This window comes from Saimiri boliviensis, chromosome 17, assembly GCF_048565385.1.
Source record: "Saimiri boliviensis isolate mSaiBol1 chromosome 17, mSaiBol1.pri, whole genome shotgun sequence".
In the NCBI taxonomy this organism is placed as follows: Eukaryota; Metazoa; Chordata; class Mammalia; order Primates; family Cebidae; genus Saimiri; species Saimiri boliviensis.
This window is the reverse complement of record NC_133465.1, coordinates 18,707,543-18,809,861: the sequence shown is the minus strand read 5'-3', so window position 1 is coordinate 18,809,861 and position 102,319 is coordinate 18,707,543. Positions and strand designations below refer to the sequence as shown.

At 51.6% G+C, this 102,319-nt stretch overlaps 4 protein-coding genes, 1 long non-coding RNA gene and 1 pseudogene across 17 annotated transcripts; all 6 read right to left on the bottom strand.

Annotated features, from left to right (window-relative positions):
* Positions 1-14,345: 14,345 nt before the first annotated feature.
* On the bottom strand, positions 14,346-27,102 carry LOC104651599 (uncharacterized). Of its 12 annotated transcripts, none has more exons than XR_012514561.1 (3): positions 26,266-27,069; positions 24,551-24,633; positions 14,346-21,387 (listed from the first exon to the last, which is right to left on the bottom strand). It is a non-coding gene; the product is annotated as an uncharacterized LOC104651599 (long non-coding RNA). The 12 variants fall into 12 exon arrangements; XR_012514560.1 differs by lacking the exon at positions 26,266-27,069 and adding an exon at positions 25,692-26,259 and having other exon boundaries at positions 24,551-24,636; XR_012514559.1 differs by lacking the exon at positions 26,266-27,069 and adding an exon at positions 25,692-26,259.
* A 7,425-nt stretch (positions 27,103-34,527) lies between these two features.
* On the bottom strand, positions 34,528-36,257 carry LOC141581740 (uncharacterized). Its single transcript, XM_074387996.1, has 2 exons — positions 36,215-36,257; positions 34,528-36,116 (listed from the first exon to the last, which is right to left on the bottom strand). The coding sequence occupies exons 1-2, from the start codon at positions 36,255-36,257 to the stop codon at positions 35,440-35,442; spliced, it is 720 nt and encodes a 239-aa protein (XP_074244097.1). The 3' UTR covers positions 34,528-35,439.
* Positions 34,528-46,954, bottom strand: LOC101049384 (TBC1 domain family member 3K-like). The gene is given in 15 exon segments (XM_074388306.1): positions 34,528-36,416; positions 36,418-36,479; positions 37,430-37,699; positions 38,613-38,765; positions 39,118-39,217; positions 39,667-39,732; positions 40,120-40,214; positions 40,935-41,055; positions 41,604-41,652; positions 42,875-42,984; positions 43,317-43,424; positions 43,876-43,956; positions 44,440-44,479; positions 45,774-45,856; positions 46,018-46,954. Coding segments are annotated over 15 exon segments (1,476 nt in total). The 5' UTR covers positions 46,084-46,954; the 3' UTR covers positions 34,528-36,344.
* Positions 46,955-53,418: 6,464 nt separating this feature from the next.
* LOC141581810 (unconventional myosin-VIIa-like) lies at positions 53,419-61,666 on the bottom strand. 2 transcript variants are annotated; one of them, XM_074388305.1, is made up of 5 exons: positions 61,582-61,666; positions 58,594-59,499; positions 57,752-57,861; positions 57,343-57,417; positions 53,419-57,136 (listed from the first exon to the last, which is right to left on the bottom strand). In XM_074388305.1, the coding sequence occupies exons 3-5, from the start codon at positions 57,817-57,819 to the stop codon at positions 57,016-57,018; spliced, it is 264 nt and encodes an 87-aa protein (XP_074244406.1). In that variant the 5' UTR covers positions 57,820-57,861; positions 58,594-59,499; positions 61,582-61,666; the 3' UTR covers positions 53,419-57,015. The 2 variants fall into 2 exon arrangements, with proteins under 2 accessions (XP_074244406.1, XP_074244405.1); XM_074388304.1 differs by having other exon boundaries at positions 57,752-59,499.
* On the bottom strand, positions 61,048-65,380 carry LOC141581809 (unconventional myosin-XV pseudogene; annotated as a pseudogene).
* A 4,375-nt stretch (positions 65,381-69,755) lies between these two features.
* On the bottom strand, positions 69,756-88,937 carry DRG2 (developmentally regulated GTP binding protein 2). Its single transcript, XM_003929309.4, has 13 exons — positions 88,758-88,937; positions 82,945-83,105; positions 78,567-78,656; positions 77,884-77,944; positions 77,235-77,325; positions 76,540-76,612; positions 76,316-76,406; positions 75,372-75,469; positions 74,966-75,042; positions 73,496-73,584; positions 72,696-72,754; positions 71,249-71,302; positions 69,756-70,570 (listed from the first exon to the last, which is right to left on the bottom strand). Exons 1-13 carry the CDS (start codon positions 88,819-88,821, stop codon positions 70,484-70,486), a joined length of 1,095 nt encoding a protein of 364 aa, XP_003929358.1. The 5' UTR covers positions 88,822-88,937; the 3' UTR covers positions 69,756-70,483.
* Between the last annotated feature and the right edge of the window lie 13,382 nt (positions 88,938-102,319).

Below are 102,319 nucleotides of genomic sequence, written 5' to 3'. Positions count from 1 at the left end.
ATCACGAGGTCGAGAGATCGAGACCATCCCGGTCAACATGGTGAAACCCCGTCTCTACTAAAAATACTAAAAATTAGCTGGGCGTGGTGGCGCGTGCCTGTAATCCCAGCTACTCAGGAGGCTGAGGCAGGAGAATTGCCTGAACCCAGGAGGCGGAGGTTGCGGTGAGCCGAGATCACGCCATTGCACTCCAGCCTGGGTAACAAGAGCGAAACTCCGTCTCAAAAAAAAAAAAAAAAAAAAAAAAAAAAAAGACTAGTAGACTCAAGACTGATAAGAAATATTTACAATCTATTCTGTCTGAATCCTGCTACCTGGAAGCCTCACCTGCAGGGACATGGATGAAGCTGGAAATCATCATTCTCAGCAAACTGACACAAGAACAGAAAAGCAAACCGCATGTTCTCACTCATTAGTGGGAGAACAGTGAGACCACATGGACACAGGGAGGGGAACATTACACACGGGGGACTGTCAGGGGTGGGGAGCTAGGGGAGGGATAGCATCTACACCTAATGTAGATGACAGGATGATGGATGCAGCCAACCACCATGGCATATGTGTAGCTGTGTAACAAACCTGCACGTTCTGCACATGTACCCCAGAACTTAAAGTACAATAAAAACAAAAACAGTCTCAGTCCTTCTCTCCTGCAGATAACACCCTAGAAAAAAAAGGGGGAGTTAGTGTTCTGAAGGAATGGAATATGGTTCTATAAAAGCATGTCGCAGGGGAGATTGACCTGGCCTGGGAGAAACAGGGAAGGCTTTCTTGAGGAAATGGCATAAACTGAGCTCTGAAGAAAGAGGAAGAGTTAATAAGATAAGGGTGAAGAACTATTTCTGAGTGAGAGGACAGCACGGTGCTAAGATCCTGCATGTGAAAGGAGCATGCTAGTTGGGAATCAAGAACTAAAATAACATCCTTGTGGTAGGAAGGGAGTGGTTTGTAAGGTGGGTGGGGGCCAGGTCAAGTAGGACTGTTAAAGGTAGTGGAGTTTTTCCTGAGAAGATTCTTCCACCTGAGCCTCCGAGAGTTTTATGCAAGTGGGTGGCAGGATCAAATTTGCATTTTAAGGCCAGGCTCGGTGGCTCATGCCTGTAATCCCAGCACTTTGAGAGGCTGAGGTGGGCGGATCACAAGGTCAGAAGTTCTAGACCAGCCTGGCCAATAAGGTGAAACCCCCCTCTCCTCCACCTCTACTAAAAATACAAAAAATAGCTGGGCATGGTGGCGCATGCCTATAATCCCAGCTACTTGGGAGGCTGAAGCAGGAAAATCACTTGAACCTAGGAGGTGGAGGTTTCAGTGAGCCAAGATCGGGCCGTTGCACTCCAGCCTGGGTAACAGAAGGAGACTCACTCTCAAAGAATGAATGAATGAATGACTGCCAAGTTCGGTGACTCACGCCTGTAATGCCAGTACTTTTGGATGCTGAGGCGGGCAGATCACCTGAGGTCGGGAATTTGAGACCAGCCTGACCAACATGGAGAAAACCCATCTCTACTAAAAAATTAGCTGGGCTTGGTGGCGCATGCCTGCAATCCCAGCTACTTGGGAGGCTGAGGCAGGAGAATCACTTGAACCCAGGAGGTGGAGTTTTCGGTGAGCCAAGATCATGCTATTGCATTCCAGCCTGGGCAATAAGAGTGAACCTCTGCCTCAAACAAAATGCATTTTAAAAAGATTCATCTGGCTTCATGTGGCTAACTTGAGAGCCAGTTAGGAAGCTATTGCAATAGTCAACATAAAATATAATAGTAATAGTTATACCTCAGATAATTATACCTTGAATGCTAATAATTGTACTCTTGCCAGGAGTTTGAGACCAGCCTAGACAACAGAGCATGACTTTGTCTCTACAAAAAAAAAAAATATTTAAAAACTAGCTGGGTGTGGTGGTACATGCCTGTTGTCTCAGCTACTCTGGAGGCTGAAGTGGGAGGAATGCTTGAGCCCAGGAATTTGGGCTACATTGAGCTATGGTCTCACCACTGCACCCCAGCCTGGGTGACAGAGTGAAACCCTGTTTCTTTAAAATAAATAATGATACTCTCGAAAGCACAGATAAATTCACCAGGGTAAATTGGTGAACTTGAGACATGTTTAGATGACTGCAGCACTTGTACTCTAAGATGGAAACGCTCCTGAATGTTCTATGGAAGCAATTGGTTCTTAATCTTTGATCACTTGCAACACACAAGACAGACATTTGACTTATAGGACACATTTCCGTGGAGATACATGGATTTTAGTGAAAGCAAAAAATGTTGAAGATAAGTAAAGCACTATAATAATTCAAAGTCGCCACAGCTACTAATAATACTTTGATTCTTATTTATTTATTTTATTTATTTATTTATTTATTTTTGAGACGGAGTTTCGCTCTTGTTACCCAGGCTGGAGTGCAATGGCGCTATCTCGGCTCACCGCAACCTCCGCCTCCTGGGCTCAGGCAATTCTCCTGCCTCAGCCTCCTGAGTAGCTGGGATTACAGGCACGTGCCACCATGCCCAGCTAATTTTTTTGTATTTTTAGTAGAGACGGGGTTTCACCATGTTGACCAGGATGGTCTCGATCTCTCGACCTTGTGATCCACCCGCCTCGGCCTCCCAAAGTGCTGGGATTACAGGCTTGAGCCACCGTGCCCGGCTATTTATTTATTTATTATTGCTTATTTAGATTTTGGCAACTGCTCTCCAAGTGTTGCTCCACCAATCAGCAGCATCAGCGTCATTTAGGAACTTCTTGGAAATGCACATTCTTGGACCCCACTGTAGAACTTCCTATATCAAGAGCTCTGAAGCTGGGCGCTGCGGCTCACGCCTGTAATCCCAGCACTTTGGGAGGGCGAAGCAGGTGGATCATTTGAGGTCAGGAGTTCGAGACCAGCCTAGCCAATATGGTGAAACCTGGTCTCTACTAAAAATACAATTAGCTGGGCATGGTGATGCATGTCTGTAATCCCAGCTACTCAGGAGGCTAAGGCGGGAGAATCGCTTGAGCCTGGGAGGCGGATGTTGCAGTGAGCTGAGATTGCACCACTGCACTCCAGTCTGAGTGAGAGAGTGAGACCCTGTCTCAAAATAAAAATAAAAATACAAAAGAGGCACTGGGCACAGTGGCTCACACCTGTAATCCCAGCACTTTGGGAGGCTGAGATGGGTAGATCACAAGGTCAAGAAATCGAGACCATCCTGGCCAACATGTGAAACTTCATCTCTACTAAAATACAAAAATTAGCTGGGCATGGTGGCACGTGCCTGTAGTCCTAACTACTAGGGAGGCTGAAGCAGGAGAATTGCTTGAACCCAGGTGGCAAGATGCAATGAGCTGAGATCACATCACGCCACTGCACTTCAGCCTGGCGCCTGGCAACAGAGCAAGACCCTGTCTCGAAAAAAAAAAAAAAAAAGAACTTTGAGAGTGATTCCCAGCAATCTGAGTTTAACAAGCCTGCAGGTAGTTCTGAGGATGCTAAATTCTGAGAGCATTGGGTCTGTGGCCTCCAGATGAGCCAGCATGCAAATAACACTCATTTCAAAACAGCTAAAAGTAATTCCACCCTTCTCTTTCCTCTCAAAAACAAGTGACTGAAAGAGATGTGATTATAGAAATAAACCCGAATGTATTTTCCTTTCACTCTCCTTGAATTTTGATACCACTATGTGAATTTATTTGGCCACTGAAACACAAGTAGAAGTGGCATGTTTCACTTTTGGGTGACAGCTTTAAGTGTCAGGGCACCAGGACTGGATGGGCAAGCCACCAACCAACCTTCTGAACCCACACTGGAAATGTGTATGTGTGTGTGTGTGTGTGTGTGTGTGTGTGTAAAAAAAAATTGTTATGTTGAATTCTACTGTGGCTTAGCTGGGTGCCTCTGCCTCAAGGTCTCACACAAGGCAGCAATTGGGTATTATCTAGGGCTATGGTCTCATCAGAAAGCTCAACTGGGAATAGTCTGTTTCCAAGTTCATTTACATGGTTGCTGGAAGGATTCAGCTACTCATGGGCTATTTGACTGAGGACCTCAGTTGCTTGCTGGCTGTTGGCCAGGGACCTTGCTTAGTTGCTTGCCAGGTAGGCCTCCCCATAAGGCAGCTGGATTCTCCACATGTGGATTCTCCATGCGGCAGTTGGACTCTCAGAGAGAGAGAAAAGAGGAGGGGAGAGGAGGGGAGAGACAGGAGGGGGAGGAGGATAAAGAAGGGGTTGGGCAAGGGAAGAGAATTAATGCTAAAGCCATAGTCTTTTTGTAACCTAATCTTGGAATTGATGTCCCATCCCTTTTGCCATAGTGTATCCATTGGAGGTGCGTTGGTGTAGCTGATAATTAAAAGCAGGGGTGTTTCAAAAGCATGTCATGAGGCAGGGCTTATTGGGAGCCATTTTATTTTATTTTTAATTTAATTAATTAATTTATTTATTTCGAGACTCAGTCTCACTGTCACCCAGGCTGGAGTGCAGTGGTGCAATCTTGGCTTACTGCAACCTCTGCCTCCCAGGTTCAAGTGATTCTGGGAGCCATTTTAGAGGATGCCTACCTCAATGAATGAGAAATAAACTATTGTTAAGCCACTGAGATTTTGGCGTTGATATTGCAACATAACCTAGCCTGTCATCTGATGTAATGTTTATCTCCCATCATTCAGAAACTGATGCTCAGAAAGATTAAGGAATTTGGCCAAAGATACATAGCTAGGTATTGGCAGCACTAGGATTCAAGCCTATGTCTGTCTGACGCCAGGCCCGGAGCTTTTTTTTTTTTTTTTTTTTTTTGAGATGTAGTCTCACTCTGTTGCCCAGACTAGAGCACTGTGGCTCACAACCAAGGGTGGTCTTGAACCACATGGTCAAGTGATGTGCTCACCTCAGCCTCCCAGAGTACTGGGATTACAGGTGTGAGCCACCGTGTCTGGCCTCCAGGCCCTGAGCTTTTATTCAGTATATGTATTGCGCAATTGGGAAATGTGGGGATAGGAAAAGTATTCAATTTCAGTTCATGGGACAGTAGCGACCCTCCATAGCAGCTAGGGCCTATTGACTGTAAGGGCTGAGAGGATGAGAAAAAGAACACAAAGATACGCCCCACAATCTTGTAATCATTCCCCACAAACGGCCATATGCCCAGATATATTCACAATCGTTCTTCCATTAGCTTAGCAGGTCCATGTTTCCGTACACAGCCACATGCAGAATCTGCTTCTTAGGAGGATGGATGCACGTGTCCAAAGCCATTTATCAACCCCTTCCTATGACTGTTGAGTCATTCAAGGCTGCAGAAACTGCAACTTACCCAAGGTCTCACAGCAACTAGTGGTAGAGGGAGGACAATGTTGCCAGCATCCCTCCCCAAACCTCTTTTCGTGACACCATGTGGCACCAAGGAGGTATCCATGTTGTTGGAAACAGATGCTCAGTGCTGCAAGAAAAAAATATTAGCACTGAGACAAAGGATCTCTCAGCAAAGCAATTTTTACTTTTTTTTTTTTAACTTCCTGTACTGCAGGAAAGGTACCCTCACTAGCCATCTTGCCACAAGAGTACGTTGAATAAAGGAAAAGCAAACATATTTATCTCTTATGCATTTGGGGTTGTACTTACTGCTGTGTCTGAGTACTTACTGCTGTGTCTGTTTCAGTTGGTTGGAGCCAGACCTCCCAATCTAAACTAAAACCTGATTGGCTAACAACTTAAACCTTTTCTTTTTCTTTTTCTTTTTCTTTTTTTTTTTTTTTTTTTTTTTTTGAGACGAAGTCTCACTCTGTCGCCTAGGCTGGAGTTCAGTGGTGTGATCTTGGTTCACTGCAACCTCTGCCTCCCGGGACCAAGCAATTCTCCTGCCTCAGCCTCCCAAGTAGCTGGCACTACAGGTGTCCACCACACCCGGCTAATTTTTTTGTATTTTTAGTAGAGACAGGGTTTTGCCATATCAGCCAGGATGGTCTTGATCTCCTGATTTTGTGATCCACCAGCCTCGGCCTCTCAAAGTGCTGGGATTACAGGCATGAGCCACCGCGCCCGCTAACTTAAATCTTTTCTAAACAGGTAAAAGCAATGGCGAGCTGGGACATGCCTGTGAGTACATCCAGCACAGATATTTTGGTTAAAGTACAAGGACATAGAATATACTATGTGCCTATAAGCACTGTATGTCTAACAGCTACGTAGGATAGGGCTTAATAAAGAGTTATTAGCACACTTATGATTTACTCTTTAATGAGAAAGGAAACTTTAAAGAAGAACTTTTCTATTTCCCACACACATCCTTCACAGGCCAACAACACTGGTGCATCCTGGGAGGCCAAGGAAGCACCCTTTTCCATATTGTCTGGAGCAGGCGTCCCCAAACTTTTTACACAGGGGGCCAGCTCACTGTCCCTCAGACCGTTGGAGGGCTGCCACATACTGTGCTCCTCTCACTGACCACCAATGAAAGAGGTGCCCCTTCCTGAAGTGCGGCGGGGGGCCGGATAAATTGCCTCAGGGGGCCGCATGTGGCCCATGGGCTGTAGTTTGGGGACGCCTGGTCTGGAGGATCTGCTATCCTTTCCTGCCACTTCTACCTTTAAGATATGTGAAGCCTCTGATTCCCTGCACCCACACACGACTTCCATTCTAGCCTCCATCTCAACCTCTCAGAGGTTTGGACTGTACTAAACAGGACTCTCAGTTGCAAGTGGCAGAAAGCGCAATTTAGACTGGTTTAATCAGAAGGGGAATTTACCAGCCCATGCCACTGGCAAGCTGGATGCAGGGACTGCAGGTTCAGGAAAAGATGGATTTGGCAATGTAGCAATCTGAACATTGTCTCAATTTCACTTGTCGTTTTTTCTTTCTGTTTCTCAGATAAAACTTTTGAGGTTTTTTTTGGGCAGGTGCGGTGGCTCACGCCTGTAATCTCAGCACTTTGGGAGGGTCAGGTGGGTGGATCATGAGGTCAGGAGTTTGAGACCAGCTGGCCAGTACAGTGAAACCCTGTCTCTACTAAAAATACAAAAAAATTAGCTGGGTGTGGTGGCATGCGCTTGTAATCCTAGCTGCTCAGGAGGCTGAGGCAGAAGAATCACTTGAACCTGGGAAGGCAGAGGTTGCAGTGAGCTGAGATTGTGCCACTACACTCCAGCCTGAGCAACAGAGCGAGACTCTGTCTCAATAAAACACAAACAAAAAAACTTTTGAGGTTTTTTTGTTTGTTTCCTTGGTTTTTAGAAACAGGGTCTCACTCTGCTGCCTTGGCTGGAGTGCAGCGGTGCCATCATGCCTCACTACAGCCTTGACCTCCTCAGACTTCCAAGTATCTAGTGCTACAGGCACACACCACTACACCTGGCTAATTGTAAAAAATTTCTTTTGTAAGAGTGGGTTCTCCTGTGTTGCCCAGGCTGGTCTCAAACTCCTGGACTCAAGCAATGCTCCCACCTCAGCCTCCCAAAGTGCTAAAATTACAGGAATGAGCTACCACACCTGGCTGAATTCTGTTTTTATTTTTATTTTTATTAATTAATTTATTTATTTATTTTGAGACAGAGTCTTAGTTTGTCTCCCAGGCTGGACTGCAGTGGTGCGATCTTGGATCACTGCAACTTCCACCTCTTGGGTTCAAGCAATTCTCCTGCCTCAGCCTCCTGAGTAGCTGGGATTACAGGCACCCACCACCATGCCCAGCTAACTTTTTGCATTTTAGTAGAGACAGGGTTTCACCATGTTGCCCAGGCTGGTCTCGAACTCCTGAGCTCAGGCAGTGTGCCCGCCTCAGCCTCCCAAAGTGCTAGGATTACAGGCATGAGCCACCATACTTGGCTTATTTTTATTTTTTATTTATTTAATTTTTTTCTGACAGAGTCTTGTTCTGTTGCCCAGCTGGAGTGCAACCTCCCAGGTAGCTGGGATTACAGGTGTGCACCATCCTGCTCAGCTAATTTTTGTATTTTTAGTAGAGATGGGATTTCACCATGTTGGCCAGGCTGGTTTCTAACTCCTGACCTCAGGTGATTCGCCTGCTTTAGCCTCCCAAAGTAAGCCACTGCGCCTGGCCTGAATTCTGTATTTAAATTGAGGTATAATTGACCTACAGAAAAATGCATACATTTAAAGTTTGATAGAAATTTGAAATTGTCGATAAAATGTGATCCCTTTTGACTTATGTGCACACTGTTAAACCATCTCCTCAATCAAGGTAGTGAATATATTCATTGCTCCCCAAAGTTTCTCTGAGCCCATTTGCAAATCCCTCTCCTCCCCCATCTGCTTTCAGTCACTATAGATTAGTTAACATTTTCTAGAAATGTATAGAAATTGAATTATGTTGTAGTTACTCTTTTTTATCTGGTTTATTTCATTTACCATAATTAACTTAAGACTCATAGATGTTCTTCATTTGTCCTTAGTTTGTTTCTTTTTTCTTTTCTTTCTTTCTTTTTTTATTTTTTGAGATGGAGTCTCACTCTGTCGCCCAGGCTGGAGTGCAGCGGTGAGATCTTGGCTCACTGCAACCTCCGCCTCCTGGGCTCCTCTGCCTCCTGCCTCAGCCTCCTGAGTAGCTGGGACTACAGGCATGTGTCACCACATCCAGATTATTTTTTGTATTTTTAGTAGAGATGGGGTTTCACAGTGTTAGCCAGGATGGTCTTGATCTCCTGACCTTATGATCCACCCACCCCAGCCTCCCAAAGGGCTGGAATTATAGGTGTGAGCCACTGCACCTGGCTGTTTCTTTTTTATTTTCTTTAGAGACAGGGTCTTGCTCTGTCACCCAGGCCGGAGTGCAGTGGTATGATCAGAGCTCACTGCAAACTTGAGCTCCCAGGCTCAAGCAATCCTCCTGCCTCAACCTCCCAAAATGCTGGGATCACAGGTTTGAGCCACTGTGCCTAGCCTGTTCTCTCTCTTTTTTTTTTTTTTTTTTTTTTTTGAGACAGAGTCTTGCTCTGTCACTCAGTCTGGAGTGCAGTTGTGCAATCTCAGCTCACTCAACCTCCACCTCCTGGGTCCAAGGGATTCTCCTGCCTCAGCCTCCTGAGTAGCTGAGATTACAGGTACTTGCCACCCTCCCTGGCTAATTTTTGTATTTTTAGTGGAGGTGGGGCTTCACCATGTTGGCCAGGCTGGTCTCAAACTCCTGACCTCAAATAATCCACTCACCTCAGCCTCCCAAAGTGTTAGGATTACAAGCGTGAGCAACCACCATGCCTGGCTGCCTTTTCATTTTTTTTTTTTTTTTTTTTTTTTTTTTTGAGATGGAGTCTTATTCCCTCTGTCCCCAGCCTGCAGTATAGTGGCACAATCTTGGTTCACTGCAACCTCTGCCTCCTGGGTTCAAGCAATTCCTCTGCCTCAGCCTCCCAAGTAGCTGGGACTACAGGCATGCACCACCAGGCCTAATTTTTCTTTTTTCTTTTTTCTTAATATTAGTAGAGACGAAGTTTCACCAAGTTGGCCAAGATGGTCTCGATCTCTTGACCTCGTGATCCATCCACCTTGGCTTCCCAAAGTGCTGGGATTACAGGCATGAGCCACCGTGCCCAGCTGCCTGTCCCTTTTTTATTTTTCAATAGCCTTAAGGCTGGGCTCAGTGGCTCACGCCTGTAATTCCAGCACTTTGGGAGGCCGAGGTGGGTAGATCACGAGGTCAGGAGATCAAGACCATCCTGGCCAACATGGTGAAACCCTGTCTCTACTAAAAATACAAAAATTAGCTGGGCGTGGTAGCATGTGTCTGTATTCCCAGCTACTAGGGAGGCTGAGTCAGGAGAATCACTTGAACCTGGGAAGTGGAGGTTGCAGTGAGCAGAGATGGTGCCGCTGCATTCCAGCCTGGGCTACAGAGAGAGACTTCATCTCAAAAACCAAAAAAATAGTATTGTATTATATGGATGTATCACAATTTGTTGATGGAGCTTGGGTTGATCTACCTTTTGGCTCTTACAAATGAAGCTTCTAAGAACACCCATGTACAAGTCTCTATATAAACATACCTTTTTTCCTTTTGGGTACATATCCAGGAGTAGAATAGCCAGCTCATACAGTAGGTATATGTTTCAACTTTGTAAGAAACCACACAAATGTTTTCTAAAGTGTGTTTGCACAATTAATTTCTCATCCCCACCAGCTATGTGTGAGAGTTCCAGTTCCTCCACACATGGTCGGTCTCTTTTTTAATTTATTTTTATTTTTTGAGATGGAGTCTCACTCTGTCACCCAGGCTGGAGTGCAGTGGCACAATCTGCAACCTCCGTCTCCCTGGTTCAAGCGATTCTCCTGCCTCAGCCTCCCAAGTAGCTGGAATTACAGGCATCTGCCACCGTGCCCCAGCTAATTTTTGTATTTTCAGTAGAGACAGGGTTTCACCACGCTGGCCAGGCTGGTCACAAACTCCTGACCTCAGGTGATCTGCCTGCCTTGGCCTCCCAAAGTGCTGGGATTATAGGCGTGAGCCACCACGCTGGCCCAGTCTCTTTAATTTTAATCCTCCTAGTAAGTGTGAAGTGCCATTACACTGTGGTTTAAATTTGCATTTCCTTGGACTAATTATATTGAGCATCTTTTCATGTGCTTATTGGTCATGTGTACATCTTCCTTGGTGAAATAACTGCTTAATAACTGCCACTACTTTAATGATACCTCACAAATTTTAATGCATTGTATTTCTATTTTATTTATTAATTTAGTGAGATGGAGTCTTGCTCTTTTGCCCAGCCTGAAGTGCAGTGGTGCAATCTCAGCTCACTGCAACCTCCACCTCCTGAGTTCAAGTGATTCTCCTGCCTCAGCCTCCTGAGTAGCTGGGATTACAGGCTCCTACCACCCATGCCTGGCTAATTTTTGTATTTTTAGTAGAGACGGGGTTTCACCATGTTGACCAGGATGGTCTCGATCTCTCGACCTCGTGATCCACCCGCCTCGGCCTCCCAAAGTGCTGGGATTACAGGCTTGAGCCACAGCGCCCGGCCGGTAATTTTTTCTTACATATGTGTCTTGTTTTGTTTCTTCAAAAAGTTCCGCAGTGAAGATTCATTACTATTATGATATGGAAAAACAACAAATGTGATTTAGAAACCTAATCTATAATGGCTGTAATACTAAAATAATTTGGTTGGGGCACAGTGCCTCACACCTACAATCCCAGCAATTTGAGAGACTGAAGCAGGAGGATGGCTTGAGAGCAGGAGTTTGAGACAAACTTGGGCAACACAGCAAGACTCCCATCTCTACAAAAAAATAATCAGATTAAAAAAGAAATAAAAAATAATTTAACACTTTGGTAAAAGAGAGTGAAAACACATTTCAGGAGTAGACTACATGAAGGCTGGGAATCCACTGCGCTGAGTGGCCGACTTTTATCCTAACGTCCCAAAATGGAACAGCCAAACATGGCTTTAGAAACACTTGGGGCACCTGCCAGCCAATGTGGAGGAAACCTGCTTGCCCAGTTTGGAAAAGAATCTCATATGAGACCACATCTGATTTGTTTATTGAGACGGGGTCTCACTCTGTCACCCAGGCTGGGGTGCAGTGGCACAATCTCAGCTCACTGCAGACTCGACCTCTTGGAGTCAAGCGATCCTCCCATCTCAGCCTTCCGAGTAGCTGGGACTACAGGTGTGTGCCACCATGCCCAGCTAATTTTTTAATTTTTCTTTTGTAGAGATGGGGTTTTGCTATGTTGACCAGGCTGGTATTGAATGAACTCCTGGCTTCAAGTGGTCCTCCCACCTTGGCCTCCCAAAGTGCTGGGATTACAGGGGTGAGTCACCACAACTGGCCTTGTATCAGATTTAGTACTGATTATATTTTGAATTATTGTAAGTTTAGTATGTCATCATTTCAGAATACTCTAGTTCTCGAAAGAATGGAGACTACAACAGCCTGAGTCTCTGTTTTTCACAGGTTCCCCAGATGATTCTGAAACATGCCAGCCTGAGGCTGTCCACTGGTGCGTGTTGGAAAGAAGTGGTTCTCACACTTGGCTGCAACTGGAATCACCTGTGCAGCTTTTAAGTCTTAGTGGCAAGACCATACTCCAGACCACAAAACTCAGGGCTGGGGTGAAGGGGGCTGTTCGTCAGTAGTTTAAATGTCCCAGGTGATTTTAATGAGCAGCCAGCTTTGAGAACCAGTGTCCTAATGGAAGCAGCCGCATATCCAGGTGCGCCCCCTGAGCCTGGGAAACAACTTCTCAAAACCTTGTGTCTGAATAACTTTGTGTTCTCTGTCTCCATCTGGTGGTTACTCCACTCCATTGTTATTTACCTGTGCAACCTGGGATCTTTGAGTTTGCCAAAAGAATCAAAAAGACTTGAAATTTCAAGAAATAAAAATAGCTACAAAATATACCACTATAAAGAACACAATGATCTAAGAGTCATAAATGCATTCGAATAATGCATCTGAATCTTTTGCAGTACTTGCAATTAAAGAGCAATCAGTAAATACTTATTCCCATTATAATTAAACTTAAGTTAGACCCCATTTTTCGGGTACTGTGGTTCATTTCGAATGAAATGAATGGTTTTAATTCAATCAAAAAACATACTTAGTTTTATTATACTTGGCATATTGTTGGCAATGGTGAACAGTCTACCTGGTGAGAGAGAGAGGAGAGAGAGAGAGAGAGAGAGAGAGAGAGAGGACTGTGTGTGTGTGTGTGTGTGTGAGAGAGAGAGAGAGAGAGAGAGAGAGAGAGAGAGAGGAGGGAGAGAGAGATTATTATTTTAATGAAAAGAGCATTTGGTGTGTACTGTTCTTTGAGTTTTGTAACCCCACCCCAATCAGGATTCCAAACACTTCCATGATTCCCGGAAAACTCTATCACACTTCCCTGTCGTGGCTTCCTTGTTCCATCCCAATCCCTGGTCACCAACTGAATTGCTTTTTGTCCCTGTACTTTGCCTTTTCCATAATGTCATGTAAATGGAATCATACAATATGTAACCTTTTGAGGGTGGCTTCTTTAACTTACCAAAATTTCCTTCCTTCTGCTTGTTTTAGGTTTGTTTTGCCTTTTTTTTAGTTGATTAAAGCTGAGGTTTAGATTGTTGGAGACTTCCTTCTTTTCTAAAATAAGCATCAAATGCTATATATTTCCATCTAAGCTCTTCTTTTTTTTTGAGACGGAATTTTGCTCGTTACCCAGGCTGGAGTGCAATGGCGCGATCTCGGCTCACCGCAACCTCCACCTTCTGGGTTCAGGCAATTCTCCTGCCTCAGCCTCCTGAGTAGCTGGGATCACAGGCACGCGCCACCATGCCCAGCTAATTTTTTGTATTTTTAGTAGAGACGGGGTTTCACCATGTTGACCAGGATGGTCTCGATCTCTTGACCTCGTGATCCACCTGCCTCGGCCTCCCAAAGTGCTGGGATTACAGGCTTGAGCCACCGCGCCCAGCATCTAAGCTCTTCTTTAGCTGCATCTACACATTTGATTTATTTTTGTTTTTCTTCAGTTAAAAGCATTTTCTAATTTTCTCATTTCCCTTGAGACTACCTTCTTTGACCCCTGGCTTACTTAGAAGGAACATTCAATATGGGTGTCTTTGCTGTGCTTACAGCCTTAATCCTGTGGAAACTGGTATTCCATCAATGGAAAATTGAGCCTTTAGTGAACTTTAATACTGTTTCCCCTTCACTGCCCAGAGAGGTTTCTCAGCAGCCAACAACATATCAGAGGCAAGAAAAGAGCAGCTAAAAGGCAAAGGAGAAAAATGGAAGACACATGCCTTTAAGCATCTATTTTAAGCTAAATATAATGATTAAATATCACCAAAACCCATTTTTTGTACCTTCTTAATTGTCTCACATCGAAGACATGTATGGAAAACTAATTGGTTTTTTATATCCCTAAATTCCTAATTGAAATCAATTCCAACAAATTGTAGGTGCTCAAGAGAGAAATGTAAACTTTAAATATACGTATTCAGTACAAGTTACTTTCATAACATTTGGGGCATTATCAAAATATAATTTGAAACCCCTTTTTGTAACCAACTGAATTAACCAAATGACCTTTTCTTAAAGGCACAAATTAAAAGGTGGCAAAACCACCATAAATGTAGTGTGTGGGATCACCTTTTCTGAAAGGGCATCAGGAAATCTGGGTAGAGGTCGATGTTGTGGTTACTTGCTGGAAATTAACTCTAGTTACTGGATCATGGGGAGCTGTGGCAAGGAAGATGGTGGGGCGGGGGAGCACGGCCACTCCCGAAGCTCAGAGCAGCAGCTCCTTATCGACCGTGAGGAACTGTCAGCGTCCCAGCACCCTGTGCAGCTGTGCCACTGCAAACCAGCTGCACCATGGCTCTCCTTGCAGCTTTCTAGAAATACAGCTTGGTAACAACAGGAGATTGTGGACACACTGTTTTTCATTAGTTTATTACAAAAGTACACACACAATATGCAACATTCTAGCTCCTAAATCCTTCTGCCTTTTTTTTTTTTCCTGAAACTAAACGCCCTCAAAGCCCCCGTCTGCTTGGCCCATAATACAACCCAACTCCTCGGCTCCTGGATGCACAGGTCAGAGGTTCCAACAAGCCTGACCATGGTCAGTGCTGTGGAGCCACTCCCAAGGTGGCTGAGCCTTCTGTGAAAATTTAAATCGCTGGTAAGTCATTCTAAATAAATAGTGAATGGATTGTTTCTGCCCCTAAGATGAAATCCCACATATCTTATGCTCAAGCTCAGGTCTTCCTATTGCCACCTTCGACACCTAGAAAGCATGGTGGGATCTTCACCGACTTGTTAACCCTGGGAGTGCCCCTTGTGATCCAGATGAGTCAAAACAAATGGCCAGGATCTCTTCTACAAAGCCCATGATGGCCCTTCTGGCTGTGTCTCCCGTCGGTGCCTGGACACTGCCCATGCGCTTCAGGGCCATTCTGACCATTTGGTCTCTTTCCTGGGGGCTGTGGGGTGCTCTGGTGTCATCTCCCTCTGCTCCTTACTTTAGAAACTATAGGATATAGGACTGCAGCATATTCCCATTCAGTTCAAGGGTTTCTCTGATACAAAGCAAGTCTGAGGCACTGTCCAAGCTCAGGAAGTAAATGAGTACCTGGCAGATTTGGGTCCACAGGCTGGCACAGTACTTGAATTCCAAAAAGGCTGTGGTGTCTTCGCTTTCTGGAAGGCGGTGACCAACGCGCTCCAGATCCAATCCTAGCATACTGGTCAACAGACCCATACTGCTGTCTCTTGCCCGGGACGGAAAGGGCAGTGGTAGATCTGATGCACACTTTGAAGTCCTTGCATGATGTCACAACTGATGTCAGGGCGCTGTAGGCCGGGAGGTCCATGGGGCTGTCCCTAGACAGAATCCACAGTCATTAAAACACATGCAAACTTAGAAATAGGTGGGGTGAGAGGGAGAGGGATGGAAGGAAGCATAAACACTAGTGCTCACAACAGTCATTTTGTGTGTTCACTTCACTCTCACCATCATCCTGTAAGATCAGGGTGGAAACTGACTAGCATCCTAGTAAGCAGCCAGCTGCCAATCCCCAAACCTCCCTCTTTCCCCACATCAGCCTGCCACATGCTTAGAGCCTCTGCTACCCAATATAGAGCCTTTGGTGACTCAGAAAAAGGCTTCTTTTCTGGGAGGAATCTGTCCCATGGGGGTAAGGCTTTGTGGCAGAGCAGAGACTGCAACCCCACCAGTCAGCTGCACACTTCTGAGCAGCGTGCAAACCACACACTACACGCGGTAGCCCTGTTCATGCAGCAGAAAGGATCATTTCCTCACTCGCGGCAGCATCCAGACACTGCTTGGGTCACACAGCAAGTCGTGCATTTTATTGCAAAGAGAAAGAAAACTTACCATTTCAAGGATAAGATGCCCATATTTCTATCTTTTCTCCACTCCTGTAGGCCCTAGGAAACAGCCTGCTTTCCTCCTTACCAGAGCTACTGCTACCCACTGCATTTTGGGGTGTCCTTACTCAAGATGGGTGACAGAGTAGAATGCAGCTTCTCTTAACTCTCGCAGCCCTTCCCTGCTTCTCTGCAGCCTCTGAAGACAGGTGAGCAGGCCCATCCCATTTGTTGGATGCCACTGCCATTGACAACGGGCCACTGCTAGGGCTACAAGGCTCTCACATTCCGACCTGTCAGTCACAGTCTTTTGTCAGTTTCTGGCTCCCTTTTCGTATGTGGCTCCTGATAGCTCTGTTATTGGATGCTTTCTCGTTCTCAAACTTCCTGCCTCTTTGGAGCTTCCCTTTCCCTCCAGGTCATGGAGTCCCCTCTCTCCAGGTCAACTTCTCTTTCTCTAGAAGGCTGAGGGCAAGAGCCAGACAGGAAGGCAGGTAGGAGCCAAACACCGAGGTGCCCTGGTTTCAAGGCGCTCTTGGCTCTCCAGAAGGTGGACATCCACCTCAAAGAGCTCCAGCCCCAAAGGTCACCCTCAGTGGAAGCAGCCAGGAGGCTACTTCTCCACAGGCTCCAGCTGACTGCTCTGCCTAGACGCTCTGGGCATTAAAGGGGTGCAGAGCCAGACTCCCCTCGCTTGATGCATGCTCTCCTCTCCAGGAACACATCCTTAGGTTTCAGATCTTCTGAGAGAGAGAGAGAGGCAATAAAGCAAATGCTGGCATTCAAAGTGAGCGAGATTCGAAGGCTCCCATCCATACACCCAAACAGCTGCTGGTCCTGAATGACATCTCAGGGTACATGGCATGCCACGAATTAGAGACAGATGCCCTCTTACATTTATTAATGGCATCCACTCTGTACACAGTTCATAGGGGATTTCCAGTTTATATCCCCTCTCATTCCAGTTTTTTCCTTTCTTTTTTCTTGACTATTAAAACAATACATGCTTATTGCAGACAATAGAGAAAATGAAAACGGAAAAAATCCTACTCATCCAGAGGCAATCGCTGTTAATAATTAGGCCAATTTCCTTTCAGTCTTTTTTCTATCCATCTATTGTGAACATTCTGTGGAAATTATTTAGAACCTGCTTTCGTTTGTTTAACATCAGAAGTATTTTTCCAGATTATCAAATTCCTGTAAGTAATTTTAAATGGCAACAAAATATCCCATTATATATCCCACTGTATAAATAATGATGTTATTTCAATGTTCCCCTAGACTTGTTTTCAGTATGTCTCCATTTCTTCCTAATACTATGGTAAATAACATGTGACAAATGTCTCTAACAACAATGTAGATTGCTGTGTGCTGTCCCAACAGGCTTTCCACCAGGGAGAAAAGGGAAACTTTCTTACCTAACGGAAGGCCGGGATTTTTAAATACATTTCCCATTGCATAACAAGCGTTCCATCGGACTGACATGGCAGCTTCTGTTAGGACAGTGGAAATCAGGGCCTGAATAGACTCCTCAGTGATTTCTGCAAGTGTGGGTTTTTCCATATGAGAGGGTTGCAGACAACGAAGCTAATGTTGAAGGCTCGGACCGCACTGCTTTTTACCCAGAAAAAAATGTGAACGCTTTAGATACCTGTTTTGCCAAAGAGATGTTTTCAAAACTCTAATTTCAGCTTTAAAAAAAACCCAGGTCCTAGACTTTTTTTTTTTTTTTGAGACGCAGTTTTGCTCTTGTTACCCAGGCTGGAGTGCAACGGCGCGATCTCGGCTCACTGCAACCTCCGCCTCCTAGGTTCAGGCAATTCTCCTGCCTCAGCCTCCTGAGTAGCTGGGATTACAGGCATGCGCCACCATGCCCAGCTAATTTTTTGTATTTTTAGTAGAGACGGGGTTTCACCGTGTTGACCAGGATGGTCTCGATTTCTTGACCTCGTGATCCACCCACCTCGGCCTCCCAAAGTGCTGGGATTACAGGCTTGAGCCACCGTGCCCGGCCGGTCCTAGACTTCTTAAAGCAAGTCCTTGGAACTCTATAAGGTCTTGTCTGGTTAACATTCTGAGCCATCAGAAAGGTGAGGTTCTACAAAATTCCTCTCTGATTATTTAATTATTTTATTTAGTGTTAGGACCTCAGAGAGGTCCATCTTCCTTGTTTTACTGAGATGGAGTATAAGGATTAGGGACAGCAAGACCAGGCTAGTTTATAGCAAGGTGAGGAGCAGAAACTACATTCCGTAATTCCAGTCAGTACTTTTCTACTGGACTAGAGTCTCAAGCTCTGCAGCCCACCAGAACCATTTGCGGAGGATTTTCCTTTTGTTTTAAAAGCAATTTGCAGGCCCTAACCTCAGAATTTCCGATTGAATTACTCTTAGATACGGCTTCCCCAGTGATTAGCAGATTTTCAGAAGCAGCATTCAAGTGAGCACATGGTATGTGTCAGGTACTGTGCTAGGTGCCTTAACATATGGAATTCTTATATCCAGTGAGGTCTATGCCACAACTTCCACGTTCTAAGTGAGGAGCTGACCTTCAGAGAAGTTACATAATATACCAGTCACCCAGCTACTAAAGGGCAAGCCAGGGCTCGAATCCATGTATGTCTGACCTAAAGCCCAGACCTATGCTTTTTTTTTTTTTTTTTTTGAGACGGAGTTTTGCTCTTGTTACCCAGGCTGGAGTGCAATGGCGCGATCTCAGCTCACCGCAACCTCCGCCTCCTGGGTTCAGGCAATTCTCCTGCCTCAGCCTCCTGAGTAGCTGGGATTACAGGTACGCGCCACCGTGCCCAGCTAATTTTTTTGTATTTTTAGTAAAGACGGGGTTTCATCATGTTGACCAGGATGGTCTCAATCTCTTCACCTCGTGATCCACCCGCCTCGGCCTCCCAAAGTGCTGCGATTACAGGCTTGAGCCACCGCGCCCGGCCGCTTTTTAAACTTATTTGTTTAGCAGGTAATATTCAAAGCCAGGAGCTACTCATCTTTCTGACTTGTCAATTCTACCTAAAATATGTATATATATATTTGGAAACCTAAATACGTCATGTAGTATTATAATTCAAATGTCAGCCCGTCACTGCTGGTTTACCTTCAAGAGGCTAACTCACCTCTCTGGGCTTCAGTTCCCTACTCCCTGTACAATGGGAGGTGAGAGCCAAACTCCGGTGTTTCTAGGGCAGCTGGAGGTGTCAGAGGTGTGTGAACCAAAGCAACTCCGTCTTGAATAGGAGCTGGGTAAAATAATGCTGAGACCTACTGGGCTGCATTCCCAGATGGTTAGGCATTTTAGGTCACAGCATGAGATAGGAGTTCAGCACAAAACACAGATCGTAAAGACCTTGCTGATAAAACAGGTTGCAGCAAAGCAGCTGGCTAAAAACCCACCAAGAGCAAGATGGCTACAAGAGTGACCTCCGGTCGTCCTCACTGCTACACTCCCACCAGCGCCATGACACTTCACAGATGCCACGGCTACGTCAGGAAGTTACCCTATATGGTCTAAAAAGGGAGGCATGAATAATCTACCCCTTGTTTAGCATATCATCAAGAAATAACCATACAAACGGGCACCCAGCAGTCCTCAGGGCTGCTCTACGGAGTGGCCAGTCTTTCATTCCTTTACTTTCCTAATAAAGTTGCTTTCACTTTACTCTATGGACTTGCCCCGAATTCTTTCTCATGTGAGACCCAAGAACCCTCTCTTGGGGTCTGGATTGGGACCTGTCTCCTGTAATGGAGGGACTAGTGGGGTACGGTATTCCCAGTGCTATCTGAGAGCCCAGAACACAGACGGCAGGCCTCCCATGTGTGCTACAGTTACAAATGTCCTCGTCTTCACCACCATCATCCAAACATCCAGAGGGCTTTTCTCAGAGTAGGGACAGCAGGAACCATCTGCGGCTGTCCAACATTTCAGTCCTTCTGAGCCAACCACAGGCTTCCCAGGGCACATCACAGGCAATGTGGACTCTGTGAGTGCTGGGTACCTAGGAGATGAGCCCACAGCTGCAGTCTCCTTCCCAGGACGGCCCTTCATACCAAGGGCACCACAGTAAAAAGGGCAGGGGCGCTCTCTGGGAAGGTGGGATCACCAGCAGCGCCCCAGCATTGCTCAAGTCCCAGCAGCCAAGACTCGGGGAGCCCTCTCGGTGCCAGGCCAGCTCTACCCCTGAGCTCTCTACCCTCAGGAGGAGGTGGCAACTCTGGAAACTTCCCCACTTCTCAGCAGAATCTGGGACTGCCTCAACAAGCGCCCTGCAGAGAACCTAGAAGACCAACCCCCTATTTTATTCCAGAAAGTCTGAATTTGCCTTCAGCCCTTGAGCGCTGAGAAGGGATGGGGGCTCAAGAATTGCTCACTGAGCATGGCTCCCAGGGGCAGGGACCGTGGTCCAGTCCACTGCTATACCCAAGCACCTTCTCAGAGCCTGATAGCTAGGAGGTGCTCACATATGTATTACTTTAATCAACACAGGAATGCAATTATAGCAATAATAAAGGATTTTCCTAAAGAAAAACAGTCCCACCACCCATAACTCATTTCAACTCTAGTGTTCCCCATCTACATGCATATCATCACATGTTTATAGCACTATAAATGCCACATACATGCAATTTTACATACTGTGTATCTCCCTTGGTGTGATACTGTGAATATGCTCATGTTCTCACCCAGCCTCTGTGATTGACATCTGTGTGTGTGATGACCCACCATCATGTGCTGTGCCACAGTCTGCCAAACCTCCCCTCACCACTGGACAGCTACCTCATTTTCATTCTTTTCTGTATTACGGATAATGTGCAGAGTCTTCTGCATTCTGCTTTGCTTTTCTATTGCATTCTTGCCTCAGGAGGAATACCTCTGGAAGGATGGAGTGGACGGAAGGGCATCACTGTCCTCGTGTCACAGGTGAAGAGAGTAATACTGGGCAGGTGCCGGCACAATCTCCTGCTGTGAGAGCTCTTCGAAAGCTGCTGGATGAATAAACATGGCTCACTCACGTGACAACCTCAGTGAGGCCCTGGGCCAGGGCTCTGTCACCTGCCCACACAGTCAGAAAGTGACTTTCTATAAGTCAGTAGGTTAGTGTGCCAGCACCTAAACTCCAATTTTTTACTAAGACATGAGTTTCAAAATCCCCTGTGAATTCTACAGGAGGCAGGGACCAAATAAAACCAAGCACTTCTTCCCACCTTCTCTTCTTATCATTCTTTCCTCCTTCATACCTGGGTTCAGTGTCCCGAGAGTGCAGTGGGTACTGGAGAGCAAGCACCTCCCTAAATGTCACACCCAGGGCCCCTCATGGCCTCACCCCTGGCGCCAGTTTTTCCAACAACCTGGGCTCACTCCCCTTCGGCTTCCACTGGAGCTGTTCCTTGGCTTTCAAAGCTCTTTTCCGGCCATATCCCTGTGGAGTCCCTCTCCACCCTTTTGATGGTAGTCAAAGTCCTAGAACAATGGACAGTCTTGGAGGAGGGCACAGGAGGAAAGCTGTCAGCAAAGGCTTCTCTAACGAAGTGACCCTGGAACAGCATCCAGTCAAAAGAGCTGAATCTGCTTATGGAGAGACAATGTAGTCACAACACCTGGGGTCAAATTTTGGTTCTACCACTTATAAGCCATGTGATCGTGGACAAGTTACTTTACTTCTCTGGCTCTTAATTTCCTTGATTCATAAAATTAGGTCAACAATAAAAACTACCTTGGAGGGTTGTTGATTAAAAAAAAAAAAATTACCTGTAAGGGACTTAGAAGAGTAACTAGCACAGTAAATTTAGGACAAATGTTAACCAACATTATCCTCCATAGTACTGGCTACCAGCAGCATAGTGAAGAAAGTTCTTTGGTTGTGTATCACATCTTATTCCTCCCATACCATCAAGTACAAACATTCTAAACCTCTAACACTCAAAGTGTAACAATTTGTCTGTAAAATAATCATATAATTGCTCCTTTATTACACAAAACAGGAAAAACTCTGCTGTAGATAAGCTAATATGACATCCAAGAAAGGAAGGTGCCCAGCAGCTTAAGCCAAGTATGAATTCTATTACAGGCTCTGACAGAAGACTATTTTTTTTTTTTTGAGACGGAGGTTCGCTCTTGTTACCCAGGCTGGAGTGCAGTGGCACGATCTCGGCTCACTGCAACCTCTGCCTCCTGGGTTCAGGCAATTCTCCTGCCTCAGCCTCCTGAGTAGCTGGGATTATAGGCACGCGCCACTGTGCCCAGCTAATTTTTTGTATTTTTGGTAGAGACGGGGTTTCACCATGTTGACCAGGATGGTCTTGATCTCTTGACCTCATGATCCACCCGCCTCGGCCTCCCAAAGTGCTGGGATTACAGGCTTCAGCCACCGCGCCCAGCCCAGAAGACTATTTTTAACCCTCTTTGCTTGTGATTTTTTTCAGCATTAAACTTTAAAAAGTCTTACCATGAAAAGGTTATCAAAATAAGAAAAGCCAAAATGTGCCCATCTCTCTGTGCTCTTAAACATTAAAAAGCGAAAGGCTAGTAGCAGGAAATAACTTGCCCTCAGGGTATCTGGCTGAAATCAATCCAACAGTCGAGTACTTGGTATGTGCCAGCCAGGCTCCCAGCTCAGAAAAGGCAGTGCTTTTGCCTTCAGAAAAGCAATTTACATTCAAGTGTGTGGACAATGTGAAAATAAATAAGATCACTGCAGGTACTCATCACACCTGTCAGGAAGACAACATTTAAAAGTGTTGTAGGTTACTGGTGTTTGCAGTCTGCTCAGCAGCATCTGCCCACGGACTAAATCTCTCACTTGAAACATTAACTCGTCTTGGCTTCCTCGACCCCTCTCTTCTGCATGTACACATGTATTTCCTGGCTGATCTACCCATAGATTAAGGCTTACAATACCATAGATATGCTGTTACTCCTAAGTTTCTATCTCCATCCTAAATCTTTTATCTCAAATTCATATAGCTAACCACCTACCTGCCACCTTCCATAATTCCACTTGTCTAAAATGGAACATGTCATCTTTTCCCAAACCTGTTCCTACTCAGTCTTCATCTTCTCTCATGAATGACACTGTCATCCACCCGCTACTCAGACCAAAATTCTGGAAGTCATCCTTCATATGGTCTGTTTATTACCTTCCACATGCAAACTATGACCAACTGATTCTACTGTCGGAATACTCCATCACAGTTCCACTTTTACCACCCTAAAAACATTCTCCTACTATCAGTCAGATCTCCTATGTTATACTACCATGAAAGTACACACAACCCAACAACCAAATAGCAACATTTTGCTGTTTTTCCTTTTGTCCCCTAAGGATTATACATAGAGCTCAAAGTTCCTATGACTCACCACTTGACCCCTCCCTTCCCAGATAGAAATATTATACCAAATTAGGTATTTTCTGGCTGGGTGCAGTGCCTCATGCCTATAATCGCAGGATTTTGGGAGGCAAAGGTGGGAGGATCGCTTGAGGTCAGGAGTTGGAGACCAGCCTGGCCAACGTAGTGAAACCCTGTCTCTACTAAAAATACAAAAAATTAGCTGGGTGGCATGGTACACGCCTGTAACCCCAGCTACTTAGGAGGCTGAGGCAAGAGCATTGCTCGAACACAGGAGGCAGAGGTTGCAGTGAGTGAAGATCACGCCAATGCACCCCAGCCTGGGCGACAGAGTAAGACTATCTCAAAAAAATAATAAATAAATTAGATGCTTTCCTTCCATGTAGTTTTCTGACTATTATCACATACAAACATAATTTTTTTAATTTTTATTTTTTTGAGACAGGGTCTTGCTCTGTTGTCCAGGCTAGAATGCAGTGGCCTGATAATACTCACTTGAACTCCCGGGCTCAATTGATTCTCTCATGCCACCATGCCTAATTACGCTTTCTGTTGTTGAGATGGGGTCTTGCTATCTTGCCCAGGCTAGTCTTGTACTCCTGGGCTCAAGTGATCCTCCTACCTCAGCCTTCCAAAGTGCTGGGATTACAGGTGTGAGCCACCATACCAGCCAAATATATACATATATTTTTAAATGGTATTAGTCTGCACATCTTTAAAAATTACACAAATGGCCAAGCATGGTGGCTTATACCTGTAATCCTACCACTTTGGGAGGCCAAGTTGGGTGGATCACTTGAGGTCAGCAGTTCAAGGCCAGCCTGGCCAACATGGTGAAACCCCGTGTCCACTAAAAATACAAAAATGAGCCACACATGGTGACACATTCCTGTAATCCCAGCTACTTGGGAGGCTGAAGCAGGAGAATTACTTTAACCCAGGACCTAGAGATTGCGGTGAGCCAAGATTGTGCCACTGCACTACAGCTTGGGTGACAGAGTGAGACTCCAACTCAAAAAAACAACAAAAAAAAAACAACCATTTTTTTTTTTAGACAAATGGCACTCTATACATATCTGACCTGTATTCATTCAATAATCTATTAATGCAGTTCTAGTTCATTCATGCAACTCCAGTTTATTCATTTTAGCTACTTAATACCTTTATAAATTTACATTTATCCATTTCCCTGTTAATGACCATTTACTGCATTTCCTAACTTTCAGTTACACATTCAACCGATGAACACTCTAGCACATGTCTTCCTATGCATATAAGCAATAATTTCTTTAGGATAAATCTCTAAAAATCGAATTGCTAGGTAACAAATTTTGTGCCTTTTTTTTTTTTTTTTTTTTTGGGCAGGGCGCCTTGGCTCATACCTGTAATCCCAGCACTTTGGGAGGCAGATCATCTGAGGTCCAGTGTTCGAAACCAGCCTGACCAACATGGTGAAACACTGTCTCTACTAAAAATACAAAAAATTAGCTAGGTGTGGTAGCACATGCCTGTAATCCCAGCTACTTGGAAGGCAGAGGCAGAAGAATCGCTTGGCCTGGGAGGCACAGGTTGCAGTGAGCTGAGATCACGCCACTGCATTCCAGCCTGGGCAGTAAGAGCTAAACTTTCCAAGAAAAAAAAAAAAAGCCTCAGAAAAAATCCAAAAATGCTACTTATTGAAAAGAGAAAAACTGGTGAACATGTTTAAAAGTACTAAATCTGGCATAAAATTTTAGATATCGTTAAGTTGAAGGTATCCATTGGATCAAGTTGTCCTGCACGCGGCCCATGATGGCTTTAAATGTTCCCAACACAAATTTGTAAACTTTCTTGAAACGTTATGAGTTTTTGCGACTTTTTTTTTTTTTTTTTGAGACCGAGTCTTGCTCTGCTGCCAGGTGCCAGGCTGGAGAACACTGGCGCAATCTTGGCTCACTGCAATCTCCTCCTCCCGGGTTCAAGCAATTCTCCTGCCTCAGCCTTCCTAGCAGCTGGGACTACAGGTGCATGCCACCACACCCAGCTAATTTTTGTATTTTTTGGTAGAGACGGGGTTTCACCATGTTGGCCAGGATAGTCTCAATCTCTTGACCTCGTGATCCGCCCACCTTGGCCTCCCAAAGTGCTGGGATTACTGGTGTGAGCAATCGTGCCAAGCCTTTTTTTTAAACCTCATCACCTATTGTTAGCGTTAGTGTATTTTATGTGTGGCCCAAGACAATTCTTCCAAGTTGGCCCAGGGAAACCAAAAGATTGGACACCCCTGTATTAGATAGTCAGGTAGAGATATAAAGTGAACCTAAAGTTGGATCCACCAGTCTGGATTCCAGGGCAAGGATCCAAGTTGTAAAGATTAAATTTGGGAATCATCAACGCATTGGTTGTATTTAAAGCCTGCATTGAATCCCTAATAGGACCATCTCCAGCCTCTACTCTTGCCACATCCAACCTCCAAAAAGCATCTACAACGATTTTTTTTTCTTTGAGACAGGGTCTCACTGTGTTGCCGTGGTGGGATCATACCTTACTGCAGCCTCAAACTCCTGGGCTCAAGTGATCTTTCTGCTTCAGCCTCCTGAATAGCTCACAACACTCAGCTATTTTTTTTCCTTCTTTTTGTAGAGATGGAGTCTCTTTATGCTGTGCAGGTTGATCTCAAACTGGCCTCAGGTGATCCTCCTGTCTCAGCCTCCCACAGTGCTTGATTACAGGAATGAGCCACTATGACCTAGAATGAGCTTTTTAAGATGTAAGCTCAGATCGCTCCTCTTTCAAAACTTTAAATTAATATTCTCTCTGTATTTTATTTTGAGACAGGGTCCCACTTTGTTGACAGGGTCTCATACGCATGAACTTGCGTGGGTTTCAGCAATCGCTTCCGAACCGGCGCGACAATTCTCTGACCTCGCGCAAGAAGGCCACCTTCTCCCTCCCAGAAGAGTCCCGGAGCAGAGCAAGACACTCAGGAGCGTCTGCGCGGAGGCCGAGGCTCGCCGAAGGCCTTGCTGCGGCCCTGGAGGAAGCCCTCGCAGGCCCACCTGCCCCACCGCCGCCCCTGATGCCCGGCCTGACTCCCCGCCGGCGTCCCCTCAGCTACCTTTCCGCCGGAAGAAGGACATGGCGGGGCCCGGGCCGGGGCGGAGGGTGCGGGGGGGACTGGCGCGGGGAGGGCCCCGGCTCCCCTCATTCAGCAACCAGCCCGGACTTCCGGGTCCAGGGGGGCCGCCGCACTAGCGCAAAAACAGACCCTTCTTCCGGGAGTTGGCCCCACCGCCTCCTCGGGGTGCCCAGGCAGCTCCAGCCGCCATATTATCAACAAGCCGCCCGCCGGAGTTCCGGTCCTTCCCCGCGCTAGGCTTCACGGGAGGTCAAGCGCCGGCTCCGCCCCTTTTCCCCACCCCCTCCCGCGGGTGCAGGGGCGCGCGCCCGCATCGCCCACGTGACCCTACGCGCGTGCGACCCGCGCCTCTAGCCAGGGTCCCGGGGTGCCTGGAGGGAGCCACGGCTCCTGCAGCTGATTCGTGGTGTCTGTCGCCGGCCCTCGGTGGAGCGGTGCAGACCCAGTCTCTGCAAAACCAACCCGCCTGGAGCGAGAGCCCTCCCTGCAGCTGGGACGGCGCGGGCCTTAGGTCCCGGGCTTCCGGCCCCTGGACACCCTTCAGAGTGTGCCCTCCTAAAAGGCAGGGCCAACCCTGCCACGCTCGAGCTCGACCCCTCCTGCTCCTCCGTTCGAGTTTTGCTCACAGGCGCTGGCCGGCACGAGCAGCTTTCACCCTGCACACCAGCCCCCGCAGCAGCCCACTGCGGCCCGCGGCTTCCATGCAGAACCTTGATTGGGAAAAGGCACAACCTGCTGCGTGCGGAACCGGCAGCTCCCTCGGTCACCGTGACCTCGCGAATGAAAAGGGGAAGCGGGCTTATTGCGGAGTGCAATCCCTGCGAATGCTCAACTTTGTAAGGAGCTGCAACCTAAAAACTCACCAGTATTTAAAAGCAAGCTCCAGTGAACCATCCTTGCTCAAATGCCGTTTTCCTTGGAATCTTCTGACCCTCCCTCTACTCCCAAAGCAAAATGAATCAAGCCTTCCTGTCTTTGGTGCTCCTGAAACCCCGCGAGTGCCCGCAGCAGCTGAGTGACAGTTGTAACTGCCCCCTGGGGTTGGGGTTGGGGAGGGCAGAAAGGTAATAGTAAGTCAATAAAGGTTCGCTGGAGTTTTTAAACCAGTGAAGTGTATCACGTGACAGATGGGGAAACAGGCCCATTAGAGGCAACTCGCCCAAGATTGTTCAGTAAGTCCAAGAACCCGAAATAGGCAAATACCTTAGCCTCCTTTAATAATGATACGGTCTTTTCGCTGTATTATTAGAGCAGGTTAAAAGATTTGCCTGTTCCCTTTCTGGCCGGGCGCGGTGGTTCACGCCTGTAATCCCAGCACTTTGGGAGGCAGAGGCGTGCAGATCACCTGAGGTCAGGAGTTAGACCAGCCTGGCCAAGATGGCAAAACCCTGTCTCTACTAAAATTACAAAAATTAGCTGGGTGTCATGGCGCGCACCCGTAATCCCACCTACTCAGGAGGCTGAGGCAGGAGAATCTCTTGAACACCGGAGGCCGAGGTTGCAGTGAGCCGAGATCGCGCCACTGCACTCCAGCCTGGGCAACAGAGGAAGATTTATCAAAAATAAATAAATAAATAAATCATAAGATTTGCCTATTTCGTTTCAAAGCATTGCGCTATACCCTCCAGATGAGTAATAGTCCTTGAAGTCAGTCCTGGTATCTGGAAAACTAGGCACTGAAAAATAAAGTCAGCTGACCAAGGTCACACGCTAACTAGGGGTGAAGCCTGGATTTCAAGGTCAAGCCTTTCTCGGGTAAGGAGAGGGAGTCAGGAGCGCTGGGCGGAAGCAGCGCTGGCGGCGGCTCCGGACGCTCAGAGTGAGCTGGTGCCGCTTGGAGGCGGTCTGGCCGCTTCCCCCCGCCTTGGCTGGGCCTGCAGGGGGAGACTGCGCGGCGCCCACCCGGGGATCCGAGATGCCCTCGGAAGCCAGTGTGTGTTCTGGGCGGACCACACCCCGCTGTCTGTAGCCAATAAAACCCCGGATCGTACATCCCACCCCCACCAAAGGGAGATTGGCTGAAGCCGAGGACCCGGGCGCGGTCTCCGTGGGGTTTCTCTGCAGGCTGATGAAACACGTGGCTGTCTAGCAGGGGCCCAAGTACACGGTGTCTACACTTCAGCAGGAAAGCGCAGCGCCCTTCTCTCGTTCCCTTCTAGCGTGCAGTCCCTCGCTGGGCCTTTGTATTTGTTGTGTGTTTAGTTGGATGGGGCGGGAGGGAGGCAGGGGAGGGAACAGTGCGAGAAATCCCCTGAATGTGTCTGACAAGGGAGCAGATCTGACAGAGCTGGGGGAGGAGGACTCTAAGTTCCTCTTTCCTCGTTCTCTCCAGCTAAGCAGTGTCTCACCTCGACTTCCAGTGTGATTGCAGCCTTTGCCCCGCCTACCAGAAATTCTGAAGTCGCCTTATCCCCCGACACGTGCAGACACCTCAGTCATGATAATGGCGGTCATTACTTATGAAGTACTTATTACCCGCCCTCCTTGAATTAAGTGCTTTACAATTACTATCTCACTTAATCCATCACTCTTGCCCTTCCCCGAAAAGAGACCCTGTGAGATGGCTGCCATCACAACCCTCAATTTACAGATGTGGCCTGAGGCTCCGGGTAACTTATGCAGGTTCATAAAGCTGGGAAGAGGTAGAGACGGGGTTTTGATCACTGTCAGTAAGACTCCAAATCCATTTGTTTATACCACTTTATCTTGTCTTTCTCTCCACCCACCCATTTAGCCAGTGTCCCAGAATGGGATATCTGTCGGGCAGGTATAAGGGGATGAATGACATTTGGCAGTACAGATGCTTCGGGTGCCTTCTGAATCATCACCCATTAGAATGTTTATATATTAGGGAAGCTTGCTGCTAAGAGTATTGTCATTTAATCTTTTGAAATCTGGTGATCCACATATAACTAAAGTCAAAACAAGAATTTAAAAATATCAAGAATATTACATTAGCCTGAATACCCAGCTGTGCCAAACTAATACCCTGCATTGTATTTCTGAATTAACTTGATAGAGTCATTTTAGTTTACATGGAAGTTAAAATAAATTGGCCGAGCACGGTCGCTTGCACCTGTTATCCCAGCACTTGGGGAGGCCGAGGAGGGCAGATCACGAGGTCAGGAGTTCGATCCCAGCCTGGCCAACATAGTGAAATCCATCTGTACTAAAAATACAAAAAGTTAGCCTGGCATGGGGGCCCACTCCTGTAACCCCAGCTACTCAGGAGGCTGAGACAGGAGAATTGCTTGAACCCAGGAGACGGAGGTTGCAGTGAGCCGAGATCACACCATTGCACTCCAGCCTGGGGAAGAGAGCAAGACTCCTTTTCAAGAAAAAATAAAAAATAAAGTTTTATCAGAAGTTTCTTGAATTATGCTCCTAATTTTAAGGGAATCGTCAGTTTTTTTAATACCAGTTGTATTAATTACAACAAATCAGTGGTAAAATCAGTAAGTTAATTATCAGAAATCCAGTGAATGAAATTAATCTAACATTGTTTACAAATCAGTGAATAGTATTTTACAACAAATATTCTAACAAATGTAGTTCATCAAGCATTCATAACCTTTTTTTTTGAGACAGAGTCTCATCTCACTCTGTTGCCCAGGCTGGAGTGCAGTGGTGTGATCTCTGCTCACTGCAACCTCCACCTCCTGGGTTCAAGCAATTTTCCTCCCTCAGCCTCCTGAGTAGCTGAGGCTGCAGATGTGGGCCACCATGCCCGGCTCATTTTTGTATTTTTCGTAGAGACGGGGTTTCACCATGTTGGCCAGGCTGGTCTTGAACTCCTGACCTCAGGTGATCCACCCGTCTCGGCCTTCCAAAATGTCAGGATTACAGGCATGAGGCACCTTGCCTGGCCCTGGTCCCTGGTTTTAGTTTTTTTGTTTTGTTTTGTTTTTGAGACGGGGTCTTGCTCTTTCCCTCAGGCTGGAGTTCAGTGACACAATCTCAGCTCACTGCAGCCTCTGCCTCCCTGGTTCCAGCAATTTTCCTGCCTCAGCCCTGGGTAGCTAGGATTACAGGCACATGCCACCACAACCCGGCTAATTTTTGTATTTTTAGTAGAGATGGAGTTTCACTATGTTGGCCAGGCTGGTTGGTTTTGGTTTTAATCTAATAAATTGTAACCAAAGGGGAGAAGAGATAATTTATCAAAGAAATATTTTAGGCCGGGCGCGGTGGCTCAAGCCTGTAATCCCAGCACTTTGGGAGGCCGAGGCGGGTGGATCACGAGGTCGAGAGATCGAGACCATCCCGGTCAACATGGTGAAACCCCGTCTCTACTAAAAATACAAAAAAAATTAGCTGGGCATGGTGGCGCGTGCCTGTAGTCCCAGCTACTCAGGAGGCTGAGGCAGGAGAATTGCTTGAACCCAGGAGGCGGAGGTTGCGGTGAGCCGAGATCGTGCCATTGCACTCCAGCCTGGGTAACAAGAGCGACACTCTGTCTCAAAAAAAAAAAAAAAAAGAAATATTTTAAAAGCTAGCGGCTGACAATTTTCCTGTGGTGATGACAGAAATCAACACACTAATTCAAGAATCACTATGAACTGCAAACAAAAGAAATAGAAAGAAATCTGCGGACAGATTATTAATAACAAAACTTCAGCAAATAAAAATGAAGAAAAATTATTAAAAATTTCTAGGGGTGGGAGAAGCAGATTACCTTCAAAGGAATGTCACTTGGCTGGGCGTGGTGGCTCATGCCTATAATCCCAGCACTTTGGGAGGCCAAGGCGGGCAGATTACCTGAGGACGGGAGTTTGAGACTAGGCTGGCCAACATGGTGAAAGCTCATCTCTACTAAAAATACAAAAATTAGCCAGGCATGATGGCACACTCCTGTAATCCTGGCTACTTGGGAGGCTGAGGCAAGAGAATCGCTTGAACCTGGGAGGCAGAGGTTGCACTGAGCCGAGACTGTGCCACTGCACTCCAACCTGGACGACAGAGCGAGACTCTGTCAAAAAAAAAGGGTGCGCCACATAAACAGCTGATTTTTTCAACAGTTACAATGGAAGGCAGAAGACTGATATTAAATCTTCAATGTGCTATAAAAAGTAACTAATGGCCAGGCATGGCCCAGCACTCTAGAAGTCCAAGGTGGATGGATTGCTAGAGCTCAGGAGTTAGAGACCAGCCTGGGCAACAGGGCAAAGCCCTGTCTCTATAAAACATACAAAAATTAGTTAGGCATGGTGACATGTGCATGTAGTCCTGGCTACTGGGGAGGCTGAGGTGGAAGGGTCACCCGAGCCCTGGGAGGTCAAGGCTGCAGTGAGCCGAGATCACATTCCTCCACTCCAGCACAGGCAACAGAGTGAGACCCTGTCTCAAAGTAATAATAATAATAACAACTATCAACCCACAACTTTATATAATATTTTATCAGAAGTTTATATAAAAAAATATTTCCAAGATAACACAGAATAAGATTTTCAGACAAAAACAGAAAAAATGGTCACCAGCAGACCTCACTAAAGAATATTCTATTGCGGGGCGTGGTGGCTTGCCTGTGGCCCCAGCTATTTAGGAGCCTGAAGTGGGAGGATCGCTTGAGCCCAGCAGTTCTGGGCTGTAGTGCACTATGCCGATTGGGTGTCCGCACTAAGTTCCACATCAATATGGTGGCCTCCCGGGAAGGGGGGACCACCAGGTTGCCTAAGGAGGGGCGAACCGGCCCAGGGCAGAAACAGAGCAGGTCAAAACTCCCATGCTGATCAGTAGTGGGATCGCTCCTGTGAATAGCCACTGTATTCCAGCCTGGGCAACATAGCGAGACCCCCATCTCTAAAAAAAGAGAATATTCTATTTCGGCCAGGTGTGGTGGCTCACGCCTGTAATCCCAGCACTTTAGAGTTTGAGCTAGCAATGTCCTCCCTGCACATGTACCTTAACAGATGTGTCTATATCTTCACTAAAATACAACTACAACAATCCTTATGGCAGCATAATTTACAAATTAGAAACTAGAAACTTCCCAAATATCTATCACAGAAGGATGGTTAAAAAACCATGGTACATTCAAGACTAGACTACAATACAGCAAAGAAAATGAATACAATCATACACCTACACACGCGAATGAATCTCACACAGCTCATGTGTGAGCGAAGAAGTTAGACCTACAAGGATAGATAATGTGTGATTCCATTTATATGAAGTTATCATCAGGCAAACTAATCTCAGTAATAGAGTTTACCTGGGGCTGAGGGTGCAGGGATTGGAGCCTTCTGTGGGGTGTGAAATGTATACAGTTGTCAATGAATGTATGTGGGGAATCAATTTCACCATCTCTCACAGATATCAAAATCCACAGATGCTCAAGTCCTGATATAAAATGGTGCAGTATCTGCATATAACCCTAGTACATCTTCTCGTATACTTTAAATCATCTCTAGATTACTTATGCAATCACCTGTCAGATAACGACATTTCAGTCCATACCGGAATACATACAGGATGGTGGTCCCATAAGGTTATAATGGAGCTGCGCTATACAGCTGTACAATCTCTAAAAACTGATATTTAAGAAGAGATGGGATTGCAGAGCGCAGTGGCTCACGCCTGGAATCCCAGCACTTTGGGAGGCTGAGGAGCGCAGATCATGAGGTCAGGAGATTGAGACCATCCTGGCTAACACAGTGAAACCCGTCTCTACTAAAAATACAAAAAATTAGCCTGGCACGGTGACGTGCACTTATAGTCCTAGCTACTCGGGAGGCTGAGGCAGAAGAATCGCTTGAATCTGGGAGGCAGAAGTTGCAGTGAGCCAAGATCCCACCACTGCACTTCAGCCTGGGTGACAGAGCAGGACCGTCTCAGAAAAAATAAATAAATAATAAAAAAAGGAGAGATGGAGTCTTGTTATGTTGACCAGACTAGTCTAGAACTCCTGGGCCCAAGTGATCCTCCCAACTTGGCTTCCCAGAGTGCTGGGATTATAGGCATGAACCACCACACCTGGCCAGGTGTACCATTTTTATTGTTTATACTGTAGTTTTAGGATCCTTTTCTGTGTTTACACAGATAGCTACCATTATGTTCCCATTGTCTGCAGTACTCAGTACGCTAACATGCTGCAGAGATGTGGGGCCCAGGAGCACTCAGCTTTACCCTTCAGCCCAGGTGCGTGTTTGGTGGGACCATCTCGAGGAAGCCGAGGAGACATGAGCTGAAGGCAGAGGGTGAGTCGGAGGTGGGATCTTGGGACCAGTGTGAGAAGTTAGACAAAAACGGGTGAAATCTGAATAAATGTCACCATATTCATAAAATTACTGCGTTAATAATCTTAGATAATGGTTCATGTTATCATTTAGTTAATAGGATTGCACCTATGTTAAATTTTTTTTTTTTTTTTTTTTTTTAAGAGATAAAGTCTCGGCCGGGCGCAGTGGCTCACACCTGTAATCCCAGCACTTTGGGAGGCTGAGGCAGGTGAATCACGAGGTCAAGAGATCGAGACCATCCTGGTCAACATGGTGAAACCCCGTCTCTACTGAAAATACAAAAAATTAGCTGGGCATGGTGGCACGTGCCTGTAATCCCAGCTACTCAGGAGGCTGAGGCAGGAGAATTGCCTGAACCCAGGAGACGGAGGTTGCGGTGAGCCGAGATCGCGCCATTGCACTGCAGCCTGGGTAACAAGAGCGAAACTCTGTCTCAAAAAAAAAAAAGAAAAAAAAAAAAGAGATAAAGTCTCACTCTGTGACTCAGGCTGGAGTGCAGTCTGTGATTGATCATGGCTCACTGCTTCCTGGAAGTCGGGCTCAGGCAATCCTCCCACCTCAGCCGCCTGACTAAGCGGGACTACAGGCAGATGCCAATATACCTGGCTAATTTCTTTTACTTTTCTCTAGAGACAGGGTCTGCCTAGGCTGGTCTCAAACTCCTGGGCTCAAGTGAAACTGAACCTCTCAAATTGCTGGGATTACAGGCGTGAGCCGCCACACCCGGCCTAAATTTCTTACTTTTGACAAATGTGCCATGGTAATGCAAAATGTCATTGTTAGGGGAAGCTGGATGGAAGGTATATATGTAAAGTCATTTCAACAGCATGTGTTTATTTTACAACATGGAGGTGGTTATCTTTCCATGAGTGTAAAGTACAAAAGGCAGGCTCATGGTGTTGTCAGAAGTCAGAACACTGGTTTCAGGGCTGGGGGCCTGGAGAGGGGCTGGGCATGATTGGCTTTGTGATCTGGGGGCTGGTGTGCTCCATCACTGAATGTCTTTTTCTTTTTTTTTACACCAAGAAAATGTTTTAATTAAACTACAGAAACAATGGTTATAGTACAGAATATTTATAAGCAAAAAGATACACCATGTTGTAAGTACTTACAAAGTTACATCCATTTTCTTAACATTTTCCATGTTAAGTTCATACATATAATATGATCAGATTTACCATTTCTGGGGGGAGGAGGAAACAATAGCTGTATTTATCATCAGCTAGATGTGCTCACTGTATGCTCCGTTATTTACATGCAAGGCCCGGGTGACTGGAAGTGCAGTTGTCAGGCATTTTAATAAACTGGACAGCCATTTGTTTCCGCACGACAAGGCATCTTTACACAGGAGCAATCAGGAGAAAACAGGAAACAGCCAAGCACTCTGCACTGCAGCACGCCACCGTAACAGCTAACCAGCACTACTCAACTGCTACACAACTGTGCCTAGTGCACAAAAATACGTAAGAGATTAGAATTGTGTCTGAGAAACAATTGTTTCAAAAAATCAAGTCTTTTCACCTGAAAAGTCTTTATAATTTGGGTTCAGATGACCATTTAGATCTGAAAGTAAATAACATATACAAATTTACACCAACTTTTGTAGGTTTTTAAGGAATGAAGGCAATGTTCAGTCAGTCTCTTGACAGCTTTAGGCCGTGTGTAATGGCTGCACGCGTGTCCTTAAAAGTCAGGAGGCCACAAATTAGGTTACTCATCTGTTCAATTTCAAACAAAAAGTCAGCACTATATAACAAAATGAAATTTTACCTCAAATATCCAAATCTAATAATGAAATCTGAAGTCGTTCACCTCATTAAATTACAAGAAATTTGAATAACAGCAACAAAATGGCACATAAAATGAAGTTTGCCAACGGAGGCAACGCTTAAACAAGGAAAAAGTTAGAGGAATGTCACAAAATAACCTTCTCAATAGCCAGTTGCTTGTTCCAAGGACTCTTCTTAGATGGACTGAGTCTGTGGTCCTCTTCCCCCAAGTACTCCATGTCTACTGCTCGCGGATGCGTCTTTTTCTTACGAGGACAGCGCTCCTTCCTCTTCGGGAGACTTAGGGGGACTCTCCGATCGCGACCTGGGTTTGGATTCCCTCTTGGACGCGGGGCGAGGAGTCCTGGACCCAGATCGGGACCGGGACCGCGCGCGAGATCTGGGGACCGACGAGGACTTGGACTCGGACCTTCGCGCGGATCTGGACTTGGAGGTCGACCGGGAGCGAGAGCGGGACCCAGACTTCGAGCGGCTGCGGCGCGATCGGCTGCGGGACCGGCTCCGACCCCGGGACCGGCTGCGGCTCCGGCGTCACCGCCTCCGTCTCTGCGGGGTGGCGGTCCCCCGGCGGCCGTGGTGCGAGTCCGGGGGCGGCCGTAGCTCGCGGCTCTGAGAGGCGGCCCGGAGCCCCGCGAACCGGCGCCGGCTTCCGCAGCCCCGGGCGGTGCGAGGCCCGTCTCTCGTCCGCAGCTGCCTTCCGCGTGGGGGCGCCGGGGAAGGCCTTGAGGGCGAACAGCACAGACGGCCTTGCTGGGCGAGCGCACCTCAGCTACAGCTCGCGGAATGTCTTTTGCGCTGTGCACTTACCAGGGCGGTAAGTCACATCTCAGGAAATGTTGGTAAGTTTCCCAAAAAGTAAAACGAGGATGGGAGGCTTGTTTGGGACCTCGGGTGCTTAACCAGCCGTGAGCCCTGGCCCAGATGCTTCTAGAACTGAGAACATTCCAAGCAGAGGTGGCAGAGCCAAGGCCCTGAGGTGGGAGCGCACCGCTGCTCGTCCCCGGCTGTGAATGGGGTGTCCTGTTGGGAATCAGTGCCGCGTGCACTGCAGGGCCGGCAGGTCCATGCCCACATTGTGGCTCAGTGCAGAGAAAGCCAATCTCCGACCCCTCCGCAGGGTGGTCAGCCTGTCAGCAGGTGGCCAGCTGGTCCTCCTGGGAAATGGTGCCATCCCAGATACTGGGTGTATCTCATCCACAAATAGGGTGCTCAGCAGTGGTGTCAGCCTGGTGAGCCTTGGTAACGGCAGATGCATGGTGCTGAGCCTCTTTAGTCCCCATGCCCGTCTCAAGGCCACTTCTTCCAAGGGCCCATGCAGCAAACGAGGTGGCCGGGAAAGAAGCCGGCTCCATCCACAGGGTGTGCTGTTTTGCTCAGCTCAGGACCAACATCATCCTCTGTCGTAATTCTCTTTGGTGGGAGTACTGGGAAAGCCTGCACTGGCAGCTGAAAGGCAACTGGTGGTGGCCAGGCTGCAGCAGTGGCTGCGAGGCTTTTAGCCTCGCCCAGCTTCTGGGACAGTGGCAGAGCTCCCCAGTGCCAGGGTCCCTGGCATGGTCATGCTGACTACAGCTAGGAGCCCAACATACCCCTAGTGCCCCTCTCATCCCAGGGCTGGGGGTGTAGGCCAGGCCCCTCTTGGCCTGGGAATTGTGCCCTAGGAGGGGAACACTCCCACAGGTTGGTACAGAAGCCCTGGGGCATGCTGCTGGCTGGCCAGGGCTGTGGGGATGCCATGCTCCTCTCTCTCTCTCTCGTGGCCTTGATGGGACAAGCCTCCCCATTGAACGGGATTTTCCAAGGTGTCTGGGGCTGTGGGGTTAGGGTTAGGGTTCAGGTTAGGGTTAGGGTTAGGGTCAGGGGTTAGTGTTAGGGTCAGGGGTTAGGGTTAGAGTTAGGGTTGAGAGCTGGCGGGCTGCTCCGTGGCTCCTTCCAGTCACAGTCATTTGGCGAAGGGGCCAAATACAGGTGCCCATGTTGCAGTGGGGATATCTCCCAACCTTCCTCTTAGTCCTGATGGGCCTTGGGCAGGGCCCGGTGTTGGGGTCCCCATGGGCTTCCTGGGCTAGGCCTGTCCCATGGTCCCGGGGATGTCCAGGACACAGTCGGAATGGACACGGACCCAGCATGATTGCTCGAAGTGATAATGGGGAAACCAAGGGCCGCCCACATCCAGGTCCGTCGGGAGCTGGGGCATGGAACTCCATTCTAAATATCGCCAGGAATGGCGAGATCCTCCCTGAGCCAGGGCCGGGCTGGACACAGGGTGCTGCTGGAACCGGGTTGCTGGGCTGGGAGGGGGCTGACCATCCCCCTTGCAGAGGGTGTTCCTGCCAGGTGAAGCCAGCACAGGCCTGGGTGCCGAGGACCCTTCCTCGGGTTTGGCTGAAAGGAAAACAGAGATGGTCGGCATCTCCAGCGAGCCCATGCAGGCCTTTCTGGGCCGGGTCCCACGTGCCTGGGGTCTCACACTGAGGACACGCCTGTAGTCTGCTGATTCCAGAGAGAAGGGAGTGTGCCACTTGGGGTAAGGAGGCTGTCGGGGCATGGCAGGTGGCTCCTGGGACTGTCCCCCAGGGTTCAGGCTGGCTGGGGGCTTCCTGTCACACACCCTCCTCCCAGGGCTACAGCCCCCAGGTAGAACTCAGGTGGGAGGGGCCTTGGCTGTCACCCAGCACACTTGCCACCTCCCATGGGGACCTGTCTCCAAAGTGGGTGATTGGGCCTGGATGTGGGTCACCTTCTGCTCTCCTGAACTGCCCAGTCCATGCCAGCACTGACCGTTCACACATCTGGCTGAACTCTGAGCTCTGGCTCTGGGCCCGGGGTCCCACCTATGTCCTGTCCCTAAATGCTCTGGGGGTCAGGGACACCGATTCCCTCGTCTCCCTGGCTCAAGGCTTGTGGTCACGGCACCCCTGAAGGAGTGTGCAGGAGTGAGGGGCCTCTGCTGCTCTCTGAGGCTGTCAGTGTTCACAGGGAGGGACGGGGGCTCCCACAAATGGGTCTGGCTCCTCCGGTGCCCTTGAGGGTCCCATGATGGTGACAACGAGCCACCATGGAAAGTGGGAGGGGGCTTGTGGGAGGGTCTTGCCCACATCCCCCTCCTGTGTGCACAGCACGTCCAGTCCACACGCACTGAGCGCCTGCCCTGAGGACCGGTGGGCCTACTGTACTTTCTTACAGTCTAGAAGGAAGAGGAGGAAGAAAGGCTGAAGAGGTTGGGGGTCCCAGGCATTCCCCCACCATTGACTTCCCCAGAGGGGAACTCGGGAGGGGACCTGGCACTGGAGCCCACCTGGGGATGGCAGGTCCTCGTGCTTCTTGGTGAGTTTTTGCCTTGAGGCCCAAAGATCTTTCAAGACCTTTTCGTCCTTCCATACTGAGGTCCACGAAAATAGGTCGCAAAAACGTGCCCACAGGCCAGACCTTGATGTTCTCAGGAGGCGCTCTAGGGACAGGGTGGGCATCAGGCCAGGAGAGTTCCCTGGGAGAGGTCAGAGCCCATACCCCGTGGCCACTTCAGTCTCCCACTGTGCGGTGCCAGATCCTTTTGTGGCCACCCCAGGAGTCCAGATGTGCACAGAAGGCTGTGGCTGGGGGGTGGCCTGGGCAGGGCAGTGCTCACCACACTCCCAACTTTCATCTGGGTCATGTGGGGGATGGGCTCGGTGTCACTGTGCCCTCCCAGCCCACCTGGCCAGACTTCCCTCGGGGCCAGAACAGAGGATCATGAGGACAGTGTGAGGAAGCTCCCTCGGGTCAACTGGGGTCTGACCCCAGTGCTCCCCAGGTGGACTTACTCCTCTGAACCTTGTGGATGCATCTCATCATGGGCATCAGCACCTGCTCCCCCTCCATGAGATAGACATCCCACAGGCGCAGGGTGAGGCCGAGAGAGATCTGTGGGGACAGCAGGGATGGGAGCACCTGGCCCTTCCAGGCTGAGGCTGGGGCTCAAGCTGGAAACAGTGGGGCTTCAGTCCCCAGAGTCAGTGACCTTCCCCATGAGGGTGGCCTGACCCCTCCGGGAGGCTGGGTCAGAAAAGGTCTTGCAACTCCTCATGGAAGGCACTGATTTCGGTGGGGAGGTGGCTTCTGGAGAGAGAGGCGTGAGGCTTCCCTGAGCCCTCCCGAGTCAGATCCTGGCCCAGTCTGCCCATGAGGCGGCTGGTCCTCAGCCCCGGCCTCTGCCTTGGGATGATCCCTCTGGGGCAGAGGGTCTCACTGTGTGTCCTGTGGGGACCCGCATGTGCCTTCTGTGGGCTGGGGGTGAGCCAGACCCCCCAGCTGGGGAAGCGCAGGGCACTGCACGGCAAGGAGGGTCCCTGAGACTCCCTGTGCCTCCTTACCTCATCACTGAGCATCTGGAGAAGCACACCTAAGGCGGTACCTTGTGCGCCTAGTCCTTCCTTGTCCTGATGGGAGGAACAAGGTGCTCAGGGCCCCCTGGGCTGCTCTAGAAACCTCCCTCTTCCAGGGCCCACTGAAGACCCCTCCCTAAGTGCAGAACACTGGGCGGTGTCCAGGGCTCCCCACAACACCTTCCCCTTCCCGCACTCCTGGGGGACACACTGCCCTTGGCCCTGCTCTGCAGGAGCTGGGCCTCAGTCCCTGTGCCTCTGTCTCCTCCAGGGCTGGGAAAAAGCCCCAAATCCCAGCCCACAGAGAACCCTAAGTCCTAGGTCAGGCCCTGGCTGCCACTCAGCCTGTCACCAGCCACAAGAGGGGCTCCAGCTCCCCTGCTCCTCCAGCCCACATGATGCAGGGCCTCTGGAGAAGAGTCCAGAGGACCATAAACTCACCAGATGCCACATGGTCTTGGGTTGTGACGAGGGCGCCACATGCTCCTGATGGTCTTGGAGCCCCTGGACTGTCCCACCATTTGGGCTGTGGAATCCTGAGAAGCCCCCAGCCCATCATGAAATCAGAGCTCTCTCCCAAGATGTGGACCCATCAGTTAGAAGAGCTGGGCAGCTGCAGATGCCCCCAATCCCCGAGGCCTCCCACCCTCCCATCTGCTGACCCCACCGTTCGGCCTTGGCCCTGGGGAGGAGGGGTGAGAACATCCCCTGGAGCCTGGCTGGAGGTGCTCCTGGAGGCCTCTGGGGCCAGGTGCTGGGAGGGCAAGGCTGACTTTGAGGCCAAGACAGAGGGCAGCCAGAAAAGAGTGGGTGCTGGGCTTCATGGTCGTCTCCTGGAAGTGGCGTCGGGCCAGAGGACATGGGATGGGAAGATGCTGCCATCTGGGCTCAGTAGGCCCATTCGTGGGGACCAGGCGCAGCTGGAGCCCAGGCAGCTGAAGGGCAGGAAGACTCTCAGGGAGGGGAGAGTCAGCTGCACAGAATCAGAGCTGGAGGGTGTGGCTCCGGGACACAGAGGGCAGCCATGGGGAGGATGAGATGCCCTCTGCTGATGGGAATGAAAGGCGTCTGACTTGGGCTCTGGGGGTCAGCCCCCAGCTCCTGTGGGACCCTCAGCAGAGACATCCTAAAGGCTCCCAACAAGCTGGCGACACAGGAAGGTGCCTTCACTCAAAGTTGAGATCACCTGGCCAGGGTGGCCATCCCCGGGTTTGGTAGCAAGAGGCCCCAGGGGCACCTGTCCACCGTCCACCTACCCTGCGGGGAGTGCCTCTCACTGGCCAGCAGCTGTGCCAGTGCCCAGAATGCGTCCTCTTCGGGAAGGTACAGCAGGAACAAGGCGGCCACCTGGCTCAGGTCTCTGCAGTAGCCCACCTCCTGCAAGAGCCAGAGTCACCGTGGAAGGACATCACCATGGAAGGATATCACCTGGGTGCTGAGGTCACCTGGGAGGACTCATGGCATTGGAGAGGACAGAGGGGACTGGGGGGCTTCCTCGGGATGCAAATTCATTTCATTTCACGACAAGAGCCATGTCCATCAGGCGCTTCAGCAACTGATCAAAATGTCTCCTGAGAGCACCGTCCTGCGTGCGACACCGCCACGCTCCTGGGCTTTGGGGCAGCCCCAGGAGGAAGGTGTCATTTCCTGCTCTGAGAAGTGGTGGTCAGGCCCAGGTGACACCAGGAGTCAGGGCCCTGACTCCTTTGTGACTCAGTTTGACCCCTTGAGACCACCCCCCTTGCTTGGAGGTTTATGCCTGCGGTGAGCTAGAGTCATGCCTTCTATATCCTGGTGGCTCACAAATACTGACTTGGAAAGAAGCTACGACACCCCCAATAGACACCCACGCCAGTGAATATGGCAATATGACCCGGGAATATGGCCATGAATATGGGAATATGGTCACTGCCCGGAATACTCACCGGATTATACTCTGCGTAGGCCAGCAGGATGTGGAATAGTTCTCGCTGCCTAGGAGACAGAGAAAGGGGGCTTTCATTTCTTTTGTGGAGATGCTATTAGTTTCACTTTGTCTACAAACCCTAACAACAAATCCCATTTCAGGTTCAGATGATTCACTAGAAAAGCAGTGAGCTCTTCAGGGCCTTTGACTGTTTAAGAAATGTTTCAGTAAAGTCCACATCTATGAAATGCAGATAGCCCAGCTGGACAGTGAGTTGACTAATCATTTTTGCTTTGATGGACTTTTTTTCAGTTTGCACACACCAGTTCAGTCTTTGGGGGTACAGTTCTGCCACAGTTCTAACCCAATGTGCAGAGTCTCCCGGCCACCGCTCCAGCCCCTCCTCTAGCGACTCCTTCATCCTCCAGGTCTCCAGAGTGGCCCCTATGGAGCCCGCCTTTCCCATTCCATCAGCTCCTGATCACCCAGGCGGGTTCTCAGTCCCTCTGGTTTGACCTTTTCCACAATGGCCTAAGAATGGGAATCCTACAGTGGTAGCTTTTCGGGTCTGGCTTCTTTCTCTTAGCAAACTGCATCTAGGTTCCACCCACATTTGTGCGGGCATCACTGGCTCGTTCCCTTTTCTCACTGAGTCTTCTATTTCAAGGGAGAACCAACCTTCCTCGCCCCATTCCCATGCTGAAGGTCGTCCCCAAAGGCTCTGTGTGTGAGTGACGATGAATGAAGCAGTGAATGTGGCATGCAGGTTACATGTGGATGTCAGTTTCCAAGCCATTGGGTTCAATATCTGTGACACTTTGGGGACGTGTGGTTCAAGTGCATTGAGCTTTGTGAGCCACTGCCCAACTGGCCGCCAAAGTGGCTGTGCCATGTCACATTCCCAGCAGACCTGGATGAGAGTGTCCAGGATCCTGAATGCCCACAGCATTTGGTGCTGTCAGTGCTGCTTGGGGAGGGTCACGGGTCCCTCCATCCTGCCGCCCTCCCGTGGGTGCTACCATGGGTCCCCATGGCTCAGGGAGAGCACTTTTCCCCATTGTGCATGATTTTCTTTGCTGCCTTCTGTCTCCTCAGTATCCTCTTGGCTTCTGGCCCCACATGTTCCAGCCTGGCCCAGGGCTTGGAACCTGGGAGCTGCTCGGTGGGCCAGGAGATCCCTTAGCAGCTCTGTCACCCCTGCTGGGTGACCCTGGCTTCTGCTCCGGGGAAGTCCTCATCCCTCTGGTTCACCCCGTCTCCACTGGGGCCCTGTGGCTCCCGTGGGCTTACTTGATGCCATAGCGCTCCCGGAAAAGAATGTGTTTTCTTAATGTCTTCTTCACTTCCAGGTCGATCTGATGCACGTGTTGGCAGGACCTCTTCCCCTTCTCCTTCATGAGCTGCAGGGCAGGGCCAAGAGGAGGAAGCAGCCTCAGAACAGACGGAAGACTCCCTGCCCCAAACGACAGTCATCCCACAGTCAGCACTTCCGGAAGGAAGGAAAGAAGGAAGATTTCCCTCTGTAGAAAGCTGCTTTTTGGCTTGTTTCTGAAGCCGGGGTGGGTCCCCAAAGCCGAGCTCATCTGTGGTGCCTATGTCACTGTCTGTGCCCAGGACGTCATCTGGCCAGCACACACCCCCCCCAAGTGGGGCTTGATGTTCGTTCCCTACAGCTGGAGACCTGGGCCTCTGACACGGCCTGGCCTGTCTGTTGTGCTCTGGCTAAGCGTACCTGGTATTTCCTGGGGTTTTTCCCCTTGATGTCATCAATGTTGAGAAGGACTGACCACACCTGGCCCCGGATATTCATCGGAATACCCTTGTAAACTCGGTGAACCAGCTGTGGGCAGAAAACGATCTTGTGACTCAGGCCAGGGGCGACCCCCGTGAGGACCACCTGAGAATTCTGTAAATCATTCATTTTGGCCCCGTGATTCCTCAGTAGAGGTGAGGTCAAGCTGGGGCAGGGTCTCCCCTCCCAGGACTGAAAGAGGAAATGGGCACTCGGAGTCCTGAACTCTGATCTGGACCTGTTCCTTCCTTCAGGTCACCAGGAGGCTGCCCAAGTCCTGAGCTCCGGGTGGCCCCAGCCCGAGATTCAGATTCCCTTCCAGCAAGGTGACGCTCGCACCAACGGGCAGCAAAGCTGGTGACCAGGCCTGTGGTCCTCTGCATGAGGACAGTGTGCCATCCCGCCCTCTCAGAGGCTGAGGGTGCCAGGCCACAGCCACGGGTGCCTTTCCCCTGTCCCTGCAGAGAGTGGTTCCGGGGCCTCTCCCTCCACACGTTACTTTTTCGCTGTTCTTGTATTTCTCCCATTCTCCCAGCATTTGTGTCCACTTTATGTTTCGCCTCAGCTCCTGCCGAATTTGCTGTCAGAGGAGGAATGCTGGAGTTAGTGGAGCCGCCAGGCTTCTCAGAGCGGCCGGTGGATGCTGCATCTTGGGTTCTGGAGCCCTGGTGGGACCCAGCTGGAAGGAGCCAGGGAAGGGCAGACCCTAAGGGCTGACAGCCTTTGAGCCTATGAGCGCCAGTGGGCTGGCCTTGGGTCCCCAGGATGTGCCATCCTCAGGCCACAGACACCAGTCATAGATCAGGTCCCAACTTCTAGATGGGGTTCTGACACAAGTGGGCAGCCACCCCCAAGCCACGACTCTGGTTCTCACTTTGGAGTTCCATCAAACTGCCAGAGATACAGCAACTTGGGGTCAGATCCAGCAGGGAAGCTGCCCCTCCCAGTGACAGCGTGTTGCTCCCACCCAGCACCGCCCAGGCCTGCTGCCTCCTCTGCCTCACCCATCATCTGCCCAGTCCCCCTGTCCCTGGGTCAGGCCCCCCATGCATCAGGAGCTTACCTTGGCCTCCTGGGAACTGACAGGGGGCAGCTCCGTCTCACTGCAAGGCAACCAAGCAGAGCTGAGGACCTGCACGGGGCTTGGAGCCGTCCGGTATGGGAGCTGACCCCCAGAAAGAACTGGCTCTGTCCCATCCAGCTCAGGGCTCAGCCCGGGAGAAGGCCCAGGGAAGGGAGGATGAGGGCTTTCCTGTGGGACTGACTCCCAGGAGGGGCCAGGACCTGGGAGGAACAGGAGTGTAGGGCCAGCCTGGCCCGGGTTACTGGGGACCCTGGTGTTGGGGGGCGGTCAGGCTGGACAATATGGTGCCCCTCCTGGCCTGGAGGTGGTGCTTTCTGCTGGAGCTGAGAAAAGTCGGCCCTTTTGATGGGATGGGGGCTGCCCACGGTGGGTCACCCGGCCCTGACAGGAGTCCCTTCGAAGTGATCACGTGATGTGGAACTCCCGGGGTCTCCGGAGCCTGGCCTGAGACCTGTCCAGTGCACCCAGTGTGTACCCAGGACCCTTCGCACCCTACATGCCCACGGTGCTCGCAGGGTCTGACCTCCCAGCATCCACCTGCTTCTCCCTGCAGCCGAGCCACACACCTTGCATTTTAGAAGTGGCACGGCTCATAAGCTCCCTCCACCCTACCTCCCCCGGGATCCTCTGTCTCTCCATGCTATGATCCCTGAGGGATGGGCGCCAGGTTGGGCTCCTCTTACCTGGCCCCGGATCCCTTCCCAGCACCAGACCCAGGCTCTTTAGCTGCAAGCTCTGCTGCCATTTTGGCCTCACCGTGAGATGCCCAGAACAGGGCCCTGCCCGTCTTCTCCCTCATTCCCCTAGGGCCACAGCCCCTACTGTCCCCGTGCCTTTCCCCCTCCCCCCTGGGGACAGGGAGGGCTATGGCTCTAGGGAAATGGGGGAGAACGGGGCCGGTGGGCCCTCAGAGACCTGCTGGACAACAGCCCCGAGGCTGGGCCAGGCGACTCCTCACCCTGTGGCCACAAACCTTGGATCTCACTGGGGTTGTCTGTAAGTGGACAGGGCTAGACCCTCAGGCTGCCCCGCTCCTCTTGTGCTAACTTGGAGATGGAACTGCTGAGAGCCCATGGGCCTGATCTAGTCCCCTCTCCATTCCCACCTGCTGCCTGAATGGGCCCCTCACCTCTGGCCTAACAACCTCAGGCTGGACCTGCAGGGGAGCCAGGGAGGAGGTCTGACCCTGGAAAGGAAGTTGGCCTGACCTGGGGAGACATGGCCTCAAGGCCTCAGGAGGTTTTTTCTAAAAGCAAACCCACCCCGAGCTGAGATAGGTGCTTTAGGGGCCGAGGGGAGCATGGAGGACTCACTGCACAATCCCGAAGCGGTCCGTGCGGTTGTGGATTTCCACAGGCTCAGGCTCCATGTCCACTGGCAGCCCAGCTCGGTGTCCCTGCAACCCAGAGGGAGCCTTGCTGAGGGGTCAAGGTAAAGTGTACAAGGGGCCTCGGGGCATTGGCCACCCGTCCCCACCCTGTGCTCCTAGGGAGCCCAAACCCCTTTGACCAGGGCACACTGGAAGAGGCCCCTTCCAAGGAGCAGATGGACCTGTACCTTCTCATACTTGAGGATAATGTCCTCCCGCTCCTGTAAAATATCCTCTTCCTCTACCATCTCCATCCTGTGAGACAAAATCGTCTAAAAGTTACACTGCTCCTGAGAACTTCAGAGAACACCTGAACCGCTCCTGCTGGGCTCCCAGATGCTGGCTGGCTGCGTAACCCCCATTCCACCACTGCCGCCAGGTGAAAACGGGCCAGACACAGTGGCCCACACCTGCATGGGTCTCTGGAGTCTCAAGCCCCAAGCAGGGGTGGGCATCTTCTCAAGGACGTGAGAACAGTGGGACCTGGACAGAGAATCCCGCTGTCCCCAAATGCCATGAAACGGGCACACAGCTGCCCTGGCAGGTTGAATGGTGTCCTGTTGCTGAAATTGAAGGGCCCATGATGGGCTACTCCACACATGTGGAGGCAGACTGGGATCAGGGACCAGAGGTCTCTGTGCAGTCGGCCTCCGGAGAGTCTCAGGGACTACATAGATGTCCAGTTTCCCACAGGGAACAGGATCTCTCCTGACTGCTCCGTCCTACTCCACTCATCACTTGGGCTACCGTGGCCCTTCAGAGCAGCGAAGCCACTTTAGGAATAACGCCAGTTGAGCAGGAGGGTGTTTGATTTGGGGTATGAAAATGATCTACTGTCTCCAAAGCAGCCTCTGTGCTCGTGGAAACCACGTCTCTGGGGAAGGGACAGCGGACTCCACCATTCTGAGCTCTCCACACAGGAGGGGGCTTCATCTCTCTGGGTCACTGAGGAAGGACCCCTGGAGAACACCTAGATGGACCATTCCTCCTGGGGACACTGGGGGCAAAAGGAGGGTGAGGACTCGATAGGACCAGAGAGAGAAAGCAATACCTGGGGAGAATCTCAGTGCCTGGACCCTCTGAAGAGGAGGGGGACGGTCTCCTTCCAGCCAGCCCTTCAGGGAGTCTTCATTTGCCACAACTGCCCAAAGGCTGAAGGCTCCCCATTCACTCCTGGACAAGAGACTGTGTGCCCAGTGGGTCCCACAGTGACCATCAGGACCCAGCTTAGGCCACAGAGGTGTTTTGATATTCATCCCAGTCAATTTGTGGATTCATCCCAGTGGCTCTGCCAGGGCCAGTTTCTGCCCCATCGGGATGGAAAACCCTGGACAGATTTGGGATGTAGAGCAGGGAGGCCCAGGGTTCAGGCCTGAAGTCCCTCTCGGCACAAGGCAGGGCTGAGAGCAAAACCCAGGGTCACGTCTGGATTCCCAGACTGATTACTGCCTCTCTGACCCCAGAAGTCTCACCTGTGTAATGGGTACATTCGGGACAGCACTCACCCCCTACAGAGCCACCATGGGGACAAAAGAGAAAATAGTCCATACGGGCAGTGTAGAATAGGCACCCACTGAGTGCTGAAGGATCACCCACTTTGGCAGCTGCCTAGAGGCCAGCACAGCCCACACCGTAGCCACTGTCCCCAAGTCAGCATGGAGAGAAGAGAGCAGGTCACACTCACCTGATTCTGATGAATCAGGTGGCCTGGGTTATGCCTCTCAGGTAGAAAACCTTTGAGTACACAGAAGTGCTCACAGATGCCACTGTGTGTGTGTAGCCGCTGTAGAACACAGAGGCAGGCCGGAGAGCAGACGGGTGCTAGGCACAAGTGGCATTCTGAGGTCATGGCACGCATCACAATGGGGCCTTGCCCGGGTCAGCAGGGCCCAGAGTCAGCTTCCTCCACTACCTGAGGCACCAACACGCCTGTGTGCAATGTGTCTGTGCACCTGTGTGCTCACGTGTATGTGGGTAAATGCGTCTGTGCACTTGAATGTTGCTTCTCTGTCCAGGCCTGGCTTGCTCCACTCATGTGTGCACCCATTTACTCGTCACGGTCACCCCCGGGGCCCAGGGCCAGCGTCAGAGCATCCATGGGTGCTCCCTGACCTCAGTCCTCCCCGCCCTGGGTGGTCCTGGGCCACACACAGGGGTGGAGGGAAGTGACTCCTGCTGTTGAATCTCAGAATCAAAATGCTAATACTATTACCTCATGGACTTTTTAGTATCGCTAATGGTCTTCAAAATACTATCTGTAATGGTATCTCTTTTTTGTTTCTGATATTTTAATTGGGTGTTTCTCTCCATGACCCTTGGTTATTTTAGCTAGAGGATCCTGTGGGGAGCGTGCCCGGCACACAGTAGAGGCTCACTCTTCTAGACATGTTCTCTGAAATCTGGCTCATCTGTCCTTCCACCCAGGGCCTACGGGATGCCAAATTCCAGGGGCCAGAAAGAACTTGGGACAAAAGGAACATTCAAGGGGAGGGCTTTGACCTGGGCTGAGTCTGCCTGTGCCATTCAAACCTGGAGCCTCAAGTCCTGAGACAGGGCGTCCAGAGGCCCCAGTGCAGGGCCCTCCTGATGGACACCTGCTCCCCTGTACTCATTAGCAGCCTCACCCATCCTACTCTCAAAGCACAGCTGGCCCTCGTATCTGGGAGCTCTGCATCTGTGCATTCAGCCAACAGTGGATGGAAAACATTCAGAAAATAAATTAGATGCTTATGCCTCAATCAACGTGTGCAGACTTTGTCCTCATCATCATTCCCTACACAATACAGTAACACAACCATTTATATAGCATCTGCATTGTATTACGTATCATAACTAATCTAGAGATGGTCTATTGTGCATAGGTCATATGTAAATACTAGGCCATGTTATATCAGAGACTTTAGCATCCACGGATTCTGGCATCCCAGGGGACCCTAGAACTAATCCTCCGTAGATACCAGGGGATGACTGTATACACTCCCTCAGGAAGGCCCAGTTCAGGGCAGACAGAGACATCCTCCCTCGACTACTGTCCATTCACCCTTCCATTCATCCATTGGCCCAAGGACAGCTCTAGCAAGGGAAGACAAGAAAAAAGAAGACTGGCTCTTATCGTCCAGCTTTGAGGTCTTGGAACAAGTCACACCAGTATGAGGATAGAGGGTCAGTTTCCTCCAGGATCCAGAGAGCACATCAGGCAGCCTTGGAGTGAGAAAAGGAGCCCTGCCTCTCCAGCAGCCACACGGGCCGGCAGTAGGATTGAGCTAGACTGGCCACGTGGATCACTTGGGCCTAATGAGGGGAAAAGCAAGACCAGGAGGCAGAGGCGGATCGTGGGGGCAGCTCGTGGCCTAAGGAGAAGGTGCCTCAGGGAAGGAGTCTGCAGTGTTTTCACACTGCTGTACAGAGATACCTGAGACTGGGTAAATAAAGAGGTTTAATTGACTTGCAGTTCAGGAAACTTACAATCACGACAGAAGGCAAAGGGGAAGCAGGCACCTTCTTCACACGGCGGCAGGAGGGACTGAGTGGAGAAGGAGGAAGTGCCACATTTAAAAACCATCAGCTGTAATAATCCCAGGACTTTGGGAGGCTGAGGTAGGAGGATCAATTGAGGCTGAGGGCTCAAGACCAGCCTGGTAACATAGTGATACCCTGTCTAAAAGATGTGCTGGACATGGTGGCCTAAACCTGTAGTCCTAGCTACTCAGGAGGCTGAGGCAGGAGGATTGCTTGGACCTAGGAGGTTGAGGCTGCAGTGAGCTATGATAGTGTCATTGTATTCCAGCCTGGGCCATAGAGTGAGACCCTATCTCAAAAAATAAAACAACAAAAAAGTAGATTATAGGAAAAAAAAAAACAGTGTAGTCATAGACAGAGTACATAGATTAACAAAGCACAGTAGAAAGTCTGGAATTAGACATGAATGTATATATGAACTTAGCATATGATAAAAATGTATTTTTCTTTTTCTTTTTTTTTTTTTGAGACAGAGTCTCACTCTGTCACCAGGCTAGATTGAAATGGCATTATCTTGCTGGCTGCAACTTCTGCCTCCCAGGTTCAAGCGATTCTCCTGCCTCACCTTCCCAAGTAGCTGGGACTACAGGTATGTGTCACCACACCTGGCTAATTTTTTGTATTTTTAGTAGAGATGGGATTTCACCGTGTTAGCCAGGATGGTCTCCATCTGCTGACCTCATGATTCACCCTCCTCAGCCTCCCAAATTGCTGGGATTACAGGTGTGAGCCACTATGCCCAGCTAATAAAGGTACCTTTTTGTTTCCTTTCCTTTTTTTTTTTTTTTTTTTTGAGACAGAGTCTTGTTCTGTCACCCAGGCTTGAGTGCAGTCACAATCTCAGCTCACTGCAACCTCTGCCTCCCAGGTTCAAGTGATTCCCCTGCCTCAGCCTCCCAATTAGCTGGGACTGCAGGCGTGTGCCACCATACCCAGCTAATTTTTTGTATGTTTAACAGAGTCAGGGTTTCAGTGAGTTAGCCAGATGGTCTCGATCTGCTGACCTTGTGATCTACCTGCCTGGGCCTCCCAAAGTGCTGGGATTACAGGCAGGAGCTACAACACCCAGCCATAAAGACGTATTTTTCAAATCAAGAGATTAGGACAATTGAGTAACCATCTGGGGAAAAAAATCAGATTCCTACCTCACACCTTACTAGGATAAATTTGGATGGATCAGAGATTTAAATGTTTTTTAAAACCCACAAAATCCATAAAAAGTCTTAGAAAAAGTATGGGAGAAGGCTGTTATAATTTTAGAAAGAGAAGTTTCTCTAAAAATAAAAAAAACATTTAAAATTTCAAATGTAAAGTTTAAATATACAAGAAAAGATTGATAAATGAACTGCCTAAGAATAATTTTAAAACAATTTGCGTAAGAAAACAACCAAAGGGCTGGGCACGGTGGCTCACGCCTATAATACCAGCACTTTGGGAGGCCGAGGTGGGTGGATCATTTGAGGTCAGAAGTTCAAGACCAGCCTGGCCAACATGGTAAAACCCCATTTCCACTAAAAATACAAAAATTTGCGGGGTGGTAGTGGTGTGCCCCTGTAATCCCAGCCTCTCAGGAGGCTGAGGCAGGAGAATGGCTTGTGCCTGGGAGGCAAAGGTAGCAGTGAGCAGAGACTGTGCCACTGCATTTCAGTTTGGGTGACAGAGAGAGACACCCCCCACCAAAAAAAACCCAGAAAATGTTGTAAATGAAGTTAAAACATAAATCACAAACTGGAAGATATATGTCCAATTTATATCAGAGACAAAGGGCTGATTTCCTTAATTTCTATAAGGAGGAGAAAGATGAACAAGCCCAGAGGAAAAAAACAACAGGACAAGTGATGTGTGCAGAGTGTAATCTGAAAGGGAAACAGAGAAGGCCTTGGAAAAGATGGCCAAGTCCAGAGGGTACAGGCCCATGGCAGGCTGTGACACCCCTCACCTCATACTTCGCAAAGTAGACGTTGCCCAGGTGCAGGATGGATGCCAGAATGCGGAAGATGCTGTCCTGGTCCTCACTGCTGAAGCCCAACACCTCCATGGCAGCCAGGAGCCGGCAAAAGTCATCTGCATCACTCTTTCCTGCGATCTCACAGTTCCCACCCTGGGTGAGGACAGAGGCTGAGGGTCAGGGAGCTTGGGTGGGGCTGCAGAGCCCTCCGGGTTCCACTCTGCCCTAACCAGCAGTGTGGCCTGAGCTGGTCACTGAAGCTCTCATTCCACTCTCATGGGCACAGAGGCTCTGAGTAGGGCTGCGGATGGGATTCATGGATTCTAAGTGCAATGTGTGGCAGGGGTTGTCACTTGCTGACCTTTGCAGCTGCCCAGTGATAATAATGCAAAGAGTAGTCAGTGTTTACTGAGCATGTCCTGCACGCCAGGCCCTGTGCTAAGCTCTTTATCCGCATTTCCTCATCTAAGCCTCACTACATCCCTGCAAAGTGGTACTATGTTGGCCCCATTTCACAGATGAGGAAACTGAGGCACAGTGAGGGGAAGTGTAGTCACTCTAGGCTGGTTGGTTCTGATCCAGGTTCCAGAGAAATGAAGTCAGGTAGGCCTTTCCTGCTTCTACTTTGGACCCAGAAGATTCCTGGTCCCCCTTACTGTGACGAGATGCCTTAAATCCAAACTCACCCTCTCCAAATCTCCATCACCTTCACATTCCATCACTCACAACTGGGCTCCCTCGGCCCACCCAGGGGTGTTGGGGTGGGAGGACCAGGGCTGAGGGCCTTCAGATGCCTGCTGGCACTCACCTGGTTCAGATAGTAGTAGGTCTCGGCCTCCTGCAGGCTGAAGGCCTGCTGGAGCTGGGCAGGCAACCCGGCCAGCAACTCGTAGATGTCGTAATTCCTCTCGTTTTTGGCCTGTAGAGTGGGTAGTGGGCACAGAGAAGGGAGCCACCTATCTACGTGACTCCCAGGCACACACACAGGTCCAAGCCCATTAATGCACATCACACAAGGGACTGCAGATGAGAACACGTGTCTCTGTGATAAGTGAGGCTCCCAGCCTGGCGCCAGCTGGGGTAAAGGCAGAAGCAGAGGTGCCCTGGTATGATTGAAGGTTGAGAGGGTTCTGCTTTTGGGGTTTTATTTGGTTAGGAGAAAGAAGAGAAAAGGGGGCCGTCTTCTCTTGTGTATACCGGCCATGCACACCTACATACATGTGTCCACAGCCCACATGTGCACACACAGAGCTTCTTGATGGCTGAGCACTTTCTGTGCATCAGGCCCTGTCCAGGCCCTTGGGACATGGGGGACAAGGCAGAGAGAAGCCCCTGATCTCATGGAGTCCACCTGCTAGCTAGAGAGACAGACACTCAGCAAATCACTGGTTAAAACGTAAAATATATTAGATGGAGGAAAGTACACTGGAGAAAAATAAGGCAGTGGACAGGGTGGGGGTTTAGATGGGATGGAGAGGGGCTGCGTTTTGAAATGGGGAGCTTCCTGAGGGGTGAAATTATAGCGGAGACTTGGAGGAGGTAATGGGTTTAGCCAAGCAGGCGCCTGACGGATAAGTGCTACTGAGAGAAGGAACAGAAGGTGCAAAGGCCCTGGCAGGAGTGTGCCTGTGTGCTGTGGGGCGGGGAGGAGCCACCATGGCCAGAGGAGGGCTGGGGAGGGGAGGTCGTGGACTCACATGTACACGTGTGTTCAGTCATTCATTTGACATCTCCCCAGCCCCATCAGGGGCAAGGCTCTGAGTATCTGTACCTCCCACCCCAACCCTGCCCAACACACAGGCCTGGGAGGGGCTGGCCCACCTGAAACACTATCCTGGATTTCTCAAGCAGGTACTGGGAGGTTATGGCACCAGAGATCACGCTCCTGGGGTAGGGAGCACAGTTAGCTCTCAGCAGGGGAAGGAGGGCTGGTGTTGGTTCCTAGGGGCTGTGGTGGGACATAGAAGACACTACAAGGTCTTTGGGAGGCCCTCCACTGTCCCCACTTACCCTTCCAGAAAGATCTCTACGAACTTCTCGAAGCAGTTGGAGTTGTCGTTCCTGACAGTTTTGGCATTACCAAAGGACTCCAAGAGGGGTGTTGCCTCCAGGATCTGGACTCCAGAAGGAGATGTGTGGATTGAGGGGCTGAGCTCTGTTCTGGGGGCTTGGGTGGGGGGCACAGCTGGGGATACCCAGACACGAGACTCCCCAAGGACCTCCCTTTATGAGGGGTGACCAGAGGTGGGCTCCCTAGAGAATCCTGAGGTCTCTTCCAGTGTCCCCAAGGGGCCCCCACCCCATGCTGCCCAACTCCCACACAGCAAGCCTGGTGCTTCCCCTCTCCCAGCCTTCCAGCCTCCATGGCCCTGACAGCCGCCCCTGACCACAAGCCCCAGCCCCGCCCAGGACAGGCCTTTGGATGTCCCTTCCTGCCTGTCCCTCCACCCACACAGGAGCAGGCACATCCACATGCATTTTCCCGGACACACACACACTGAGTACCTTTATCTTCAACAGCACCCAGGAGAGAGGAGAAAGAGAGGGACAAGAACAGAATGCATCACTGGCAGGACCGACCACCTCTCTCTCCAGGAGACCAGATGCCTCAGCCAGGGAGGGACTGGCAAAAACCTGGGAGGCTCAGAGATCCCAGGAGTCCGGGCTTGGGGACTGCCATGGAGTCTCCAAAGTATGAAAATACACAGGTTCTGGCTTCCAAAAGGCTCTGGGGGTGTCCTCTTCTCCCCCTCCCATGACCACCACTAGCAGGATCCCTGAACCTCCTCCCCGACCTTCCTCACTGTTCCCTGACACCCAGGCCCACTCTTGCCTCTGGGCATTTACATCTCCTGTTCCCTCTGCTTGGAAGCCGCAGCTCCCACGCACCTGCATGGCCCCCCGCCTCACCTCTGACAGGAAGACCACAGAATTCTCTCCCTGGCAGCCCTCAGCCCTGTTGGCAAACTCTGTTTTCTTGGGTATTGTCTGTCTCTCCACTAGAACGTCAAATCCTACAGGCATGGATCTACTGTTTGCACATCTGAGTCCCCAGCAAATACACAGACCTGGTGCTTAGTAGGCCCTCAAAAATATCTGCTAAAGGGTTGGAAAAAGAAATAGCATCCTATGGGCAGAGCTGCCCAGAGGTGACCATGGCTGATCACAAGCTCCCACCTGTTTAAGCACCTAACTGTATGTGAGACACATTGCCCCGATGACACCATTGTTAACAATCCCATGAGGTTAAGTACTAACATCACCCCTGTTTTGCAGATTAGGAAACTGAAGCTTAGAGAGGGGAAATGACATGCCCAGGGACTCCGGCGTCCACTCGAGTGATGAGCATGGGCCTAGTGTGTACATGGCTCTTTCTTCAGCTGAGTCACTGCCTCAGGATAATCTTTCAGGGAAGAAGCAGAGGAGGTCCAGTCACCACAGAAACAAAATACCCTCTATCTGTTCACAGGCACCGTCCCATTTAGTCCAGGAAATACTGCACCCATTGTACAAAGGGGCACACTGAGGTCAAGAGAGGGATGGGGGTTGGCTTTGAGTGCTCAGTGAGTCAAGGTCCGCCTGGTCTTTATTGTGTAATATCCCTTAGTCTGGGAAGTCCTGGAGGACAGGTTGGCTGCTTCTCTGTTCCTGATGCCCAGCATACAGCAGGGCATAAAGCCAGCAGATAGAGTGGGTGAACATCAGAGGGGTGGAACCTGTGGCCCAGGCCTCAGCCAGTCAGGGCCGAGCATTCCCCATGCTCCGGGATTGGTTCCAGTGAGGACGTATGACCAAAACTTGCCCAGTGAGATGGAGCTCTGAGCCTTTTTCTGAAATGTTGGGAAGGTTGATCATCTTGCTGACCAATGGGAGACAGGTGGAGGATGATGCCCATACATGGGGAAGGGTGGAACAAGAGACATCATTTAAGATTCTGGATCCAGCCATGCCAAAAATTGACCCTAGAACTGGAGTGTTCGATTATCCTGAGCAAAAGAGAGCCATGTCTAGGAAAGGAGCCCCATGGTCATGACAGCTGGCGGGCATATCCTCACACCTCTGTGTGCCTGGCACACAGAACGCCCAGACTCAGCCATATCCACAGCTCCATCCATCCTCCCTGACACTCTCTGCCATGGACTGCAAATCGCAGCTCCTGTACCACCTCACTCCTCCCTTCTTAGGCCTCAGTGCTCCATCTATAAATGGATGCACATGTACCTACCTCCCAGAGTTGCTCTAAAGCTCTGGTGTGACGATAACTGAAGGAACCCAGCACTGTGCCTGGCCACAGGAGGTGCAAAGGGCACACTCATTTCTTTCCCTGCCTACCTAACCAGTCATTTCAAAAGTCTGACCTGAAAGGTTTTGAAAACTCTGCTTGGAGCAAGGGATGATCTGATTGGTTATCAGGAGGCCTGGGCTGGGATGGGAGGCTGACAGGCCAAGGCAGGCACCAGAGCGGGCCAGGCCAGGCTGGAACCTGACGGCAAAGCCTGCGCAGCCCCCACCAATGTCCCCAGGATCACCCTGCTGGGCTCCCCACTGGCTGGGACATTGTGGCCATGTGCAAACCTTTGTGGACCCCAGGGTCGGGGAAGTCTTGAGTCTGTGGTTCTGGAGTCTGAGCTGGCAGGCCAGCCCCACCTTTTCCTGAGCTCCAGGCTGGTGGTACATCCATCACCTCCCTGCCATCTCTGGGCAGATGCCTAGCAGGCACCTCTTCTCAACAAACCTGCTCCCCCTCTCCACTGCCCAGCCTGCCTCTGTGCTGCCTGTGGCTCAGGCCGAGTGTCTGGGGTCGCCTCCAACAGTTCTTTCTCACATCCCAGTCTGTCTTCTGTATGTTGCTGGCTGGCTTTGACCTGCTTGCACCTGCACCTGGACCCAACCTGTTTGTACCTCAGGGCCTTTGCAGGTGCTCCTCCCTCTGCCTCTTCATTGTTCACCTAGACATTCCCAGAGCCCAGTCCCTTGCCTTTTCAGTACAGCCTACCTTGACCACTACACTTATGACTATGACCCCCAACACTCCCCACCCTTCTCTCTTTTTTCCTTCACAGTTCACCACCTACCCTTTCACGTACACATAATTTTACTTATATAAGTGTATATGTATTTGTCGTCCCGCTTCCATCACTAGAATGAAGTTCCCACGAGGGTGTGAACATTTGCCTGAGTTGCTGCTGCCCCTCCCGGATGCCTAGCCTGGGCTTGGCACACAGTAGGTCCTCAGTAAATCTTTATTGAGGGAATGGATGGGGTTCTACCATTCTCGGGCTCAGAGGCTTAGCACCATCCTTTTCAGCAAAGCTCTAATCCTGCAGACTCTGGCCTGGCATCTACTGCCTCCCCCACCCCACCCCTAACCCACCTGCCTCTTCACTCCTGGGGGCTGCATGGCTTCTGAGTGTGAGAATATGGTGGCCCAAGAGCCATGACCAGGAAGGTGAGGCCAGGTGAGAGAGACGGGACGACACCCCTTTCCTATGTGATCTCCCCTCTGAAGTGGCCCCAGGGGGCTGGAACCAGGAGCTGCCATGGAAACACAGGCAGGCAGAAACTCTCACCCCTCAGGCACACCCCTGGGATGGGTGGCAGAAAGAGCAGTCCTGGGCAAGACCCCCTTCTGAAACTCAGCCTTCCCATCTTCCTACTGGTCCAAGGAGCCTTGCCTCCTGGGGAGCACATGAGGTGTGCTTATCAAAGGGTGCTCAGCCTAGGGTCCTGGGGAGACAGGTGGACTCACCTGCTGCATGACATCCCGTTTCTGGTTCATGGCGGCCAGGTAGCGCAGAATCAGCTTGGTGGCCTCGGTTTTGCCAGAGCCGCTCTCTCCACTGACCGAGCAAAGGGGCAGAGTGAGCTCTAACCTTTCACTACTTCTGGGACACCCCAACCCCCACCATGAAGCAAGAGGATGTGTGTGGTCGGCTAGCCCAGAGTTGCCAGGCAATCTTCCGAGGTCCCACAGCAGTTCTGGCCAGATTCAGGCCTGTTACCTGAAGTCTCCCGTTTATCCCCCATGTAAAGACAGCCCGCTCACCTGATGATTATGCACTGGTTCTGTTTGGCATCGAGCATTTTGGCGAAGGCGAGATTTGCAATCGCAAAAAGGTGCCTGGGAAACAGGTGATTAGAGCCAGCCCCTGCCTCTAAGCTCCCAAACCTCCCAGGGGTTGGGCAGGTAACATCTGTATCCAGCCAAATAGCCAATCCTGCCCACCCCTCACCCTGTTGAGGGAATGCTCCCACCCCAATCCAGGTCTGAACCACAGTGGCCTCCAACCCGTGGCTGTGGCCCCGCCTGGGGAGAGACTGTCAGGTTGAGTAGGTGGGCTGCCTTTCCCCATTACCTCTGACTCATGGCTGAGATGCAGCCAAGATCCAGGATCCCAGAGCAGGGGAAAGAGGGGCCCAAGAGACCCTAGGGCAGGTCCCCCTGAGACACTCACGGGGGATTCTCTCCCAGGGCCCGCCCGTTGTACTGCTGCACCTGCTCTTGCCCATAGATTCCGAACATTTGGTATGGGTTCACTGATACCAGGATGCTCCCGACGTATGTCTGCTGGGCAGATGGTGGCCTCAGCGCCATGGCTCCTCACAGCCCTCTGTGTCCCTCCCTCCCCTACGCTGGGAGACTGGCTCCCTGTTTCCATCCGGACAGATATCTGGCTACCTGGACTTGGGATTGCCATCTAGAGCCCTCTACCAGCTTGCTGGGCTATGTGCTCTAACAGTGGAATCTCAGGCACTGCGCCAGGCTGAGCTGGGAGGAGTCTGGGGTGAGCAAAACCCCACAGCCATGATCCTCGGTGGGCTCCTGCCTACTTCATTTGTTCACAGTTGGGTCCAGCTCCAGGAACTTTTGCTTCCTGTTGAGAGCAAACTTCTACTACCTGGAGTGGGCAGTAGCAGGGCTGAGGGAATCTTTCTGTGGCCAGAGCCCTTCCGAGTGTCCCTGTCTTCCACACTGTGGCTGTGGGCCTCTGTTCTGTCATTCTCAGGTCAGAGGCTCCTTTCTACCCCTCTGGCTGTCCCCACTCTGGGGTCCAGGTCTATGGATTCTAGGACTCTGGAAGTTCTATCTGTCAGGTCCCAGGTGGTGGAGGTGTCACATATTTCTGGATTCCCTGTCTCCAGCTTTCTGCCTCTGGCATCCACCATTCTAAGACTGTGTTTTAAGACTTCAGATTTTAGTTCCAGGCTCTGACATTCTATGCTGAATTGACAAAGCTCAGAGTTCAAACCAGAGGCCCCAGGGGCTAGGGCCCAAAGAGAAATCTGTGCATCCCACCTGGCCCCAGGAGGCAGCTGCCTTCCTGACCCAGGCCCAGGGCAGGGGAGCCCCAGGCCTTACGTAGATGAGGTTCTGTTCAAATCTAATCTTGAGGTTGGACAGCACAGTGGTTTCCTGGGGGTCTCTGGAAGGGCACAGAGAGAAACTGTCAGCGCCTCCGGGGCTGGCTCTGGCATGGGTCTGCCTCCCCGACTCAGTGCAGTGCCGTGATCAGATAGGCCTGAGTTCAAGTCCTGTTTCTGACACCAACCAGCCAGGAGACCTTGGGCAAATTACTTCACCTCGCTGTGCCTGTTTCTTCATCTGTCCAACGGGTGTGATAATCAATTCTTCATCTGTCCAACGGGTGCGATAATCATTTCTTCATCTGTCCAACGGGTGTGATAATCAATTCTTCATCTGTCCAATGGGTATCATAATCAACGGGTATGATACTCCACTGGGGGGTTGAGGGACACACATAGTCAGCGTGATTGGATAATGATGCTGACCTACACACCCTCATGTTTTGAGTACCTCCAATGTGCCAGCATCCTCACAGCAGCCACCCCATTCCCACCTTGTGGATGAGAAACTGAGGTGCAGAGAAGCAAAGCGATTTCTCCAAGGTCCACCAGCTGGTGGGTGGTGGGGCTGGGATTTGAACCAAAGCCCATCTAACTCACAAGGCACACCACTTTTAGTCTTTGTGACACTTCATGACTGAGGCTCTGAAAATGTCCTGGGAGGTGAGAGGCAGGTGTAGGAGGAGCTGCTCTGGCTGGTAGGGTGGGGACCCCATGGTGACCTCTTGCTGACCCTGCCGGCCCTGCCCACTCACTCCAGCTGCGTCATGTCCTCGACACCATCCTCCCTGTGCTGCTCGCGGAACCGCATGGATGGCAGGTTGCAGATGGAGTGCATCTGTGTGAGAGAGAGGCTGTGTCTGTAGGTTGCAGGACAGCCCCCACTCCAATTGTTCCCTGGCTCGGTCATACCTGGGGCCCGCTACCATTGTTTGGGAGGGATCCCCAAGGTCAGGTGAGTCCTGCAGGTGTATCCTTGCTACAGAATGCTGTGGCCCCTGGAACCTGCATGCGACCCTCATACATGAGACACATGCATGCCCTCAGTGCCCAAGCAGACGCTCCCATGAGCTCCCAGGCGTCCTGCCCTGGAGGGTGAGCAAAGGTATGTGCAGGTACATGGGTACACCTGCCAGCTCCCTAACAACCGCAGCTCTCCCAGCACCAGCAGACCCCACGTGTTGGCTTATGTGACAACTTGATGGACACTTGTCTCCTGGTGCATGGGGACTCCAGGAGGGCAGAGATGGAGACTGTCTCAGCACCACACCCCCATGCTCATTCCGGAGAAAATGTGTGGACACCTGCATATGGACTCACACTCAATGGCATTTCCAGTTCATACAACTCCCAGACACACTGATGTTCTTGTAGGCCTGTGGGCATGCATGTAGGCCTGTGGGGCCCATCCGGGGGCACATGGTGTGTAGGCACATGCTCTACCTGTCCACTTGGCAGGCACATGCCCTACCTGTCCATCTGGGTGGACGGCTGGGTCCCCCACCCCCCGGAGGTCTGGAGAATGGAAGTCCTGATGCCAGCTTTGGGCTGCAGGGTCTCCTCTGTGAGCACATGTCTGCACATTGGCAGAGGGTGGGCAAACAACCCTGACCCCCCAGGGTGCCACATCTGCCCAGATCTCATACACTTGCTTTCGTCATTTGGCTGTGGTACACACTCACACACACACACTCGGACACGCAGGCCTGCACCGGATCCACATGACTGCGAGCACACATGTGTGCACCCTCAGCCTTTCCAATCCCAGCTGCCCCCTGAGCAGGCGAGGAAAGAGGACACCACGAGGGAGCCCTGCATGCCTATTGCTGGGCTGCTAAGTAGGGCACAGCGAGTATCAATCACCCTTTCGGCCCTGGCCTCTGGCCCACCTGTCTGCCCACGTGCTCGCCAGCAGCCACAGACCCTGAATAATTCAGCCACTCACGTATTCTAGGGTGAGGAGGGCCCAGGCATCCTTGCCCCTCACCCCTAGGCGCCCTGCGCCCCGCTCCCACAATGCTGCAGCCCACACGGCGCGGGGTACCCGCCGCCAGGGCCGGGGTCCCCCCAGCAGCCAGGCTGCCCCAGTTGCCATTGTTGAGCCCTGCTGGCTGCCCCTTCCACCGGGTACCATCTGCAGAGGCTGAGGAGCACCTGCTGCCCCTGCTTGCCCCGCCCACCCCCCTGCGTCCCGGGAGAGGCTCCAGCGACCGTGCACCTCCGCCAAAGGCCACCCAGCATCAGGCTCGAGTTCTGCCTTGAGTGTGGCAGCCAGGCGTGGGCACCCCTCAGAACGGGTTGCCTGCCCTGCACCTGACTTGGGGTTCCAGAAGGACTCCTGGCTCAGTTTTCTCTCTGGCAATGAGGAGACTGGAAGGTTGGACCCTGAGCCCCTCACCCTGACCAATTCCAGAATCCTGCAGCCCAGAGGACTTCAAAGGGCAGCAAAAACTCTGAGGAAAGAGGAGGCTCTAATTTGGGGGAAGGTCAGTAGGAGGCAGGAGGAACAGCACAGACCTGGGTGTGCAGTGGGACAGGACGGATAGGCATGTCCTGCAGTTTCACATCTGGTTTGGCCAAAATCTCTGAGGAGGAGTTAGGGGCCGGACTTGTCATCCAGGTTGGATCAGGGCAGGGCTGCCCAGGGCCTACAGATGAACAAAGATCCTTCCCCAGAGTGACTTGGAAGCAGTTTCCCACGTCTCTGTCCTGTGCCTGCCTGTGCTGGGCATCCCCTTGTTCAATCCTCCAGAGGTTTGGCAGGCCCAGGCTGTTCTCCCCAACTTCTAGACCCAGAGACTGAGGCCCCTGCAGGCAGCAGCTCTCCAAGGTTGCTGCACAGGGCTCCTCAGGCTGTTTTTCTTTCCCTGTTTCCTAGGCCAGAACTCGCAAACCCTCCCTGTAATCTGTGCCCCCATACCTTGTTCTGCCAGCTTGGGGGGCCGACCTCCTCCCAGGACCTGCTAAGGGACAGGCAGGTGGCTCCAGGGCCCAGGTGGCAGGACTGGCGGTGGGTGGGTACTCGTGGCCAGTTTCCGTGGGCCTCTGCCCGCAGCCAGAGGCAGGACCAGCGAAGACTCCAGGGTCTTGGCTCGGGGTCTTGGGTTGGCTGGACTTGAGGCTTCAGGGTTGCAGGCCCAACTCGCTGGAAAGAGCTCAGCTTCTGCACGCGAGGCATGACCACAGCAAAACGCCCAGGGCCTGCCTGGCGCTGCTCGCCCACCTTGAGCAGGGGCTCTGGGGCCCTGGTGGGCACCAAGGGGCCTGGGGCTTGGGGCAGTGTCCCCCAGCGGTGCCATTATGGCCATGTGGCCCTGGTCTGGTCACATTCAGTCAGTGGGTATGAGAGGCTGGGCCTTAGTGTCTTTTGCTTTGGGAGGACTTCCTTGGGAGGTCTGACATCCTTGGGAGGTGTTGGGCTTGGAGGCTTGGTCTCTGCTGGCAGCTGGGGGTCCCCCAGGGTGGTCTCTTCTTCAGGCTTCTCAGGGCTTGGGCCAGCCGATCTGGTGAGCTGTCCAGGCCCTGGGTCATAATGTCTGCCCAGGAAGACCCTGGTCATATCAGCAGCTGAGTCCTTGGGCTGGAGAGTGGGGGATGGCACAGGTCCCACGTGCTGGAGAAAGGGGTTTTCCAGCACAGGGGGTGGTCTGGAAAAGCCTCGGCGGCTGCCTGCACCTCCTGGCCAGGGGGATGGTGGGCGTTGGGTGGTAGGCATGTCCACGTCCCAGCTGGGGGCCAGCGGGGGCACGGTCCAGGGCGTCTCTGAGTCCTCAGGTTCTCCCGGGCTCTCCCGATGCTCCAGGGGCGCCCGCCAGGCCCAGGCCCCGGGCGGCTGGTGGAAGGCCGGGCGCACTCGCGGCTTCACAGCTCGAGTGGGCGGCTCGCTCAGGCGCCGCCATGTGTGCGGGAGGCGCGAGGGCAGGTTGAGGGAGCGGCGCCGCTGGCTGTGGCCGCGCACCAGGGGCGGTGAGGGCGGCCTGGGCGAGCCGGGTGGGCCCGGGCGCCCGGAGGCTCGGCGTGGGGCTGGGGGCTCCCGCAGCGAGTGGGGTCGGCGGGCCCGGGACGGGAAGGGCGGCTGGTAGGGACCCGCGCGCACGGACAGCTGAGGCGACGGAGGCGCCAGGGGCGAGCGGTAGCCGGGGCCCGGCAGGCTCCTCAGCGAGGGCCGGGGCGAGGCCAGCGGGGACCAGGCCTGCCTCCGCGACGCCCGTGTGGACGGGAAGCCGAAGGCCGCCCCTCGCCGGTGGGAGCTCCGGAACGAGGGTCGGGGCCCGGCGAAGGCCAGTAGGTCCGGGGGCACCTCCGGGCTCACGGCAGGGGGCTCCAGGAACGCCCACCAGCTGGCCTGCGGCGCCGGGGGCACAAGCGCTGGGGCGGCCCAAGGCGGCGGGTGGCGGCGGAGGGAGGCGTAGGGCGAGGCCGGCCGGGGCAGGCCCGAGAGCGCCGCGGAGAGGGGCGGCGCGGGCGGGGGCCCGGGACTGCGGGGCCGCGGGGGCGCGCGCGGGGCGAGGAGCGCGCTCCAGTGGGAGAGGGGCCTTGACGAGGGCGCGGGCGCGGGCGCGGGCGCGGGCGGGCGGCGCGCGTCGTTGCTGCTGCCCGCGCGCGGCTGGGCTCTTCTCAGCACGACAGGCGTGCCGGGCCGCTCCGGGTCCATGCCGGCCAGCTTGTAGCCGAAGCGTTTGTAGGCCGCCTCCCTGACCGCGGGGCCGCCCGCCCGGGCCTTCTGGCTGCCCCTGAGCCGCGGGATGGGCTTCTTCTCCGACAGCGTCTTCTTGAGGAACCGCGCCAGCGAGGTGGCCGGCCGAGGCGCGGGGCGGCCGAACTCCGGGCCGAAGCCCAGGCCTCGGTGGGCACCGAAGGCCGACAGCGCCCGCTGGAGGTTGCGCTGGCGCGGCGTGAGGAAGCCCCAGAAAGGGTGGCCATAGGGCACGGCGGGCACCGGGGGCAGCTCTTCCTCATCCTCCTCGTCGTCCGCATCTCCCAAGGGCAGCGGAATGTCCAGAGAGGGTGGCAGGGGCACCTCCAGCTTCTCCTTCCCGAACAGCTTCACCTGGGGCCGCGGGAAGAGGCGGAACTTGCGGACGAGGGACAGCTTGGACCTGGCGGGCTTGTCCATGCCCTGCTGCTCGAAGAAGGCGGCGCTGGGCAGGCGGAAGGAGGTGCCCGGACGCTCCCCGCCCGCGTCCTCGGGCTCCTCCAGCTCGGCGATGTCATCCATGGGGGGGGCGTACGGATTGTGGGGCGACGGGACGGGCGGCGGTACCCAGGGGTACACGAGGGCCGAGGCCGACTCCTCCGGGTAAAAATAGGGCACCTCGGGGGGGTAGATGGCCTCGTCCCCACCGCCATAGACAGCTTCGGCATAGGGGACGGTGTAGGGGACCCCGTAGGGATCCAGGTAGGGCACGTCGTAGCCAAGGTGGTACGGCAGGTCATAGGGCGGGTATGGCGCGTCGTAGGGCGCGTAGGGGTCCAGGTAGCAGCCGTGTGGGTGCGCCTCGCCGTCGTACGCATCGTGGTGGCTGTAAGGAGACCAGTACCCCGACGGAGGCGCGTACGGGGGTTCGTAGTCGTCGTAGCCGTAGCCATAGGTGTACCCCGGATCAAAGGGGCCACCGTAATAGTCCGGGGGGTAGTAGTCGTAGGGGTCCTCGGGCGGGTACCCACAGTAGCGGTCACCGTAGGGCGGCCAGGCCGGGCTGTAGGGGCCGAGGCCCGCCACGTAGGGCTCCTGCTCCTGGTAGCGGTGGAGCGACTGCCGGTCGTAGTCGTCGTCGCCGTCGCGGTGGTAGTCATAGTACTCGCCCAGGTCCTGGAAGCCCTCGAGCCCATACAGCGACTTGCGGGAGTCGGAGTGATGGAACGGGGCCTCGTCCTCGAAGGGCAGGAAGCCCGGGGGCTCGCCCGACGCGTAGATGCTGCGGCTGCGGGGGAACCTCCGGAGCCGGCCCCCGGGCCGCAGGATCTCGGCACCCGACGGGAAGGGCAGCTTGCGGGAGCCCACGCGGGAGCCCGAGCGCTGCAGCCAGGCGTCCACCGTGGCTGGCTCGCTGCCCGACTCCTCGGCCTTCTTGAGGAGGAACTTCTTGGTGAGCCAGTTGATGGCGGTGGACGCCTTGCTGAGGGACCGGGCGCGAGGCCGCAGGCGGCCGTAGCCACGGCGGCCGGGGAAGCGGATCACCATGAAGGACGGCTTCTTGCCCTTCATTGCCCGCTTCTTCTTGCCCATGCGCATCTGCGTCATGAGCTTCGACGTGGACTTGAGCACGGTGCGGGCCTTCTTCTTGCGCTTGGTCTTCTGGGGGCCGGTGTGGAGGCCCCAGAAAAAGGCCGAGGCGCTGCGGAACTGGCCCTTCTTGGAGATCTTGGATGTGCGGTCGCGGAAGCCCATGAACAGCCGCGACGTCCCCTTCAGGCTCCGTTTGGGCTTCTCCGGCTCTGGCGCCTTCTTCCCCCTTTTCCCTTTCTTGGCTTTCTTCTCCTCGTCTTCCTCCTTCGCCATGGTGGCTGCCTGCTCCCTGCCGGGCCTGGGGCCGATGTCACGGGCTCAGGGACTTGGAGACACGGGGACCTGCTCAGTCTCCTGCCTGCGGCTGGACATGCGGCCTCCTCAGGCTGGAAGCAGACCGGACTGGCCTCGGGTGGCTTGGGGAGGGCCGGGCCAGGATTCCGGGAGGGTGGATCCATAATTCATCTCCTCTAGAGCCTCTCCATTCTCCCTGTCCCAACCCCCCAAAAAACTAAATGTGAAAATGGAAAAAAAAGGAATTGGAGACAGTGAGTGGAAACACCACTTTAGACAGATTCCCAGGAGGAGGAATGTCAGGGCCTGAGATGTCACAGATCCAACCCCACCCCCACAGCCAGGTAACATTTGTTGAAAGTGAGGCAGAGAGAGGTCAGAAGACTTGCTGGAGAAAAGTGGGGCAGGGCTGGCCCTTCAGAACCAGGAGCACTTCCCAGAGCCAGACTGTCTGTCTGCCCCAGGTAGGGAGCCTTGTCTGTCTGTCCAGAAGAAAGGCTGAGAGGCCACCATCATCTAGGGGCTTGCCCAAGTCACGCCTCAAACCCGCAGGCAGGCGTCTTTCCCCTGCAAAACCCCATTGTCCAGATGAAGTCCTGCCACTCAGAGAGGCAAGACTAATTCTAGCCCAGGGGATGAGGAGGCCCGTGGCTCAGAGTTCTGGGTCAGGTCTCATTTCTCGCCTGGATCTGACCCATAGCAAGTCATGCAGCGTCGGCATTGGAGTCTCCTCATCCGTGAGTGTAGATGCCTCCCTACCAAGGCTGACCTGGGCATTACATGAAATAGTGGAGAGCCGGGCACAGTGGCTGGCCTGGGTAATCAGCTGTTCTGACTGCCGCATAGTTGCTACAGGCTGCTGCCTGTCTGCTCTGAGTGAGGTGGTCTGGGTGACTGCTGGCAGCAAGTCCTGCCCACCTGACCCCTCCTGGTCTCTGGGGCCCAGGCTCGACCTCAGGCTAGTAGTCAGCTGAGGCTGCCCCTTCTCTGGAGGGTTCCAGGTCCTGCCTCCCTCTCAGGGTCCCTATCCTCTGTGCAGGCACAGAGCGGGTGTCAGGGTGCAAGTCTCTCATTCATTCATTCTTTAAATATTAGCTGTGCATATGTTATGTGCCAAGCACTGTGCAGGGCTCTCAGGGTTGGCAGAGTGGAGTGGAACCCAACCTGATCTCTGCTTTCATGAAGTTCCCTACGTTGTAGGGGACATAGACTTCGTTTTTTGTTTTTGTTTTTTGAGACAGGGTCTTGTTCCATCACTTAGGCTGGAGTGCAGTAACATAATCACAGCTCACTGCAGCCTTGAGCTCTCAGGCTCAAGCAATCCTCCCACCTGCCCGGGCAGCTGAGACTACAGGTGTGTGCCACCACACCTGGCTACTGTTTTCAGTTTTTGTAGAGACAGGGTCCCTCTAAGTTGCCCAGGCTGGTCTTGAATTCCTTGTCCCCAAGCACTACTCCTGCCTCAGCCTACCAGTGTTGGGATTACAGGTAGGAACCACCATACCCATCCTGGATGCAGGCTTTTAGCAAAGAGTCACACCAATAAGAATAGCTGTGAAGGTCAGGGCATGACCCCAGATGGGCGAACACTACATTGGAGGTCCAGGAAGATTCTCCTGACAAGGCAACCCTGAGCCAAGATCTGAAGGATAAGAGGGAGCTGATCACATGGAAGAGGGAACAGTATTCCTGGCAAGTAGAACAGCATGTGCAAAGGCCAGGTGGTAAGAGGGGCTTCAGGGACAGTCTATGGCTGGAGCAGAGTGATTGAGGGCATGTGAAATGAGAGGTGGCCAGGGTGGCAGGTAGGGACTAGCCCAGTCGGCCATGGAAGGGATGGGACTTCGGTCACTGTTCCACATTTCCAGATGTTTACTGTGTGCCAGGCTTGGTGCTAAATGCTTTTCTGGAGTATCACACTAGACTCTCACATAGGTAGGACAGGAACTGTTCTTCACATTTTATAGATGAAGGGCTTGATCTCAGCTTAGATCCCTTAGCCGAGAGCCCACAGTCAGGAAGCAATGGGACGTGTGATGGCAAGGCCTGTGTTCAGAACTGCCAGGCCACACAGAACTCAACTCACTACAACCTCCTGAAGTGGGTGTGATTATTCTTCCCACTTTGCACAGGAGGACATGGGCCCAGAGAGCTTGTAGGTGGAGTTGAGCCTGGGCAGTCTGGCTCCAGAGTGTCCACGGTCTCAACCACTGGCTCACATGGCTTCTTAAGAAGTAGGAGAAAAGGCAGCTCAGGCCGCCTTGTGAAAAGAGTGGAGCAGGGACAGTGGCGTGGCTGGGACCATGCTGTGATGGAGTCCAGTGGACACATGCAGGATGAGGTGAAACAGGCTGGGCCTGGTGAGGGGCTAGATGGGGCTGGGATGAGGGGGGAGCCAGGTGAACTTGGAGTTGGGTTGGTACAGCTGGAGGGTGTGGGGAGTCTCTGAGGTGAGGCTGGGTGGGGTGGGAACGCCATGTTTGGTCTGGGACACGGTGGGTTTGGATGGCTATGGGACAGTGCAGTAGAGAGTCAGAAAGGCTGCTCAGACCCAGGTCTGGCGAGATGGAGGCTGGAGGTGGGGTGAGATGTCTAGGAGAAGGACAGAGTGGGAAGCAGAGGCTCTCGACTTGGCTTTCTTGCCAAAGGAGGGTTCTGAAACGAGAAACTGTGGAATCTAGGCTGGAGAGGAAGAAAGATGGAGAATGAGCGACTGCACAGGCATGGGACAGATGAATATTCATTTCTTTGGCTCCTTTGTATCTGCGTCTTCTAAACCTGTGGCCAGATGACCCCTGGGAGGCTGCAGGGATGCCAACTGCGAGCTGAGTGCAGCTCTGCTGCCTGGGCACGGCGGGTGAGGGTGCATACCCTGCCTGTGATTGCCAGGGAGCATGAGTGATGAGAACAAGGTGGCTGACAGGGTGAGGCCCAAACCTGGAGCTCACCCAGGTTGTGGGGTGGGGGGGTTCTGGGACCTTTGAGGGGGTCTTAGGGAGCTTCCCCAGCCCTAAGAGCACCACGAACTGCCACTTCACACTGACCCGGGCATACACAGCTGCATGATCTCTGCTCACTCTCTCACATGCAAATGTAGACCGTACAACCACCCTGCCCACAGATCCAGAAAGTCCAGGACACAACAGAGCTGCAGTGCCTGCCTGCTGCCCCCCGCAACCGACCCGACACAGACCTAGCCCAGGAACAAGCCCATCCACGGTGACAAACATGCTACCCAGTGGCAGGAGCCTCTCACCCGAGCCTCACTGCCTGAGGACCCCCCCAGCCTCTGGCCTCATTTTCCACCCTCTGACAGCCAGCCGGGGGCACAGAACAGGCCTGGATCTAATCCAAGGCCTGGACTCAGCCTGACACAGTGTGAACTCAAGGCCTTCCCCACCTCGCCCAGGGCCAGAGCCCTTGCCTGTAAAGTGGAAGTGGAAATGGCCGCCACCCAGGTAGAAACCCTCACTTAGGGCCTCATGGCCAGGCATCAGTGCTGTTGAGAGAGGGGCCAAGGTAAGCCATGGAGCCCTTGCCCGTCTTGGTATCCCACCATCACCAGGAGAGTGCTGCGTGGGCATCACACCCCTCACAAATGAACAAAGTGAGGCAGCAAAGGGCCTCAAGGTGAGTTAGGGTGAGGCCTCAGCTCTGCTGCTGCCCCTGCAGCCTGGGATGGGAGGGTAGCTAGTGGCCAACCCCAAGGACTCCAGGCTAGCGTCCCCTTACGTGGGTCCCGTGGCCTGCTCCCAGCCTGCATGCCACCTCATGGGGGTCCTCTGGGTGGCCCAGGGGCAAGATTGGCCCAGCAGAGCAGCTTGGTGTTACAGGGAAGGGAGGCACAGTCCACCACGCCAAACACCTGGGGCCCCACGTATATTTAATGATGTCTATTATTCCTGTTTTGTCTCTGGAAAGGACTGAGCAGCTGACAGGGGAGCCACAAACAGCCCGGAAGCTGGGCCTGGGCCTGCTCCACATTCCAGCTGGGCCCGGGGCCCCAGGGAGCTCTCTACCTCTCTTGACAGCCTCACAGAACCTGCTGCATCACTCCAAAAAGGCACACCTCCTCCAGGAAGCCTTCCCTGGTGCTCAGAAGTCTTACACCTAGGCTCTGCATTCACAAACTGTGCAACCTACACCAGCTTCTGAGGGACAGCAGAATACTGTCGGGGGGCCTGACACTGTCCCAGGCACACAGTAGGCACTCATCGAGCCCCTGCCAGCCCCTCTGCTCCTGGCTTCTGAGGCAACAGGAAATGATCAGCCACCTTATTCTCACAGGGGAGCTTCCCTGCCACCCAGATGGTCACAAGGGCCTCCTGGGATGCTGCCCACCTTGGCAGCCAGGCCCCTCTGGAGGGGCCAGTCTGGGCCTGACACCCATGACCAACGCCCTGGGCAGAGGCTGCCTGTGCATTCTCCTTGCCACCCATGGCCTGGGGCTGCCCTGGGGATCCAGGCGCCACCCTCTCCAACTCCCAGGCCCACTGCTACCCTCAATGCCTGACCTGTGCCCACCTGACTCAACCTGGCTACTGTTCAGCAAGTTTAGAAGTGTTCTCAGTCTGGACAGGAACGGTTTTCAATCCTTTATTTCAGAAAGGAGAGCCAGGAGAACTGGGGACTTAGAAAACAGATTCTAAACTCAAAAGTCCTTGGCCCAGAGCCAGGGTCTGGGGGTTTTGTGCTGGGCAGGGGCTGCCCTGGGAGGGTCAGAGAAGGGGAGGCACTTTTGGACACCCCTTAGGCTGTGGAGGATGTCAGCTGGGCCTTTGAAGCCACTAACCTCTACTTCTAATCCTGGAGAGCCCTGAGTGGAGGACCCAAGGGGGTTTCTTCCTGGAAAAGCCCCCACCCCAAGTGTCAGAGAAGCCAGCAGGAGCTGAGGGAGGGAGGTGCTGTAACGGCAGCTACAGCCTCCAGGGACTCAGGCAGGCCCAGCTTCCTGCCTGGCACTGAACATGCCATCTGCTTTAGGCCCCGGCTGGTAGGCAGGTGGGCAGCTTGCTCCCTCAGCACAGGGGCCGGGGGCACAGATGCAGGCCCAGCACTCCAAACTCAAACCCCACCCCGAGAGGCCTCAGTCTTACGGGAAATGCCTCCAGCCGAACCCCTCTGCCCCAATGCACTCTTCATCTGCCTACTGAAGAAACTTCTGGAAATACAGAGACTTTGAGGAACCCCTTCCTGGGGTGTGTGTATTTGTATTTTTCTGTTTGGGTGTTTGGGTGTTGCAGTAGGACCAACGCCCCAAGGAGATGAGGCACGTGGGCTGGAGGGCTGGCAGGCGCCATTACTTCTTCACGATCTGGATGACGTCCTCATGCTCCATGGTGTGGGTCAGGCCCACCCTCTGCGGACTGTACTTAGTGCTGGTGCCCTGGGTGAGGAATGGGGGCAGAGGGGTCACCTCAGCCTGAACTGGCCAAGGGCAAGGCCAAGAAAGATATCCCTGGGGTGTGTGTCCTGGGGGTGAATGCTGGTGTAAGGTGGGGGCCCCAGGCAGCAGGATGTCCGCAGTGGTCTGACCATCCTTGACCTCAAAGGTGGGGGAGGGCCAAGCACAGTGGCTAATGCCTGTAATCCCAGCACTTTTGGAGGCCAAGATGGGAGGATCATTTGAGCTCAAGGATCACCTGAGCTCAGGAGTTCCAGACCAGCCTGGGCCAGATAGCGAGATCCCGTCTCCATGAAAAATTAGCCAAGCATGCTGGTGAGTGCCTGCAGTCCCAGCTACTTGTGACACAGAGGTGGGAGGATTGCTTGAGCACAGGATGTCAAGGCTGCAGTGAGCCATGATTGTGCCACTGCACTCCAGCCTGGGAGACAGAGCCAGACCCTGTCTCAAAAAAAAAAAGAAAAAAGAAAAAGGGTGGGGAAGGCCCAGGTCCAGCCTGGGTTGGCACGTACGTTCTATGGAGGACAGACACACAGTCATGCCAATCCCCACAGGAAGGACAGGAACACCATGCAGAGGAACGTGAACGCCTTGCTCCATGCCTAACCCGGGGGCTCTGCTGGGTCTAACCCCCTTCCTGCCTCTCATCCAGACACTTACCCATACCAGGGCATACTTGAACTGGCTGGCGAGTGACCGGTGGATGCGGTGGCACTGGAGGACAGGAGAGAGACAGACAGAGAGGTGAGGTTCCACCTAACCGCATCCCAAGCTCAGCTGCACTGTCTCTCACTCATCCTGGCCCCACCTGTGGCCTGACGCCTCCCACACATCACATCACCCCAACTCCCAGGGCAGCATACACCCTCCAGTGGTCCTTGGTAGGGATGAAGGGAGGGGCAGCCAGCATTTGCCCTGAGAGTGTGGACCTCTGGTTGCCACGCTGATGGTGGGACAGTGGAGGGCAGCGGGGAAGGGACTCTGCAATTGTGCGATGTGGCTCCTCCCCCCACATGCCCACAAGTCTTCCAGGCCCCAGTGGGAGACAAAATGCCTCAGCCCAGTGTCCCGGGGGCGGAGGCGGTGCCAGGCCTGCAGGTACACTTCCCCGACAGAGATGGGAAGGTGGCTGATTCTGGCCTGCAAATGGGTCTTACATTTTACTCAGCTTGCCACTTGTGAGTGTCTGAAGGGATTCAGGAGGGTAATCGTGAGTCTCCTTGGCTCCTCCTGCTGTGATCTCAAGCCTAGGTCTTAGAGAGATGGGACTTTGCGTGGCCTCATTTGTTCAACACCTCCAGGGTGGCACCCAGAAACCTGGGGCTGGGCTTGCAGAAGGAATGAATGCATGAGACCAGATTGCAAGCCCAGCCACCAGTGTCATAAGGGACTAGAGGGACAGTGGCGCCTACAGTGTCCCTTGCTTCCATGATACGGATCCCAAGAAGAAATCAGCTTGAGGAAAATAACACCTGGGAAAGCAGCAGCCCAGAAGGACGGCCATGTGACCCAACACTTGGCCACCACCGGTGCCTGCAGGGTCATGTTCAGGTGACAGAATTCTGGACAGAGAAAGGCAGCCTCATGCTCCCTGAGCCCAGAGCACCTCCCCTGGGGCCTGTGCATGCCTGCTCCCCTATCTGGGATGCTCCCCACCCCAACTCTTCACTGCCAGACCCGCTAGTTCTACAAGCCGGCTCAGGTCACCTCCTTGAAACCTCTGTCCTGACTTCTGTGTTGAGCTAGCGCCACTCCCCACTCCTTGACTGACGCCTGAATGGCATGGGAGCAGGGTTACTGGCATCTGTGCACTACAGGCAGCGTGCTAAGTGCCCTACATGCTGGACTTCATTCAACGCGTCTTCCTGACTACCCAGGGGGCAGGCAGCATATCCCCCATCACAGGAGAAGTTGGAGGCACAGCACATGGCTAGGAAGGGGTGCCGCAGACACAGCCCCAGACTGTCCAACTCCAGAGCCTGTGTGTCAGCATCTGAGATTGAGACCAGCAGAGCCCACCCCTGGCCCAGGGCACCTCAGGCAGAACAGAGCTCCAAGGGGCACACAGAGCTCCCACCCCTTGTTAGGGCAGGTCTTGTCAACTCACCACGTGCTCCACTGAGGCCCCTTTCCGGAGAATGATGGCGTCTGTGAAGTCCGGCCTCTCTGCAGGGTGAGATGGGGATAGCGTCAACCACACACGAGGACCTACACTGCCACCTCATGATTCTGCCCGAGGGAAGAGCTGGCTGCAGAGGCCCTTTCGGTCTCCTTGCCTTGGCCTAACGTCCCCCATATCCAGCACGCCCTCCACATATATCCCTGCGCCATCTTCTACAAGCCTGACTTGAACACAGTGACTCAAAAGAAATCAAAGTCCAGGATCGCACTGCCTGCCACCCATCTGCCATGATGGCAGTGACAGAGACCAGGATCTAGACTGAATAGGTGGGGCCTGAAGGGATGCTGGAGTCTCGTGAGGGAAAGTGTAGCTCGCTCCTTGCTGCCAAGGTCGGGGTTAATGCAAAGTGCTCTGAATTCAGCAGCTAGGACCCCAGGGCCTATGTGTGTGTGCACCCACCAGGAAGATGGGTGGGGGTCAGACATGGGGAGGGCTCTTCTGGATTCAGGTCACTAATGCTCCTGCGGTGGGGACTGTCACTGTGAGGGGAGGTCAGGATGGCACTAACTGCTGCAACCGACGAGGACCCCGAGGTAGCCTTGCCGCACCGGGGCACCCTCAAAACCAGCAGTGCCCAGTGCTGAGTAGGGAAAAGAGCTGAGATGTGTCTAAATAAGCCAGGCCAGAGCTGGTGCTGGGGTCTCTGGGCACCACCCACAGGCCTGGCAGCCTTTTAGGGAGGATGAAGCTCAGCCTGTTTCTCAGCTACACGCAGTGTAACTCACGTCCTCTCTTCTTGGTGTAGATGCAGGTCAGGGCCAAGTACTCCCAAAGCATCTCCAGCAGGTAGTCCAAGTTCAGCTTCATGCCACAGCTGCAGAGAGAGGGAGGCGGCCAGTCAGGCAGAGTCCCCTGTGAGTTCAGAGGCTGGGTCTCCACTTCTCACTATTGGAGGGGACAATTTCCACTGGCCAGCATGGGCACCAAGGCCAGGTGGCTCGCCGGTGCCCACAGGGAAACAAGCCCATTACTCTTGATGGCAGCTTGATGTTTCTGCTGCCAGTACCTCTGGACACCAATCATGGTCACAGTCAACCAGGGTCAGCAGCTCTCCTGGGGGCTGGCAAGACTGTGCTCTGTGGAGGGTTGTAGCATGTGTATGATGAAGGGCTGCTATGGGGAGATGGCCAGGGGCTGTGACGGGACCAAGGGCAAAGGCTGGGACCCAGAGCTCATTCCTTGCAGAGAGGAGCTAGGGATTGCCAGGAAGTCCAGTAGGATTTTCAGCATGAAGAGCAGAGAACCAAGGCTCTGGAGGCACCAGGTCTATGGTGAACCGTGGTGTGTGACCCTGAGCTGTGTCCTAAACTCTGTGGAGCCGTTCTACGCACGAGCAGGTAAAGGTGTGGAGCTGTCAGCCCTGAGGATGGCAGCCCCTCTAAGGCCCGGGACACAGCAGGAGAGGAGCTGAGGCTGTGCTATGGGACGGACACTGCTGTTTGTGGTGGCTACAACCACCACAACATGGTCCTTGTACTCAGGCCAGGACCCTCAACCATCATCTGCACCGTCTAGCCTCTTGGTCCCTGAGCTCTCTGTACTGTCGGCTGAGCTTCACTGTGAAGCCGCAGAGCGCCGGCGTCAAGCCAGGAAACCAGAAAAGGGAAGCACCTGAGTCTGCCCCAGAGAGGAGCCTGCCAGGCGGTGCTGGCAAGTGAACAAACAGCCGGTGTGGGCGGTACCCTGGGACCCACCTTGCAAAGGAGGGCAGGAAGTAGGTGACCAGAGCCTGAGAACGTTAGTTCCCTTTCCCCTTTGAGCTGTAATCAGACAGATGCCACACTTTCCAGAGCACCAGGAGAGGTAGGCTGACACCCAGGGCTTCTTGTGGGGGGGGGCCTTGGTTCAGTACTAAGTTAAGAAGTTTCTTAACCATTCAATCTTGTTTGATGAAATCCTTCTGTTTTCTTAACCAGAGCCCACAAGACATCACCCACCCTGTCCATGGCAATTCACGACTGGAACAGGCCAATCCCTCCAGCAGCCATGAAGGGGACCCTTCTGCAGTGTCTCCTTGACCTCATGGACAAAGTCCTTTGCCCTGGGCAGGAAGCCCTGGGCTCTGTGAGGGCTGTGTGCTGCTGGAGGCTGTGCTGGCTTTTCCTCCTCCACAGCCAAAGTGGCTGGGAGGCCTGACGACTGGGGTCAGAACCCAGAGCAAGGACAGCAGAGTGGCAGGATGCTGGCAGCCTCACCTGATGACCACACTGTTTGGTTTTCGGGCCAGGCGGTCCACCTCTTCCATGGAGATCTGGTCGATTTTGTTATAAACCTGAGATTGAAAAGGTGGAGGCCAGTGCTGAGGACAGGAGCAAGGGATCCAGGAAAGGGCTCTCCATCGCCCTGTGCCGGCTGCAGCCCTTCCTCGGCGAGCTGCGCCTACGCCCTCCTCCCGCTTGCTGCCTCAGGGTGGGGAAGGCTGGGCTGGAACCCTGGTTTCAAGCTCTCCACATCTGCAAGATGCAAGCAGCCGCTGAGGTGAGGTGAAGGGAGGGGAGAGCCTCAGACTCTTTCCACTTCTCTCACAAGGTTCCAGAAGCTCAGGAAACGCACGTGGTGGAAAGGCCGAGTGGCCAGGCCAGGGCTCCCTTCTGCACTTACATACAGGCAGGGCATGTACACCCGGTTGCCCACGATCACATCGATGAACTCATCTGGGGAGCAGTCTTCTCGGAAGAGCACTTCTGCATTGAAGATCTCTGAGGGGCTCCGATTAAGGGACAATCTGTGCACCAGCTGCCCCTGTACCCCTCAGCAGAGGGCCCCAAAGAGCAGAGCAGGAAATATGCTAGATGCATGGGACCTTGGCGGTTATCTGCCTGTGAGGTTTTTTACAAGACTGGAAAGCTTTGGAAGCCCTCTCTTTTTTCTTCGCCAGAGGAACCACAGTATACAAAAGTTTCAAGTTTCAATCAATATAGGATTTCAATCTTGACGGCCAGACAGGCAGAAAAATGTACCTGCTAGAATCCCCTAGGCCTTTCAGGGGAAGCGTGGGTTTTAGTGCCAGGAGCATCTGAAAGCTGGTCTGACCCAGCTTCTCCCATGAAGGCCTCTCCACTGGGGGCCATGCTGCCTCTGCTCACACGCCTCTGGGAACGAGGGGCTCACATCTGACTCTAAGAGTTCTCTATATGCCAGGTGTAACTCTGCCCAAGGCCCTGCCCTGTCCCCCAGGGCCCCAGAACTCAAATGGCCCCCGACACTGCTTTAGACGTACCACCTGCTCCCTAGCTCTCCCTGAGGCTTCTCCAGGCTAGGAACCCCTAGTCTTCAGAGGCTGTTTCCCATGACGTCTTTTTCTTCCAGATGTCATGTGGCTACCACAGTGCCCAGCACTCGGTGAGGAGCCCAGAAGCCACTGTCAAGTGCATGGCTGCAGCCCTGGCGGTATGGAGCTTTCCCAGAGGCTGCTCAAATGGACGGGGGGTCAGTGGGGGTGACCTGCGGCCACCCTGGGCCTCGAGGCCTCCTGTCTTGGTCAGTCCTCCCACTGCCCTGAGAGTGGTGGCTGCCCTCCCTCCCTGTCTTTCAGGGAAGGATATTGTATTCGTGCAGGATGAGCTGCACCAGCTTTTCCGAGCACTGGGTCAGCGTGACTGTCGAGTTAAAGGAGATGCCGCCGCCTTTCTTGGGCTAAAGGAGGAGAGGGGGGCAGGGAGACCTGCTGACTGAGGGGCCACAGCAACGGCCGCATGGCCTCAATTGCTGGCCAACATACTCTCAAAACTGCCACACCCGCAGCCCGAAGGCCAGAGAGGTGCCTCACCTTGAAGTAGATGTTAGGCTTGTGCTTGTTGAGGCGGATGCCCACGGACTCCAGCTCCTTTTCCAGCAGAGACCTAGGCAGAGCACCCCACAGGCCCTCACAGGCGGTCCACAGAGCCAGGCCTCCTGTTCCACAGGACGTCACTCCCCACCCAGACATGGACTCTCTCCTCCACCCGCTTCCCCAGCAGCCCAGAGTACACTCCTTCCCAATGCCCGGAGCAGCTTCTAAGCTCTGCCACAGTCCCAGAGGGGGCTGGCCCGGTTTACAGTCGGGGTGCACAGGCAAGTGGTGGGGCCCCCACGAGGTGACCACGAGGGTACTCCTTCTGGTCCTGAGGAGGCAGGCCTGGCGTGCCCTGCTGCCAGGACGTGGGATGAACAATGCTTCTGGGCTCGGGGCTGGGCTCCTGGCAGGTTCTGGGCAGTGACGGGCACCTGTGCCGCTGTGAACAGGAAGCAGAGCCAGGCCAGGCCCCTTGGCCCCCAGCCCCGAGACGCCTCTGTGCTGGCTGGACACAAGCCTTCAGGAGAAGACGCTCTGGGCTGGGTGATGTTGGGTTTAGTCTGTGAAAAGTCCTACCACTACTCTCATGTGTGAAAGGGCCAAGCACCCACAGGACATCCAGTACGAGCTCAGGGACACACTGACCCTCCCCAGACATGTAAGCCTGCCCCATGCCCCACCCTGCAGACCTCTGCACCTCTCCCTTGGTGGCATCCAGCATCATGATGACGACATCGGCCGTGCGTGCCACAGCAATCACCTGCCGGCCACGGCCTTTTCCTGGATGGGTGGAGGGATGCAGTTACATACCTGGGCCCATGTGACCACTACCCTGCCCACGGCGCCCTGGACTCCTGCCCTTTACAGACCTGCCACGGCCTCTGCCACATACCAGCACAAGCTAAATGAGTTTCTTGGCATTTTTCTTAATCCACGTTTTACTCACAGAGACTTATTTCAGAAGGAAATCCGACACCACCACCATAAAACGAGTAACAGGATAATAATGGCTGTCCTACCCCCACCCCATCATGTGGCAGGCCCCAGGCTAAATGCTTCCTGAACATTTCCTCACTTCATCCTCAAAACAATGCTATAAAGTATTATCATGCCTATGCTATAGCTGAGGAAACTGAGGCTTGGCTTAGAGAGACCCAATCACTTGCCCAAGATCACAAAGCTAGTATGGTGCCAAGGATTTGAACTGGAGCCTGTCTTTTCTGGAAAGCGGGGTAATGGAGCAGGAATCCAGAGTGATCTCCATGACAGCCACACCCAATTTCAATAATCAGTAACAGAGCTCCATCCCGCCTCCCACACACCTGCCCTGCCTCCCACCTTGGGCTGCGCCTTCAATGATTCCAGGAAGGTCCAGGAGCTGGATGTTGGCACCTTTGTACTAGGACGCAGAAGAGAAGACAGGTAAGGCAAGGCTGGGCCTCCACTGGGAAGGTTCTGCCTGGACCTGGGACGTCTGCAATGGGTCTAGGGTTCAGGAGCTGAGGGAAACCCAGGTGCCAACCTGTGGCCAAGTCCAAGCTTCGTCACCACCCCAGCCCGGTGCTGACCACAGCCTGTGAGCTGAGTAGCCACCTAGGGAGGGCCCAGGATCTCCCAGTCCCACAACACTCATCGCTGATGGTACCAAGGCTTCACAAATACATTGCTTCACCGTGGAAAACTCAAGGCCACACACCCAGCTGCCCAAAGCAAACACAGCCCAAGGCAGTGAAGCTTCACGGGGAGGCAGGGGGATCCAGACAAGCAGCAATTAGTGGCCAGAGTTGCACTGGTGTTGGGGCACCAGGCAGAGTGGCCACATGCTGGCCTGACCTCCCGATTCCAGGCTCCACGAGGCATCTCTGGGGTCCAGCACCTAGGATCCCCAGAAGTGCCAGTGCTGGAGGGCAAAGCAGCTCAGTCAGGACACCCACCCTGACTCTCACACACGGTGGGCACGTGCGCAGGTGCAAACACAAGCACGCGCCCCTTCTCCTTCTGGGCCCAGCACACCCACTTACTTCAATGACCCCAGGAATACACGTCAGAGTGGTGAACTCATAGGATGCTGCTTCGCTGGCCGTGGAGGTCATCAGACTCAAGAATGTAGACTAGGAGAAAAAGAGGTCACTGCACTGAGGAGCCTTGTCCCTGCCTCCCAGGAGATGCTCCACAGGGCTGGGAGCCTTCAGGTGCAGGCAGCAGGAGAAGCCCCTCTCACTCTCGGCTTGGTGACTTGGGTGGCTCTGAAGAGACCTCCCAGCCAGGAGGTTCACCTCTGGCCCTGTCCCAGATGTGTCAGACAGCAGAGGACTCACCTGTTCCTTGCAGGCCTCAGGACTGTCTCAGGTAGAGGCAGGGATCTGGATCCTGAGGGGGTTCCCCACATACATCAGGAGCCTCCCCCAGCCCCACACAATCCTCCAGGCCTTCCTGGCCCCGGAGAACTTTGAGCAGCCAGCAGTCCCACGGCCCTCCCAGTACTCAGACGTGCTGCGCACCCAGAGAGGGTGTGAGGAGGTGTGCAAGGAGACACCAGCCTCCCAGGCTGAGACAGACAGGAGAGGTGTGTGAAGTGGGGAACTGGGAAGACGTGGCTGTGACCACTCAGACCACCATTCGCTGTGGCTGGGAGTTAGAGACACGTGGCTTTGAATCCTGCCTCTGCTGGGGTGTCCTGGAATTGGGCAGGAAACTCCATACTCTCAGCTTCAGGCTCTTCACATGCTGAATGGCCATGAATCCACTCCCTACCTCGCAGGACTGCACAGGGATTACAAAGATAAGGCCTGGGACGTGCTCACTCCAAACACTGTAACACCTCAGTGATAGATGCTGCAGCTGAGAAGGCCAGCTGAGCAGTGTGCAGACCCAGGCAGGGAGGAAAGCCAGCCCCATGGCTCCTGCCCCACTCTCATCAGCAGGGCCCCAGGAACAGGAAGCCTGAGACTGAGTTGCAGGTCCGGGTATCCAGACCCTGCCTCCTGGCTGGCTGGCAGGAAGACTGAGGGCACGCCTCCCCAATGCACCCTCAGACCTCTGAAGCCCAGAATGTGGCATGTGATGGAAATACGTCAGATCCTCAAATCCAGAAACCCTCAGCCTTGGGGACCTCCTGGAAACGCAAGAAATGATGAAAACCTGGTGGAGTGGACAGGTATGGATACTCAGGGTGGCCCTGAGAACAATGACTGTTGAGACACCCAGCAACCAACATCAGGGTCACGCCCTGATTCTGCCTGGGCCCTGTGAGTGACAGACCTGGGCCCTCCCATGGCGGGAGAACCTATACTCCCACGAAGGCAGGTGGGATCCGTCACGGGCTCAGACTTCAAGGGTAACTCTTGGTAACTAGAGCTGCTTCTCTATCAATCTCTCTCTTCCTCTGATACATAGGCAGATGATACAACAAACAAAACTAAACACTGCCCAGCCTGCACCAAGCACTCAGGAAAAGGGAGCTGTTACCACAGTAACGAAACTGGGTGTGGGCTCAAGCCGTCCAGCTGGACTGAGTTAGAAGCTGCTCCCCAGCACCTGTCCAGGAGCTTGGTTGTTACTGGCCTGGCCTATATTCCAGCAACCTCTCCACTGTGGCGCTTTCACCTTGCCCCGCTCTAGCCTGCTATCTACACAACAGCCAGAGAGATTCTGCAAAAAAGTAAGTCAGCGCCCAGATGGTGGTTTTTAATGCTATTCTCCAATTAAAGGAACCAGGGCTCCTTGGAGAAATGGCAGATTCTAGGCCAGGGCAGGGAATATACAAAATGAGCCTGGGACATCTTGCAGTGTCAGAAAGTAAAGAAATGCTGGAAAAACTCAATGGTGGAAGTACATCAAAGATGCCAACTAAAATAGCTCCAAAGCTAAAACAATTTGAGCAGCAAAAGGACATGGTAAGGGTTTAGACCGCAGAGCGCAAAAATAACCCCCACAAGTCCATACAGATATCAATAAACGATTGAATAAAACAAATGAATGGGAGAGGAGAGAAATCTCCCATGCAGAATTCCAAACAGTTTCTGTCGACGCTCCCCTCAAGGCGGCCGTGGAAGTGGGCTGCACAGTCACCTCCCTGCCCAGATCATGGCGTGGCAAGGGGAGAAGAAAGCTTCTTCACGGTGGAAAAACCGGACGCACCTCAGCCAAGCAGTCAAGGTCAACATCAGCAGGGATACGTGGTGGTGACAGTACGTGCCCTTCGTGTGATGTGATAAAAATAGCACTTTACCTCTGTGGTCTTCCTTGCTAAACTATATCCCCAGACTAACCACGAGAAAAACACCAGACGAACCCCAACTGAAGGACTTTCTACAGAATATGGGAATGGTACTCCTCAAAACAGTCAAGGACATCAAATCAAGGCATGTCTAGGAAACTGTCTAGAAGAACCTAAGGAGACATAACAACTCAATTGCGATGTGGGATCTCGGGACAGAAGAAGGACAGTGGGGAGGAGCTAAGGAAATCTGCATAAAGCAAGACTTGAGGCAGTAACAGATCAACACTGATAGGTACAAAATGTTAACCGCAGGGCAAACTGGGTGTGGAGTATATGGGAACTCTGTACTACCTTTGCAATTTTTCTGTAAATCCAAGACTATTCTTTTTTTTTTTTTTTTTTTTTTTTTTAGACGGAGTTTCGCTCTTGTTGCCCAGGCTGGAGTGCAATGGCGCGATCTCGGCTCACCGCAACCTCCGCCTCCTGGGTTCAGGCAATTCTCCTGCCTCAGCCTCCTGAGTAGCTGGGATCACAGGTATGCGCCACCATGCCCAGCTAATTTTTTGTATTTTTAGTAGAGACGGGGTTTCACCATGTTGACCAGGATGATCTTGATCTCTTGACCTCGTGATCCACCCGCCTCGGCCTCCCAAAGTGCTGGGATTACAGGCTTGAGCCACCGCGCCCAGCATTTTTTTTTTTTTTTTTTTTTGAGACAGAGTTTCGCTCTTGTTACCCAGGCTGGAGTGCAATGGCGCGATCTCGGCTCACCGCAGCCTCCGCCTCCTGGGTTCAGGCAATTCTCCTGCCTCAGCCTCCTGAGTAGCTGGGATTACAGGCACGAGCCACCATGCCCAGCTAATTTTTTTTTGTATTTTTAGTAGAGACGGGGTTTCACCATGTTGACCAGGATGGTCTCGATCTCTCGACCTCGTGATCCACCCGCCTCGGCCTCCCAAAGTGCTGGTATTACAGGCTTGAGCCACCGCGCCCGGCTAATCCAAGACTATTCTAAAATAAAAAGTTTGTTTTAGGCCGGGCTTGGTGGCTCATGCCTGTAATCCCAGCACTTTGGGAGGACGAGATGGGTGGATCACCTGAGGTCAGGAGTTCAAAACTAGCCTGGCCAACATGGTGAAACCCTGTCTCAACTAAAAATACAAAAAATTAGCCACGTGTGGTGGCCAGTGCCTGTAATCCCAGCTACTTGGGAGGCTTAAGCAGGAGAATTACTTGAACCTGGGAGGCGGAGGTTGCACTGAGCTGAGATCTGGCCCCATTGCACTCCAGCCTGGGCGACATGACTGAAACTCTGTCTCAAAAAAAAAAAAAAAGTTTATTTTAAAAAAGCCGATCAGATATATCTCTTTTCTGCTCAAAACCCTGCAATGATGTTTATCTTATTTCTCACATAAAAAGTAAATCAATATAGATCGTACATTAAGCAGAGCAACTTTCAGAACACACCTTCTAAAAACTCTGCAGTTTCATTCTTCAATCCAAGCCACGGTCATTCTGGCCGCCCAGAAGTCCCTATCCTCTCTGTCTTCTGCCCTCCTCGTGCTCCTCAGGGAGCCACCTGGGACCCCCTGGACACACCCAGCAAGTGCCTGCCTAAGCACCTCTGTGCTCACTGTTCCCTCTGTCTGGAATGTTCTCACCCAGGACTCTGAAAGCTCCCTCACTTCCTTCAGGCTCCTGCCCAAACTCACTCGCCAGAGAAACCAGCCGGGACCCTTGTAACTAGCAGACCTTCGACCTGTCACTCACCAGGCCCTGCTTCTCACCACTTGAGGCACCTCATCTTTATTTACTGTACTTTCTCTTCAAGAATCGGAAATCTATGTGGGCGAGGACAGAGCTCTGTCTTGTTCCTGCTGTGTCTCTAGTCTCTGGCACAGTGCCCAGCACATGACACACGCTCGAGATATACACTCAAGAAGTATTTGTGTGTGATGGCTGGGTCGGAAGACCAAGTAGGGCTACATCTCCTGGCAAGAGGAAAGAGCGTCCTTCACGTTAGGAAGATAAAGGGCTGGGATCTGACCCTGGGGGAGACCGGGTCTTCTGTGTCCCCGGAACTAAGCAGAAAGGCAGCGAGGGGAGCCTGGATGGTCACCTGTTTGAAAGACGACTTCCTGCCTTCCTCCCCCAGGCCCACAATGACCATCACTGACCTTACCCACAGAGGGAAATCCAATCAGCGCCACTCGGGCATCGCCCGACTTCATGACATCAAAGCCTTCTCCTTTGGATGAGGCGGATTTGGATGGTTCCAGGAGCTGGGCCCGATACTTGGCGAGCTTGGCTTTCAGCAGGCCCAGATGATACTCAGTGGCTAAAGGACGGAAAGCAAGACAGAAGGTGAGTGGCCAGGGTGTCCCAGCCCAGGTGTTAGGCACGACCCACACATCGCCAAGTGCTGGCTGGGAAGCAACCGCTGTCAAGGAGATCAGGAGAAAAAAAAAACCACCCCTCAGCTATAAAAAGGCCCGCCTGGCTTCCCAATCCAGTCTCTTTGTTGAGACCTCACCACCCTATTGAGAACCAATGGTTCTCAACAGAGGAGACACCATTCCTTGCGGGGCATTCTGGGAGATGTTTGCTGTTCACTTTGATGAAGTCCTCATTGGTATGTATTGGGCAAGGGACAGGAAAACCAGCTGCACCATAAGGTGAGTCAGTCCTGCATAGCTGAGGAGAATCTGTCCCAAGTCCATGACTTGTCACATCCCAAAGGCACCCACAGAGGGAAAACCTGGGTTAGGACCGCTGGGCCTAAAACCCAGCTCTGTTTACATACGAACAGGACATTTTCTGCAGTGTTAATATTCACTGAAATTCCCAGGAATGCAACTATTGTACATATGAAGGGAAGACTATGTCATGCTTGTCTGAAGCTTTGCCTAGAGCTGCTCGCCATTCTGGGATCCCACCTGGCAGCACCTCTTGTAGGGTAACCCAGTGGCCAGCACAACACACCTGCATCGTGGCCGGCACCGCCCCAGTGATTCTACCTAGAGGCCTGAGCACTGCACTGCTCCAGGGTAACTTCGTTATATCCTGGCAGCGCTCCAGCTTTCACGTGTTGAAAAAAATACCATTTTCATTACAAATTACTTTCCTTTTTCTTCTCCTTTATATTACTATTAGGGTATTACACTGGTTTTTTTCCAGATTCTATGGGCACATAAGTTACATTACTGATGAGGAATTTTACTTCAGGACCGTAAAGCATGTTACAAACTCTTTGCTATAAACTGTGGCTGTGGTTGAGACTGAGAACCAGGATGCTATGTGACCTGGCTCCTGGCTACTTCAATATACTCTGCTACGTTCCAGACCCAGTGGCTTTCTCCTCTCTCCTTTTTTTAAGAGATGGGGTCTCATTCTATCACTCAGAGTAGAGTTCAGCAGCACAATTATAGCTCACTACAGCCTGGAACTCCTGCCTCAGCCCCCTGAATAACTAGGACTACAGGCATGCACCACCAGGCCTGACTAATTTAAAAAATTGTTTCTGGGCCAGGCGAAGTGGCTCACACCTGTAATCCCAGCACTTTGGGAGCCTGAGGCGAGTGGATCACAAGGTCAAGAGTTCAAGACCAGCCTGGCCAACACAGTGAAACCGTCTCTAATAAAGACACAAAAATTAGCCAGACACGGTAGCACACACCTGTAGTCCCAGCTACTCGGGAGGCTGAGGCAGGAGAATAACTTGAACCTGGGAAGCGGAAGTTGCAGTGAGCCGAGACCGCGCCACTGCACTCTAGCCTGGGTGACAGAGTGGGACTCAGTGTCAGGGAGGGGGGAGGAATTGTTTTTGTAGAGATGGGGTGTTGCTATGTTGCCCAGGCTAATCTTAAACTCCTGGCTGTAAGCAATCATCCTGCCTCAGCCTCTCAAAGCGCTAGGATTATAGGTTGAGACACTGGGGTTACGGGCACACACTACCACGCCCAGCTAATTTTTATATTTTTAGTAGAGATGGTTTCACCATGTTAGCCAGGATGGTCTCCATCTCTTGGCCTGATGATTCACCCGCCTCGGCCTCCCAAAGTGCTGGGATGATAGGCATCTTTTTTTTCTTTTCTAGAACATGCTGACCTCATTCCTTCCTCGGGACCTTCACACTGGCGATTCTCTCCATTTCAACAAGATCTTCGTGGAGCTGGTTCCTTCCCATCATTTGAGGTGCAGTTCAAATGTCACCTCTTCAAAGAGGCCTCCCCCGCCCAGTCTCGGGGTGGTGTCCTACAGAGGTTGAGAGCTTGTGTCAGAACTCCACCCTGCCATTACTGGGGCCATTTTACTTTGGAAAAGTTAGTCTTCTTGTGCATCAGTTTCTTAATCTGCAAATAAGGTTATTAACAGTAGTAACTACTTAGGCAGATTTCTTTTCTTTCTTTTCTTTTGAGACAGAGTTTCGCTCTTCTTGCCCAGGCTGGAGTGCAATGGCACAATCTCGGCTCACCGCAACCTCCGCCTCCTGGGTTCAAGCGATTCTCCTGCCTCAGCCTTCTGAGTAGCTGGGATTACAGGCATGTGTCACTATGCCCAGCTAATTTTTTGTATTTTTAGTAGAGATGGGGTTTCTCCACATTGGTCAGGCTGGTCTTGAACTCCTGACCTCAGGTGATCCGCCCACCTAGACCTCCCAAAGTGCTGGGATTACAGGCATAAGCCACCAACAAGAGACTTGCTGTGTCACCCAGGCTGGAGTGCAATGGCGCCATCTCAGCTCACTGCAACCTACACCTCCTGGGCTCAAGTGATTCTCCTGGGTCCACCTCCTGAGCAGCTGGGACTACAGGCCTATACCAACATGCCTGGCTAATTTTTGTATTTTACAGATGGTGTTTTACCATGTAGCCCAGGTTGGTCTCCAACTCCTGACTTCAAGTGATCCACCGACCTTGGCCTCCCAAAATGCTGGGATTACAGACATGAGCCACTGTGACTGACCATACTTCAGCAGATTTCTGATAGTGGAATGCTAAAGAAGGCTTACAGAAAGAACCAAGAACATCGCTTAGCACACAGTAAGCACCCAATAAAAGTTGGCTATAATCTACAGTAAATTCCACCCTTCCCCAGGCCCCTTCCTGCCTCATGAGCCAGTTTCCTGTCTTCTCAACCCTGAAAACTATCTTATTTCTTTACTTCCCTGACTCCCATAGGTCAGGAAATGGGACTGGATCATTTCCTGGGACTGTGCTTCCAGCATAGGGCCCAGGTACACAGGAAATATTTTATCAGGTAAGTAAGTGAATTGATAGCAGTGAGAAAGGGTTGAGAACGGGTTCTGCAGCTGGGCGTGGTGGTTGAGGCCTGTCATCCCAGCACTCTGGGAGGCTGAGGAGGGAGGACTGCTTGAGGCTGGGAGTTCAAGACCACTCTGGGCAACACCGTGAGACTGTGCCTCTATAAAAAACACAAAATTAGCCCGGTGTGGTGGTGCATGCCTGCAGTCCCAGCTACTCGAGAGGTGGAGGTGGGAGGACTGCTTGAAAGCAGAAGTTTGAAGTTATAGTGAGCTATGAATACAGCCTGGGCAACAGAGCAAGACTGTCTCAGAAAAAAAAAAAAAAAAAAAAAAAAAAAGGATTCAGTGATAGTCACATACACATGGCCCTTACTGCCATCTCAGCTCCTAAAATTCTGAGCATCTCTGAGGGGAAGGACTAGGTTTTAATCACCTTTTCATCTCCTTTGTCTACCACTGCAAAGTGGCAGCCTCTCCAGCCTCCCTACGAGTTTCCTTGGGGCTTACAGGTAATATTCCACACAGCAGCGAGAGGGAACTTTCAAGACATAAGTCAGAATAGACCCTCCCCGGCTTCCCACCCTGCACCAGCTCCCATTGGCTTAGAACGCAGGAGTCTTTCCCATGACCCGTGGCTCTGCATGATCAGCTCCCTCCTGTCCTGTCACTACACCCCAGCCACAGTCCTGTTGGTCTCTAAACAGCCAAGTTTGTTCCCACCTCAGGACCTTTGCACTAGCTGCTCTTTCTGGCAGGAACACTCTTCCCCCAGATGTTTGCGTGGCTGGTTCCTTCTTCTCATTCAGGTCTTAGCTCAAATGCCCCATCCTCATGGTGGTCTTCTCTATCGTTCCAGCTAAGCAGGCCCAATCCCCAGCCCCTCCCCACCCCCAATACCCTGCTGTATCACCCTGGTTTGTCTTCATAGCACATATGGCATTATCTTATTTATTTGGTTTGTGGTTTCCAGACTGTCAACCAGAAGGTCAGACTGAAGGGCTGGGATATGCCTGCTATGTTCACTGCTTTAACCACAGTGCCTAGCATGCAGTAAAGGCTTAGGAAAGATCAGCTGGGGATGGTGACTCACGCCTGTAATCCCAGCACTTTGGGAGGCCAAGGCGGGCAGATCACCTGAGGTCCAGAGTTCGAGACCATCCTGGCCAATATGGCAAAACCCCATCTCTACTAAAAAAGGACAAAAATTAGCCATGCATGGTGGCACATGCCTGTAATCCCAGCTACTTGGAGGCTGAGGCAGGAGAATCACTTGAACCTGGGAAGCAGAGATTGCAGTGAGTCCGGATGGCACCACTGCACTCCAGTCAGGGTGAGCAAAATTCTGTCTCAAACAAACAAAAAAAGATTTACAGAAGGAATGAGTCATAAAGGGCCCTCAACTCCTTGGCCTTCAAACCTAAATGGAACCAAGGGAGTGCGGGCACTGGGACCAGCCATCCAGTGTTTCTTGCTTCCTGCTCCCACAAGCCTGAGTGGCTAGGCACTAGTCTGTCCAGTTTCACTCCCATGACTCCTCCATACCCCCTTCTGATGTAGATTCTTCTCACTGTCCCATGAACACACCCTGCTCACTCCCACGTCTTTGCCTCAGTAGTGCCCCCCACCTGGGATACTCTTCCAACAACCAGCTCAAGTCCCACCTCCTCCTGGTGTCACCGTTCTTCTCTCCTCACCTCTCTTCTCTGAGCTCCTCCAGCCCTTACAACCTGAAGTCCAAATCTGAGGCTTCATTATGTACTATCTACGCTGGGGCGTTTACTTTAAATACTGTGTGCTCATCATGTGCCCAGTGCTTTGTAAAGGCCATCTATTTTTTTTTTTTTCTTTGAGACGGAGTTTCACTCTTGTTACCCAGGCTGGAGTGCAATGGCACGATCTCGGCTCACCGCAACCTCCGCCTCCTGGGTTCAAGCAGTTCTCCTGCCTCAGCCTCCTGAGTAGCTGGGATTACAGGCACGCGCCACCATGCCCGGCTAATTTTTTGTATTTTTAGTAGAGACGGGGTTTCACCATGTTGACCAGGATGGTCTCGATCTCTTGACCTCGTGATCCACCCGCCTTGGCCTCCCAAAGTGCTGGGATTACAGGCTTGAGCCACCGGCAAGGCCATCTATTTTAACTCAGCTGTGAGCTAAGACGGAGCAGGGGAATATTGCCCCATTTACACGTGAGGGCACTGAGGCTCCACGGAGTGAAGTGACTTTCCAATATTTTACAGAAGGTACGTGGTGGACCTGGGGTTCAAATCCAGGCCTTCCCGACTCCAGAGCCTGAATCCCTCGCTCCAGTGGGCTCTCAGCTTCTGGGTGAGGCTGTTCCTGAGAGGCCTCCTCTTGCGCTTCCCAAAGCAACAGGGGAGACCACCAAAGGCCCAGACCTAGCCATCAGGGGACTGGGGTTTGAACCCCAGTCGGGCCTCTCTCTGGGTCAGATGTTTCCTCTGTGAGCTGGGATCACTCTGCTCTGGCACACGGTCTGGTACTGATCAGATCTCTTTGGGGCCGTTTGCCGTCAGACCTGCGCGTGAGACCCGCTCCCGCCTGGCCCTGCCTTGGGCGCACAGGGCGGCCTCGGCACTTGTCTGGCAACTTCTCCGCGGCCTCGGACCCTGCCCCAGCATTACTGCTGGAGTTGTTCCCCCATTTTACAGACAGGAAAACTGAGGCGGGCAGAAAGAAAGACCCCCGCCCGGCCGGCCCTCACCCTTGTTCTTCTGCGTCCGAGCGATCTCCTTCTCGATCTCCGAGATCTTCTCTAAGATCCCCATGGCGGCAGCAGAGTTGGGCGTACGGACGGCCGCTGCGGAGGCACCGGGAATTCCGGTCTGTCGGCGGCAACAGAAAAGCGTGCGCCCGGAAGCCGAGGAGAACAGCGTTCTCGTGGGCGCCTGGTGCTCCGGGATTAAGAGTCCGGGCGGGCGCCGTCGAGCCGAGTGCCAGACACTGTCGGTTCCGCCCGCTGGGCCGGCCAGGCTGTGGACCCGCTGGAAAGGGCCGGGCGTGTGGTCCTGGCCCGCGGCTGAGTCTGGCAGGAGCAGGCACCGAATAGAGGGAATCTGCCCGCGAGGAGCCCTGAACTGCGGGTCCCTGAGCGCAGCTGATTGGCAGTGTAATGAAGAGAAGCTGAACCGAAAGCCTGGTGGCTCTCATTTTATACTATAAATGGAGGTGACCCATCTTCTGGCTTCCCTGGGCCACGTTGGAAGAATTGTCCTGGACCACACGTAAAATACACAAACAGTAGCCGATGAGCTTAAAAAAATCATCAAAAAAATCTCGATGGTTTTTTGTTTGTTTCTTTTGTTTTTTGAGATGGAGCCTCACAGTATCACCCAGGCTGTAGTGCAGTGGCCTCGGCTCCCTGTAGCTTCCGCATCCTGGGTTCAAGCGATTCTCCTGCCTCAGCCTCCCGAGTAGCTGGGATTACAGGCGCCCACCACCACGCTCAGCTAATTTTTGCCTTTTTAGTAGAGGCAGGGTTTGGCCATGTTGGCCAGGCTGGTGACGAACTCCTGACCTCAAGTGATCTGCCCGCCTCAGGTTCACAAAGTGCTGGGATTGCAGGTGTGAGCCACTGCACCCGCGTGAATTTCGTAATGTTTTAAGAAAGTTTATGAATTTGTGTTCGGCCACATTCAAAGCTGTCCTGGGCCACATGTGGCTGCAGGTCTCAGGTTGGACAAGCTTGAAGAGGTTCAAAGCGGATCCCCAAGATCTACCAACTGCACTCCAGCCTGGGCAACAGAGTGAGACCCTGTCTCAAAAAAAGAAAAAAGAAAAAAAAAAAAAAGAAACAAACGTGGATCCCCAAACCACTGGGGTTTTTTGGTTGTTCTTTTTTGTTTTTGGAGACAGGGTCTCACTTGATCACCCAGGCTGGTGTGCAGTGGTATGATCACAGCTCACTGCAGCCTCGACCTCCCAGGCTCAGGTGATTCTCCCTCCTCAGTCTCCCAAGTAGCTGGGACCACAGACCTGCCCAACCACACCTCGCTGGTTTTTGTATTATGTTGTAGAGACAGAGTTTCTCCATTGTTGCCCAGGCTGGTCTCGAACTTCTGAGCTCAAGCAATCCGCCAGCCTTGGCCTCCCATAGTGCTGGGATTACAGGCATGAGCCACCATACCTGGCCCCTCATACCACTCAGCATCACCTATCATCAGATGCCTCCTGATGTGAAGCAGTGTGAAGTAGACAGTATCTTGTGACTTTTTTTTTTTTTTTTTTTTTTAGACAGGATCTCCCTCTGTTGCTTTGGCTAGAGTGCAGTGATGTGACTACAGCTTACTGTAACTTCAACCTCCCAGGTTCAAGTGATCCTCCCACCTCAGCCTCCTGAGTAATTGTGACTACAGGCCCAAACCATCATGTCTGGCTAATTTAAAAAACAAAAAAAACAACTTTTTTAAAGAGATGGGGTCTCACTATGTTGCCCAGGCTGGTCTTGAACTCCTGGTCTCAAGCAATCCTCCCACATCAGCCTCCCAAAGTGCTGGGATTACAGGCATAAGTTGCCTCGCTTGGCCAACAGCATCACTTATGTAGAATTCTTGCAAAAAATACTATAAATGAGTTTAGGCATCAAGAAACATCAGATAAATGTAGAAAGCAGACATTTTATAAGGCAGGTGGCCTTGGTTCATCAAAATTGTCAATGACAGTGGCCACCGCTGTCATTGTGGGGGCAGGCAGGGAGATTGTTCTAAATGAGAAAAATGTTGCATGTGTGGAACTTGTCTGGATTCTGGTTGAAATTTTTATTTTATTTATTTATATTTATATATCTTTTTCGTTTTTTAGAGATGGGGTCTCTCTCTATCACCCAGGCTAGAGTATAGTGGCGTGATTGTGGTTCACTGCAGCCTTGAGCTCCTGAGCAAGTGATCCTCCAGCTTCAGCCTTCCAAGTAGCTGGGACTATAGGCACATGCCACTATGGCTAGTTAATTCTGGTTGAAAAATTTAAAAGCACCTATAAAAAGTCATTCCGAGCTGGGTGTGGTGCTCTGTACCTGTAGTCCTGGTAACTTGGAAGGCTGAGGCAGGAGAATTGCTTGAGCCCAGCAGGTTGAGGCTGCAGTGAGCCATAATCATGCCACTACACACCAGCCAGGGCCATAGAGTGAGATGCTGTCTCTAAAATAAATTAAATAAATAAACATTTTGAGTAAATAAAAAACATTCTGAGGACAATTTGGGGGAAATCTAACTATGAATTGGATATTGAATATTCTGGAGCTATTACCAGTTTTCTTGGTGTGATGAATGTCTTTATTCTTAGCAGAGGTACATGCAGTATTTAGGGGTTGTCTTCGTGGGCTCAGGCTGCCATAGAATACCATGGACTTGGTGGCTTAACCAACAGACATTTATTTTTTCACAGTCTAGACGCTGCAAGTCTGAGATCAAGATGCCAGCATAGTTGCATTCTAGCGAGGGCTCTCTTCCTGTTTTGCAGAGGGCCACTTTCCCACAGTGTCCTCAGATACCCTTTTCTCAATGCATGTTCTCAGAGGACAAGCTCTCTGGTGTCCCTTCTTACAAGGGTACGATGCCCATCATAAGCAGTATCCTACACCCATGAACTCATCCCACTCAAATTACTCCCATAAGCACCAGCTCCAAATACCATCACATCACAAACAGCCTGTAGTAGGTGTGACATCTGTATCTTACTCTCAACTAGTTCAAAGTATGTATATATGGGGCTGGGTGAGGTGGCTCATACCCGTAATCCCAGCACCTTGTGAGGCTGAGGCGGGAGGATCACCTGAGGTCAGGAGTTCGAGATCAGCCTGGCCAACATGGCGAAACCCCTTCTCTACTAAAAATATAAAAATTAGCTGGGTGTGGTGGTACAGGCCTGTAATCCCAGCTACTGTGGAGGATGAGACAGGAGAATCGCTTGAAACCAGAAGGCAGAGGTTGCAGTGAGCCACCACTGCACTCCAGCCTGGGAAACAGAGCAAGACTGTGTCTCAAAAAAAAAAAAAAAAACAAAAACAAAAACAAAAAACCCAAAATATGTATATGTTTAGAGAAAGCAGGCTAAAGTAAGTTTGCCAATGTTAACAATTGTTGAAACTGGAGGGAGGGTACGTGGGTGTTTATTAAATTATTCTTCCAACTTTTCTGTATATTATTAATAAAAAATTTCAGGGAGGAAATGCATCCTTGAAAATCATACCACCTGTGTTTACACTCCAGGTTCCTAACAGTGTGCACTTGGCTACATTTCTTAAGCTCTCTGAGCCTTGTTTCTACATCCTAAAAGTGGGAATAATGTGATTGTTATAAAAATGAAGTAAGATAATGGCTGTAGAGCACCTGGCATATAGTTTGCTTGCTCATAAATTGTCCTTGAGTGCCAGAACCATTGGAAATTATTTCTTCTCTCTGGATGTCATGGAATTCCTCAGATTCAACCCCTATTTATTGAGCACCTACTATTCACCAGGCTCGGAGCTAGATAGGAGCTTTTGCAAACTTTGAACCTACCACTCTCATCTACATTTCACAAAGTGAAGTCTCAAGCTATGCAAAGTGCCTGGCCCAGTGTTCAAGCCATTCAGCAGCAGGGCTGAGATGTTAATCTAGGGCTTTCAATTCCAAGTCCTGTGACTCTAACGTAACATGGTAGATGTATGATGTTTCTGTACAGTTTAAAGAAGATGATAATCGTGAGAACAGTTTGGGAACTGGGGTGGCCCATGAAGACGTGGAGGCCTGAAGAACCCTGGCCCAGGTTGAGGGGTCTGTCAGTTCTCTCTCTGCCTCCACCTTCTACAGCAGTGGCTCTCGGGGCCTCCTTCACCACCGTCTTTGTGACCACAAAGGCAGATTCATTTCTGGTTTCCCCTTCAGTTGGGGAAACAGAAGAGTTTTGGAAAATGACTCACCTTCCGAGAGTCCTGGCATCTTTGCTGTCGTATCTGCTTCCGTGAAATCCCTGTGGGCGTCAGTTCTTCCCAGGTAACGTTGGAATCATGCCTACTTCAAGGGTCAAGGGAGATGAACGCACGTCAAACTTTCTCTTGGCAACCGGCACTCCTGCTTGGAAGATCTGGGTTCTCCAAACCCTAACCTGGAAGGCCAGCTACGAGCCTTGCTGTTCATGTTGCGCAATGGGCCTTGAGGCAGAGTTTAAATCCTTCTGAAGAGGCTGCTGCTGGAACTGTAAAAACATTTGGTTTGTGCATCAAGACACTATCAGCTGGGCGCAGTGGCTCACTCCTATAATCCCAGCATTTTGGGAGGCCGAGGTGGGCAGATCACCTGAGGTCAGGAGTTTGAGACCAGCCTGGCCAACATGGTGAAACCCCATCTGTACTCAAAATACAGAAAAATTAGCTGAGCATGGTGGTGCATGCCTGTAGTCCCAGCTACTTGGGAGGCTAAGGCAGGAGAATCACTTGAACTTAGGAGGTGGAGTTTGCAGTAAGCCAAGATTGCACCACTGCACGCCAACCTGGGTAACAGCAAGACTCTGTCTCATAAAAAAAAAAAAAAAAAAAAAAATACACTATCAACAGAGTGAAAAGGCAACCCACGGAATGGAAGAAAATATTTGCAAACCATATATCTGAAAACAACCCAATTAAAAAATGGGCAAAGAGCTTGAATTGAAATTTCTCCAAGGAAGATATACCTGGGGAGTGAGTGTTTAATGGGTGCTGAGTTCCCGTTTGGGAAGATGAAAACGTTCTGGAGACACAGGGTGGTAATGGTTGTGCAACAATATGAATGTCTTAATGCCACTTAACTGTACCCTTAAAAATGGTTAAGATGGTCAATTTCATGTATATTTACATCTATTTTACCACAACGAAAGTAAATAAATAAACAAAGCATTTCAGAAGAAATACTGGGAAAGTAACTGGGGGCAAATCTGGACCTCATTTGTAATCACAGTTATCTAATCGGGACAGTATTCCTTGCTCAAATGTGTTCATTTATGTAACAGTACTGGCTCCGTGTTAGAGAAAAGCTTGTTTGCTTGAATATAATTATGCTTAGCTTGAGTTTATAGATTTTTCATTTAAAACAGCCTCAGGAAAACAGAACCTTCAATAGAGATAAAAGAAAATACGCAGACCAACAAAGCTAGGAACAGGCTGACCAGCATGATAAGAATAGCTTGATGGTGCCTGGAGACGCCCACAAGACATTGACCAAGGAAGTAACAATTAACTGCCTGCCTGAGACCGTGTACATTTCACAAGAACTGCTTTGATCATCATTTGTACTCCCCTAATTTCCTTTAAAACTCTTCATCCAGAGATAGAACTTGGAGAGGTAGTCTTCAGACAAATTCACTGCCTCGGACCACAAGATTTCACCAAAGCTTGTCTCTTGAATTTTGTTTGTTTCTTTTACTTTTCTTTCTTTCTTTTTTTCCTTTTTTTTTTTTTTTTTTTCGAGACAGGGTCTCATGTCCTCACCCAGGCTGGCGTGCAGTGATGCGATCTCAGCTCACTGCAACATCCACCTCTCCAGCTGAAGGGATCCTCCTGCCTCAGCCTTCCAAGTAGCTGGAACCCCAGGTGCGCACCTGTCTATTCAAATTAAACTGGCTACTGGAACTGTTTGGCTGCTCAGCTGGTGTCAGGTGAGTGCAACTAATGTGTCCTCTAGATAGAGAAATGAATGGGACACCAGTCCTGCCCCCAGGAAGCTCAGAGCTTGGCTGGAGAGCTAGATAAGTGAACAAAAAGACAGGAAGCCAGCAAAAGATAGACTGGACATAACCCTAGGATATGTGAGAACCGTCACATTATTAGTATTGTTATTATTATTTGGAGCTTGGGTCTTGCTATATTGGCCAGGCCAGCCTCAACTCCTGGGCTCAAGGGATTCTCCCAATTTAGCCTCCAGAGTAGTGGGGACTATAAGCACAAGCCCAAGCCATTGTGACTTTTTTGTTTGTTTGTTTGTTTGTTTTTGTTTTGTTAATAGTTGTGCTTTGTTGCCCGGGCTTGACTGGAATGCAGTGGTGCAATCTCTGCTCAATGCAACTTCTGCCTCCAGGGTTCAAGCGAGTCTCCTGCCTCAGCCTCCCAAGTAGCTAGGATTAACAGGTATGTGCCATCACACCTGGCTAACTTTTGTATTTTTAGTAGAGACAGGGTTTCACCATGTTGGCAGGGCTGGTCTTGGACTCCTTATCTCAAGTGGTCCGCCCACCTCGGCCTCCCAAAGTGCTGGGATTACAGGTGCGAGCCGCTGCGCCATTGACACCCCTGTTCCCCCGAAGCCTGGGTGTTCACCAAAGGTACATGCTACCATGTTGGGACAGGCTGTGGGGAGCATGTTGCACCTGTGATGAAAAAGTTCATTTTGCTGAGTGCAGTGGCTCAAGCCTTTAATCCCAACACTTTGGGAGGCCAAGGCGGGTAGATCACTTGAGATCAGGAGTTCAAGACCAGCCTAACCAACATGGTGAAACACAGTCTCTACTGAAAATACAAAGTAAGCCGGGCATGGTGGTGGATGCCTGTAACCCCAGCTACTTGGGAGGCTGAGGCAGGAGAATTGCTTGAACCTGGGAGATGGAGGTTGCAGTGAGTCAAGATCGTGCCATTGCACTCCAGCCTGGGCAACAAGAACAAAACTTTGTTGAGAGAGAGAGAGAGAGATAGAGAGAGAGAGAGGAAAAAAGAAAAAAAAGTAAAATGTTTATATGTTATTTTTATTTTTATTTTTTGTCACCCAGGCTGGAGTGCAGTGGCATGATCTCAGCTCACTGCAACCTGTGCCTCCCAGGTTCAAGCAATTCTCCTGCCTCAGCCTCTTGAGTAGCTGGGATTGCAGGCACATGCCACCAAAACCAGCTAATTTTTTAATACTTTTAGTAGAGAGGGGGTTTCACCGTGTTAGCCAGGATGGTCTCAATCTCCTGACCTCATGATCCACCTGCCTCAGCCTCCCAAAGTGCTGGAATTACAGGTGTAAGCCACCATGCCTGGCCAAAAATGTTTAGTTTTACCAGGCATGGGGCATTTTCTGAAGGTTGACTCTGACCCAGGAAAAGGAGCTTTTTTTTGGGAAACGGTGTTGTTCTGTCACCTAAACTTGAGTGCAGTAACACAATCTGCAGCCTTGAACTCCTGGGCTCAAGTAATACTCCCACCTCCCCCACCTGAGTAGCTGGGGGCATACGGGTATGCACCACCACACTCGGCTAATTTTTGTATTTTTAGTAAAGACTGGGGTTTTGTTTATTTGTTTTAAATAGAGATAGGTTCTCACTATATTGCCCAGGCTGGTCTCGAACTCCTGGACGCAAGCAATCCTCCTGCCTCAGCTTCCCAAAGTGCTAGGATTTTTTTTTTTTTTTTTTTTTTTTTTTTTGAGACAGAGTCTCACTCTGTCACCTAGGCTGGAGTGCAGTGGCGCAGTCTTGGCTCAGTGCAACCTCTGTCTCCTGGGTTCATGCGATTCTCCTGCCTCAGCCTCCTGAGTAGCTAGGATTACAGGCATGCACCACCATGCTCAGCTAATTATTGTATTTTTAGCAGAGATGGTGTTTCACCATGTTGGCCAGGCTGGTTTCAAATTCCTGATGTCGATAGATCCGCCCACCTTGGCCTGAGCCACCACGCCGGGCTCCAAAGTGCTAGGATTATAGGCACGAGCCACTGCACCTGGCTGAGACTGGGTTTTGCCATGTTGCCCAGGCTGGAAAAAGGAGCATTTTAATTCTGATTGGTGCACACTTCATTAAGGCTGCAGTAACCTCAGACATCTGGAGTCCGGCAGTGTGTAGGGCTGTTGGTCCCTTTGAACCCAGCTGTGTCTTCTGTGATGAGTTAACATCTGAGGGCTTTAGACCTCCTAAATGTTGTCTTCATTCTTACAGGAAGCTTCAGGCCCCAGCCCTTATGGAACCGGGTTAGGCAGAGACAATTGTTCGGGGGCCCTCTGCAGGTGCACTGGAGGGATGACTGGCCCCAAGTGGCAGTGGGAAACAGCTCTGTGGGACACTCAGGGTGACCAGGCCCCAGAGTTCCTCGTCTTGGGAAACGGCAAATATTCCTCGCCCCCAGGATTGGTAGAAGCTGCCATTTAGTTGGGAAAGGAAAGGGGTCTGGACAAGGGACCCTCGCGTGGTAACCGGAGAGACTAAAGACGAGAAGGATCCCTCCAGAGTTTCAGCACCTGCAACCTGAAACACTGACACCAGGCCCTTTTGTGACCAGGTGATGGGAGAATCCCAATAAGAAACACCCAGTTGTCATTTTCCGCTACCTTGGCAGGATGCAGGCTGTGAATCTGATTTGAAATAAGGAATATAAAGTTCATGGGATAAGATTCCTCCCCACTAAAGAGATGAGCAGCACAGGGTCCAGGAGCATGCGTGGTGGATCCTAATGCAGCGTGGATGGTGCGGTGGGGGGGAAAGATCAGGAAACATGTTCTGGGGAAGATGGTTCCCTTAGCGAGTAAGGTGGGCAGAGGTTGAAAAGTGGGAATGAGCAGGGCTGGGGAGATTTCCCGTGGGCTCTGCCTGGGGCTTTGCATATCTGGCAGCCTCTCTGGCAAGCCTGATGGAAGCTGGACAGTCTCAGAGGCCTGGTCACACCTGTAGGTTCTCCTGAGGGGTCTGGATTTGATCATGTAGGGAACAGGAACACATGTAAGGTGGTCTGACCAAATGTGAAGGCTTCTCCCTTCCAAACTTTGTCTTTTTCTTTTTTCTTTTTTTTGAGATGGAGTGTAGTGGTGTGATCTCAGCTCACTGCAAACTCGGCCTCCTGGGTTCAAATGATTCTCCTGCCTCAGCCTCCCAGGTAGCTTGGATTATAGGCACCCGCCACCACGCCCAGCTAATTTTTGTGTTTGTAGTAGAGACGGGGTTTCACCATATTGGCCAGGCTGGTCTTGAACTCCTGACCTCATGATCTGCCCACCTCAGCCTCCCAAAGTGCTGGGATTAGAGGCCTGAGCCACCGTGCCAGGACCCCAATTTTCTTTTTTTATTTTTATTTATTTTTTGTTGTTGTGGTTGAGATAGGGTTTTACTCTGTCACCCAGGCTGGAGTGCAGTGGTGTGATTTCAGCTCACTGCAACCTCCACCTCCTGGGCTCAAGCGATCCTCTCACCTTGGCCTCTCAAAGTGCTGGTATTACAGATGTGAGCCACCAAGCCCAGCTTTCTAGAACTCCGATTCCATGCCTCCTTTGAGTCCACCAGGATCTCCAGTCCATTGGTGCTACTACCTTTATCCCCTTGAAGTCTTCTTTCCCTCTGTATCCAGCTTGAATTCCATGGTCTTCACTTACTTCCCTCCCTTGCACACACGACAAACTCCCTGACTCTTCCTCACCTGTACTTGCAAAACTGCAGGCCTCTTCCTACTCTGCAGCTGCACCTGGGCTAGGAACGTGTAAATTCCCAGCCACCCCCTCCAGGAGATCCTGAGCACAGCCCTGTGGGCATGCTTGGCTTCCACATCCATCCACTCTCCTTCTCCTGGACAACCATTTTGCGCCTCCTTTCTCCTCAAAGGCCCAAGACCTCTCCCCCTATCCTCATCCTCAGGAGGGTTGTCTGCCTGGCGCTCAAACTCGCTAAGAACCATTGAGGAAATGAGACAAGAACTTTCACAAACTTCCGACTTGCCAGCATTGGGATGCTTGTTCCCAGAAACGAACTCTTGGTGCTTCTACCTGAGCCACCCCTGTTCTACACATGAAGTTTGCGTTCTGCTGGGTCACTTTCAACAGCATGCAAATAGGCTACTATACCTCCCTTGGGAAAAGTAAGCAAAACTCCTTCTCTTGCTGGTCTGAATTTTTTAGTTTTGTACAATGCATCCCTACCGTTTCTGAATTAATGGATGGTTATTTTTTATTTATTATTATTATTTTTTGAGATGGAGTTTCCCTCTTGTTATCCAGGCTGGAGTGCAATGGCATGATCTCAGCTCACCGCAACCTCCACCTCCTGGGTTCAGACAATTCTCCTGACTCAATCTCCTGAGTAGCTGGGATTACAGGCACATGCCACCATGCCCAGCTAATGTTTTGTATTTTTAGTAGAGACAGGGTTTCGCCATGTTGACCAGGATGGTCTCGATCTCTTGACCTCGTGATCCACCCGCTTTGGCCTCCCAAAGTGCTGGGATTACAGGCTTGAGCCACCGCACCCGGCTTGGATGGTTATTTTTTAATATTTTCAATTCAACTTTTGTTTTGGAGTATAATTCACATGCAAATAAAACACACCATTTTCCAGTGCACAATTCAATGAGTTCTGAGAAATGCATAGGGCCACGCATCGACCACCATATTTGACGCACAGAATGCCTCCATCACTCCAGAAACCACCACTGCCCGACTCAGTGCTGCCCCAGGCTGCCACCCATACACTTTCTATCACGACCAGTTAGACTCGTCTTTTCTACAACTTCATCTGAATGGAATCATGCAGCACATTGTTTTCTGTGTCTTGCTTCCTCTGCTCCGCATAATGTTCCAGATTCATCCGTGTTGTGTATATCACCACAGTACATTTAATTTTATTGTGGAGAGGTGTTTCATCATATAGCTGTACTACAATTTATAATAAATGGTTACTTAGACATTCATTAAAATTTGGCAATGATTCCTTGACTATGACACCAAATGCACAGGCAACAAAAGAAAAAAATAGATAAAATTGGATTATATCAAAACGAAAAACTTTTGTACATCATTAAGGCACTATCAAGAGAGTGAAGGGGCTGGGCGCAGTGGCTTATGACTGTAATCCCAGCACTTTGGAAGGCCGAGGTGGGTGGTTCGCCTAAGGTCAAGAGATGGAGACCATCCTGGCCAACATGGTGAAACCCTGGCTTAACTAAAACCACAAAAATTAGCTGGGTGTGGTGGCGCATGCCTGTAATCCCAGCTACTGGGGAGGCTGAGGAAAGAGAATCGCTTAAATCCAGGAGGCGGAGGTTGCAGTGAGCCGAGATTGTGCTATTGCACTCCAGCCTGGGCAACAGAGCAAGACTCTGTCTCAAAAAAAAAAAAAAAAAAAATTATATGATCTAGCAATTCCACTCTATACCCAAAACACTTGAAAGCAGGGATTCAAACAGATACTTGTATACCAGTGTTCATAACAGCATGACGCATAATAGTCAAAAGGTAGAAACAGCCCTAATATTCATCAGCAGATGAATGGATAAAATGTGTTACATACATACAACGGAATATCATTCAGCCATAAAAGAAAAGGAAATTTTGACACATTCTGCAAGTGAAAAAAAAAGAGTCAGAGAAAGATAAATACTGTATGCTTTCATTTCTATAAATGGGGAAATGAAATCATGGGGACAAAAAATAGAACAGTAGTTGTCAGGGCTTGGGGGAGCAATGGGGAGATAGTGTTTACGGAGTCCAGAATTTGTCTGGAAAAATTCTGGAAACAGCGGTGACAGAACACAATGTGAATGTACTTAATACCACTGAACTGTCCACTTAAGAGTGGTTAAAGTGGTCAATTTTATGTAATTAAAGTTTTACCACAATAAACAAAGCCTTATTACATATAATTTGCAGAAAACTCCTCCCCCTGCAAAACACACACACACACACACACACACACACACACACACACACACACACACACACAAAACCAACAACCCGTTTCTAGACCACTTCCCCTGATAGCTACTTCCTATTTCCTTTCTTTCCTTAGGCAGCAGAACTCTGCAAGCTACTCACATCAACCTAAAATAAGCAAGAGAGAGACCGACACTCCAAAACAAAGAGTTTATTTGAGAATAGCAAGGGATTGCAATTTGGGGTATATGGTTGGGGAAAAGGGAATGAATCTTTTAGAGGTAAAAAGAAGTCCGTGTAAGCTGTTTTGAAACAGAGAACACTGGAAACAGGGGCTTCTCACAGGCTCCAGTTCCCAGCTCCCTGGCAGTGTGGCAACTGTGTGGCCAGAAGCCACCCTGAGTACACCACCACCACCAGCCTGAAGGCCCTTCTCTCATCTCAGGGTGGGAGGCTCACTGGGTTATGTTTAAAGCTTTCTGTGCATTGGAGTCACCAGGAGAGGTTTAAAAACATCGACAGGTTGTGAGCACTGGTCTGGGTGCTGCCTGACATTAAATCAACTCCCACGTGCTTCTAAAGTGCAGCTGGGTTTCAGAAGCCCTGCTCCAGGTCAAGCCAGTGAGAAGGCATGGAGATGGAGGGCTGTGGAGCGATTACGGAGAAGAACCATGACTGACGCATTGAAAAATGAAGCAAGCTGAAAAATCAGAAGGAAGAAAACGGCAAAAATAAACTTGAATCCAACATATGTTTCTCTACAAATGAAAAGCCTTACATGTTTTCCCTGCTATGTACAAATAGGGAGTGTCAATCTTTCCATGTTTTGGGGAAAAAATCTGGAGGGAAAAGCTGTTCAACTGCAATCCAATTTTCAGATTTTCAGGACTTTTTTAAGTATATCGAAGCCAACTGCCTATATCATTACTGAGCAATTTTAATGCTTCCCTTCCCAGGTGCAGCTCAGACGAGTGGAGACGGCATTTTTTTTTTTTTTTTTTTTTTGAGATAGAGTCTTGCTCTGTCCCCCAGGCTGGAGGGCAGTGCCACAGTCTTGGCTCACTGCAACCTCCTCCACCTCCCAGGTTCAAGTGATTCTCCTGCCGCAGCCTCCCGAGTAGCTGGGACTACAGGCGTGTGCCACCACACCTGGCTAACTTTTTATATTTTTAGTAGAGATGGGTTTCGCCGTGTTAGCCAGGATGGTCTCGATCTCCTGACCTTGTGATTCGCCCACCTCAGCCTCCCAAAGTGCTGGGATTCAGGTGTGAGCCACTGCGCCTGGCCAGAGACAGCATTCTTATTTATAATTTTCCTTTTGTACTATTTTGCAATTGGTTTTACACTTAAATCTGCACAATTTCTACTGTTCCTATAGACAGCCTAAAAACAAAGCAAACTAAAGGTTATAAATCGGGAATCGAAGAGTTGAGATATGAGAAATTTTTGCTATAGCTGCTGCAGACATGTTTTATTTCTGCATCACCCTCAATACCAACAGTGCATTTGCATGCGGCAAAGTTCAGCAGATACTTTTTATTTGTTTACATTTTTTGAGATGGAATCTTATTCTGCCACCCAGTCTGGAGTGCAGTGGTGTGATCTCAGCTCACTGCAACCTCTGCCCTCCGGGTTCAAGTGATTCTCCTGCTTCAGCTTCCTGAGTAGCTGGGATTACAGGTGTGTGCCACCATGCCTGGCTAGTTTTTATATTTTT

Bases quoted from the DNA above. Each gene is read 5' to 3' on its own strand.
- DRG2 (XM_003929309.4), bottom strand. From the start codon at position 88,821: ATGGGGATCTTAGAGAAGATCTCGGAGATCGAGAAGGAGATCGCTCGG. The intron at 76,613-77,234 runs GTCTGCAGGGTG...TGCTCTGCCTAG, and splicing joins ACCAAGGGAGAGGTGCAGAG to GTCTCTGCTGGAAAAGGAGC. The intron at 73,585-74,965 runs GTGAGGCTGCCA...CTCTCTCTGCAG, and splicing joins CCAAACAGTGTGGTCATCAG to CTGTGGCATGAAGCTGAACT.
- LOC141581810 (XM_074388304.1), bottom strand. From the start codon at position 57,891: ATGGCGCTGAGGCCACCATCTGCCCAGCAGACATACGTCGGGAGCATC. The intron at 57,418-57,751 runs GTGAGTGTCTCA...CCTGTTTCCCAG, and splicing joins GCCCTGGGAGAGAATCCCCC to GCACCTTTTTGCGATTGCAA. The intron at 57,137-57,342 runs GTGAGCGGGCTG...TTGCTCGGTCAG, and splicing joins AACCAGTGCATAATCATCAG to TGGAGAGAGCGGCTCTGGCA.
- LOC141581740 (XM_074387996.1), bottom strand. From the start codon at position 36,257: ATGTTCTCAGTTCTAGAAGCATCTGGGCCAGGGCTCACGGCTG. The intron at 36,117-36,214 runs GTTAAGCACCCG...CGCCCTGGTAAG, and splicing joins TGGGCCAGGGCTCACGGCTG to TGCACAGCGCAAAAGACATT.